The 144179-nt window shown below is 38.5% G+C and overlaps 1 protein-coding gene across 1 annotated transcript; it reads left to right on the forward strand.

Moving 5' to 3' along the window:
- Positions 1-58011: 58011 nt before the first annotated feature.
- Positions 58012-120183, forward strand: DISP1 (dispatched RND transporter family member 1). Its single transcript, XM_049776397.1, has 7 exons — positions 58012-58537; positions 93678-93707; positions 100517-100640; positions 101263-101390; positions 101963-102045; positions 106899-106996; positions 116611-120183. The coding sequence occupies exons 1-7, from the start codon at positions 58029-58031 to the stop codon at positions 120181-120183; spliced, it is 4545 nt and encodes a 1514-aa protein (XP_049632354.1). The 5' UTR covers positions 58012-58028.
- The last annotated feature ends 23996 nt before the right edge of the window (positions 120184-144179 follow it).

Raw genomic sequence — 144179 nt, forward strand, 5'->3', positions numbered from 1 at the left:
TTGGGGGTGGCCAGAGGGGATAACAGACACAGGTCACATATCCAAAAATGATAAAAAAAAATAATAATAATAAAATAAAATAAAATAAATAAAAATGTATGTGCTCGCAAATGTATATATAGGACCAACATTTAAGAAAAAATAAATAAATTTAAGAGAGAAAAAGAAAAAAAAAAAGAACTAAAATGAGTTAGCGAAGTTTTTAAAGGACCAAAGTGGTGCAAAAGACTACCTTACATTTGGGGGAGAGCAGGTAACGAGATAGTGTATTACAGGTCTTATGCCTATGTTGGAAGTACAGTTTTTCCCATTGTCTTTTGGGTTTTTCTTGTGATGTGTGGGTTCCCAGGCATCTTCCTATCACACCCCCTGACCTTCTTCAGGTTGGTAAAAATTTGCGGCAGGGAGGTCTTGGAAGAGTTCTTGCATTGGGGATACTTTTGGACCTATGTCCGGTTTCAAGAAACAGTCCACGTTAGGGGGAGTTGGTAGGGAGAGCCTCGCAGCATGAGTCCGCAGGGGAGTTGGCTGTCTTTTCTTGCCCGGGACGAGGTGTGGGTTTGACTGGGTGTCCCTTCTCTTGGGTGCTGGGTACTGGTTCGTTGGGGTTGGAGGTCGATCTTCTTGCCTAATAGATTAAGGACTGAGGGTGAAGTGTTTTAATATAGAGGGAGGTCTGGATGGGATTGAGGGGTGGAGGGATAGTTGGGTTTCCAGAGGGGGGAAAGGGTAAGGTGTATGGAAGGGGTAGGGAGGGAGAAAAGAGAAAAATACATTAGAAAGAAAGGGATAAGAGAAAGGATAGAAAGTAAAGAAAAGAATAGAAAAGAAAAAAATAACCAAGAAAGTGGTGAGAAGAGAGGAGAAAATAGCAAGGGAATGCTGGTTTGCTTGAATGTGTTCAGTGAATAGAGCATGTAGTTTGGGTCTGTACATCGCTGTTACTGCTTCGGTGGTCTGACTGGTCACGTGCTTGAAACCCTAAAAGAAGGTAAACCTAGAGATAAAGTGTATGTTAAAGAGTTTTCTCAGGGCCATCTCGTAGTGCAAACTGGGTATGGTATTTCGTGTGGTATTCCGAGTTGCCATCTTAGCTTGTCCGCCCTTTGTATCCAAGAACGCCTGTGGACAGAAAAGCTGAGAGGTTATTTTAAATATAGTAAGATAGAGGCATTAATACGTAGTTTTATGGGATGTTTCCATTGGAGTCAGTGGTTTGCCTTGGTATTCTTTACCTGTGTTCCTGTATACGATCTCTACAGGATTATAATGTATCTTTCTTAAATAATTTTTATTGAGACCAATGTGAATTACAAGTCTTTCACAGTTATATTTAAGGTACATAGTGACAATGAATCAGGGGCATTTCCACCACCAGTGATGTTCTCCCTCCTCCCCTGTTCCCAGCATTGACTCCGTCTGCTGCTGTTCACGGCATGCATCCCATACCTCCACCCTAAGCCTTCTGGACTACTAGTGTAACAGGTTTCTATTTTTTTTTTAATACTATTTTATTTAAACACCTTGATTACAAACATGATTGTGGTTGGATTTCTGTCATGTAAAGAACATGCCCCATCACCAGTGCAGCATTCCCATCACCAATGTCCCAATTCTCCCTCCTCCCCACCCCACCCCTGCCTGTACTCTACACAGGCTTTCTATTTCCCTCATACATTCTCATTGTTAGGATAGTTCTCAATGTAGTTATTTCTCTAACTAAAATCATCACTTTGTGGTGAGCTTCATGAGGTGAGTTGGACCTTCCAGCCCTCCTCTCTTTTGTCTCTGAAAATTATTGCAAGAATGTCTTTCATTTTTCTTAAAACCCATAGATGACTGAGACTATTCTGCATCTTTCTCTCTCTCTCTGACTTATTTCACTCAGCATAATAGATTCCATGTACATAAATGTACAGGAAAATTTCATGACTTCATCTCTTCTGACGGCTGCATGATATTCCATTGTGTATATATACCATAGTTTCTTTAGCCACTCATCTGTTAAGGGGCATCTTGCTTGTTTCTTGTATATAGCTTGTTGTAGTTTGGGTCTCTTGATTCTATTGTCATTGACTTTGGGTTAGCCATTTAGGTCTGATCATTTTTTTATTTCCACTCAATGCTCATGAGACTTCTTTGCCCCTGGTACCATCCACATTTTTTCTTTAATTTGTAGGAAGACATAGAAATCAGAGGCAGAACAAGATGATTCATGTTCTATGGTTCTGTTAAAAAGGAAAAAAGAAAGAAAAAAAAAAGAAAAGAAGAAATGGGTGGGAGTCCCTGTCTAGTAGCTATAAATATAACTTTAAAAGAAAAGAAAAATGTGGAGGGACTGGTTTGGTACGGTGGTGTTTTTGTTGTTGTTTGTTTTTTGTATAAACACAGTAAGTATTGGGAAAATTATAAAGTCAGTGTATCCTTATGGGTAATAACATCCCCCCTGTAATGGCAGTTAGACATATACCCCTGCAATGGACTCCAAGTATAAAAAGGAAAAGTCTAGCAGTTATTCAGGGGGCCCAGGATAAAGACCAGAACAGTGCCTACTGGTCCACAGGAAGAAGGGGAGAGGGGCAGAGATAGTGCTTTGGTGAGAAGCTGCCAGCTCTGTATCTATTCCTCATTCTCTATTCTCTTTTAACCCTGGATCTACAGGCCTCTCCTGGCTACCTCTGGCTGGTCAATATCTACCTTTTTCTTTCTCTCCCTCTCCTAGATATCCCAGGGTAGCCGCAGATTTCAGTCTGCAGATTGGGAATAAAAGATCATTTAGTTTCTACCCCAGTGGGTTACTACAGTACTCTACACATAAATTTGTGTCTGCAGATCTAGAGAGAAGTTGATTTGGTAGTTTATTGCACAATAGGTCAAAGTTAAATAGTATTTAGGAAGTGTTTTTAGGTGAGAAGGCTGGGGCTTAGAACTTTAAAAACCACTCATATAGAACAAATTTTTTCTATTTATTTAAAAAATGTAATTAAATCACTGTGAGATAGAGTTTAAAAAATTGCTGATGGTTGGGTTTCAGTCATACAGTGTTCCAACATTCGTCCCTTCACCATTATTCATTTCCTGCTACCAATGTCCCATTTCCCTTCTAAACCCACCCCATTCCCAGCCTGTCAGAACAAAACTATTAAAAATAAGGTAGGAAATGTAATAAGATCATTTTTTAATTTTTTATTTTGAATTATGAGAACAAAAGATGCATCTAATAAGATTTTTAAAGAATTGAAAAAATATATCCTTAATGGATTCTGCTTGGTGAAACCAATCTAGAAGAGAATTTCAAGGGAGTGGACCTAGCTGTTGACATAAATCCTAAAAGGGATTTAAAGTAGAATGAGACTTGAAAAGAAATTGCATTTGACAATTTGAGATCATTAGCGACCTTTTGTATGACTAGTTTCCTTAGGATTATTGGTGAAAGTGGAAACCAGGTTTTTGTGTGTGAGGAGAAAAAAGAAGATGAGAAAGTAGAGGGATAAATATAAACTACTTTATTGAGACTTAGACATGAAGGGGACACAAAGAGGTAGCAAAGGTTTAGCAGGCATTTGAAAGTTATGGTAAGATCTTGAGCATAAGTGAAAGCACAGGACAGAAAATTAATTGAGGTGGGGAAAAGACAGTAGCTAACGATAGCCAAGAAAAAGTATTTCCATGAGACAGTTTCTTTAACCCTAGATTAAAAATGATAAAATCAGGAAAACTAGAAAAACTATTATAATTCTTCTATAAGAGTTAAGATTTGGCCCAGAGAGATAGTACAGTGGCGTTTGCCTTGCAAGAAGCCGATCCAGGACCAAAGGTGGTTGGTTCGAATTCCAGTGTCCCATATGGTCCCTCGTGCCTGCCAGGAGCTATTTCTGAGCAGACAGCCAGGAGTAACCCCTGAGCACCGCTGGGTGTGGCCCAAAAACAAAAAAAACAAAAAACAAAAAAAAAGTTAAGATTTGGGGCCGGGACATAGGACAGACCTCGGTTCGATCCTCCGGCATCCCATATGGTCTCCCCAAGCCAGGGGCGATTTCTGAGTGCATAGCCAGGAATAACCCCTGAGCGTCAAACGGGTGTGGCCCAAAAACCAAAAACCAAAAAAAAAAAAAAAAAAAGAGTTAAGATTTAATAGTAAAGGCAGAGATTAGTGATTTGACGCAATCCAAAGACACCTCGTCCAAAATGAGCAGAAAATATTGACACAGGGTTTCACAAGTTAGAATTCACATTATTGCAAACTGCTGGAACTATTAGGAATACTCTAGAGCAAAGAGTTCAGTGGATGTTGCTTTGGTGTTATTGCACTGTATTGCTATAATTCTTGCAAACCAAATACATATTGATAAGTGTATTCAGATAGCATACTTTGTTTTTCTGTTTTTTGTGTTTTGAGAACTACAGTGTTTAGAAAGCAAAGTCTTAAGTTAGTAAATTGTGATTTATTGCAATGCTAATTGACCTTTCTAGGAGTTTCAACTATATCATTCAAATATGATCTAATAATCATAAATCATAAACACCTTATGATTATTTAGTTCTCTGTTAGGTATTTACTACAGGCTTCAGTCATTTATAAATGCAGGAGCAAAGCAAATGTAAAGAGAAGATTAGATATATGGCTGTTGCACACCCAGGATTCAAGAGGAAGCAGAATAAATAAAATATTTCTGATAATAGTGTAAATTGGTATAGCTGCTTGCAAAGCAATTAGGCAGTTCTTAGCAAATATGTATTTATTCATGATTCAACAACTCCATCTCTACATGTTTATTTAAAATAAATAAAAAACATGTTCTCAAAACACTATTTATGTTGAATTTATTCATATAGACAGAAACGGGAAACAATTTAAATTTCTACCTGTAGGAGAATGGGTAAGAAAGTGTCAATCAGGGGCTGGAGAGATAGCTTGGAGGTAAGGTGTTTGCCTTGCACGCAGAAGGATGAATCTCAGCATTCCATATGGTCTCCCAAGCCTGCTAGGAGCAATTTCTGAGCATAGACCCAGGAGTAACCCCTGAGTGATGCCGGGTGTGACCCAAAAACCAAAAAAAAAAAAAAAAAAAGAAAGTGTCAATCACAGTGTCAAACAAAAGTGAGTAAGTGAGTGTGTGTGTGAGTGTGTGAGTGTGTGTGTGTGTGTGTGTGTGTGTGTGTGTGTGTGTAAGAGAGAGACAGAGAGAATGGCTGTCCCAGAGAGACAGGGAAGGGTGGGGAGTAGGATCGAAATGGGGGCCATTGGTAGTGGGAAAGTTTCACTGGTGAAGGGTGGTATACAGTCTCTGACTGAAACCCAACTATGAACATTTCTATAACCATGATACTTAAACAAAGGAATTTCATACAAAAGAAAGAAAGAAAGAAAGAAGGAAGGAAGGAAGGAAGGAAGGAAGGAAGGAAGGAAGGAAGGAAGGAAGGAAGGAAGGAAGGAAGGAAGGAAGGAAGGAAGAAAAGAGAGAGAGAAAGAAAGAAAAGAAAGAAAGAAAGAAAGAAAGAAAGAAAGAAAGAAAGAAAGAAAGAAAGAAAGAAAGAAAGAAAGAAAGAAAGAGAGAGAGAGAGAGAGAGAGAAAGAAAGAAAGAGAGAGAGAGAGGAAGGAAGGAGGGAAGGAAGGAAGGAAGGAAGGAAGGAAGGAAGGAAGGAAGGAAGGAAGGAAGGAAGAAGGGAGGGAGGGAGGAAGGAAGGAAGGAAGGAAGGAAGGAAGGAAGGAAGGAAGGAAGGAAGGAAGGAAGGAAGAAGGGAGGGAGGGAGGAAGGAAGGAAGGAAGGAAGGAAGGAAGGAAGGAAGGAAGGAAGGAAGAAGGGAGGGAGGAAGGGAGGGAGGGAGGGAGGAAGGAAGAAAATTGTGGCATTCTTAACGAAATAGAAATAAAAATGAATGAAAGGCTAAGGACAGCAGCATAGATGAATCTTACTGATATATTGAATAAAGGAGGCTTGGTACAAGAGTACCTATTATATGGTTCTTTTTATGAAGCTCTAGAAAATGATAAAGTAATCTTTGAATATATACACTAGATCAGTGGTTGAATAGAGCAGGATTTCTCAACTTTTCCAACCATGACATCATCTCACTTCGTTTCCTTTTTTGTGGTCCATAAGTACTATCATTTGACTCCTTAGTCATGTGCCATGCCACCTCCACTATTTATGAGATTTTTACTGTGACCCCCTTGGAATATCGTGGGCACCAACAGGGACCATACAGTCTCCAGTTGAGAAATGCTAATCGAAAGTGGAGTACAATGGGAGACTGGCTACAAGAAAACTTGCTCTAGTGATGAAAATAGTCTATTATTCGATTTTTAAAGTGGTTGTATGGTTATACCTACCCATTTTCAAAATTTATTAAACTCTGCCAAAAATCTACATTTCAATGCATCTTAATGATACTTCATGAAGTTGCCTACAAACATGAATTTTTAAAACACTGCTAACATCTAGTTTGGGTTAATTTTTTAAGTATTTGTCACTTAAATTTAAATGATTTGTTCTATAATTCTAGTCTGTTTTATTAAACTTCTTCTGGAATAGTTAAATGACCTGTTGTGAATAATTTCATTTTCATTTAATGGTTCTGGTGAATTAATAAATAATGAAGTAGTTTCCCCCTACTTCTTTTGGGGAAATATTTCTTAATATCTATAGCTTTCACTTTTGAGTATTTTATGTTTTAAGATGCATAATAGTTTAATTATGCATATTTTTAGAAATTTAAGTTATGTGGTGTCTTAGGTAAATGCACATGCCTTAAAAACACAAGTATGTGCATTTGGGATTTACTTTAAAAATTATTCCATATCTAATCTAAATCATAAGAATTTACCTTCTTTTTTCTAAATCCTTCTAATCTCTACAATCAGTAGTGCATTTTTATTGTCATATTTTCCTTCTGTTTTATATCCTGCAGATGACTGTTGACATCTGATTTCTTGCCATGGTATTTGAGAAAAAACATAAGCTTTCTCGTATTCTATTTGGAATGCTCTGGTCACTATCTCAGGGATTATAGCTTATAGTATATGGAAGACATTTAGCTACAGGGATATAAACATTGTTTCGAATGGAAAAACTTTGCTCTAGCTGATGCATTATTCCAGTTTAAACCAGTATCCAAGTGTCATTTTCATAGACAACATAAGAGTTGGTTTGGAAGGTTTTAAGAAGTCATACAGATTTGGAGGAAAAAACATAGTTGATCTATACATTCTGTTTTTAAGGCACTGTTTCTTTAAAAAGTAAGGGTGAGTCTGTTGAAAAACAAGTAGAATTTATAGATGTTTTGTAACTTTGAATTTTTTCTGGATGAATTTTTAGTTTAATATATAACTTTAAGTAAGAGGTGCCTTAAGCCATTTTCAATTCCAGCAACTATGTCATCTCATGTCCTAGGCAACATTTCACTAAGTAGGAGGGGAGTCATTGTGTCTGCTTTTGATGTATGAAGCTGCTTTTAAGATTTGGATATGTTACATTACATCATCCCCAATTTCTCTTCTGTATTTGAGCTCAGTTTTTGCTAGCTTAAATGAAATGATCTTGTTCCTGTACTTCAGCCCTGATAGGGTTTGTATTAACAGTTACCTTAAACTAGATGAGTTAAAATTCATGGCATGTAACATTTTTCTGGATAAAATATTTACATCTCTTTTTTTGAAAATAAGTTCTAAATATCTCTTTATTATTTGTTTGTTTTGAAATATTTATGTAATACCTCTCTTTTTATTAATATACTGTATTTGCCGGCGTATAAGACGACTGGGAGTATAAGATGACCCCCTAATTTTGCAGTTAAAACATAGGTTTAGGCCTATATTCGCTGTATGAGACAGAATGTTCCTGTTCTGCAACTGTATGTACCACAGTGAGCCAATCACAACAAGCAAAGGTTGAAAGGTTAGACCGTAATAGACTTCCTCTCTGACTCTGGCCAATCTGAGCAGGCTTTTTACAGTGTCTTTTCGGGTCCAGACATTGTCTAATTTGCATGCATAAAAAGCCTGGTTGGATTGGCTGAGTTAGAGAGGCAATCCGAGCAGCCTTGCAGTGATTGGTGCAGGATCGAGTTGGAAAATTCGTTTTGTGGCAATAGTCAGACAATTTTCGTTTAGTGGCATATTGAAACATTTTTCGGGATATACTCAGCGTATAAGATGACCCTGATTTTTGGTTGACTTTTTTTTGTTTCAAAAGTTGTCTTATACGCCGGAAAATACGATATTTATTTAAACACCTTGGTTACAAACATGATGTAGTATTGTAAAGAACACCCTCCTTCACTAGTGCAACATTCCCGCCACCAATGTCCAAATCTCCCTCCTCCCTATCTCACACATGCCTGTACTCTAGACCGGCTTTCTACTTCATTCATTCACATTGTTATGGTAGTTCTCAATGTAGTTATTTCTCTAACGGCACTCATCACTCTTTGTGGTGAGCTTCAAGCCCTCCTCTATTTTGTCTCTGAAAATTATTGCAAGAATATCTTTTATTTTTCTTAAAACCCACAGATGAGTGTGACTATTCTGCATCTATCTCCCTCTGACTTATTTCACTCAGCATAATAGTTCCATGTTCATACATGTATTGGAAAATTTCATGACTTCATGTCTCCTGCTGGCTCCATAATATTCCATTGTATATATGTACCACAGTTTTTTTAGCCATTCATTTGTTGAAGGGCATTTGGTTGTTTTCAGAGTCTGGATATTGTAAATAGCACTGCAATGAATATAGATGTGAGGAAGGGATTTCTGTATTGTATTTTTGTGTTCCTAGGGTACATCCCTAGGAGTAGTATAGCTGGATCATATGGGAGCTCAGTTTCCAGTTTTTTGGAGAAATCTCCATATCGCTTTTCATAAAGGTTGAACTAGATGGCATTCCCACCAGCAGTGAATAAGAGATCCTTTCTCTTCAGATCCCCATCAGCACTCCTTGTTCTCATTCTTTGTGATGAGCAGCACTCTCTCTGGAGTGAGAATGTACCTCAGTAGTTATGATTAGTTATGTGGAGCAATTTTTCATGTGCCATTTGGCCATATATATTTCTTTGAAAAAGTGTCTGTTCATTTCTTCTCACCATTTTTTGATGGGATTAGAATTTTTTTTGTAAAATTCTATCAGTGCCTTGTATATTTTGAATATTAGCCCCTTATCTGAAGGGTATTATGTGAATAGTTTCTCCAACTCAGTGGATGGCTCTTGTATCCTGGGCACTATTTCCTTTGAGGTACAGAAGTTTCTCAGCTTAATATATTTCCATCTGTTTATCTCTGCTTCCACTTATTTGGAGAGTGCATTTTCCTCCTTAAAGATGCCTTTTAGTCTCAATGTCATGGAGTGTTTTACCTACTTGTTGTTCTATATACCTTATGGTTTCAGGTCTGATATCAAGGTCTTTAATCCATTTAGATTTTACTTTGTGCATGGTGTTAGCTGGGGTCTGAGTTCGCATTTTTGCAAGTGGCTAACCAGTTGTGCCAACACCACTTGCTTGAAGAGGCTTTCCTTGCTCCATTTAGAATTTCTTGCTCCTTTATCAAAAACTAGGTGGTTGCATGTCTGAGGAACATTCTCTGAATACTCAAGCCTATTCCACTGATCGTAGGGTCTGTTTTTATTCCAATACCATGCGGTTTTGATAACTATTGTTTGTTTTTTGTTTTTTGTTTTTTGTTTGGTTTTGGGGCCACACGCGTTTGATGCTCAGGGGTTACTCCTGGATAAGCACTCAGAAATTGCCCCTGGCTTGGGGAGACCATATGGGATACCGTGGAATCGAACCATGGCCCTTCCTTGGCTAGCGCTTGCAAAGCGGGCACCTTACCTCTAGCGCCACCTCACCGGCCCCCTATTGTTTTGTAATACAGCTTAAAATTGGGGAAAGTAATGCCTCACATATTCCTTTTCGCAAGGATTGCTTTAGCTATTCGAGGTTGTTTATTGTTCCAAATGAATTTCAGAAGTGTTTGATCCACTTCTTTGAAGAATGTTATGGCTATCTTTAGAGGGATCATATTAAATCTGTACAATGCTTTGGGGAGTATTGCCATTTTAATGATCTTAATCCTGGCAATCCATGAGGAGGATATGTGTTTCCATTTCCGTGTGTCCTCTCTTATTTCTTGGAGCTGGGTTTTATAATTTTCTTTGTATAGGTCCTTCACGTCTGAGTGCAGTATTCTGGGTGAAGCATCCATTTCATTCAGTCTTGTCACAATATCCCACCACTGTCTTCTGGCCTTGAGAGTTGCTTGTGACATGTCTGCTGTACATCTTAAGAATGCCTCTTTGAATGTGATTTTCCTTACTGCTTTCAGTATTCTATCTTTATCTGTGGGATTCGTCATGGTGACTAGGATTTGTCTTGGGGTGTTTTACTTTGGGTCTCCTTTAGCTGGAACTCTTCGAGCATGCAGGATTTGATTGCATGGAGTCTTTATTTATCTCTAGGAGTTTCTCTGTGTTGACGTCTTTGATTGTTGATTCTTCCTGGGGATCTCCTTCCTGGGCCTCTGGAACTCCAAGGATTCTTATGTTTCTGTTGAGTTTATCAGAAACTTCTATTTTCTTTTTTTTTTTTTTTTTTTTTTTGGTTTTTGGGTCACACCCGGTAACACTCAGGGGTTACTCCTGGCTATGCGCTCAGAAGTTGCTCCTGGCTTGGGGGACCATATGGGACACCAGGGGATCAAACCGCGGTCCGTCCAAGGCTAGCGCAGGCAAGGCAGGCACCTTACCTTTAACGCCACCGCCAAGCCCCAGAAACTTCTATTTTCTTCTGTTCACATTCTTTGAGTACTTTTTCCATTATCTGATCATTTGTTGTAAGGTTTTTTCTTAATCTCTTCTACTGTGTGAAGTTGCTCTGCATTTCATCTTCCATTTCACTGATTCTGTCCTCGGCTGCTGTTACTCTGTTGGAGAGGCTTTCCATTGAGGTTTTTAGTTCAGCTACCATGTTTTTCAGATCTGTTGTTTCAGTTTGGAGTTTTCTGATTTCTATCGTTGTGTTCTGTTCAGCGAGGCCTTTGTTTGCTTTTATTTCGAGGATAATTCTCCATATTTCTATGCTAACATCCTTATCTGATTCCTCTCTTTTTTTTTTTTTTTTTGGTTTTGGTTTTGGTTTTGGTTTTGGTTTTTGGACCACACCCAGCAGTGCTCAGGGGTTACTCCTGGCTGTCTGCTCAGAAATAGCTCCTGGCAGGCACGGGGGACCATATGGGACACCGGGATTTGAACCAACCACCTTTGGTCCTGGATCGGCTTCTTGCAAGGCAAACGCCGCTGTGCTATCTCTCCAGGCCCTAACGTCCTTATCTGAGAGATTAATTATATGGCTGGTATTTTTTGTGTCATCAGAGCTATCATCTTCATTCTCTGTGCATGGTGTTTGCCTGTGAAGTTTCTCCATTGTCACATTTGTAGTGTGATTTTTTTTCTGTGTGTTATGGTGGGTTACATTAGTTAGAAAGAGCGCATGGTCATGTAGCAGAGCAGCTGTGCTCTTCTGCATCCTCTAGGAGACAGGTTTTGCTGTTTTTTTCATGGTCTTCTCAGGAGAGCTTCAGGAGACAGAGAAGAAGAGAAATACGCAAAGGCAACAGGTCTCCTCAGTTTCTCCCAATTGCTAAGCTTACAGCAAGGACAGACCCCTCTTGTCTTCACAGACAAAGAGTTCCCTTTCTGCCAGGGTGCCTCTGATAGCCAATTTTCAATCAGTCTTTCTTGGGCCCTTTTTGGCCTTCTCAGGAGAGCCTCAGAGACAGACGAGAAAAGAAACATGCAAAAGCGACAGATTCCCCTTATCTCTTCCAGTTGCTAAGCTCAAAGCAAGGGAAGACCCCCTCTCATCCTCACAGTCAAAGAGCTACGTTTGCTGAACACTTCTGGTAGCCAGTTTTCACTCAATCTTTCTTGGCCTTTCTGCTTGGGCACCTCTTGGAGACTATTTTTTGTGGGCCTTTCCTGGACTTCTCAGGAGACAGAATAGAATAGAATAGACATGCAAAGGCCACAGGTCTCTCCCAGTTGCTAAACTCACAGCAGGGGAAGACCCCTCCTATCTCTACCTTTCTGTTGGGGTGCCTTTGGTATCCTGTTTTCACTCAGTCTTTCTTGGCCTTTCTGTTTGGGTATCTCTAGGAGATAAGTTTTTGCTGGGCCTTTCTTGGCCTTCTCAGGAGAGCCTCAGGAGACAGAAGAGAAACACGCAAAGATGACAGGTCCCCTCAGTCTCTCCAAGTTGCTAAGTTCACAGCAGGGGCAGACCCCTCCTGTCTTTATACGCAAAGGAGCTACATTCTTCCTAGGTGCCTCTGGTATCCAGTTTTCACTCAGTCTTTCTTTGCCTTTCTGTTTGGGCGCCTCTAGGAGACAGTTTTTGCTCGGCTTTTCTTGACCTTATCAGGAGAGCTCCAGGAGACAGAACAGAAGAGAAACACGCAAAGGTAACAGGTACCCTCAGTCTCTCCCAGTTGCTAAGCTCACAGCAGGAGCAGACCCCTCCTGTCTTCACAGACAAAGGAGCTACCTTTCTGTCGATCTCCTCTGATAGCCGCCTTTCTCCCTAAATATCTCTTTAAACAGCTTCTATTTAAAATAATACATTCTCTGACTGTTGCCTTCTGATGTGATTTCTACAGCAAGAAATAAAGAGTCTCAGAAATTACGATTAGTGGGGTCAGAGTGGTGGCTCAAGCAATAGGCATTTTGCCTTACATGTGCTAGGACAGACTGCAACGTTCCACTGACATCCCATATGGTCCCCCAAGCCAGAAGTGATTTCTGAGCGCATAGCCAGGAGTAACCCCTGAGCATCATCAGGTGTGGCCCAAAAGGCAAGAAACAAACAACAAAAAAAATACACCAGCGTTTTTAATGTATTTGATACAAAAGTCAAGAAAAACAGATATCAGATTCAAATGTAAGAGACTGGTTACAATAGATCCCAGTTATTACTTGTCAGTATCTCAGAGAATTAGAGTATCTCTTCTTATTTGATGATTTATCATATGTGGCTTCCAGGTTAATGCAATGGTGAAAAGCTATAAACAGTTGAGAGTCATTATAAGTATTGAATCCCAGATTTCTTTCAATGAAGTATTCTAAAGAAACACTTATTTTTTTTTTTTTTTTTTTTTTTTCTCTTTTTTTTTTTTTTTTTTTTTAATTTTTTTTTTATTTAAACACCTTGATTACATACATGATTGTGTTTGGGTTTCAGTCATAAAAGGAACACCACCCATCACCAGTGCAACATTCCCATCACCCAAGTCCCAAATCACCCTCCTCCCCACCCAACCCCCGCCTGTACCCTAAACAGGCTCTACATTTCCCTCATACATTCTCAATATTAGGACAGTTCAAAATGTAGTTATTTCTCTAACTAAACTCATCACTCTTTGTGGTGAGCTTCCTGAGGTGAGCTGGAACTTCCAGCTCTTTTCTCTTTTGTGTCTGAAAATTATTATTACAAGGGTGTCTTTCATTTTTCTTAAAACCCATAGATGAGTGAGACCATTCTGCGTTTTTCTCTCTCTCTCTGACTTATTTCACTCAGCATAATAGATTCCATGTACATCCATGTATAGGAAAATTTCATGACTTCATCTCTCCTGACAGCTGCATAATATTCCATTGTGTATATGTACCACAGTTTCTTTAGCCATTCATCTGTTGAAGGGCATCTTGGTTGTTTCCAGAGTCTTGCTATGGTAAATAGAGCTGCAATGAATATAGGTGTAAGGAAGGGGTTTTTGTATTGTATTTTTGTGTTCCTAGGGTATATTCCTAGGAGTGGTATAGCTGGATCGTATGGGAGCTCGATTTCCAGTTTTTGGAGGAATCTCCATATCGCTTTCCATAAAGGTTGAACTAGACTGCATTCCCACCAGCAGTGGATAAGAGTTCCTTTCTCTCCACATCCCCGCCAACACTGTTTATTCTCATTCTTTGTGATGTGTGCCATTCTCTGGGGTGTGAGGTGGTATCTCATCGTTGTTTTGATTTGCATCTCCCTGATGATTAGTGATGTGGAACATTTTTTCATGTGTCTTTTGGCCATGCATATTTCTTCTTTGTCAAAGTGTCTGTTCATTTCTTCTCCCCATTTTTTGATGGGGTTAGATGTTTTTTTCTTGTAAAGTTCTGTCAGTGCCTTGTATATTTTGGAGATTAGCCCCTTATCTGATGGGTATTGGGTGAATAGTTTCTCCCACTCAGTGGGTGGCTCTTGTATCCTGGGCACTATTTCCTTTGAGGTGCAGAAGCTTCTCAGCTTAATATATTCCCATCTGTTAATCTCTGCTTTCACTTGCTTGGAGAGTGCAGTTTCCTCCTTGAAGATGCCTGTAATGTCCTGTAGTGTTTTGCCTATGTGCTGTTCTATATATCTTATGGTTTTGGGGCTGATATCGAGGTCTTTAATCCATTTGGATTTTACCTTTGTACATGATGTTAGCTGGGGGTCTAAGTTTAATTTTTTGCAAGTGGCTATCCAATTGTGCCAACACCACTTGTTGAAGAGGCTTTCCCTGCTCCATTTAGGATTTCCTGCTCCTTTATCAAAAATTAGATGGTTGTATCTCTGGGGAACATTTTCTGAGTATTCAAGCCTATTCCACTGATCTGAGGACCTATCCTTATTCCAATACCATGCTGTTTTGATAATTGTTGCTTTGTAGTACAGTTTAAAGTTGGGAAAAGTAATTCCTCCCATATTCTTTTTCCCAATGATTGCTTTAGCTATTCGAGGGTGTTTATTGTTCCAAATGAATTTCAAAAGTGTCTGATCCACTTCTTTGAAGAATGTCATGGGTATCTTTAGAGGGATGGCATTAAATCTGTATAATGCCTTGGGGAGTATTGACATTTTGATGATGTTAATCCTGCCAATCCATGAGCAGGGTATGTGTTTCCATTTCCGTGTGTCCTCTCTTATTTCTTGGAGCAGAGTTTTATAGTTTTCTTTGTATAGGTCCTTCACATATTTAGTCAAGTTGATTCCAAGATATTTGAGTTTGTGTGGTACTATTGTGAATGGGGTTGTTTTCTTAATGTCCATTTCTTCTTTATTACTGTTGGTGTATAGAAAGGCCATTGATTTTTGTGTGTTAATTTTGTAGCCTGCCACCTTGCTATATGAGTCTATTGTTTCTAGAAGCTTTTTGATAGAGTCTTTAGGGTTTACTAAGTAGAGTATCATGTCATCTGCAAACAGTGAGAGCTTGACTTCTTCCTTTCCTATCTGGATTCCCTTGATATCCTTTTCTTGCCTAATCGCTATAGCAAGTACTTCCAGTGCTATGTTGAATAGGAGTGGTGAGAGAGGACAGCCTTGTCTTGTGCCAGAATTTAGAGGGAAGGCTTTCAGTTTTTCTCCATTGAGGATAATATTTGCCACTGGCTTGTGGTAGATGGCCTTCACTATATTGAGAAAGGTTCCCTCCATTCCCATCTTGCTGAGAGTTTTGATCAAGAATGGGTGTTGGACCTTATCAAATGCTTTCTCTGCATCTATTGATATGATCATGTGGTTTTTATTTTTCTTGTTATTGATGTTGTGTATTATGTTGATAGATTTACGGATGTTAAACCAGCCTTGCATTCCTGGGATGAAACCTACTTGATCGTAGTGGATGATCTTCTTAACGAGGCATTGAATCCTATTTGCCAGGATTTTGTTGAGGATCTTTGCATCTGCATTCATCAGTGATATTGGTCTGTAATTTTCTTTTTTGGTAGCGTCTCTGTCTGGTTTAGGTATCAAGGTGATGTTGGATTCATAAAACCTATTTGGAAGTGTTCCATTTGTTCAATTTCATGAAAGAGTCTTGCCAAGATTGGCAGTAGTTCCTCTTGGAAAGTTTGATAGAATTCATTAGTGAATCCATCTGGACCTGGGCTTTTGTTTTTCGGCAGACATTTGATTACTGTTTTAATTTCATCAATGGTGATGGGGGTGTTTAGATATGCTACATCCTCTTCCTTCAACCGTGGAAGATTATAAGAGTCCAAGAATTTATCCATTTCTTCCAGGTTCTCATTTTTAGTAGCGTAGAGTTTTTCAAAGTAGTTTCTGATTACCCTTTGAATCTCTGTCATATCAGTAGTGATCTCTCCTTTTTCATTCCTGATACGAGTTATCAAGTTTCTCTCTCTCTCTTTCTTTGTTAGGTTTGCCAGTGGTCTATCAATCTTGTTTATTTTTTCAAAGAACCAACTTCTGCTTTCGTTGATCTTTCGGATTGTTTTTTGAGTTTCCACTTCGTTGATTTCTGCTCTCAGCTTTGTTATTTCCTTCTGTCTTCCTGTTCTTGGGTCCTTTTGTTGAGCATTTTCTAGTTCTATTAGCTGTGTCATTAAGCTACTCAGGTAAGCTCCTTCTTCCTTCCTGATGTGTGCTTGCAAAGCTATAAATTTTCCTCTCAGTACTGCTTTTGCTGTGTCCCATAAGTTCTGAGAGTTTGTGTCTTTATTGTCATTTGTTTCCAGGAACCTTTTTATTTCCTCCTTGATTTCATCTCGGACCCACTGGTTATTGAGCATGAGGCTGTTTAACTTCCAGGTGTTAAAGTGTTTCTTCTGAGTCCCTTTGGAGTTCACAAATAATTTCAGAGCCTTGTGGTCAGCGAAGGTAATCTGCAAAATTTCTATCCTCTTGATCTTATGGAGGTATGTTTTATGTGCCAGCATGTAGTCTATCCTGAAGAATGTCCCATGTACATTGGAGAAGAATGTGTATCCAGGTTTCTGGGGATGGAGTGTCCTATATATATCCACTAGGCCTCTTTCTTCCATTTCTCTCCTCAGGTCTAGTATATTCTTGTTGGGTTTCAGTCTGGTTGACCTGTCCAGTGTTGACAAAGCCGTGTTTAGGTCCCCCACAATTATTGTGTTGTTGTTGATATTATTTTTCAGATTTGTCAGCAGTTGTATTAAATATTTTGCTGGCCCCTCATTCGGTGCATATATGTTTAGGAGAGTGAATTCTTCCTGCTCTACGTACCCCTTGATTAATATAAAATGTCCGTCTTTGTCCCTTACAACCTTCCTGAGTATAAAGTTTGCATTATCTGATATTAGTATGGCCACTCCAGCTTTTTTATGGGTGTTGTTTGCTTGGATAACTTTTCTCCAGCCTTTTATTTTGAGTCTATGTTTGTTCTGACTATTCAGGTGCGTTTCTTGTAGGCAGCAGAAGGTTGGATTGAGTTTTTTGATCCATTTAGCCACTCTGTGTCTCTTAACTGGTGCATTTAGTCCATTGACGTTGAGAGAAAGAATTGTCCTGGGATTTAATGCCATCTTTATTTCAAAATTTGGTGTGTCTTTTGGGTAGTCTTGACTTAGATTAGGTCTTTCAGTTTTTCTCTTAAGACTGGTTTTGTGTCTGTGAAGTTTCTGAGCTGTTTTTTGTCTGTGAAACCATGTATTCTTCCATCAAACCGGAAAGTGAGTTTTGCTGGGTATAGTATTCTAGGTGAAGCATTCATTTCATTCAGTCTTGTCACAATATCCCACCACTGCTTTCTGGCATTGAGCGTTTCTGGTGACAGGTCTGCTGTAAATCTCAGGGAAGCTTGCTTGAACATGATTTCCCCTTTTGATCTTGCTGTTTTCAGAATTCTGTCTCTATCTGTGGGATTTGTCATTGTGACTAGGATGTGTCTTGGGGTGGTTTTTCTGGGGTCTCTTTTGGTTGGTACTCTTCGGGCATGCAGGATTTGATCACATATATTCTTTAGCTCTGGAAGTTTCTCTTTAATGATGTTCTTGACCATTGATTCTTCCTGGAAATTTTCTTCCTGGGTCTCTGGGACTCCAATGATTCTTAAGTTGTTTCTGTTGATCTTATCATAGACTTCTATTTTCGTCTGTTCCCATTCTTTGACTAATTTTTCCATTGTCTGCTCATTTGCTTTAAGTTTTTTGTCCAATCTCTCCTGCTGTATGGAATTGTTATGTATCTCATCTTCCACAGCACCAAGTCTATTCTCAGCTTCTGATACCCTGTCCCAGAGCTTATCCATTTTGTCATTCACTTCGTTTACTGAGTTTTTCAGGCCTGTTAGTTGACATGTTATTTCAGTTTGGAGTTTTGTCATTTCTGCCTTCATATTTTCTTGGTTCTTATTAGTGTTCTGTTCAACTCGATCCATGGTTTCTTGGAGTCTGTTGAGCACCTTCCATATTGCTAGTCTAAAGTCCTTATCTGAGAGGTTGATTAGTTGTTCAGTCATTATCTGGTCCTCAGAATTGTCATCTTCATTCTCTATGTCTGATGCTGGCCTGCGCTGTTTCCCCATTGTCACATTTGTATTGTGGGTTTTTCTACGTGTTGTAGTGGTATTCATTGTCTATATGATGTAGGCAGCACACTCCTCTGGCTCCTCCCTTTCTGGATGGGCTGACTTGCCTCTAAGGGAGGGGAGTCCTCCGTGGATGAAGCCTCACACTGGGTCAAATCTTAGGCCCGAGCATGTAACAGAGAAGACAGTCCAGAGAGAAATGTTTGCTTCTGTGATATAGCGCCGTTCTTAGTGTGATTTTTCCTTCTTGTTGCAATGGAGTTCTTTCCTTAGAAAGAGTGCACGGCCGCGTAGCGAAGCGGAGCGGCCGTGCTCCTCTGAGCCTCTTTTTGCCCCACTCGCAAGAGTTTCACGCAAGAGGACAGTAGACAGACATAGACAGGTCACACTCACAGTCTTTCACAGCTGAGCCCCACTGGGCCGGTGTACTTTCGCGGATTTTCCCCGCCTGGTGTCACACACAGGGAGCCAGCTTTTGCAAAGGATAGCCGGTTTTTATGCTCTGAAGTCCCTCCCTGAAAATGGCGTCTGGGCGAGCGAGGTTTCTGGAGGCTCTTTTTGCCCCACTCGCAAGAGTTTCACGCAAGAGGACAGTAGACAGACATAGACAGGTCACACTCACAGTCTTTCACAGCTGAGCCCCACTGGGCCGGTGTACTTTCGCGGATTTTCCCCGCCTGGTGTCACACACAGGGAGCCAGCTTTTGCAAAGGATAGCCGGTTTTTATGCTCTGAAGTCCCTCCCTGAAAATGGCGTCTGGGCGAGCGAGGTTTCTGGAGGCTCTTTTTGCCCCACTCGCAAGAGTTTCACGCAAGAGGACAGTAGACAGACATAGACAGGTCACACTCACAGTCTTTCACAGCTGAGCCCCACTGGGCCGGTGTACTTTCGCGGATTTTCCCCGCCTGGTGTCACACACAGGGAGCCAGCTTTTGCAAAGGATAGCCGGTTTTTATGCTCTGAAGTCCCTCCCTGAAAATGGCGTCTGGGCGAGCGAGGTTTCTGGAGGCTCTTTTTGCCCCACTCGCAAGAGTTTCACGCAAGAGGACAGTAGACAGACATAGACAGGTCACACTCACAGTCTTTCACAGCTGAGCCCCACTGGGCCGGTGTACTTTCGCGGATTTTCCCCGCCTGGTGTCACACACAGGGAGCCAGCTTTTGCAAAGGATAGCCGGTTTTTATGCTCTGAAGTCCCTCCCTGAAAATGGCGTCTGGGCGAGCGAGGTTTCTGGAGGCTCTTTTTGCCCCACTCGCAAGAGTTTCACGCAAGAGGACAGTAGACAGACATAGACAGGTCACACTCACAGTCTTTCACAGCTGAGCCCCACTGGGCCGGTGTACTTTCGCGGATTTTCCCCGCCTGGTGTCACACACAGGGAGCCAGCTTTTGCAAAGGATAGCCGGTTTTTATGCTCTGAAGTCCCTCCCTGAAAATGGCGTCTGGGCGAGCGAGGTTTCTGGAGGCTCTTTTTGCCCCACTCGCAAGAGTTTCACGCAAGAGGACAGTAGACAGACATAGACAGGTCACACTCACAGTCTTTCACAGCTGAGCCCCACTGGGCCGGTGTACTTTCGCGGATTTTCCCCGCCTGGTGTCACACACAGGGAGCCAGCTTTTGCAAAGGATAGCCGGTTTTTATGCTCTGAAGTCCCTCCCTGAAAATGGCGTCTGGGCGAGCGAGGTTTCTGGAGGCTCTTTTTGCCCCACTCGCAAGAGTTTCACGCAAGAGGACAGTAGACAGACATAGACAGGTCACACTCACAGTCTTTCACAGCTGAGCCCCACTGGGCCGGTGTACTTTCGCGGATTTTCCCCGCCTGGTGTCACACACAGGGAGCCAGCTTTTGCAAAGGATAGCCGGTTTTTATGCTCTGAAGTCCAAGAAACACTTATTTTAATTACATTTTACAGTCTTGTTTTACATTACTGGTTTAATGTAACAAAAGGAAGTTTAATGTTAAATTCTATATAGAACTTAATCAAATTTTCCCATGAAATAATGGCTTACCTTTATTTACATATTTACTTTTTGGTTTGCAGGACACACCTGGTAGTGCTTAGGACTTATTTCTTGCTCTGTGCTGTGGGATTTATTTTTGTGGGCTTGGGGTTCCTGGATTCAAACCCAGATTAGCCACATACAAGGCAAGTACCTTAGCCCCTCTACTACTGGCCCAATAATGATTTATTTTTAATAATCCCAAAGGTTTCTAACTTCAAAAATTCAAGTAGTTATACCATAAAATGTAATAAAAGAATAATTATACTGTAAATTTTAATAAGGGGTATAATTAGGTCAGTTATTATGATTAAAGCAAATGAAATTCACATGATTTAGCTCTTAAAAATACTAATTAAGGTAACTATGATCTCACTGTAAATAAACGGATTTTGACTAGTTTACTTATAAATTAAATGATTGAGAAATTATTGTTAGGTGCTTCAGGCATATGAACCTAACACAAGGGAGATCCTATAACTAAGATAAATTTATGTTTAATTTTTTTACAATAGAAAAAAGAAGGGTATGTCTGTAAACTAATGAATTGCTCCTATAGAGAGGGAACTTTAATGAAAAAGATGAGTATTGTTTGACAATGTTATTGAATGACTGGGATAGTCTAGTATATTTGTGACTTAGCCTTAGTAGTGAAACAGATTAACTCTTTAAAAAAAAGAAAAGAAAAGAAAAACAGGCTGCTGGCAGAAAACAAACCTGTCAGTTTATTGGGTAAGTAGCTGTGATGCTGGGTTATCAGATCTCTTCTGATTGCTTGTGCATTCTCAGTGAGATAGAAACCTTGTCATGAACAAAAACATGGGGATGAAGAAGTATTTATCAAAGGGTTGAGGAACCGGGGAAAGAATATCTCTCCAACTAAAAGAAAAATAAAAAGTGTTAACTATGACCAAAGAGAGAGGCTATGCCTACCACAAATGAACATTAAAATAGATAGTAGAGTTCTGAACAGATGCCAGATGATTCTAAAATTCAAGATTCTGATGAGGCAGAAACAGCAACAACTTGATCTAAGAGCAGGTTGCTCTACCTTACCACCTTACTAATAGTAAGATGAAATCAAAAGACACTCTATCCTTTGATCTGTGCAAAAACAAAGATTACTAATTACAGAAGACTGACTTTGACTACTGCTACTGAGCAGAACTTTTCCTGGGATCAATAAGAAAGACACTAGCCTAGGCTTCAGCCTAGGATTTGTATAAAAACCAAGATCTCTCATTCCAGAGGTCTGACTCTGACCACCGAGACCGAGCAGAACTTCTGGAAACATGGGTAAAAATGCTGGGATCTGTGCATAAACATAGATCACTAATTACAGAAGACCAACAACCGAGACAGAGCAGATCTTCTGGAACCATAAAGACTCTAGCCTAGACTTTGGCCTAGTATCTGTGCAAATACCAAGACCTCCAAATATCGAGGACTGATTTTGACAACCACAAATTAGCAAAACATTTCCTCATACCATAAAAAAGACTTTTGGGTTTGACAATAAGCATTTCTGGAGCCTGTAGTTGTTCCCATGACATTATGTTTCAAGAGGGGAGAAACCCTGTATCTCTGAGGCCAAGAGTATTCCTTTTTTAATTTCCCCAATACTAACTGTGCCTATACAAAAAATAGCTGCTCTTTTATTATTGCTTAGTTTTTTCCTTAATAATTATAGACAATATTACTTACTTTTGTATATTATTAATGTTTATTTACTAAAAATGGAAGGGGGGAAATTGTTGTGTATGTAAACATTTCCATGGGATTATTATGTTACTGATCCTACCCTGATCTGTGATTGTGCCCTACCCTAGGGTGTGACCTGGCATTCTGCTCCCACCCTAGGGCTTCAGCCTTGTCCACTGAATAAAGCTGATATCTTCTGAAGCCAGGCTACCTGTTAGCTTTATACCCACTGCATTCACCTCAGAACCGCAGGCTGAACAGGGTGGCAGATGCGTGCTCCGAGCTGGAGGAAAAAGACCTCATCCTCCATCCCTCCATCAGTCAGCCCCATAAAGGACTGACTTGCAACACCTAAGTAACATTTTTCTTTGGAAAATGAAATAGATTTAAATTCTCACAATAGCAGGTAATCAACGACCTTCTTTATATTGAGTGATTCAAAAGCTCTCTAACCTTTTAGATAAAGAATTGTTCAACATTTATTAGCTTTATCTTTCCTTATCAGGTAAAGATATATCTATTTGATTTTCCCTTCTATTAAAGGGATCTGAATTGTAGCATTACACATATGTACTAGGTTTCATTGGATCTGAATACAAATATTGATATGCACAAAGAATATTTTAGATATTTTAAGCCTGAATTAAACATGTATTCAGTCTATTATCTGGTCCTAAGTAGCAGTAAATACATAGCAGTAGAGGGGCTGGCTAACCCAGGGACTTGAGTACAACTCTGTCCTAGTTGCTGAGCAAATATCTTAGCTGATAATATTTAGAGTACTGATATTCTGACACTCAGGGGTTACTCCTGGCTATGTGCTCAGAAATCACTTCTGGCTTGGGGGACCATATGGTATGCTGGAGGATCAAACCACAGTCCATCCTAGGCTAGCAATTGCAAGGCAGATGCCTTATGACTCGCGCCACTGCTCTGGCCTTCTTTTTTTAAAATTTTATTGTGAACAAAGTGAATTAAGAATCTTTCACAGTAATATTTAAGGTACATAGTGACAATGAATCAAGGGCATTCCCACCACCAGTGTTTTCCTCCCTCCACTCCTGTTCCCAGCATGCATCCTATATCTCCCTCCTTTACACCCTCCTCCCCCCATACTGCTAGTGTAGAGTACTGATATTCTATATACTAGGAGGAAATGTAAAATCTCTCTGGTATCTTTTATTTTGTATTGTGAACATTAAAAGTCATACTACATTGAAAGTTTCTAAACAGCGAGCACAAACAGCTTAAACAACACATTCTTCAAAACTGGCCTATAGAAATTGTTTTCTCAGTCATCCTGAAAAAAAAAAACACACTGAAACACTAAATGAATCTAACTTTAACAATTTGTAATATTAAAAAAAAGCCTCCAATTCTCCATACCTCCCTCCTTTGCACCCTGGACTGCTAGTGTAACAGGTCCCTTTTGTATATGACTTGTAGATTGGATATCTTGGTTTTGTTGTCATTGACTTTGGTTTGGTATTTAGGTCTGGTCACTTTTTATTTCCACGCAATGTTCATGTGTCTGTTTGCTCCTAGTACCACTCTCCCCACCCCCATTTATGAGGCAGAACAAGATGATTCAAGTTCTGTGGTTCTGTTGAGATTAAAACAAAAAAGGAAAGCTGGGAGATATCTGTCTAGCCTAGGAGCTATCAATATCAGTTTGTAATTTAGACATCAACATAATAATCCCATGGAAATGTTTACATACACAACACTTAGGTTGAAGTCTAAATTACTTGTTAGAAAACACATTTTTGTGTGATTTTCCTTTGTTTTTAAGTGATTGGCCATTTTTTCTGAATCATATCAAAGATGTTATTTACTGAGATATTTGTAGAATTTTCAGTATTACTTAATATATTAGCATTTTCAGTGTTCAAGAGTCTACTAGTTCATTTCTCAAATGTTTTCTATCAGTGTGATACTTTATATATATTGGTTTTGGGTCATACCCGGCAGTGCTCAGGGGTTACTTCTGGTTCTACACTCAGAAATAGCTCCTGGCAGTCTCGGAGGACCATATGGGATGCCAGGATTCAAACCATCATCCTTCTGTATGCAAGGCAAATGCCCTACCTCCATGCTATCTCTCTGGTCCTGGTACTTTATATTCTATAGCAAAAATATATTCATATTGCAGTTGATGTTGACTTGTAAATAAAAATCAGATCATTTACTTCAAGATTGATCATTTTATTTTCAGACATGACTTTTTACGAGGATTTTATTAATCATATTTCTAAAATAATAAAGGAATTAATGATCAACCATAAACTCTTTAAGGAACACACTGATGCATTAAAAAGTCATGAATTATGATATAATAAGTATTCTGTTGGGTTAGCATTTTATTTTACTAACAGTTCAATAATTGAAGAAATATAAGAAATATTTCTTCCATCCTATGTTAATTCTAAATTAGGCTAGTCTGAAACACATATTAGTAATGTTCAGAAATGAAAATATACACCTGTAGTTGAAGAATATGTCATGGTAAATATGTTTATACAGCTGTATGGTAATGTTAGTTATTACAGAGTACATTTATAGGATCATGAAATGAGTCTCATTTTCAAACAACCATTAACTTTAGCTTAGAAATGGCTATTAAAGAATAGCTTTATTTTCCAAATGCAAAGTGTAAAAAACAATATATAGCATCTCTGTAGCTGTCTTTAAACTAAAAATAAATATATTTCTTTATGGGTATATATAATTATTTCAAAGTAAATACAGACCTTTTCTAAGACAATTTTATACCTAAAATTTATGATTGCATTACTTATAATGCCCGCTCAGTTCCAGCCTAATTTCTACTAAATTTTATTACCCTTACATGAACTCTTCTGTCATGTTTTTAAAAAAGTATAAGATTGATTTAATTGGGTCTGTGTGAAAGCTTCTTTTATCATTAATGATTCCATAGAGTCATTATAAGTTTTCAGATTTCTTAGGACTTCATTTCAGTTTGTGCAAGAATGTAAATGGATATTATTTTAAAATTCAAACATAAGCTAAAGAAAATTTTAAATTACACTCAAGGAGTTTGAAAATTAAAAAGTATCTACTTAAAAAGTAAACTGTCAGTTCAGAGAAATAGTACAATGAGTATGGTGCTAGCTGGCCTGGATTTGACTCCCAGCACCACATAATGATACTCTTAACACCTCCAGGATTAATCCTTGAGCACAGAGCCAGGATTAAGCCCTCTGTGCATCTCAGTGTGATCCAGAAACAAACTAAAAAAATAAAGTAAGATGTAACTAGTAAATATGTAATAAAATTATGTTACCTGTAAAAATATTTTATCTGAAAAAATTGAATAGGTACTGGAAGACTTCAAGTTTTTATTCTAAATTTTGAATACCTGTTATGGCCAACAGAAATAACAACATGCAAATTAATTCTTTATCTTTAAATATGTTACTTTTTATCTACTTGAAGAGAATTCCAAGTATCAGGTTCAATAAATTATTAAATTGATTTATGTATTAGTTTATTATCAATCTATTCTAGTCAGAAGACAGACAGTTGGGTAGTGTACTCTTTGTTAAACTACTCTAGTATAAAAGAGCCAGGAAACAATGTAGTAGATTCACTACATATCCATTTCTACTCCTGGGGGGAAAAGTTTGGCTTATTTTGTTTTGTTTTTGACCCATACCTGGCTTAGAGGGTGCTCCTAGAATAGTGCTTGAGGTTTCTCTGTGCAGAACTATGGGCTGTTTGGGAATCAGAGTGGACCGCCTGTGTGTAAAGATTGTGATCCACCCCTTTGAACTCTTCCCTTCATCCTGGAAAAGCCAATTGGAAGTATTTTGAGGAGTCAGTAAATTTTTCTTGTTTAAATCACTTCATTTCAAGATGGATGTAGGGAACTAGGGGTGTTTGAAGTTGCTTTTAGATGAATGTGGAAATTATTAGTGGAGGTTTGACCCTAGTCATTTTCATAGCTCTGAACATATTGGACTTTATATTGCAGATACTTTATAAATATTAATGAATGAAGAAGTAACATTAATAAAGACAATAGTGACTGTTTCTTGGTGGATGGTTAAGGAGAGACTCTTGACAGAGGAAGTGCCAAGGTGGTGAATTCACAAAAGGGTCTTTGTTAGGTCAGGACAAAAGATGAAGTTAAAGAAAATACTGAATAAAATTTTTTGTTTTTTGTTTTAGTGAAGCAAATTAGTTTTTTTGTGTGTTTGTTTTGTTTTGGGGCTACACCCAGTGACACTCAGGGTTTACTCCTGGCTATGCACTCAGAAATTAGTCCTGGTTCTGTGGATATGTGATGCCAGGGAATCGAACCACCGTCCGTCCTGGGTCAGCCACATGCACGGTAAATGCTCTACCACTGTGCCATTGCTCCAGCCCCAGAAAAATAGATTTTAATGAAAGAAATTTACTTAGAAAAAACATGTTTGGAAAAAAACAAGGATACATGTTTAAGAGAGAATATGGGCTTGAAAAGCAAGTGACCCTACAGAGTAGTTTTAACTTTAGCATGAGAACCAAGATGAATAGCTGTCTGGAGGAGAATTCATGCTATTACTTATGCAGAATTAGGAAAGGGGGAAAAGTAAGTTATAGCTCTCTAAAATGTATTTCCTCCTTAAGCAGCTTCATCATTATCTAAGAGATTGTTAGAAATAATATCTTAAAGGCCTCCTAATAAGAGATGGAAGGGTAAAAGCCTAGCAGATATTTTTTCGTAGGTTTTCTAGGTGATTCTGATATCAGTAGGCTCAGGAATTAATAGTAGTGAGAATGGAAATTCTTTAGAAAAGATGACATTGTCAAGTAGAAATTAAATACTTTAAAGATAAGATTACTTAGTTCATCTATACAGAAATATTCACTGGATGTAGAGTCTTAAAGAAATGCTTATGCCTTGGTATGTTAGGCGTTCAGCTCTGCAGGTGGAAAAGAATACTGTTTAGTCAGAATTAACTGGAGAAATATTTGTAAAATATGCCTTTTCTATATAATGTTCCAGCAAGAACAACAGTAGCTCAAACCTGGATAATACATTTTAATTCAATATGCCCATTCTTCTGGAAAATAAAATTATAAATCAAGGTGTGATATGATGGTCAGAAAAGGTCAGTCCTTAAATATTTTTTCTTGAAATTTGTAACTTAATAAATTTACCTTCCTCCATACCATTTATATCATCAGAATAAAATAAGTGGAAGCCTTTTTCCAAAGTAAAGGATCATTTCCCCCTATTTCTGAATGACCCATAAAGAATTTTTCTCCTCTAACTTGTCTTCTTTTTTATTTCTAAACTTTCCAGAGTTCATGATTCTCTTTGTGTATTATTGTACTGCACTTTGATAACTCTATTAATATCTGAAAATGTGTAATTCTAGTGACGTTCTGATGTGGTTTGAGATGTAATCTGTTCTTTCTTGCTGTATACACTTTCTGCAAAACAAAAACCATCTTGCAAGATCAATAATTCCTAAGAATGATGTGGGTTAAATGGACATCAATTGACTTATTTTAATTTGTTTCTGATTAAGCTATCTTTTCTTAGAATTCTGTAGCCAATAATACATAGCTTTGAGAGAACAAAGTAATTTAAGAGGAGATGAGTCAAGCACCATGTTTAATTTTTTATAGCTATTAGCTCACTTATTTTTTAACATAACTTTCAGACTCATGAATTTTTCAGCATATCATCACATTCATGTGATTCTCATAAGCAAAATGGCTATTTTAATCAAACAAATTAAAACATATGCCATTTTTATTATTTATAACTGTGTTAATGGTCTTCTAGTGTGATTCAGTATTTCATTGTCATGTCATCAGAACATTTACTTGCACTTAGACTGCGAAACTTAACTTCTCAAAAATTTATTCTATGTATCGTGCTCGGAATCTAGATGCAAACAAGAAATTCAGGAGAGTCTGGGCCAGGTTGCCTCCATAAGTTTTATCTCCACAGACCAGAGAGTGATGCCAGAACAGAAAATTATAATAGAACTAAAAGTGTGAGCCTGACAAGTTCTTGGCCAAAAACAAAAAGTTGTTCAGCTACTCTTCAGTTACTTCACAGGAAATGAAAATGCATCAGGCCTATTGCTTGAGGGAAGAACATGAAGAAAACCCTTCTCCCACCTGACTTCCATCAGTATTAGTGGGGCCAAAATTTTATTGAAAGCTGTAACTCAAAGAAAGAAAGTAGCATAAAATTAATTTTATGAGTGTTTTGTTTATAGATTGAAAATTCTAAACAAACAGAAGAAAAGTATGATTACAGCATAATTTTGTGCCAGAAAATGAATCTGGCTGTCTCCTGACTCAGTAATACTCAAAATATTATCTTCTTTGTACAACTTTTATTTGAACTAGAGCTAGCATATATAAAAATCAGGCTAGAATTCTGAATGAGTTAGTGAATGCTACAACAGAAAAATAAGAGGAGAAATAAAAGAAAACTAAGAGCAAAACAAAATGCAAAGTATCTCTTTTAAAAGTAAACTACAAACCTAATTGGGAAAGTGTGTATTAAAAAACGATAAAAATACAGATATGGGGCCCGGAGAGATAGCACAGCGGCGTTTGCCTTGCAAGCAGCTGATCCAGGACCAAAGGTGGTTGGTTCGAATCCCGGTGTCCCATATGGTCCCCGTGCCTGCCAGGAGCTATTTCTGAGCAGACAGCCAGGAGTAACCCCTGAGCAACGCCGGGTGTGGCCCAAAAACCAAAAAAAATAAATAAAAATAAAAAATAAAAATACAGAGATGGTAGAGCCGGAGCAGTGGCACAAGCAGTACGGTGTCTGCCTAGGATGGACCGCGGTTTGATCCCCAATCATCCCATATGGAGTGATTTCTGAGCACATAGCCAGGAGAAACTATTGAAAGGAATGGCATTAAAACTTATAGTAGACTTCTTATTGGCAAAATGGATTCTAGATGACACTGAAATAACTTCAAAGTGTCAAAAAAAAAAGAGTAAGTGCATGGAATTTTATATTGCTGTTTCAAACAGCAAAATTGAGAAAGAATTCAAGGATCTGATATGAATGTTTCCTATGCACAAAAATTATACCACCACTTTATCCCCAATTTTTAAAAGAAACTCACCAAATGAAATGTAAAGGTTTCTCATAGGGAAGGTCTAGATGAAATTGGAAAATAATACTGCAATTGATTAAATGTATCAAAAAGGTTTGGTAGTTATTCTTGTCTTTGAGAACGAACATGCTGTTAAACAAAAAATTAATTACTTTTAACAACAAAATAAAAGTTCTTGAAACACTGCAAATACCTGACACTTGTTATAGAAACTTGTTTTTGTAATTAAAAAAAAGAAAGCAAATATAGTGATCCAGAATTTAAAGGGATAATTTGCTGTACATTGAATACAGGCAGCCTGCAACTTTACCAGTCTTCTGGGAGATATGGCCAGTATGCATATTATGTATAGGTTATGAAATTTAAAACTCATGTTCAGGGTTATTAGGTCAGGTTTGTTAACGTTTTAAGACTATAAATAAAGAGGCTCTTTTTAACCTTTTTCACCCTTCTGTAAACATCAAGGTGAAAGACACAGGAATGAGAGAAGTAGGACAACTTACCTGACTTTTTCTATGCATATCCTCATAATTTTTTTCTATAAATTAAGATGTAAGAGTTTAAAATGGGAAGAAGTGAAGAATTGTTCTTCTCAAGTAGTGTTTTCCTTTCTATTATTTTAAATCATTTGAAAGATTCCATCTATTCATACTGTTTTGACTGTGGTTAAAACGGTTTTATTTTGTCTCTCAATTAACACTAAGAATGAATAAAGACAAATTAGGTTTCATAATAAATCAAGAGTATAAGAGAGGGGCCGGGTAGGTGGCGCTGGAGGTAAGGTGACTGCCTTGCAAGCGCTAGCCAAGGAACGACCTCGGTTCGATCCCCCGGCGTCCCATATGGTCCCCCCAAGCCAGGGGCGATTTCTGAGCACATAGCCAGGAGTAACCCCTGAGCATCAAACGGGTGTGGCCCAAAAACCAAAAAAAAAAAAAAAAAAAAAAAGAGTATAAGAGAATATGCGGTACCTACTGTAAACCAAAGCCTGATACTCTTCAATTTGAATTGAATAGAAAACAAAGGTATCTTTGTGTCTAAAGTTCTGGGACATTTTGGATCTATTTTATTACAAGTGTAAGATTATAGAGAAAGATTTACAAGAGAGCTGTCAATATCTTTGGCACTTTGGAAATATTTTTGGCATTTTATGTCTTTTGTAGATGGAAGAGGTTTTCTTGGTGAGAGGTACGGTGATAGAGGCAACACCAAAGATTAAGAAAGATAGCACGGAGGTAGGGCATTTGCCTTGCATTCAGAAGGACGGTGATTTGAATCCCAGCATCCCATATGGTTCCCCGACCCTGCCAGTAGCGATTTCTGAGCATAGAGCCAGGAGTAACCCCTGAGCACAGCTGGGTGTAAACCCCCCCCAAAAAAAAGAAAGAAAGAGAGAGTGGGGTGGGCAGCAGCTAGAGCTCATATAGTCTTTTTCCACTGGCCAGAGAGAGCTGACTCTTCTCTCTGGAATTCCCAGCAGTTCCCTATTTTTCATATGCTCTGTGAATGCATTTTTCCAGAGTATTTTTGTGTTAGTACTAGAGTGGATGATGTGGACTGTAAGAAGAAATAGGTTAGGATCTGAAGAGCCACAGTGTACCAAAGGACAAAGGTACAAAGGGTATTGCAGTTTTCTCCCAATAAATTGTTTTAGAAGCCAAAATTACTACTCTGTGTTATATTACAGCATGGAACACCTAATTTTTCTTGGCTTGTTCTATTTTTAGTGTTTTGTTCTGTTCTCTCCTCCTAGTTTCCTGTTTTCCCCTCACATTGCCTTGTATTTTGGCCCTGCTTCTATGCCTTCATTTGATGTTTGTGCCTCCAATTTATCACCTTGATACCCTGGCTGTTTCCCATTTCCCTTATTTTCTTGGCCTTTTGCCTTCTGCTACTTCCTTTCTCCATTCTTCCTCTGTCTCTGTTAGCCTTGGTTTCTTTTTCATATGTTGGATTCTTTTTCAGAAAGAAGTTTCTTAAAGGTTAAATTAAAGAGGGTTGACTCATGTAGTAATCAGATTGTTCCTTTTAACTTTAATTTATTTTCAGGGCTTATGAGACAGCAGAAAAATAAAAGGCAATCTCACCATATTCATAAGCTTCTGTAAACTTTTGTTGAACTTATTTGGTTACTTGAGGTTTCACTAAAGAATGTGAGCAAGAAAAAGAGCAGAGTGATAGGAAAGTACTTTCATGTCTGGGTATTGACATATGATGTAGTGGGGGCAATAATGAAGCATAGTTGCCATATGCAGCAATGTGATCTTGGAACATGAGACAATTTGCAGGACTCTTAACTTGAGTGACTTGATTTTTTTTAGAGAAGGATTTAGAAAAATGCTTTAAAAAGTACATTAAATAAAAACCTTGAAATATAAAATTTTGGAGTGAAGTTTACAAAAAAATGTAGAGATTGGAATCTTAATTCTTAAAATAGATTTATTTTAGTATTGTGGAAAATATCCCCCTGATCCTGTCTCCTTGATTTTTGTCAGTTAAATGTGTTTTCTTCAAAGGCTTATTGAAGACATACTTAGAAATGAAATATAAAATTAAGATGAAACGGTGTTAAAGAATTAATAGTTTAAATTTATTCTTCATGGATAATTCTTTCATGCATCAAAATATTAACTTGTATAAATCACTAATGGAGATATTATTGTTGACCCATATCCAAAATACGAAATTCTACTATTTATTTGAAAAGAAGTGAGCATATAAACTATTAAAATTACTTGAATGAGATAGCACAGCGGTAAGGTGTTTGCCTTGCAAGCGACCGACCCAGAACTGAAGGTGGTTCGAATTCCAGCATCCAGTATGGTCTTCCGTGCCTGCCAGGAGTGATTTCTGAGCACAAAGCCAGGAGTAATCCCTGAGCGCTGCCGGGTGTGGCCCATAAACTCCCACAAAAATGAAAATTGCTTGAATGATAGTCTTTAGTTCATTTAGCAGTGAGATTTTACCAACTTTCTTTTTCTCTTTCCCTTCACTTTCACTGTTTAATATTTGTCTTATGAAAAATTATGAGTGACTGGAGTGATAGATAATACAACAGACAGAATGTTTTCCTTGCACATGGCCAATCTGTATTTCATCCATATAACTCCCTAAGCACTGTCAGGAGTAATTCCTTATTGTAGAGCCATGGGAACTGCTGAGCATTACTGACCCAAAACTACAAGAGAAAAATTATGAGGGTGAGTGGGGCTGGAAAGACAGTTTAGCTATTAAGGAGTTTGCCTTGCTTGCCTTGCAGTTGACCTGAATTCTGTCCAATTCAAGGCAACATATATATGGTCCCCAGAGCACAGTCAGGAGTGATCCTTGAGTGCAGAGCCAGAATAAAGTACTGAACACAGGAGACAACAACAATAGCACAATAAAAAGATAGGAAAGTTTAGAAACTATAGCATTAATCATTTAATTAAAAAAAAATAAAGAGGGGCCGGGAAGGTGGCGCTAGAGGTAAGGTGTGTCTGCCTTGCAAGCGCTAGCGTTTGGACGGACCGCGGTTCGATCCCCTGGCATCCCATATGGTCCCCCCAAGCCAGGAGCAATTTCTGAGCGCATAGCCAGGAGTAACCCCTGAGCGTCAAACAGGTGTGGTCCAAAAACCAAAAAAAAAAAAGAGAGAGAGAGAGAGAGAGAAAATAGAAATTAGCATTGGGATAAATAGAAATTTAGCATTGGGATTAATTAGAAATAGTTTAGATTAAAATATTTTATTTTTGTTAATTGGATAAGCTTCATTTCCAATAGGATAACTTGTTTTATTTTTATGAAAAATTTAATCTTCGGTTTGGCCAAAATCAGGGGGTACTCCTGACTCTGTACTTAGGAATTACTCCTAGTGGTGCTCAGGGAACCAGATGGGATGCCAGGGATTTAACCTGAGTCAGCTACCTGCAAGAAAAAATACTTTTATCTACTGTACTATCACTCTGATTCTGGAAAGTCTAATTTTTTAAAAACACACAGTCTAAACAAAAAAATTAGATAAAGTCAGCTTATACAAATAATACTGGTACGTGTTTCTTTTGATACAGACCAGCATGGGTTTGCTCTGATGCTAGGAGATTCAAAAGAAGTTATAAAATTGGTTTCAAATAAAAATACCTTTCTTTTGTATTTGAAGTTAGTCTTAATTAAAAGAATCAGGATTTTACTTTTTAGGAGAAATGTTTTAAATGAAAAATACTATTAGGGGAACTCACAGATATAGTTGGACTTTTCAAATTTAACAAAAGAATTCATTAATAAATGTACATTACTATCCATAAATATAATTACCTTTAAAAATAGTGTGGGTTCTGGTAAGGCCTAATTCTTATAAATTCGCCATAATTTTTTTTGGACAAACTCAGGGAACTTTCCCCTCAAAAACAAGATGATGTAAACATCAGAATCTTACCTCATTTTTTTTTCTCTTTTTTTCCTTCACACCTGTCTCCTCACCTCCATTTTTTACCACTTGCTCCTTGTCAAAAAACTTTTGGTTGTCATAAATAAAATTATAGGGGACAGGAACGATAATACATGGGTTATCACAGTTTGATTCCTGACACTATCTGGTCCCCAGTCTTCTGATGTGCACTGCATTCTCAGGCTCTTGTATTGACTGAGCAAATCAGCTGCTGACCCTTTTGACAGAGTCACAGATAGGGTCTGGCCTCCTTGAATACTGCTTGGGAGACTATCCAACTGGTTGTGGGAATGCCCCTGATTCATTATCATTATATGCCTTAAATACTACTGTGAAAGATTTGTAATTCACTTTGACCACAATAAAATAATATATATATAATAATATATATAGGGTCCAAATGATAATATAGTGTCTAGACTACTTGCCTTGCACTTGACCAACCTAGGTTTGATCACCAGCACCTCTATGTCATCACCTGAGCATCAGGAGTAATTCCTGAATGCAGAGACATGAATAATTGATGAGTGGGTGACACCCATCCACACCCCAAAAAATAAAAAGATTATGATTAAAAATACTTCCCCTTCAGAATTCTGGTAGGAGATCTTGTGGTTTTAGCCTTTGAACATGTCGGGAAAATATGAGGAAGATAAGATGGTAACAAAGAGTGACCTTCTTGCCTTTATAAAATTGGAGCTGTGTTGGAATCACTTTAGATATGGTCTCAGAGTAACAGTTCTCATTGTGTCACTATGAACTTTCGTTACAAATATAGCCGGAGATCATGAAATGCAGCCATTTCCAAAACCTATGCTTCTTTGATCTCAGTAAAAGGTACATTTTAGCTCTCTGTAACATTAGGGATTACTTAGTGATTTATGAGCATTCCACTGTTTCTCTGTAGGACTCTGAGCTTGGTCCTTGGTGCTGGTTTTGAATTTTTGCAAAGCCTGTAGGGTGTGGACGCAAATTACTAAGGCATTTAACTTAGCAGAGGAAGAAATGAACACAGCATTGCCTAATATTCTATCCCTTAGGGATGGCACGGGAGAGTGCATAATGTTCCAGTGCCTTGACTGAGCGCTATGTTGACTGTGTACTGCATAAGGAGTAAAACATAAATGTATTCAACAGTGTTCATACCAAAAAAAGCATGGTCATTGATGGAGCTATCCAGAAAATCCAAGATTGTTGGGTGACTAGAAATTATTTCTCCAGCTACTACTGTTTTTATTTTGCTGACTTTTCATTCTTATGGAGAATAGAAGATGATACAGAAATATCCTTACAAAGCTAAGCATTGTATATTACTGATGGCATGTAATAAATACCTCTTTGCTGTTTGTTTTTTAAGATAGGGTTTGCCTTAAATATATACTTTTGAAAACATAACTACAAACCCTAATATCATGTTTAATAAAGTGATTTCTTGCTGCCAATAAGTCCTCTTGTACTTTGTAATCAAAGTAACTGCTCATCTCTTTTTCTGTTTGTTTCTGTTTTGGTGTCACACCCATCAGTGCTCAAGGGTTACTTCTGGTTCTGCTCAGAAATCATTCCTGGCAGGCTCAGTGGACCATATAATATGCTGAGGAATCAAATCCACATTGGCTATGTGCAAAGCAAATACCCTACCCACTATGCTATCACTCCAAACCCCTGAATACTCCCTCTTTAGGTATTTCTTCACTAAGGCAGTACTTGAACCAATGCTTTATATATATATATTATATATAAACATATATATACATATGTACATGTATGTATATAAATGTGTACATATATGTATTTGTGAACATATTTTTTCTAATGTTGATTTTATGATTAGGTTGTACATTTTTAAAATAAAGAATTAGAGATATTGGTAACAAAGAGATAACACAGTGGGTAGGGCAGTTGCCTTGCCAACCATCCTATAAAATCCCCTGAGCAAGTTCCCCAAACACTGCAGGAGTGACACCTGCATGCAGAGCCTGAATAACACAAGGTCTTATCCAAAAACCAATGGGGTGGGGTGGAAGGAACCTGCTCAAAGAGGTATGTGCTGAGCTTAAAGGCATGATCTACTTATGTCTAGGTTTAAACAAGTCTCTAAATTTGTTAAAATATCCTTTTACCTTTTGGAACCTATTTGTGGCTTCTAACGTATCCCATTAAAAGATGAATGTTTTGTAGTGAGGCTGATGTGTTTTCAACATTACTGTGTTAATATTGATGCATGCCTGTGCTTTCCCACTGAGCTACATCGCAGCCCTAATGTTGGAATAGTTTAAATATTTTTTTTTATTTCTGGGCCACACCCAGACAGGCTCAGGATTTATTGCTGATTCTGTACTCAAGGAGGATCACTCCTGGCTGTGTTCTCGGGGCCATATGTAGATGGATCAAATCTTGCAAGACAAACACCCTACACATAAAATTTTCTCTCCAGGTCTATTTTTAAAATATTTTTAAGATGCCTAAGTAAAATATTTTAGTCTGTCTCTCATGCTATTAAATTCTGATAGAAATATTCATATACCTTTTTTGGTTTATGCCTCATTTCTCATGTTTTTATTGTCATATCACAGAATTTTATTTAAAGAAACAACTTTAGAAAGCCAAGCACAGAGTAGTTTCATAATTTTGAACTGCTTGAACTTTTTAATAATTAGTATGTTTTCAACATATAAAAAACTCCCACTACATTTGTGAAATACCTAATTTTAATAATGCATTATATCTAGAGTTTGGTAGTCTAATTTTCTTTCTTGCCAAAAATAATATTAGTACATAGTACAAAAAGTATAAATAAATAGAACAGGATTAGACATTTTATTTACTTTCTTCCAGACAACTTTATATTATACAAGAATGTGATGTAGTTCAGAGTTACTTAATTTAAGCCTTTAACAGTGATGACAGGTGTTTGTATGCAAGTGACACATACATTTTCCATAAAATTGGACTTTTGGAAAATTAAATTGCATACATTTTATTTCATAACATAAGGAAAGTGAGTGCAACTTACTCTATAAATAAATATTTGAGACCTAATTTTCAGAAATAGTTAAATTTATTAGTCATAATTCCTCCTTGGCAATATACATTCTACATTCATTTAGATTCATTAATGATTTGGTCACAGTGCACCTGAAACCATTTAAATACTGTTGTTACTAAAGTTAAGACATAGCAATCTTTATAATAGAATTCTATCTCATATCAGGAATATCTATTGTACAAAATAAAATATCATTTTGAGGGCCAGAGAGATAGCAGAGTGGTAGGGCATTTGCCTTACAGACAGCCAACCGAGAACTGATGATGGTTTGATTCCCGGTGTCCCATATGGTCTCCAAGCCTGCTATGAGCGATTTCTGAATGCAGAGCCAGGAGTAACTCTTGAATGCTGCTAGATGTGGCCCAAAAATCAAAAACAAAAACAAAAATTATCATTTGAAACTCTGTATTATTTTGGAAATGCCAGAGCCTATGGGTGTCTATGACCTGCTTTTACATCATTGTTTATTCAAAAATTTTGTTTTTAAATGCCCTGCAGTATTATTATTTGTTTGTGCTTAAATGGGTCAGCTTGTTTTTTGATACAGAATGCTTAGATGTGAAACTCTCTTTCTCCTCTACAACATGACACATTCTTTATGATTTTTGTGTGGGAGAAAGGCTGCTTTCTGCTCATGCCAATCATACAAAGAAAAAAAAATGTTCACTGAATTCTAACAAAAAATCTATTCTAGTATAAACTAATCTGCTTGAGTTAGTTTCATACTTAAAAAGATATTTAATAGTAAATTTTGTTAGATTAAGAAGGGTTCAGTTTTGTTTTGTTTTTTAAGATGCCAGTCAAATCTTTTTCACAAAAAAATTCATCTCTCTTACCTCTGAAAATTATACATATTTGTGTTCTTTGCTTTAAAAGATGCGCATATCTGAGCCTCTTTCTGCAGTTGCCATTGGTCTTTTAGATTAAGCATTTTGCATTTTGTACACCAAAAGGTTTTTAGATTACTGATTACATACAGAGAACTTTCTGGTCCTTAATCAGAAGCTCAAGCAAAATATTAATGAATAAAGCATAAGATTTCCTGGAGTAGAGAAGATGACTTAAAGGGTGAATGCATGCTTTCTTGCAGTAGGTCCAGGTTCAATCCCTGGTACTATGAGACCCCCTGAGCACTAACCAGAGTGAGTTATCCCAGAGCTCTAAGCACCAAGGAGGTGATCCAAAAAGCAATAGTCAGATTTCATGGAATTAGCATTTGCTACAGTGAAATCAGTTGACAGTTAATCAGTTAGCAATTAAACAAATCTATTGCTTTTTCAATTTATTACAATAGAATGAGGGTGGAGAAAAACAATTATTTTCAATGGTTAAGAATATTTTACTTATATATGTCTATGTATATATCTGTATACACATATACATATATATACAACCTCAAGTATGATACAAGAATTTTTAATTTAGGAAATTAGGGAAGACTTCTTAGAAGATCCTCTGTGGGGATATATGTAAGCTTGTTGGAATCGAAGCTAGTTCTGTTTGGCAACACTGAATAGAAAGGGATGGAATTAAGAAATTGGAGAGTCTTGCACACCTACTGTGCTTAACTCTACTTGATGTACTCATTGAGTATACAACCAATTCTTTCTCTACTGAAAAGAACCTGATCAGATGTGTTTCTTAGAATAATGAATCTTGAAGCTTCACGTGGCTTAGAGTTGAAGTGTAGGAGACTAAAGGATAGATCATAAATATATTAAGATATTTCGATTTTTTGTTTTGTTTTGCTACTTGTTTGGAGGGGCCACATCCTGTGATAATTCTTGACTATGCTTAGGAGTAACTATCCTGAGCACTGCCGGGTGTGACCCAAAACCACACACACACACAAAAAAAGTTATATATAAAAAATAGAATATACAGTGATAAACCCCAAGTATATGGTCAACTAATCTTTGACAAAGGAACTGAGATTTGAAATGGAATAAAGATAGTCTCTTTAACAAATGGTGTTAGAACAATTGAATGTGGAATTAAAGATCGATCCATAACTCACACCTTACACAAAAGTCAATTCCAAGTGGATTAAAGACCTTGAGATTAGACCCAAATCCATAAAGTTTATTGAGGAAAACATGCTCAGAATGCTCCAAGACATTGATCTCCAAGAAGTCTGATAATAGATGCAATGGCAAGAGCTATAGAATCAAACTTGAATAAATGGGACTGCATCTAATTAAAAGTTTATGTATGGCAAAAGAAACCCTAATATTAGAAGACAGCTAACTGAAAGGAAGAAAATTTTTGCACTCAACACATCAGATAAAGGGTTGATATTTAGGATATACAAAGTATTCACAAAGGTTAATTACACAGAAACTAAAAATCTCATCAAAAAATGATGTGAGGTGGGGCCGGGTGGTGGCGCTAAAGGTAAGGTGCCTGCCTTGCCTGCGCTAGCCTTGGACGGACCGCGGTTCGATCCCCCGGTGTCCCATATGGTCCCCCAAGCCAGGAGCAACTTCTGAGCACATAGCCAGGAGTAGCCCCTGAGCATTACTGGGTGTGGCCCAAAAATCCAAAAAAAAAAAAAAATGATGTGAGGAAATGAACAGACTCTTCTCTTAGAAAGACCAACAGATGACCAGCAGACACATGGAAAATGTTCATCATCAATTATTATTAGAGAAATCCAAATCAAGACAATGAGATATTACCTTACAGCCTTGTGGATGGCACATATTTAAAAAAATGGGAACAATCTCTTTTGGTGGGTATGTGGTAAGAAAGGAACTCTTGTCTACTGCTGGTGGGAATGCAGCCTAGTCTAACTCTGTGGAAAACAGTATCAAAGATTCTCAGTAAACTCAAAGTTGAGCTGCCATCTGACCCAGAAATCCCTCTTTGGGGTATCTATCCTCAGGACAGAAAAAAATCATCCAAAAGGATATATGCACGATGCTATTCATTGCAGCACTCAGTACAATAGGAAAGACTTGGAATCAACCCAGATGTCCAACAACAGATGAGTGGATCATGAAGATGTGGCACATATATACAATTGAATACTACATAGCTGTAAGGAATGATGTAATCATGCAATTTGCAGTAACGTGGATGGAACTGGGAGGTATTATGTTAAATGAAGCCAGAAGAAAAAAGATAAATACAGAATGATATTACTTATATGTGATATTTAGAATAACTGTATGAAGAAAGACAATGGCCTAAATGGTAGTTGTCTTGAACACAGTTGGCTCCAGAGTGTAGCGAGGAGAAGGAAAGAAACTTTCACCAATATGAAAGGATGGAGTCAGGGACCAAGCAGTCTCAGGTGTATTGGTAGTGTTAATAAAGATCAGAACTAAATATTCTAAGCTAGAGGCAACAACAATGGAATTAAGAGTCCCAAACTTTAACTGGACCTGTTATAGTGGCAGGCTGGGGGTGGTATGGGATGTACCTAGGAAATATTGGTGGAGGGAAGTCCACACTGCTAGTGGAATTGGCCCCGATTTATTGTATATCAGAAACCCAACTCTGAAAGACTTTGTACATCACAATTGTTTCAATAAAATTAAAATTTTAAAGAAGCATTATTCAGTATCAACTTTTTCTCAACATGATACTCAATAGATGTCATTCATATAAGTAAACAATGCAAATAAATTTATTGTTTCAGATTTTTACAAAAGGTGCAGAGATGGAACTTAGAAAAGAAGTTGTGTAAGATGGTACAGGCAGGAAACACATGGCAGATAGGGCAGGGTACAGGGTCCTTGAATTTGCCAAATAAATGTATTAAAGATTAAAGAAATAGAGAAAATAAAACAATATAAACTGAACAAGGAGAAAAGAATATTTTCAGAGTGATGGGAAGTGAAAACCAAAGAAAATGAGAGGGCTCATTGAAGTTATTTTTGAAATTTTTGAAATCATTATTTTTTGGGGTTTGTTTGTTTGTTTGTTTGGTTTTGGTTTTTGGGCCACACCCGGCATTGCTTGGGGGTTACTCCTGGCTGTCTGCTCAGAAATAGCTCCTGGCAGGCACGGGGGACCATATGGGACAATGGGATTCGAACCAACCACCTTTGGTCCTGGATCTGCTGCTTGCAAGGCAAACGCCACTGTGCTATCTCTTCGGGCCCTGAAATCATTCTTTTTGAAATGATGGGTTGATTAGATTGTGGGTAAGATTATAAGAAGTTACAGAATGAGAAGAGGTGAGTCTTGAGTATGCATTGGCAAGGCAAGGAAAGAAAAGCTAGACTAACATCCTGGCGTGCTCCTGTCAACTGAATGATTATGTTTTTATACTATGGGAAAATTACATTTTCTGGAAGTAATAAGAAGGAGCTGACCAAAAAAGGGAAAAGACAAAGCTGTGCTAGAGGAAGGAGAACATTTGAAATGCAACTAATGGAACCAGCACACTAATATCACTTCATTCCATTTTAATTCATTTAAATGTAAATAACACATGTGGCTAGAGGCTACCTTAGGGGGCAACTGTAGTAGAGAAGAAGCACAGATGCCAGGACCTTGTAGTTTAGGAAGTATAGGCACTGCTGGAAATGGGAGATGAGTTAAGAAAAATACTAACCAAGAAATTGTTATAAGGAACTCATTATCAATTAGTATAACCATTTTCTATGAAATATGTAGTAGAATACTAGCCAAGAAATTGTTATAAGGAACTCATTATCAATTAGTGTAACCATTTTCCATGAAATATGTAGTATTACTTGCATAGAGGGCTAATGTAGGAAGCATGAGATATTTTTAGCAATGACTATGGGCATGTCAAGGGAAGAATCTAATAGATGAGATGAATTTTAGAAATGCTGAGAACACACCCGAAATTAAAAAAAAAAAAAAATAGGCATTTAGTTTAGGTCTCTGATTTCTAGGCTGAAGACTTTTTCTATTGCATTTCCTAACCTGAGAAGATAAAGCAGGATTTTGGTGTTGAGGAGACTGACAGCAGGCTATATGTATAGTCTCTTCTTAACCCCAATTTGAATAATGAAACTAAGAGTTCTTTCTTCTACTGCAGTGATATCCAAATTCATCAAGACTGAGCTCAGAGCTAACCTCACAGTCATTCCATCAAATAGATAGTATTTTAGAAAGGAGACCTGTAGGTCTCTAAATTAAACATTTAAATTAACTCACTAGTTAGTTGATGACTAGGGAGATAGTGGGCCACAGAGCTGATTTCACCTCTTCATATTTCAGGCTGAAATATGTAGTATGTTTAGTATCAGGAAACGTTAAGGGTCAGTATGAATAGTATCTACAGTAATTCCTTGGACTTTCGTTTTGAGCCTTTACTTTCAAATTACTGAACTACGGACTTCATCATACAGAAAGAAAAATGTAGAGCAGTATTCTGTTACCTTATACCAACTTACTCATTCAGAACTGTTCATGTCTAACACATGCACAAAGATTAATGAACAAGACTTCTGAAAGTTAATAAATATATCACAGTCTTGAATTACGTCTTCGATTCATTTCACTTGTGAAAGATTCATTAATCCGGGATGTTTTATGTTCTTTCACACTCTTGTTTTTTACTTTTTAAAAGGTACCAAGTGCTGTTTCTCTCTTGCCATCTCTTGTCTCTGTCCTTCCTGGCCTCTCTCTCCCTAATGCATTTTGTTTGTTTGTTTGTTTGTTTGTTTGGGGGGCCACACCTGGTGGAGCTCAAGGCTTACTTCTGGCTCTGCACTGTAGAATCACTCCTGGCAGTGACACTGGTAAAATGGAATTCTTGAAGTAATTATTAAGACCTTTGCATTTCCGGCAGCTACTGTTCGCTTGTTTGTCCTTATGGACTTGACTATTCTGGATAGTTGATATAAAGAGAATCATACAATATGAAGCTTGATTAATATCATATTTTCATGGCTCACCCATGTTGTAGATATCTGCTTCATTTTTGTGATAGAATACTTCATATTTTACTACATTATGTTTATAGATTTATCAAGTGATAAACATTTGAGTTGTTTCATTGTTGTTTTGAATAATATAATATTCAATTTTTATATGTGTGTCCATATAAAGTGTCAGTTATCCTTATTTGTGAAATTGTCCTCAGTAAAGTCACTGTATACACAAAATTAGTGGATAAATTTTTCTCCAGTAATTCAGGGTTACAGTCAAGAAATTCAGGGTTATGTTTTTATGAGCTACTGGTCATAAAATTTTAATCAGTCAGTATATAACCTTCTCTTATATGTATTTATATTTAGGGATAATTTAATAAATATCGTTACTTCATGAACTTATATAACTAATGGCTCTATAACTCAGGGCTGATCAAAGCTTATCTAACTCTTGCATTTCCTCACACTCCAGTCTTCTTATGCTTAAAAACACAAGACAACACTGAAACACTATTGTTAGGGATTATTTTAAACAATGAAATTGCCAACCAAAAGCACAAGTACATGAAAAATATGAAGTAAGTTTAGAGCACAAAAGAACACTTGTTTATAAGTGAGAGAGCTAATACTAAAGGTGGAGCATTGCCTTGTTCATTTGACCTTTGACCTCATGAATCAGATTTTCTCCTTGCTTCCTGTGTCTGAATATCCACAAATATGCCATGAGAGTATTTTGCGAGGATTATAAATTAAGCTTAGTGAGTAGGTAACTTTTCAGATATTGAATATAGAGATAATGATGATCAGCAGTAGCTCAGATTATGACTACTTAGTTATATGCGAAACCTAATTTTTTCAGTGTTGTTATTATTGCTGTTGTTTTTAGTCCACACAGTTGTGCTCAGGACTTACTCCTGGCTCTGTGCTCATGGATCATCCCTAATTGGGCTCAGAGATCTTATGTGATTCATGATCATACCTGGTGTACTATGTGCAAAGCAAGTGCCTTACTTGCTGTACTATTGCTTTGACCCTTATTTAAGCTTTTGAGGAGGGTCTGCACTATTTCATATGGTGAGTATACCATTTCACGTTCATGTCAACACTATGTGAATGATTACAATGTCTCCATGCCTTTCCCAATACTAGCTCTTTTCTTTTTCTTCTTTAACCTTTTTTATTTCTTTTTTTATTATTTTAAATTTGCATTTTTTATTGTTTTCATGATCCTATCAACCATTTGTGCATCTTTTCCACCAAGCTGTCTATTGTTTATTTTTAAATTACATTATGTTTTTAATTGTTGAGTTATGAGGGGATTTTTAACATGTTATAGATGCCAGCCTTTTAGACATTGCTTTGTAGATATTTTCTTCCATTTTGTGGCATTGTATTTTCACTTTCTTTGTAGTGTTTTATGATGTACCAAAGTTTTTTTAGTTTTATGAAGTTAGGTTTATTGCCTTTTTTCTTTGCTTGTGATCTTGGTGTTATTCTCTTTAATTTTTGAAAGTGTGATATTTATGTAATTAGAACAACACATTAAAAGAGTTATTAATGCACTAATTAACACAGAAGTCATAACAAACTTGCTGGTTTCAGTGAATATCACTTATTTGTGATGGCTGTAGTTTTCACATTACAGACATTTGTTTACAAGCGTTTTATGTTATGATTGTGGAATTTTAAATACTGACATAATCTTGGACACATTTTTAAAACACTATCGAATTCATTTGAGAAATTACTGTTTTTTTAAGAAATGTGAAAAACACAACTTTTTAAAAATATTATCTTTTTTAATATCAAGATACTGCCTCTTTTAAAAATAATGAATTTTCTGTCCTAAAAACAGGACCTCAAGAATCATTTGTGAAAGAGCACAAAGATCCCGGAACTTGGAAATAAACACGGATTGGTGTTTATTTGTGTTAGTTTAATTGTAGTAGCAGTATGTGTCAGAAAACTGAGTCTATAACACTTAAGTTGGCCTAAGCAAGCAAATAATATCAGCTAACATGGCTTTAATCTACTAAGTAACTTTAAATCCAAAAGATCAAAGGAAGTTATAACTAAAAACAGTCCGTGGTGCAATTTCCCTGTAGAAGCAGGAAAAGACTAGAAATTACATGTCACCTTCATATCCTGGCTTGCTGACCTTGTGCTCAGATCAAGCCCCTCTGTATGCCAGCTGTTACCATTATTAAGACCTTGCCCCTAGGGGTTAAGTAGGAAAAACTCTCCTGTCCTATAGGAGAGCAAACAGTCTAAGTTCCAGCCCCTTAACATGCCTAATTCAAAGCAATCTGCATGTGCTTGTCATTCAGTCTACCCTGCAGCTCTGTGGAACTGCTCCTGCGGACTTAAAACTCTCAAAACTCTGGTTGCTTTCTCCTGTGCTGTAACTACTGCAGTCATTTGCAGACCAAATTGAGCCAGGCAAGTTTCTTCTTTTAACATAAAGGTGAATGCATTTACTCATGATTCTGTGTGCATAAATTTGTTATTTGGGGGAGGATTGTATATTTAAGAACTAATCTTCATTCTGTACTTGTAGAGTTGCATTTTAAATTCCAGTTCACTGTTTTTGGTTTTTGGTTTTGTTGTTTTTTTTCTAATGTAAATTTTAAGTGGCATCTTCATGTGCTCAAAATCGTCTGAGGTTTACTTGAACTAGAGTAAAGTAAGGTAAACTCTTTCTTGGATATTGTGAAATGTGCTTTCTTTATAAAGTTGGGAAAAACTCTTAGATTTAAGTTATGTTGTTTCATGCTTTAATTACTAAATCGGAGAATTTTGAAAACATGTGCTTCTGTCTTTAGCTGATTGATAGAAAAAAACATGAAACAATAAAAATTCTTGAGTCACTTGTGAATTAAATATTGTTTAGAATATTGCAGCATATAAAATTACAAGTTTGGTGAAGATACAGCCTTAGTAACTGCTGAGACAAGTTTAATTCTCTTCACTATTCATTTCAGATGTACAGTTTGGATATACCTTCAAGATATGTTTGAGTTTTTCAAATATTCCATGTGTTGAAAGCATTTAACTATAGCACTATAATTGGATTTATTAATTAAAGTACAAATCAATATATTTGTCAGATTAATTCATTTAAAATTAAGTTGGATAATCTATGTGACCAGCAGAACAATTTAGATTAGTTTGACTTATGGAATATTCGCATAGCTCATAGCAAATGTTTAACTTGTTTTAAATAGAAAGATTTCATTAAAATGGAGGTATTTCATTTAAAATCTTTGACCACAAATGATTTTCTTCATTATGCAAGCTATAAAGGACATATTTTACAATTTGTCAGATTTTTTGAACAGATATTTGTGCTGTAAGGAAGAAAGTGTGTTCTTTTTGCCTACAGAGGGTTATTTTTAGATCATAGAATTTATAATTAAGAAAACTCTAGTCAACTTTGATGAGTGGAAAGTCACTAAACTATGTAAATAAGATCCAAACTAATGAACGTTTGTTTCACTGGTAGACACTGGACTTCCTTCTTCTCCTGATTTTAATGTTAGTTGACACATTTCTAGTTAATAAAATGTTGAACTAGTAGTCATTTTACATTGTATTTCATAAGAATATACCACCTATCTTAGAATGCTTCTAATGCCAGATCTTGATGATTGGAAATACTTTTTTCTTTTTTTGTAGCATGTTATTTTATTATCCCCCACAAAAATCCAATTTTTCCTTTTAAGAATGAGTGGCAGTCTGAGAAAGTTTATGTAAGTATAATACCTAACCTGCAGAACAGTTTAGAAAATGTATGATAACCTTGTCTCACTCTGGGAAGTGAGTCATGTATTAATTGATCCTTCTAACATTTTTACCAGTTTTTGTAGCCTGTATTGAAGTCTTTGTGTAACTGGGGAAATCTGCTTCTCAGTATTTATGGTGCTGCCTTTATTTATCAGTGCTATCTTTCATTCTGGCTGCTTTGATTTCTAAGATTGCATCTAAGCACTGTGTACAAGTCTTACAACTTCTAACTCAGTGTGAGTGAACAGTCTTGTCATATACTACATATATCATTTCCTATATTTTTAAATTTCAATTCCTGCTCCTATTCTACCACTTGAAATAAAAATGGGTGTGTAGAGTAAACTTTACTGTACCTAGTAATTGTTTGGGGAAAAATTCTAAAACAAAAGAACTGAAGTCAATTCTACCATTATTCCATCCTAATTTATTTTATTATATCATCATTATTAAACAGGTACTCATATCTAGATTAAAATAAAATCATTCACAGTGCTTAATCTATACTTGTTAAATAAGGACATGCACCTATTATATTGAAAATATATATGGTTTAGGTTCCTTTCTTTGTGAGCAAACAAAAATTACACATCAACAGATATGTAATTTAAATTTATCTAACATAAGCAAAACAGTAGAATTCTTGAACATTTATAGTGATTTATATAATGAATTAGAAAAATGTATAAAAATCTAAATTGGGAGTGAATTTGCTGATACAAGTTAAGTTGTTGTTTGTTTGTTTTTTTTAACTCAATGAATTTGCTGTTTTTCTAAGCTTAAAATAAATTTTAGTTCTTCAGATGTCTTTAATTGTGTTTAACACAAATACCTTGAGGGATATTTTCCAAGTTTCTCAGTAGACTAAAGGATACCCTTGAGACATTATTTGCGAGACTCTGCAGGGAAGAGCCCATTTGGGGAGCTGCTCTAAGAAATTTGATTTGCTACTCCTCAAGCTTCACAAAACAGCAGGGAGTGGAGCCTGGTGTCAAATAGTTAACGTTTTGGGGAAAAGCTTAGATAATTCTAAGTGTACTATTAAAAAAAAAAAGATACCATTTAAATCAAACAACTTTCAAGTCTTTTATGGTGATTGATCTCAGTTTGGGGATTTATGGGAGGGAGACATTGGGAAAATGTCCTCACATTCTTTAGCCTTACAACATGTGGGAGAAGAATTTTCTTAGTTTGATTTACTCAGTGATTTTTTTTTCCCTTTTGTTTTGAGGTTTTGAGATGTGTGAAGTATTAAACTTTCGTGGTGCCTGTAGATGGTGATTGTGATCTGTTGAACACTATTAGTTAAGCTCAGTAATCCGATCCTGTTTCTACTGGAGAAGAGTTCTAGTGATACAGATAGATAGCTTAGTTGTAAAATGACCTAGTTGGGAAATTTCCATTGGGCCAAAACAGTTTCAGATGAAATCTTTGACTCAAAGATAGGACATTTGGAGGGTGCTGGTTGTTAAGAAAACATCATGTAATTCTTGTTTGGTAGGGATATTGAACTAGATACCTGGCCCACTGCCTGGAAGCACTCTCTGACTCTAGAATTGGAAAGTTTAAGATGTTTAAAACATTGCAATCAGAGATCTTTTGTTCCCTTTTTTTTACAGGGGCTAGGAGGTGGGCTGTAGGGAGTGCCTAGTTCAAATTTTGGGGGAGCACTGTTTTTTTAAAAGAAAGTATTGGAATACTTTGAAGACTGACCATAGGCTTAAGATACGCTTTTTTCCTAAGGAGTAAATTGGCTATTAGTCAATACTCAAATTGTCTAAATGTTTATTCAAGCAGTCCAGTAGTATTTGAGCCTTTTCCACATCTTGTTTCAAGTTTCCACAGCATTATTCCACCTGGTTTCTTTGGAACCAGTGTCTTTTTAAGGTTTTATTCTTTACTGCCTACTTCTCTATTACACTTACAACTTCAGAAGTACTATAGAGAAAAACCTCTTGTGGTTGCAACCAAACATAGAGGTAAATTGGGGCCAGTTCAATAGCACACTGGGTAAGGGACTTGCTTTGCTAGGCGACCTGGGTTTATTCCCCAACACCACATATGGCTCCTTTAGTCCCCCACAGAAATAATCCTTGTGTGCAGAGCCAGGAGTACACCTTGAGTTCTGTTGTTGCCCTGCCCCACCCAAAAGAAATGAGAGTGGATTACCAATTTACAACAAGCTACACACAGAGGGGACAACTTATACTAGCAGCCGGGGGGGGGGGGGGGGCGGGGGGGGCTCTAAGGAGGGGGATATGGGATACATGTTGGGAACGGGGTTGAGGGAGGACAACACTGGTGGTAGGAATGCCCTTGATTCAATGTCACTATGTACCTAAAATATTACTGTGAAAGATTTGTAATCCACTTTAGTCAAAATAAAAATTATTTAATTAAAAAAAGAAATAAGAGCGGTTTAATGGAATTTATATCCAAAATTTAAACCTCAAAATATAAATCAGTCTCTTTCTCTCTGTCTCTGTGTCTGTATGTCTGTCTCTCTCTTTGTCTTGCTCTTGCTCTCTTTCTCTCTCTCACACACTCTTTACCTGCTTGCTCTCTGGCACTAATGCTTATGAATATATTAAAACATATAGCATGAGTGGTAATAAATATATATTATTTGTAATATCAATTTCTTTGGATAAACTTGGAAGAGAGTTCTCCAAACTTCCTTAACAGTAGTATACATTAAGGTATGGATTTTGGATAACTGTTTATGCTAAAAGGGTATGCTATTAAATATCATTTATTCCAATCATGAAATGATAAAATTTTATAGTACATTTCTCTTCCCACATAGGTCTACTATCCAATTGTACATTGGACATAAAACATACAAGGAAATGAAATTAATGTTTCCACAGCTCTGAAATTCCTGTTATTCACTCCTCTAGGTATAAATGCCTGTTTTGACAGCCCAATCCATATCTGTTTTTGACACCCCAACTCATAAGACTGTTTTCCAACTCAGGCTTCTCATTTTTAACCTGTATAGCACATACATTGATATGTTTCCCTAAGGTAGTTGGGGTACTTTATCTGACATTTTAAAGTAGTATTTTTCTAAGTTTAGACAACACGGTTACAATAATGTCAATGTTTATGATATTAATGCACAAAATTATTGCACCCAGCTACCACTAAAGTTCCCAGGACCATTTCCTACTATCCCTGTGTCACTTCTAGTTTACCTTGTCATTCCGATCGTTCCCGACCTACTGCTTGATAATCTGACGCCTGTCATTCAGGACAAGAACCATCTATTCCCTTGTTTTGTCTCGATATACCATAAGTCAGTAAGATTATCCAGTACTTGTATCTGATGATCTCTTTTTCTCATCCATGTTGATAAATACCAAGAAGAGTTTTTAGGAAATAAATGAAACCTTCAACTTTTACAATTTACCTCTCTCTGTTGATGGCTTTGTCAATATTTGCAAATTACATTTTTAATTATATGAAAATATTAGGTACATTTTTTCAGAGGTTGTCAATTTAAGCTTCAAGTCCCTTCTTGACTATATAAGATTAATAGACAAATGCTAAGTTTTTATGTTAAAAAAAAAGTAATTCTTTTTCATCATCAGAACAAGTCATCTATTTTCTTTTTCATGCACTGGTGGAACACATATTGACTCTGAGGCTGTTAGGAAAGGTGTGATTAGTATTACACACAGATCCTCAAGTACATAACACTGTTTCTTTGGGAGAACAGTGTTTTATTTATTGCAATTTAGGCTTAAATGCAATAGTAACCATAATAGCTTATTTTTTGTATAGTGCTTTGCATCATATTAACTGCTTATCTGTAAGTAAGTGAAGACTTCGGTAAGTGCTGCTAAATGAAGAAAGTTTTCATGGCAAAAAGTTCATGAACTCAAGAAAAATGTTTAAAATTTCATTTGTCTCAAAAGTAAGAAGATTATATTTCTTTAAGACCATTCTTTCTAGCTTGGTGTAAAGTGCTGGATTCTTGGATGAAGACACTGGTTTTGTGGCCAGGATCATATCTGTGTTATTTTGAACTGAATCCAAAGACTGTGACAACAGCTATCACTCCACTGCTTTGCTTTCTAGGCTTGTATAACAAGGTACAAGTATGGATAACACCTTATCTTAATTCAGTGAAAAATGTCTCTTGACATTCTTGAATGCTGAATTGGACCTTCTGAAACTATCTTTGAAAAGAATTGATTTCAACACTTTTTTATGTGAAAGTGCAAAACATATTTTCTTTCAGTGGTCTAATAAAATCTAATTGAATTTGGCATTGTCCCATAATCATCTTTAGTTAGTATAACTAAAGCTTCACTTAGCCTTAGTTTTATATTTCATATTGTTTAGTGATTGGGTCTTAATCGTCTGGTTTGGATTAGGTATGTTTTAATATTTGACTCTTAATTATCTTCTTACTGAGTTTTCTCCATAAGTATTGTGAGAAAACTGACAGTGAGAGAGTAAATGACCATAGCTATCCCCATTTTATTTTGTCTTTGAGCCACACTAGTAGTGTCCACAGGTTACTCTTGGCAATGCTCAGGGAACCACATGGGATGTTGGGGATCAAATCTGTATTGGCTGCATGCAAGGCAAATGCCTTACTCATGGTACTTGCATGCAAGGCAAACATCCTAATGCTGTGCTATCACTCTGGTCCCCAGTGTGAGCATATTTTTGGAAACTTAATGGTGGACCTGTTCCAGATGTATACTATATAAAAACCTATACTTTAACGACATTCCCACATGATCTTATTGGTGATCCAGTCAGTCTTGCCATTTCTCTTAAGTTTGGTTGGTATTAAAGAAACTGATGAAGCAAAGTGTCCTCGTAGTATATATTATCTGAGCTCAGGGAATGCAGTTTAACAGAAAGCCCTCAAAACTTTGGCATCAGACTTTCTAGCCTTACCATTTAAGAGGTTCTGAATCTCAAGTTTTCTTTTGTAAAAAGGTAATGCCTGTCACACCTGTTTTTCTGAGGGCTATTAGGAGGATCAACTCAAATGAGATCATGTGTGTGAAAGTGCTTTGGAACTACCAATGGAGAGGACTGCTGTAACTGCTGATATGGATGGTGTTCCTTCAGGCTATGTGAGCCCTGTGTTTGTTAAGGATAGTGATGGCTTGGCTAAGTAGTAAATGTGGTAATTGGAACAGGTCTGTGTTTTCTCTTCAACATTGCATTTAGATTTTAACTTGACAGTTTGCTGGCTCCTATAGCTGTTCTGACTTCAGTTCCAAACAGGTTTCCATAACACTCTTTAGATGTGTTTGTACTCTGAGAGCTACCTAAATAGTTGTTGCATGCTTTAGGTAAAGTGTGTGTCATTAACACATTTTATTAATATATTGACGAATAAATTTCCATTAATGAGACAGATTCTGCTCTGTGTAATAGAATTTCCATTCAATAAGATGCTACAATTTAGTTATTGAAACATGTTAACTAATAGCCTTCTGTTTTATAGGTTTCAATTTCCTTCAGTTTTCAAGTTCTAATCCAGAATAAGGTGTAAATGTTTGAGCCTTAAGATGCATGAACTATGATAACTTTTTCTCTACATTTGATGTGATTGAAATGGCTCTGTATTTCTTCTCTATAGTTTGCTTAATGTTTATAAATTCAGACATAGTACTTGAGGTTCATAGAAAGCATTGATCCAGCAAATAATTATTTGTGTTTCTAAAAATTAGTAAGCTATGAGATAAGATGCAAGATAACTTAAACTATTGTTATGAATAGCAGATATTCACCTATTTTTGCACTTAACTTCTGTTTCCATGATTTATCCAGTTGTTTGCCATATCACATAGTATATTATTATAAAGGGACAGTTATATAACAAAAGACAAATAATTTAAAATGTATTCAAGAAATAGATATCTTGATATCCTTTAAGATAAAGTAATTTTGTTTCTGTTTTTGCATTGTAATAATAGCTATCTTGTATGTATTGTCACTGCTCAGCCACTATTTGATGTTTTATTATCATTATCACTTAAGACATTTATAATTATGGGCAGTAAAAAAGTAGTTGTGAAAGGTTTTGCTATCCTTCCAAATAAGTCCTTCTCTAGCAGGAAGTAATGGTAGCATTTTATGTTCTTCTATAAATTATTTATGCACATCCTAACTTGTGTGTGCTCCCCTTCCATTTTTCAAATGAAATGGACATGAACAACTATATTTTACATACACACAAAGATGTACTTTGGACTACTTTCCTTATCAGTACACCTGTGCCGAATTATATTTTTTCATGGGCATACTTTTCAATGAATGTATGGACAGAATTGAAATCTCCTATCAATGATAATAAAGTTTCTAGTATTCACTGCTACAGTAGTCTAGTCAACAATTATTTATACATTAATCTTTATACCTGGCTTAGTTCCACATTTTCCACATTGTTTGCACAAGGGGCAAATTTTTAGTAGAACTTTATTAGTAGAATACTCTCAAAGACTGAGCATATTTAAAAATTTAACAAGTAGTGCCATTTTGGAAGTTTGCACCAGTTTTCCTTGCAAATAAATTCAACTCCTAAGAAAAGAGCTTAAGTAATTTGACCCAGGATCTCAGTTTTAGTAACTCATTGAGCCAGCTTTCAAAATTGGCTGACCTAGGCCAGATGTTTCAGTTGTTTTTTAAAATAATAATTTGGCTTTGAGTCATCATTCAATCAAACAATAATCATTTCTCCGTTATTGGTGCATGCCCCATATATAGGCCTTTCAAGGCAGTTTTGCATTCTTCTGGTATTCCTTTAAAATATTCATTGACTTTTTTGTGGGAAGGGGAGGCCATAATGGCTTTGCTCAGGATTTATTCCTAGCTTTGTAGTCTGGGATCATGGTGGGGCTTAGGGGACCATATGGGATGGTAGGGATCGAATTCAGGTCTCAAGGTAAATGTCCAACACACTGTGCTATATCTCTAGCCTCAGAATATTATTATCCTGACTCTTTACTCTGAAGTACTGAGGTACAAAGAAAAAGGAACTTAAATCTAGAATGTAATCAGCATCTTTGACAAAATGCCAATGCACTCAGTACATAAATATGCAGTAGAGTATGAGCCATAGGAAATGTACCAAACTATCTGGCCATGGGGACCATCACATCTCAAGTTAGTGCCTCAAAACTGCCTTCCATTGGTGGCTTCTGTATGTTATGCCTTTGGGGGAAATAGGTGATTCAGCATCCCTTTTTGTTATAGCCATTCATTAGATTTGACCTACAGCTAACTTCAAATTTTTACCAGAAGCACCATTACCCCAATAGTTAAAATCACATAGCAGTGCATTTATCACATTAGATCCTTTATATTATATGGATTCTTTCTCTAGCTCATCTCCTTTTCTGTTAGTTCTCTTTATCCAGACAAAGACTAAATATTTTCTTCCTGTTAGTCTCCATTCTTACTTCTCTATCTACTGAATTTAACCCATAGACATTTCTTGAAACAAAAATTTTACCCCCTCTTGTTTTGCTTTCTGTTCCTTTTTACTTATAAGTCACAAGTGGTCTATAAAATGCATGTGATTGTTTCTATGTTATGATTAAAGAAATCAGTTCAAAGAAAAGTCATGTGACTTACATCAGATGTAAGCCAAAGCCAGAGTTCAAATTATTCTTTACTATTCATTAGTTCCTGCTTCATTACCAGAAGCCTCCAAGTTACGAAACAGGTTGTGTTCCAAAAATTCATTTGTAAGTCAGTTTTTTATTTGGCAGTTGAAATGCATTTTACCACAGTGAAGGGAAAATGTTATAAATGGTGATTAGGTCCTTTGACTGGCCTACAAAATTCTGTTTAACTCTTATGTAACTCCAAAATGGTTCACTTATAATAAAAATAAAAGGAGATGTTCATTGTAATTCTACTCAGAAAAAAAAAAAGAAAAGAAAAGAAAAGGTATTTTCTGGAGAAAAAGAAGATTCAATTAACAGATAGGGATGCCAGTGAAATGGGGATTTCAGGGAACTTGAAAAGCATTAGACGGGGCCAGAGAGGTGGTGTTAGAGGTAAAGTGTCTGCCTTGTAAGCCCTAGCCAAGGAAGAGCCGCAGTTCAATCCCTCAGCGTCCCATAAGCCCCCAAGCCAGGGGTGGTTTCTGAGCGCTTAGCCAGGAATAACTCCTGAGCATCAAACGGGTGTGGCCAAAAAAAAAAAAAAAAAAGAAAAGAAAAGCATTAGAGGTTGATGGCAGTTTCTCTGAAGCTCAGTTTTACTTTTAACTTTAAGGATTTTGGTTATTTGTTCTTTCTAGCCTCGCTGTTATTTGGATTTCTTAATAAATACAAAAAAAAAAGAGGATATCAAGTAACCTGAGATGACAAATAAGTCAGCAAGTCTTGCTCTTCTAGACCATGTTCTCCCTTAAACATGTTTTGTTTCTTTGCTTGCTTATCTACACTCTGAAGAAGCCTATGTTCTCTCTCGAACACATTCCTCTTCTCTCTCCCTCTTTTTCTCTCTTTCATTCTCTCTCCTCACATTTTTTTAAATAAGTTTCAATTAAAAAAGAATATCTTGATCCACAAAAACACAACAAAACAGAAAACCCATTTATTTCTTCTTTCCTCTTGATGGTAAGGTGGAAAAGAACTGTTGATTTTTCCTTGCAGGGCACAGACCACATCCACTGGGACAGCCTGGCTGCTGTCTGGAGAGATGGCTTAGGAGTAGGGCTGCAGATGACAGTGAGTGTGCTGATTTCTGTCTGTGAATGTTGGTTTTGCATCTAGTTATTTGAGTTCTTTGAAGAAAGTCTTAAGTAAGCTATCTGCACCTTTAATAAAAGAAATTCAGAATATCTATACTATAGTTTTAGACTGTGCTAAAAATAGCATATAAAATTATTTACAACTCTAGGAAAACTTATGCCTGCAATTTCTTTTTAGCTAAGATGGAAATTTAACAGAGTGGTGGATGGGGCCACTGCTATAGCATGGTGGGTAGGGCATTAGCCTTGCACACAGCTGGCCCAGACTCCATCTCTGGCATCCCATAGGGTCCCCTGAGCCTGTTAAGAGTAATTTCTGGGCGCATAGCCAGGAGTAACCCCTGAGCCCCAAAACAAACAAAATAAAAAGTGAGAGAAACTAGAGAGATACAGTGCAGGAGTTAAGGAGTATGTCTTGTATGAGACTGATCCCTGTTAGATCTTAGCACTGCGTGGTCCTATGATCACCACTGGGAGAGGCATCAGAATACAAAGCCTTGTGTAGCCACTGAGCACTGCAGCAATAGCCCCAAAGCAAGTAAGAAAGATAGGAAAGAGGGAAGGGAGGAAAAGGAAAGAGAAGGAAGAAAAGGGAAAAGAGCAGGGCTCAACAGACTGAATATATAGTTTATACTCAAAGGCCAGCATTCAGTCACTGCCTCTGCATGGTCCTCTGAGCACTGCCAGATGTGGCCTAACAATAAACAGAAAAGAAAGAGATGGAAGGCCTAGATATGACTCAAGTGAAAGAGCACATGCCTTCCATATGCCAGGGGTCAGATCCCTGGAATCATATGCTTCTCCCACCTGTCACTACAGTGGGTGTGATTCCCTTTACAGTGTGTGTGTATGGTGGGAGCAGTGTCAAAAAAGTAGAAAGTGATGGAAGACTAGAGTATTATACTTTGTACCTGAGTTATTTAGGGCTCTTCCCAGTGTAAACGCCTCCCCCTACTTGGGTAATATATTTATACATTCAATGACTGTTGCTTTGTGTTGAGTATATTGAATCTTTTTCAGTCCAAGAGTGATTTAGTTAAGGAGAGAGCAACCGTATCTACAATTAAAATTCTTTCTTAGTGAACTTTTTAAAAGGAAGTGGAAGATTGATAGGCCATCTTAAAAAGTGATTAAGCCTGATGAAAGAATGAACATAGACCTGATTGCATTTGTTTTTTAATGTTTATAAATGGTTAAATTTGTGAAGACACCTAATGTCTGCATTAATTTTCCTTTGCTCTTAACATTGATACTCATATAATTGAATTGTATGTGTTCTTGAGAGCATTTACCTGAAAAGTAAATTAATAATGCTGAATTTGCATCTTAGTACAAGGCATGTCTTCTTGGTAACCATATTCTGGTATAAATTCTATGCATTCTTCTGTCATACTTTGCTTAAAATCTTCCCTATTAGCTGATTTACATGTTGAATGGAATTATGCGGACACTTCCTCAAGAATGATCCATGTTTGTTAGGGACAACCAAAAATATTTTTTTTCTTCTGGTTTCTTGTGAATATGTCAGAGGTGTGAGGAGTTGAGGTTGAGAGGTTGAAGAGACATTTCTGCAGAAGCTCTTTATCTGTTTCAACAAATGCAATACCAGAAGAATCAGTTAGCAAATGTGAAGTTATTTTTACCTTGTTGATTTTTATATATAAGTGACATAAACCAATAGCATTTAGCGACTCATTTTGCTCACTGAAAATTCCCAGATTTGGCATATGTGTTGGTCAGAAAGTAGTGTGTGGGTAAGGGGAGAAGTGGTGTCTATGTTTATGCTTATGTTTGTAGATCATGTAGACTATTATGACACAAGTGTTTGTGTCATTTGCACATTTAAGGGTTTTATTTTACAGTGAAGACCTTGAACCCTTCGACAAAAGAAAAAAAGACAATGTACTAATATCTTTTAAAGCAAATTCCATCCATAGTGTTTCTTTCTTCTTGTGGAATCACTTACTATGTGTTCTAGTTAACTTTGAAAACAATGATTTTATGACAACTTCTGCAATCTGTTTGCCTTATAGTTTCAGCATTATTTTTATGATGATGATGAAGATTTCATATTTTGGTTGCCACAATTCTTAATTTATCCTATTTATTTTTATATTTTGTTTATTATTTTAAGACCTCATGACATAGAAGTATATATTCTTTTTTTTTCTTTTGGTTTTTTGGGCCACACCCGTTTGATGCTCAGGGGTTACTCCTGGCTAACCGCTCAGAAATTGTCCCTGGCTTGGGGGGGACCATATGGGAGGCCGGGGGATCGAACCGCGGTCCTTCCTTGGCTAGCACTTGCAAGGCAGACACCTTACCTCTAGCGCCACCTCGCCGGCCCCTAGAAGTATATATTCTGATGCTTTTCTAAGGCATAACATTTTCTGAAGTTTCTTCAGATTTCTTAACCTCTAAAATGTTTCTCTTCTAAGTAAATGATAGAATTTCAGAAAGGATATTCTTTATTTTGCCCATCACTCCTACAATCACATCACCCCGGAAATCATATTAATGAACTGTGGGAGGATAATATTGGCATCTTCTCTTTCTTCCTCCCCGTCCCTAAAGCCCAGCCTAAAATGTTCTTATTTTTCATTGGTATTTGTATACCTAGGATGAAGGAGGGGGAAGAAGTAGGGCTGAAGGAAGTCACTAGGAAGGTCCTCAGATGCAGTAGCTGAAACTGAAGGAGGAAAATGTCAATGTCTTACAAATAGCTGTATTAAAATGTCTTTCCCAAGGTTGGAGCAATAGTATAACAGGCAGGGTGCTGCCTTTGCACATAGCTAGCTGAGGTTCTATCTCCAGCATAAAATCTCCTGAGATACCTGGAGTGATCCTTGGGCACAGAACCAGTAGTACCATCATATGTGGTCACAAAACAAAACAAATAAAATATAGTTTCTTTTTTTTTCTGAATAGTTCCATGTCTTACTGTAATTGGATATTCTTGTTATTTTCTTTCATAAGGTCAAAAACTTGACATAATTGGAGGGTTTTTTTTTTTTTTTTTGTCATTTTCGTTCCTAGGGTCAAGAACTTGGAGCATGGCTATGAGCAATGGAAATAACGACTTTGTGGTTGTTAGCAATGGCAGCATTGCAACCAGTGCTACCAGCCCTAGACCCCTCACCCCCTGTGATGGAGACCTCACATCCCAGCAGCTCACACCCAAAGCAACACCAGGAGCAAAAGTGAGTCCAAATGGATGCCTACAAGTTAATGGCACTATTAAATCATCCTTCCTGCCTTTAGACAACCAAAGAAAACCTCAGATGATATCCCAATGCTGCCATCCTTGCCCTTACCATCACCCTTTGACCAGCCATAGCAGTTATCAAGAGTGCCATTCCGAGGCTGGTCCCACAACACCTTCTGCTTTGGCCTCATGTTGCATGCAGCCACACCCAGAGTATTCTGCATCTCTTTGCCCAAATCATTCACCTGTTTATCAGACTTCGTGCTGTCTTCAGTCCTCTCCATCCTTCTGCCTACATCATCCGTGGCCTGACCATTTTCAGCATCAGCCCGTGCAGCAGCACATAACCAACATCAGGTGAGTCGGCCAAAAGTTTTCTTGGTGTTTTGCATTTAATTCAAGAAATGTGTTTCTTGACCTAAAAGAAGAGGGAAATGTATCAGAGCAAGAAAAGCTGTGGAAATGCCTAATTTGTGGTTTATGTGACGCTTACTCAAATGCAATAAACTAACATATTTGTCGTATTATCCTTTATGAACTCAAGCAAGCTATAAGGTATCCATTCTAAGCCTTGTGATTAAAAAGTTTTGTCAAGAACTTTGCTGTGAACAGTTTCTTTTATACAGCAAGGATAGTTTTGTGATGATATTTGTATAAGCAAGAGTCATTCTTTGCTGTTATTGACAGTGAAAAACTTTTAAGAAGAAAAGAATAAAACCAGCTGATGTTATGGAACTTTGCTCACAATCCTACTCTTGTGCTAGAGGTAACTATGTAATATATTGAGAGCAGACGGAAGCAATAATTTCTTTCATAGAAAATGAAAGCTATAAATCTGTAGCATAGACTTTTTAAAATATGTTTTGTAAAGCATTTTTAAGTCTGGTACTTTGTAAAGTAATAGAAAAATATATACCATTGCCAATCCCCATGTCAGCCCAGCAAACCTTTCATATGTGCTTTTTAGTCATATTTTCCATGTTGTCATATAGGTAAGCAATGATAATATTTTATTAAATACTAAGCACATTATAGAGACAAAGTATTACTTCATATATTTAAGTAATAAAAAATTAAACTGTAAGAGCTCTCTCTCTCTTTTCAGTATGTAATGTGCATTCAGAGAAATGGATGTATCTTTTTTATATAATATCTTTACTTAAGCATCTTGATTACAAATATGATTATGATTAGGTTTCAGTCATGTAAAGAACACCCCCCTTCACCAGTGCAACATTCCCACTACCAATGTCCTAAATCTCCCTCCATCCCACCCCACCCCCACCTGTACTCTAGACAGGCTTTCCAGTTCCCTCATTCATTCACATAGTTATGGTAGTTCTCAGTATAGTTATTTCTATAACTGCACTCACCACTCTTTGTGGTGAGCTTCATGAAGTGAGCTGGAAGTTCCAGCCCTCCTCTCATTGTCTCCGAGGGTTGTTGCAAAAATGACTTATTTTTCTTAAAACCCATAGATGAGTGAGACTATTCTGCATCTCTCTCTCTCTCTCTCTCTCTCTCTCTCTCTCTCTCTCTCCCTCTGACTTATTTCACTCAGCATGATAGATTCCATGTATAGGAAAATTTCATGACTACATCTCTCCTGACGGCTACATAATATTCCATTATGTATATGTACCACAGTTTCTTTAGCCGTTCATCTGTTGAAGGGCATCTTGGTTGTTTCCAGAGGCTGGCTATTGTGAATAGTGCTGCAATAAATATAGGTGTGAGGAAGAGGTTTTTGTATTGTATTTTTGTGTTCCTAGGGTATATCCCTAGGAGTGGAATAGCTGGGTTGAATGGGAGCTCAGTTTCCAGTTTTTGGAGGAATCTCCAAATCACTTTCCATGGAGGTTGGACTCCACGGCATTCCCACCAGCAGTAGATAAGAGTTCCTTTCTCTCCACATCCCCACCAGCACTGATTGTTCTCATTCTTTGTGATGTGTGCCAATCTCTGGTGTGAGATGGTATCTCATCGTTGTTTTGATTTGCATCTCCCTGATGATTAGTGATGAGGAGCATTTTTTCATGTGCCTTTTGGCCATTTGTATTTCTTTTTTTATCCAAGTGTCTGTTCATTTCTTCTCCCCATTTTTTGATGGGATTAGATGTTTATTTCTTATAAAGTTCTGTCAGTGCCCTGTATATTTTGGAGATTAGTCCCTTATTTGATGGGTATTGGGTGAATAGTTTCTCCCACTCAGTGAGTGACTCTTGTATCCTGGGCACTATTTATTTTGAGGTGGAGACTTGACAAAACTAATGTAAAATATACCTGAGTACAGTGGACAGCATTTTAAATCCTGTGGAAAGTTTCATAGTTCTGCTCCTAAGTCATTCCCTTTTTTTACCAGACCACAATCACTGTTGTGAGTTCTGTTATAATAATTTATTTTGCCTACTCAAAAACTTTATGTAAATGGACTCAGTGAGCACTCTAAACTCAGTATGCATTTTTGAGCCTCATCTGATGATTTTCTATAGTAATTTTCCTTTTTAGTGCCCAATAGCAACATATTATATGTATAAGCAAACTCACTTTTTTCACTGAAGTCAGTTCAGACTTGCAATTTTAAAAGAAATCATCTGAATAGTCACATGTAGCATAGTAATGATAAATTCCACTTTTGAAAATTGTTAAAAGTGTAAATCTTAGAAGTTCTCAGCACAAGAAAAATCTTGGAGGAACCATATGTGATAATGTATGTTAACTCAGTTTGTGGTTACAACTATTTACTCATTTTATTGCACACCAAAACTAATATATTTTAAATGCCTTTTAGATTGCAACAATTTAAAAGAAAAAAAAATGTCAGGCCCAGACAAGGATCAAGTCATAAATACTTTTCCCCTTTATCATGTTTTAGATGTTTTTGAAGTTATCTGGTTTTTGAAAAGAGACTAAGAAAGACCTGGAAGAGGGTTGGGTGTGGGGAAAGTCCTCAAGGCATGGCATGATAACTACAGTTTCTAAATGCATTTTTTATATCAGGGTGAATACTCGAGTTATAGAACCATAGTACAGCATTCACTAGAGAAAATCTTAGATTTTTTCCTAACAATTTTGCACTACATAGAGTTTTAGACCCTACTATAAACTAAACTGTGCTAGAATTGATTTTGAACTGTTATAGTCATAAACATTGATTTTATTTTGAATCATAAAATGTTTACAGAATATGATGTGATACATAGTTTCCTTGAAAAACTTCACAAAATATTATGACTATGGCAAGGCACTAACTCTTTTAATATGGCAGGCATAAAAATATCTTTAGACATTTTGGCTTAGCTCTTCTCATTGACCCAGTTTTAAAGGAACAAGAGTCCTATATAAATATATATATGCAATTTAGATAATTGACATTAAAAACATATAAAAATTCTATACTCATGAGGACAATGGTGAGCACTCTTAGGGGTTCAAGGTCTTGGGATGCAGTTAACATTGTATATCATAACTAAAAGTTAACATTACTATATCCATGTCATTTATACCATAATTTAGAGAAATAATGTGCTTAAAATAATAAACAAATGCAGTGTTTTCCATCAGGAAAAAAAGTTGTAGAATAAAGTGGAATATCATGTTAGAAATTTTTTCTATTTATAATTTGACCTCATAACTCTAAGCCTTTTGATCAATTATTTGTGACATACAGAGAAACGGTGCCTGCAGAGGTTCTTTACAGGCCTAGATGTATCTACTACGCACTTCATTGTAAAGTGTGTACTTCAGACATTGTTTTCATATTCTCCATGCTTATTTCTTTATGTAATCAACAATATTTACTTAGTACTTGCATGTGCCAGACAATGAAGAATTAATTCTGAACATACCAAGACTGTAAACCTGAAGTAAAAACACATAACTACAGATAAATGGAATTATAAATGGTGAGTCTTGTGAGTAGTGGCGAAAGTTTGTATAAGGGTCAGCACAGTTCTGGATAGTTAGAGCCTGGAGGAAAAGAGGATAACAGGAGGAGAGGTAGATAGAGTAGGGCTAAATCCTAGGGGCATTTTATACATTAGTATCTGAACTTTATGCTAAGTGATTAAAAAAGCATTATAGACTTGCGTGTGCAGCATATTTAGTTGTGAACAATATGCATAACAAGATGTGTCCTTTTGGCATGCAGTTAACATAATATTTTGGCATACAGTTAACATAAATGTATTTACAGTGCTGTACAACAAAGATCAATTTATCTGCAGAACCTCTTCCATCTTAAAATTCAGCTTAGTTTAACCTCAAATTTTAGTGCCAGGAGTTAGATATTAATTCTTCATTCCTCCATCCTAACCATCCCCAATACATGTCAAATAAATCTTGCACTCTCCGGAAAATGCCAACTAGGATACTTTCCGATCTAGGAATTTGACTACTATAGGCACCACATGTAAGTGGAATTGTATAGTATTTGTCCTTCGATGATTTTCTGATACCACTCACTTAGTAAGTTCTAATGTTCATCAAGGCTTATTATATTGTCAATTTTAGTGTATTCAATATATGTCAGTTTTATAAATTGGATAACATTCCATTGAATACATCTACCCACTGAATTTACTCATTCATTTCTCAGTGAACACATGGGTTTCTTCTGCTGTTTGGCTGTTGTTACTAGTGGTACTATGAATACAAATGTACAAATATCTGTTCAAGTCTTTGCTTTTAGTTCTTTGGGGAATATATCTAGAAGTGGAATTGCTGGGTCATGTGGTAATTGTATGAATCATATTTAAGGAACCACTAAACTGTTTCCATAACTGCTGTGCTATTTTCCTTTCCCACCAACAGTGCACCACCTTTCAACACTTGCTATTTTTTTGTTTATAGTATTCATCCTATTGAGTGTGATATTACATAGTTTAAACAGTAAAGAAAAGCGATCAGATTTCCATTTGAGAGGTCCATTTTCTGCATTGTGGAGCATTGATTGAGTTGGGCTAGGATTTATCAATAGACTAAATAGAGGTTCTGGACAGAAATGGTATTGACTTGAAGCAAGATTCACAAATAATTTCTTTCTTGAGAGATTTGCTATGAAGAACCTACTAGATTTGGTTGAACAATTGGATATAGGGGAGAAAGGGAATAGAACCACTCTTGATTTTTAATTTTCGTGGTAATAAAGAAAGTCAATAAAATAGTGAAGGAAGAAAAAAAGCCTTACCTCAAGGAAGCAGAATTGAGTCTGAGGTTCTAGGGGTGAGTCTGAGGTTCTAGGGGTGAGTTGAGAAACGCAAGGGCAGGAACTTTAAGAATGATGTACCCTGAGCTTTCTTAAACAAATAAGAATAGGAGATAACTGGAGCTGCCACTCCTGTTTGTCTTACAAGAGCCAAGATACTGCCTTTTGCCTTCCAAATTCCCTCCATCCTTCCCACCTTTGCCCCAGGCAACAGACAGAGAAATCTTTCTTAGGAAAAAAAAAAGGTAGCTACATTGAAAATGACAGGTTAGACTCTGCTCAGCATTTATTTATATGTATAATTATTCCTCTGGCCAGATACTATGCTTCTCTGTTCCAAATAAGTAAAATACCAGACAGTAATGTGAACATAAGTGTAGCTGCTATTTGTCAGGAGGGCAGGGCAGTTTGGGACAGTCTACACTGGATGTACCTGCTAAGAAACTGAGGATGTTATATGGTGTTTAATGCCTTTTATTAGTTATTCTTTTTATCAGCACTTTAGGAAAGTTATTAAAAAAACAAATGTTCTAGGGTCTAGACAGATAGTGCAGTGGGTAGAACACTTATTGCTTTGCTGACTCAGGTTCCACCCCCAGCATTCTCTATGGTGTTTTGTCCACAACCAGGAATAAGTCCTGTGTGTAGAGCGAGAAGTAACTCCTGAGCATCACCAGATAATGGCTGGCCCAAAAACTAAAAACTAAAAATAAGTTTTAAAAAGGTTCTAGAGACAGATCTTTACCAAAAAAATTTTTTATTTTATTTTAGGCACCAAGGTTTACCATGTTAATTATAGGGTTTCATCATAACACACTCTAGCACCACACCCTCCATCTGAATGTCCTCCCTCCCCCATAAAACTTTAACTCTAAATCTTTCAGTCTCCTTTTCTGGTATATTACATGTTGCTGTTTTTATGCTGATATTCTCAAATATTAATGAATTATTATTCAGTTAATGTTTAAAATCTACTTAGTACAGACGCATGTATGTACTTACATTGCTTAAGAACTCTTTAAAACTGATGATGTTAAGGTAAAACTTTTCAAGTCCTCGGTGCTTTTATTAATATCACTCCTTGTGCCTCTACCAGAGTTTGCCCCCACCCCTTGGGCATTTTATTGTTTTGATTGTTTATAAGATACTAAGTCACAGATAATGCTTTAAATGGTTCATCAGAAAGTGTGGTTTATGTTTTGTTGTTATTGTTGTTGTTTTCATTGCACCCAGAATTTTAGGGCTTAATTCCATGTCCATGCCCTTCAAGAGTCACTCCTGGCACTGCTCAAGGTACTTTCTGTGGTATTAGGGATCAAACTCAGATTGGCCATGTGCAAATCAAGAAAGTGTGCAGCCCCAGAAAGTCTAATTTTATTTTAGCCCCTTTTACATTTCTTCCCTCTCACATAACTCTACAGTAGACTACTTTTCATCCTTTTATGCCTCTTTAAGAGCTAATAAATCTTATCATGAATATGAGTCATATGTGTATTATTTTATCTTTTTCCTTAATAAAGGTATAATCATCGTGATTTTACATTTAATGCATCCTATTTTAATTTCACTTATCACCAGATACTAATTTTACATCTCATTGTCAAGTTTCTTGCCTTTTCATTTGTTGATGCTTCATCTCATTCCCATAGCTCAACTAATTATTCATGGTTCCAGGTGAGATCTTTAAGGAATTTGAAAAGGCAAAAAGTAACTGTTCTATGCCATGACATTAAACTTCAACAAGTTGATCATTACAGGTGCCTCAGACATTAAAAATGTAAAATGACCATTTGCACCCAAAGCAATTGTTCAGAAGGTACATTTGCCTTTCTCATGACCAGCCCAGATTCCATCCTCAGTATCCTATGTGGTTCCCTGAGTAACACCAGGAGTAATTTCCTGAGTGTAGAGCCAGGAGTAAGTCCTGAGCATCATTGTGTGTGACCCCCCCCCCAAAAAAAAAAGTTATTAGGGATGGGGGAAATAACTCATTGGTTATTCCCAAACACTGCTGAGTGTGGCCCTGGTGGTCCTCAAATATCATTGACCCATGGACCAAACCATCAAACCAAGGACTGCAGAGAGTGCTCCCTACCCCACTCCCCAGCACATCAGTGAGACCCCTTAAAAATATTTAAATTGGGGCCATGAAAGGCAGTAGTGGTTTGGGCACATACTTTGCCTGTGCCCAATCTGAATTCAATGGCCAGCATCACATGGTCCTGCAGACATTGTTGAGTACAGCCCTGGAGGCCCCCAACATTGCCAGGAAATACCCTGAGTATTTCCACCACCATAGTACCTGAATGGTATTAGACCCTGGCCAGTTTTACTCCCTGACCATAGCATAGGAATCCCTCCAAATAAAACCCTTGAAAGTAAAACAGTCAAAATTAATGAGGGCAGAGTGTCTTGGCAGTGAAGAAAATAAGGAACTCTAGAGTTCAAAAGTGAGAAGGAGCCCTTTAAAGAAAGGAGATTACAGGCAGTCAGAGAGGACTTGAGTGGCCCTTGAAGGATGGACAGGACATGATAGGACTGTAGGAGGACATGTAGGACAGTAGAGGAAAGATGTTAGGGGAAGTGGCTGTACCTATTTAGGGAAGAGAAGAGGACAGGTTGGCCAGATGTTATTTGGGAGTTCACAGGTAGTGGTGATTCCTGCTCCTCTATCCTGAACACAACCTTGTTGGGTGAGCAGCATGACCTGCTGCTCTCTGTCCTCCAAAGAACTGGAAATACTTCTAAGGGGAAATGTATGTTCTATAGGTGCTGGTTGAATTAGGTTTTTAATTATGATTTCATGTTTTCTTATTGACATTTTAAAGGGAAACAGTAATAGTATTATGCCATAGTTAATAAGGACTTCTGCATCCAAAAGTTGCATACACAATTTCTAATTTAAACTTTACTTCTTACTAATGTTGCAGAGAGCCATTCTTGATTGTAACAAAGGATTCTGTAAAAGTCCAGACTTAGGAATTTCCTCTGATCTTTTGGGGTACCTGTTCAATGTACTTCATTTCTCTAAGAAGACATTGTGCATAGGTGGTCACTTCAACTTTCAGGAAAAATCAGAGAAATCCATGGTTAAGAAGACTTTGCACAGATGGGAGTATGGAACCTTAGCAATAGCTCAGCCCTGCAAAGACTAAGGAACATTCTTTCTGCCTCCCTATGTGACTATAATTTTTGTAACCTTTATTTCCTTTTACTTTCAGTTCTTTATTGGTTTTCTCAATTTGGATTCACTTTTCTCAGAGATTTTCTTGTTTTTTTTTTCTTTTCTCCTTTAGGACCCTGGTTCTTTCTGGAATGGGAATTCTTTTTCTTAATAAGTAAGAAATGGAAAGTCCCATAATGTTTAGACAAATCAAAACTAACTCCTAAAATCCTGCACTTTTGCCTATGTTGCATCTTAGCACCCAGAGGGAAAATTCCAGCTGAGCTCCAGTTCTCCAAGTGTTTTACTGCACTGCACCTGGCTTACTATGTTTTATCCTTATTCCCTCCCTTACCTCTAGCCATTGTGTTATTTTATTTAACTAGAATATATGAACCCAGATCAGTTTTCCTCAATGATCCATACATGCAGCTGGTTTCCTCAGGTCATCATTGTTGCTACTTTACAAGTTTTCTTTTTTTTTTTTTCCTTATTTTTCTCTGATCACCTGCCCTGCCTTGGAACACTGGCTCTGCCATATTTTAGCTTTTTAATCTTGGGTCAGGCCTATTTCTCTCCCCTTTATTTCTATCTTGATAAAAGTAGTAAGAGCAGTGGCTATTGGCACATTGTACAGTGCCTGAAACTGATAATACTCTTTTTTCCTTCTTTTGTTCCTTACATTTTTTTAATTATCTTTTTAAATTTAAAGCATTGTGACTTACAGTTTTTCAGAGTTAAGTTTTAGACATCAATGTTTCCGCACCAATACCAACATCAATGTCAACCTCCCTCCACCATTATTTCCAAAATTCATCCCATACCTTCACCACCACCACCACTACCACTCCTGCCATCATAGCAGGTACCTTTTTAAGTTTGGTTGTTAGAGTTCAGGTCTCATTTCATTGCTGTTATTCTGTGGATTGGACATTTAGTTCTGTCCTTTTTTTATTTTTCTGGTTTTTGGGTTACTCAGGGATTACTCCTGGCTCTACGCTCAGAAATTGCCCTTGGCAGGCTCGGGGGGACCATATGGGATGCCGGGATTCCAACCACCATCCTTCTGCATGAAAGGCAAACGACTTACTTTCATGCTATCTCTCCAGCCCCAGTTCTGTCCTTTTTTAACACCACCAGTGCACTTCCCTAGTAAGTGTCTTCCTTACATTTTTGTATGTGTTTTTGCTCTTTGCTGCCTTACTTAAGTGTTTTAGCCGTTTTCAGAAACCAAGTACAGTTACCTAGTTTAACTTCAATAGTGAGATACTGCTTTTCATCCTTAGGTAGAGACTCCACACTTCACCCCACAACCTCCAGGAAAGTAGGACAAGGGTCAGTGATTTGCATTCTGGGAGAGGGAAAAGTGTTGTCAAGAGTCTGTGGGTCTCTCCAGCCTCAAAGTCACAGCCCTTGTGCTTTATTCTCATTGTATAATCTGATTCTGATAGTTAATTTTAGAAGTCTAGCAAGATTTCATCTTGATTTCACTGAAACCAGGATTTATTTTTACATTCCCTAATGTAGTCAAAATTAACTTTTTAAAGTGGGATAGTGTTTGTAAAATTTAAAACGTTCCAAGATTGCTTGCCAAAGTAACTTAGTTTGGCAGTCAGAGAGAGTGAAGGCCTATTTTATTAGCAGGACTTTGCTTAGAGACTTCTTTATATTACAAATGAACAGATTTTAGAGTGTGCTATGCCTTCTGGAATGTACTGCATAGTTTGTAATACATTTAAGAACATGATCCTTTGTCATCTTTTACTTTAATAATAAATGTCAGGAAACAATGACCTCTTTATTTCATAGCATTAATGAATATAACATTTTGAAATAAAGCAAATATATTCTTTAATTAACCTTTCCCTTTGTATATTATAGCTACATCTTTAGTAGATATGAGTGAAAGCAAAAATGAAGAAGACAAAATTGTTCAATTTTACTCATTTTTTTTTCTTGGTTAATAAGAAAGTTTGAAAGGGCAAAATATTTGACCAGCAGTGAAACTTAATATTAAAAAAGATATTTTTATGGGTCCATTACATTTTAATACCAAGGAAAAAGCAATTGTTATCTATTCCAGGTCCAAACTCAAGTGGATTTTTAGGTATAATTTATAAGAGTTTGTAGAACTTCGCGTTAATAGAAGAATTTTTATTGCTGTACTATTATGTGTTTTTACCACAAAATTGACTCTAAAAAAATTATATCCTTTTTTGTAACACAAACCAGATATTCAATTGATTGCTTGGTATTTGGAATTTAGCATACAATCTTAGTACCTGGACCACATTTTTGGAATGGATGATTGTTTCTAAGATATCGCTTAGTCACGTGTTGCCAGCCCATGTACCTGGTATCTGCACACAGGTTTCCCACATCTCTTCTCTAGAGGTGTGGACTTTCCTACTCTAACTCTGGCATGATCTTTCTCTTTGTCTGTCTGTCTGTCTCTTTCTCTCCTTCTCTCTGCCCTCCCCTTTGGAGAAACCTGTGTTCTCCCTTGAGCATATTACTCTACTTATCTTCTCTCTCCTCTTCCTCAGTATCTCCAAATAGAATCTATTTTTAAAATATTAAAACAAAATAATTCTTAGGACTTCTGTTTTGTGAAAAATCTGCAATGCCTAAAAGCCGCTTGAAGTTATTAAATTGGCTGCTGCTATTAGGCCTCTGTGTTCTTGTAGGATGATTAGAAAACTAATCATATTTTCTGAGTACTCAGAAAAGCAGACAGTTTTTGGAGAGCTTACGGAAAGTGAGAAATAGGAGGCTTCTTCAGAAAAATTGAACTTTCAGGCATCCTACAGCCTGACATTTAGGAATCAGAGACCTGTTGTTGGACTGGTATGTGAGACTCACAGTGGATGACATTAAAATTTCCTTTGTCTAGAGAAGGGCACAGGGTGCTCTCCACAAGGCATTTGACCTGTCAAGATCAATATGCAGCATCCTCAAAGAAACTGTGAGTTCTAAATGTGTAATCATCGTCCAGTACTTAATAAGTATATAACTACTTTAATTGCACCATTAATTATATTAATCATTGAGGACTAGCAAGGTGTCTGACGTTTAATAGACAATCAGAAATGAATCGGTGCAATCAAGTCTGAAGGCAGAGCTACCCCTATTAATATGATAACTTGATCATGAAAATTAGGCAACATTGTTCTAATTGTAGTAAACTATTTCACAAACCATAAAAAAAATCACCCTGTTTCTTACACTGAGAGATAGTACAGTGGTCAAGGCATTTTCCCTGCACATGGCTGACTCCATTCAATTCCTAACCCCACATATAATCCTCCAAGCACTGCAAAAAGTTACCCCTGAGTTCAGGCCAGCAGTAAGTCCTGAGCACCAACGCTGTGGCCCAGAGAGACAGAAAGAGTACAGTGGGTAGGAGTGTCACTTTGCTTTGCCACTGCTGACCCAAGTTTCATCCTCAGTCTAATATCATAGAACTCTTAATAGTTATAAAATAGTATGAGATTCAATCTGATGCACTGTATAGTGAAGTGAGCAATTTACTCTTTCTATGCACTATTTTGAGTGTCTAAGAAGAAGCTGAGATGGACAGTCAGCATATTCATTCCTTGAAACCCTATTTGTATGCCTATGTCACTTGAGTCAGTCCACCTTCCTTCGCCTTCCTGAAACACTGGTTTCACTATGTCACTCATAAACCTTCCATAATTTCCCCATGATTTGCACTGAAATTCCCTTTATAGGTAGAGATTACATGTTGTTGGGGAAGGAAGGATTATTCAAGATGAAGGGAATCTTCTAACTCTGGACAAGAACAAGAGATCAATATCAGTGAATGAGATTATTGTCTTTGCTACACTCATGCCCTCACTTTGGAATTTTAAGTAAAACCAAATTAGTGGTTATTCATTTCTTTTTTTTTTTTTATAATGTCTTTATTTAAGTAGCATGATTACAAACATGTTTGTGATTGGGTTTCAGTACACCACCTTTACCAGTGCAACCTTCCCGCCACCAATGCCGCCCCCATCTCCCTCTTCTCCCACCTCCATCTATCTTTGAGACAGGCATTCTATTTCTCTCACTACCATTGTCATGATAGCTGTTAGTGTAGTTATTTCTCTAAATGCACTTGCCACTCTGTGATAAGCTTCATATCTTGGGCCGGTTCTTCTAGCCCTCATCTCTATTGTCTCTGGGTATCATTACCATACTGTCTCTTATTTTTCTTAAATCCCACAGGTGAATGAGACTATTCTGTGTCTGTCCCTTTCCCTTTGACTTATTTCACTGAGGATAGTAGTCTCCATGTCTATTCATGTATAGGAAAATTTCATGACTTCATTTTTCCTAACAGCTGCATAGTATTCTATTGTGTATATGTACCACAGTTTCTTTAGCCACTCATCTCTTGTCGGGCATCTGGGTTGTTTCCAGATTCTGGCTATTGTAAATAGAGCTGCAATGAATATAGGAATGCAGAGGGCATTTTTTATTGTTTATTTGTGTTCCTAAGGTAACAATATCTCTAGAAGTGGTGTTGCTGGATCCTATGGGAGTTCAATTGATGGTATTTTGAGGAATCTCCGTATTAGTTTCCAGAAAGGCTGGACTAGACAGCATTCCCACCAGCAGCGAGTAAGAGTTTTCTCCCCACATCCTGCCAGCATTGATTGTTCTTGTTCTTTGTGATGTGTGCCAGTCTCTATGATGTGAGATGGTACCTCGTTGTTTTGATTTGCATCTCTCTTATGACTAATGATGTGGAGCATTTGTTCATGTGCCTTTTGGCCATTTATTTCTTCTTTGAGGACATGTCTGTTCATCTCTTTTTCCCGTTTTTTGATGAGGTTAGATGTTTTTTCTTGTTAAGTTCTGTCAGTACTTTGTATATCTTAGATATTAGCCCCTTATCCAAAGGCTATTGGGTGAATAGTTCTCCCATTCTGTGGGTGGCCCTTGTATCCTAGTCACTATTTCCTGTGAGGTGCAGAAGCTTCTCAGTTTAATGTAGTATGTAGGTAAAACATTTCATGACATTGAGACTAAAGGCATCTTCAAGGAGGAAACACCACTGTCCAAACCAGTGGAAGCAAAGACAAACAAATGGTTCTCTTCATTTCTGCTTAGATATAATGGAGAACTAGACACATACTTTTTTGGGAGGATCACACCCAGTGTTGCTCAGGGGTTACTGATGGCTGTGTGCTGAGAAATTGCTCCTGGCCGGCTGGGAGGCCGTATGGGATGCCAGGATTCAAATCACTGTCCATCCTGTGTTGGCTGCATGCAAGGCAAACACCTTATTGCTGTGCTATCTCTCTGGCCCAAGGACTCATACTTTTTTGACCCAAATATTTTGGATCTTCATATTTAAATATCTACCCAGGACTTTAGTTTTTAGATGCCATTTAATAGCCTACCATGTTGGCTATCAGAAATTCTTTTACTTCATTGAAAAATGATTTCTCTGAGATTTATTTAAATGTATGATTTTTCTAAAAATGTCTCCCTTTAGCACAAAGTTAAAACCTATCCTGAGCACCAAACTGATGGAGGGTTTTTTTTGTTTGTTTTTTTTTTTTTAAATCTTAATCCTCCTAAAGCTTAAAATCAAAGTGAGCAGCTTTACTATTTCATGAGAATTTTGGCCTGAGGAATATAGACCTTATTCCAGAATTCCTTCCTATTAGTTACATTTAATACGATTTTTCTGGCTTTCTAATGAGCTTTTCTTGGATCTCTTATTAGTGACTCTCCTTCACATCTTACTAAGAAAGAGGTGTGTGTGTGTGCGTGTGTGCGTGTGTGTGTGCGCGCGCGTGATATTCTGTCATTTAGCATGTTCTTTTCAGGGCTCCTCATGACATGGAAAGGCTGCAATTAAGGGCTCATGGTGCTTCATTGTTAGTGTAACTTTAAAATGGAACACATGCGGCTGTTTGCTTTATAACTCGAACTAAGGCATGAAAATTGGACTTCATAGATTGAGGAAGATTTTTTTTTAAGCAATGCTACCATTTAACCATTTAAAAATATGTTTAACTAACTAATTGTACTTTTCAGAATTCTAATTACTTTCAACTGTTTTTGGAAAAGTTGGGGAGCTGGGATTCTTCAATTCCTCTTGGGGAATGCACTGCACAGGATGTGAGATGCTGACCTTTAGTATGTGTTCCCCCTCTCCCTTGAAAGTGGCAGAGACAAAATGTGTTTGAAATGAATTTCCCAGGCCCTGTTTCCCTCACTTTTCACTGAGGAGCAAAATAGCTACCTTTCAACTAAGTGATCTTCTGGGCTTTCTAACTCTCTTAAGCAGAAATGAGAATATAAGAGAAACTGGCACGCCTCCCCTATTCCACCCAGTTTTATCTCATGAAATTCCCTTCTTGTTTACCAATATAACAGGGATGAGGAGGGTGGGCTGGAAAGAAGCAATCTCATTTCCTAAACTTTCTTAATTATTACCACTATATGGTACTAAGGAGTGGAGGGGCTCTCTTGACATTAATTCAGAATTGAAACTATGACACAAAGGTGTGCTTTGTTCGGTTGTCCAATGGCAGTGGTTTATCAGAACTTATTAATGTTAGTATCACAAAAGTTGGTATATAACCGCCCCCCCACTGCTCAATTTGACTGGCTTTAAAACAAATGGAAAAAAAAGTGTGTTTTGTGGAACTATGAATCTGCGAGGGACGGGTAGGGAGTCCCGGACATATGTACAAAATATATCCTTCTTTTAGAGCATTAATGTCTTCATGCTTGCTTCCTGATTGAGATCATCATTGGTAGATCTGATAAGTATATAGAATTTCTTTTCAGTCTTAACAGTGAATAAACATCCAGAAATATCAGGTCATTTCCCTCACCCCCAAGTTTTAGTTAAGTTGGCTAGGGAATATATAAGTATATGTCAGATGTACACTTCTAACATTCTTCCACAGTCTTTTAGCTATCTCTATAATAGTGCTTTTTAGAATTGAATTGAACAACAATTGAACAACTCTTTGGAGGTGAGTTTTCCTCAATTAATCAGAAGCCACTGAATGCTTAAATAAGCTTTAAGTAGAAATAAAGCAAAAGAAATTTAGCTGTAGGATCACACATAATTCAGACATTGCCATTTTTAGCTATTTTAAAATATAGGCCTATTTTCACTCTTATACTAGCATGTTCCCATCAGTTATATAAAGGACATTAATTTGTATGTTAGAAGTGCTATTTTTTGGTCTGAAAAAATTGCACAGCTGGTAGAGTTATTTGCCTTTCACACAGCCAACACAGGTTCAATCCTATATGGTCCCCTCCCAAGCCTGCCAGGAGTAATTTCTGAGGGCAGAGCCAGTAGTAACCCCTCAGTGCATCCAGGGGTGGCCCAAAAAATAAAAAGATGAATGAATAAATAAAAAGAATGTCTATTTTAATGTCAACATTACATTCAGATTACATGGTCCTAAAAATTATTTCCTATTCTACTAACACATGAATCTTTCATCTTTGTTACTTCTTAGTAAAATGACCTAAGAATTTTATGATGTGTTTTTACTAACTTCTGAAAATACTTACTAAAAGACAAAATGACCGTGCCAGAATGACAGCTCAGTAGTAGGGTGTTTTCCTTGCACACACCCAACATAGGACAAACCGTGGTTCAATCCCTGGAATCCCACATGGTCCCCCCTGGATGCCAAAAGTGATTTCTGAGCACAGAGCCAGGAATAATCCCTGAGCACTGCTTGGTGGGCCCCCCAAAAAATGATCCAAAAAAGAACAAAGTTACTGAAAATATTAGTTCTAAATAACCCCAAATAATAAAATCCCTTGAGTATAAATAATTTTCCTAAGTTGTCAAACCGATTAAATAGAACTTGACTGTGTATTGTTCTTTGGCAAAGACATAATATTAATAGTGTTAGTGATTTTATTGAACCCCTACCATGTAATAATATTGTGTGATATACGTATACTCTATTTAATCCTGAAAACAGACCAAGAAAGTGGGCAGTACTCAGGGCTTTTTTCTGGCTCTACACTACAGGATCACTACTGGCAGTGTTATGGGGTCCATAAAAGGTGCCAAAGTCAAACCCTAGTTGGCTGTTTACAAGGCCAGCATGCTACCTGCTTTGCACTATCACTCCAACCCGAAACTATTACTTAATAACTACTGTTTTAAATAGTCAGTATTTTAGAGATAAAGAAACGATTTTGAAAAAAAATAGCATTTCAAAGATTAATAAATGGTTAATAATAAGCACTAGAAGCTGAAATTGAATTCTGGTTTGTCTGATATTTTTTGAAAATTGCCTAAATTTGAAGCTTTTCTCTTACATCACTGTGCTAGTCAAACATCATAAAATATGGTGTGGGGGGGGCATAAAACTTTTTGTTTTATTTATTTCCACAGTATTTTAGGCAATAATTGTCAAGAGCATGCTCTGCAGTAGTGAGCACTGTGGAAGTTTGTTCTTGAGAACACACTGCTGCACTCACAAGCAGATCATACACAATAGCATGAAAAGTATAGATCATTTGCCTTGGGCATTTGAGATCCTGGGAACAGCCTAGATAAAGGGCTGCCCTACATATACACTGAGGGAAAAAAAAAAACTGCCTGACTTCTCCAGGCTGAACCCTGTCCATAGCATACAAAACTTCTTTATCTTACAGGGATTCTTGGAAATGTTTACAATAGTAAATAGAATCTTCACGATTTAAGTGTAAGGTAGCTTTTGCTTTGTTTTGGTTCTTTTGGTAAATTATCACTGTTTACAAAAGTTTTTGAACACAAAGCTGCCATTACACTGTCAAAATGCCAGGAACTCTCTACTATACTCCATAGGATCCTTCCCTTACATGCCCCATTGATCTATTGTCAGCAGTTGATTCTTTGGGGGAATTACCTGGACTGAATTCCTATGTGGATTTTTTTTTTTTTTGGTTTGGTTGGGGGAGCCACATCAACCAGTGCTCAAGAATCACTCCTGATAGAGCTTTGGTGACCATATGTGGTGCTAGAAATACAACCAGGGTTGTCTGTGTGCAAGGTAAGCACCTGATTCACTGTTCGATCTCTCCAGCCCTCAGTTGAGTCCTGCTTCATAATACTTACTAACTTGTATGAGTTTTGGCAATATATTAATGTTTCATTCCTACTTTGTAAAATCTGTGCCTACCTCATATGATTGTTTTAGGAACTTGAAGGTGTTTTCAATATGTTGTTAAGAATTTAAATATATGAGCTCAAATGATAGTACAGTGGGTAGGGTACTTGCCTTGCTTTAAGCCACCTGAATTCGATCCCTGCCATCCTATTTGGACCCCTGAGCCCCACCAGGAGTGATCCCTGAGTGTGGAGCTAGTAGTAGTCCTGGCTTTATAAGAATATAAAGAGAGATAATACAGCATGTCAGGTACTCTCCTTGCATGTGGTTGAACCAGGTTTGATCTCTGGTGCCACATATGGTCTCCAACTTCCTCCTGGAGTGATCCTTGAGCACTACATATGACAATCCCTCCCCCACCAAAAGATTCTTTAAGATGTTTTAATACATTTAATACACATCAAGTGTTTCAGACAGTGTTGACACAGATTGAAATTCAGAAAACACTGCTATAATTTTTCATATTATTATGCAGTACTTAAATGTTCTTACTGTATCTGACTTTTTTCCTTCTGAAGTCTAACTTTTACAAGCCCTTTTTTCAAGAGAGAGAGAGAGATCTGTGACCCAGCTAATTCAACTCTTTTCTTCGCCTTTAAAAAAACAAAAACAAAACAAAAAAACAAAACAAAAACAAAAACTTCTAAAAATGCTTGTGGTTTCATATCCCACACTTCTGTGCTTTTTATCTCCTTTTTTTTCTTTTCTGATCCTTTTCTGTAACCATCTCTGCCCTCTCACAGTTGGAACCCCTCTTGCTCCAAGACTCACTATCATTTCCTTAATACATCCTCACTAGTGGTTGTTTTTGTTTTTTTTCTTAATTTCCTTCAACTGTTTAGGTTTGGGTCTCCATTTCCTGCCTCTCTGTTTTAGTGTAATGGAAATCCCTATATTCACAGTGAGATGCAGCGTCCTCTCAAATATTTGCCAAAACAACATGTCATAGGAGAGAATTTAATAATGCTTAAATTAAAATGCACCTTGGTTTTATTTACTTAAGTATAACCATTTACATAGCTAAATGTTGGTGATTCTGACAAGATTTTGAGTGCTAGAAATGAACAAAATGTAAAAAAAAAATCATAACCATATGGACTTTTAAAATAATTACTCAAGAGTAATATAACAACAGATGATAGTACCAAGGGTGTTATTTGGCTGTGGATTTGGATAAGAAGTTTTATTGAGCAGAATTTTTTAAAACCTAAGTAGAAACAATCAGTGAAAGACTCATGGGTCTTGTGCATGTATGTTACCAGACTTCATTTTCATGTATTTTCCTAAATTGAGTATTTGCTAGCTAGGGTTCCATTTAACTTTCTATTTAAAAAGGTATTTCTTTAAGCAAAATTAATCTGTGGGCAGGATAATTACTGATTGGGCAAGGTATAAATAAAATATTGGGATTGAATATAAGAAATGTCCAGTCAGTGCTAGGTGTGTCCAGGTATAAAAATCTACCAGACTGTGTGCTTAAATATTGTCTGGTTGTGAAAGTGTTGGGTGATATAGGAGTAGTTTTAGAATATCCCCCTTTAATTTCCTTTCACCTGTTTTTTTTTTTTTGGTCTTGGGTTTTGGGGACACACCTAGAAGTTCTCAAGGGTCATTCCAGGCATTCTTGGGGGGCCATTTGGGGATGCCAAAAAATGGCCCTGTTGACCACATGCAAGGCAAACACTCTACCCACTGTGCTCTCACTCCAACCCCCTCCTTTCACCTTCTTGTCCAGTCTGTACACACTTGTAAGGCAGGGACAATAGTAAATTAGTTTTAATATACTGTTATGCCTAGGGAGTGAAGGTGAAGGAAGGCAGAAGGCCTATCTTTCCCATTCCTCTGTGCCACAATCAAAACCTAAAAAAGTGTTTTATGGCATGATACTTTGTGGCATATCTTGAATTCTTTGTTTCCCCACTTGCAGCCTCTGTCAACCTCACATCCTCCTATTTTAATACTTCAGACTAAAAACTATCCTGAAGTGCTTAGGGAATTGGAATTTTTAGGGTTAAGAAGAGATGACAAAAGAAATTATTTAATAACATTGAGAAAATAAAGAGCTATCCTTATACAGACATCCTTAGGGAAGATGGTAACACATCTTTTCTATCCCTTTGCCAAAGATTTTATGGGAGAAGTAAGCCAAGATTATAAAAAGATTTAAGTTTTCCATATGGAAGAGCCAGATTTAAGGCTGGGGGTGGGGGGGTGGCAGAAATAAAAGGACATTTGTAACATTTATGACAGAAAACCCTTGGAATATACAGATGTAAGCTTTTTCCTCCACAACATCTCATTCCTATGACATAAGGAAGGTTCTGGGAAAACTGAATGTACTCAGTGGACTTATAATTGAATGTGGGTGTATGTTTTAAGAATTATCTGTGCACTAAAGAATACATATGGAAATCTTGTCGTAGTATTATCGTCAGTACTCATGAAGTTGTAAAGTTGTTCTTAATGAACTGAAAGACTTAAAATTTCCTTTAGAAATCTTCATTCTTTACTTATTTAGCAGTGTATGTGTAGAATTAACATCCTTATATTTTATTAGATAACCATCAAATAATTTCTAATAATATTTTATTAACTAGAATTGTTACCTAATAATGGATACAAGAAAAACCATATAAATCCATGAGTGCTTTAGTAAGAACTAAGATTTCCTAAATGTATTCATTTGGGGGATGTACCTTTCTTTAAACAAGCAAGGAAAAGGAAATAAATAAAAGTGTGGTGAAGGGATGGGTATTGGAACATTGTATGACTAAAACTCAACCATCACCAACTTTTTTTTCTTTTTTTTTTCTAGAGGGAGAGAGTGGAGAGAGAGAGAGACAGAGACAGAGAGAGACAGAGGGAGTGAGAGGGAGAGGGGGGAGAGGAGGGAGAGGGAGAAGGGAAAGAAGAAAGGAGTAAGAGGGAGAGAGGGAGGAAGAGGGAGGAAAGAGAGGAAAGAAGAGAGAGAGGAGGAGGAGAGGGAGAAGGAGGGAGAGGTAGGGAGAGGGAGAGAGAGAAAAGAGTGACAGGGAGAGGGAGAGAGAGAGAGAGAGGAAGGAAGAGAGGGAGGGAGAAAGAAAGAGGAAGAGAAGAGGATAGGGAGGGGGAGAGAGAGAAAGGAAGGAGAAAGGGAGGTAGAGAGCGAGAGCCCATCACCAACTTTTAACTCTGTATCTCACAGTGATTTAATTTAAAGAATGAAATAAATAAACAGTATGATCCTAAGAAAATAATTCAGTATATGAATCCACTGGGACTGATTAAACAGGCCTTAATGTTATACCTTAATAAAGTAGGTTGATAACTCGGTGGCCTCTAATTTCTACCATACCCCCATTCTCAAGTGGTACAGACTAAAATGTGTTTCTGGCAAGCCAGGTGACTTTATACAGCCTGTTTGAAGGAAGAAAAGAGGCAAAAAGTTCATCTTCATAATCCCATTCCACCTGCCCCATCCCAGTCCAGTTTCTCCTAATACAGCTAACAAAATACACACCTAGTAACTAAGAGATTTCTGTTACCATTACTTTCATTCTGCAAGGGCCAGTCAGTCTCAGCAATCTGTTCCTTGACAATATGGATAAACCAAAGTGAATAACTATTACATGCTGGTAAACCAAAAAATTATATTAGAGTGAGCTTGGATGGTCCAGCCAGGTCACGGAAATTCAGTCTGCCTGAATTACTCTTACCAGCTCATCACTATAACAGTATCACATGTTATCTAGTCTATGAAAATGAATTTTTAGACACACTTTTCCTCTTGACAGAACATTAAAAAAGAGGCTAACAAAGGAATCCCTAAGTAATAGGACTAGTCAAGATGTTCAGTAAATGAAATTTGGGTTAGGTGGAAGAGGAACTGAGACCTACATCAAGGATTACTAATTTAGAAAGTACTTATAAAAATTATGAAAGGAAATTACAACTGTTGACAAATCATTGACAACTTTTAAAAGTTTATTTTTTTTAATTCTATTTAAAATATGCCACAAACTAGAATTGTGTCATAAGGCTTATATCTTTAGTGTAGCACTCTTTGAAATAAATAGAAAGGACAAATGTAAGCAAGAAAGATAATATGAGTTAATGTGGGTTATGATTTTATGCTTATCTAAATAAATCATGGTAATTATAATAAAACAATGTACATATACTGAAAATAATGTCTAGCCAGTCAATTAGTTCTATAGGTTGAAACACATTTTACAGATGGGAGCCTTGGATTCTATTCCCAGCACCATATGGTTTCCTAAGCACCACTATGAGCATCCCACAAGCACTAAGCCAAGAAAACTAGCTCCCAAAAATACCAGGAGTGGCTCAATCCCCAATCTTAAAAAAAAGCTTTCTAAAGTTTTTCATTACATGGGAAAAGCTCTTAATCCTGAGTGATAGCACTTTATATGTCTCATGTGATCCTAATTGTGAGCATATTTAATATGTATATTTAGACACAAAGGGAAATAAACAGAAAGGAAATTAGTCAAAAAGAATTACAGAGATTAGATCTGTGATATGAGTGTGATGGTGATTTTTTTTATCATCATAGTCTATATTTTTCAGACTTAACAAAAATGTTAGTTTTATAATGAGAAAATAAAATCAGCAATAAAATAGAAAATAAGACTCATTTAGCCTTTGTCCTTTTTTTTTTATAAAATAAGGTTCATAGCTTAGAATGGACAAAACATTAAGAGAAAATGTCTTATCAGGACTATGTTTATTTTTAATTAAAAACATGAACAATTTGAACAGCCTTATTTAAGCAGTAAATGAAAAGAAGCTTTGAGAAATTTGGAGTTTGGGGGCCACACTGTTGATACTGAGGGGTTACTCCTGGCTCTATACTCAAGAATCACTCCTGGCAATGTTCAGGGGACCATATGGAATGCTAGGGATAAAACCTGGGCCAGCTAGATGCTAGACAAGCATCCTAGCTGCTATGCTTTCTCTCCAACCCTGACTTGGGGATTTTAAAATCATTCTCTTTTTAACTGGAATGTTCTTCTAGTGAAAACTGTTAAATTGGTGAACTCTATTTCTGACTATTCCTTATAAGCATCTTTTATAATTGTATCTGATATAATTTAGCCTCTCTGGTTTCTTCCTCCTTCCATCAAATACTGTTACAGACCCCATCACCATCGCACCCCTAGTCCCATCAGTCTTTATACCACCTAAAATTAACACCTGGAGACATCTGATCTGTCCTCTATGCACCTCCTAACTCTTTTCATTGACTTACTTCTTCAGCTATGTAAAAGTTTCTCTAGGTGGAGCGTGAAGAGTCAGCTTTCTTTTTCAAAACATCTAAAAACCAGCTGTTGTTATCTACCATATGGAATGGGAGGGAAACTCTTTTTTCTTGATTATTCATGAAGCTTTTCAACATTGAATTTTGATTAGGAAAACTGACTTTCCAGCTTTACCATCAGAGGGTGTTGAAATACTTGTGTGGGGATTTGAATTATCTGAAATTCCAAGGGAGAATACAATAGAATTTTTCAGTAAAAAGAACCTTAAAAATAATCTGATTCAGAATCTTTGTTCTAGGACTGAGGAAATTGAAGCCAGAGAGGTTAAAACCCAAGATTAACAGTCAGTCAGTAACTAGTCTTCTAAGGTCTCATTGTAATCTTTTAAAAACATTATCCTCAAAATAAGTTCCTAAGCTTTGACACATGGTTTGGGGCATACTAACATATATACCCTTCTGAACAGAATGCAGGAGCTGCACAATTTCAGGTGAGTTGAGTTGCCCTAGTTCCAGAATATGTGTGACAAGGTCCTCCCTACAGTTTGAGAAAACATGGACCCACCATGTTGGGATTTTCCTCTTTTCTCTTCAGAAAATTCCTATTTGTCCTCAGTCTAATTCTTTTCAGCTTAGTTATTTTTTATTTTAACCTCAGATTTTCATCTAAAAAAATGCTTTCTGTCATTATTTTTTTTCTAGAAAGATGCTTGGGTATTTATCAATCAAAACTCCAGTTGCTGAAGTTATATAAATTTAATTTTAAGTTACTTAGGAGAAAAATCATTTAAGAAAGAATAACTCATTTTACTATATGTTCTTGAAAGCATAATTGAAGAATTTCTGTAGAAGTTGAGAGAATAGTCTGTCCTTCTGGCCAGGAAAATGAAGATATCACAACAGCTGCAAGGTATTGGTTACACTGTTGGAATTCATCTTGATATAGTGGATTTTTTTTCACTCTTGCCCCAGAGGGGTTTTCTCTTCCTTTTTTCTTTTTAGAGAAGGAAGTATCTTTTGATAATATGCATAACTTTTCCTTCCAAACTCAAACTTTTGTGAGTCTGAGGGTTGTATCTTTTTATATAATCTCAAAACTAAGATTCTTAATCTATTTTAAAAATATTTGTTGCAGTTGCAAGCTTAAATCATAGCTCATACATTGAACAATAATTAAAAGCCAGTAAACGTTAGGAAATAATATAACTGGCAAGCTTATGAATTAACAACTATTTATAGTTGTTTTCTAATTTATGAGGCATTGTTTGTTATTAATAGAATGGATAACAAACTTAGTTTCAGAAATACAATCATTCCCTTATTGACACATTAGTATATAAGCTCTGATTTGTGTATATGGCATATTTTGCAATGTAAATAAAAAACATTTTTAGATAGTAGCCATAAATTTTGAAAGTGGAGAAATGTTTATGTTCCTTAAGAAATTAATGAGATCTTTACTGAATTCATCTCAATTACGATCCCAAAATTACTTTTAAAAAACTCACCCTCCAGCTAAATTTTTGTACAGCTTCTTTACAATGTTATGTAAGGTATCACTGACTTTGCTCCATTAGACACTACTAGGATTGTTCATTTGTTTTGTAAGTGAAATTTTATTGAAGAATAGCATACATACAGATGAGATCAAACTTCATTAAGTGAGCAACTCAATGAAATTTCAAAAAGTTATCATTCTTGAGCCATGTGTTCCCAAGATCCATACCAGGATTACTCTGAAAAGAGCAACTAACTAGCCTGACTACAAACTCTTAGAATAATGTGTCATATTTTTATTTATATCAAGATGAATAAATTAGAAAACTCCTTGGTGGAGAATTGTCAAATTAAAAGAAAGTAAGTACAAAAGAGACCAGTGTTATGAATGGGAAAGCAATGTAGCTGTACATCCCACAAAATAATGTAATAAGAGAATATCTTAAAATCTTAAATATCATGGTATGGTACTAAATATCAAATAAAAGAATAGGCTGGGAATGGGATAATGCCTGATTATGTTCAGAGCTTTCTCATGTGTCTGTGCTCAGGGATCACTCCTGGCACGACCCTGGGGACCCTACGGATTATTAGAGATTGAACCTAGGTCAGCTGCATGCAAGGCAAGCATCTTACCTGCTGTACTACTATCTCTCCCACCCCAAAAGAATAGTCTTAAATTATGATAAAATAACATTTTCAAGGAGACTACTCTAAAATAGCACCAGTTTAAAGCAGGTAATGCTTAAGTATGTGCTCTGATGAATAAGATAGAATCTGGAGATGCAGGATAGAATATCTAAAATATCGGGGATACAATCCAAAATTAGTGTGGTAAGCCCTCAGCTCTTCTTTATTCGTGTAAGCATGTGTTTCTCTGATGCTTTCCTTTTCTCTCTGACCCCCATTTTATAAGTATTACTCCTCTTGATTCTATCATATGTAGCACTTACGATATCTTCATTTTTTAAATGTTTCTACTACTTTACCTTTGAGTTTACTGATTCAGTTGTAAGCTTCCTTCATTCTACTGTTAAGCCTATCTAGATTGTAAATTTTGCATCATCTTTATGGTCTGTTTGTATTTCTCTTCAATTTTTTTTTTTTATATTTTGTCTTTATTTTGTGGTAGTATTACATTGATCACCTTATACTGTTGCTCTGAAGGCTTCTCCAGGTAGCCCAAAGGCTCTCTTACATTAAGAGTTCTTTCCAGGTTGTGGCTGAATTTGTCTTTCTCACCATTATGTCTGGTTGCTCTCTGAGGGCCTGCCCAGTGCTCATGTCCTATGTTTGAGAGAAACTTTGTAAAACCAAGAAGTCTTTCACTCTACTTGTGGATTTGTGTGTGTGTGTGTGTGTGTGTGTGTGTGTGTGTGTTCTGTGTCATTTGTTTTATTCTGTACCACCTTTCCATATCCTCTGTTAATAGATGGACTTTGCGTCTGTTAACACTTTTTCCCTCTTTACAAAGACCATACAGTAACTATCACTGCATGTGCATTTTGTGAACACTTTCATTTTAAATAAATCTTTCTGCTCTGTTCATTTCATTTTCCATGGGGACTATGTCATTGTCTTCATCCATATGCTGTTTGTTTGTTTGTTTGTTTGGGGGCCATACCCAGAAGCACTCCAGGGTTATTCCTGGCTCTGTGCTCAGAAATCACTACCTGGCAGGCTCAGGAGACCATATGGGACGCCAAGAATCAAACCCTGGTTCATCCCAGGTAGGCCACACGCAAGGCAAAATGCCCTACTGCTGTGCTATCACTCCATCCTCCATATGCTCTTTTTTTATTATTATTATTATAAACTAAAAGCCCAGGATCAGTTCAGGAAATTTGCATGTAACCCATGGTTGTTCATTGACACCCTCTGTGATCTGACACTTTTTTTCTCTTTTATTAAGAGAGGTGTTAGACAGGAAGAACGTTAGGGTTCCATGTATCTCTAACAATCTCTTAGATTTTATATGTAAGTCATAAAGATTCATGGTACTTCTGAGTTGTTCCACAGTAGTTTCTGCATTATTTCTAAATTGATGTGTGAATGTCATTTTAAAATAAAATTGTAATTGTGGTGGTGATAGTTGTGCAAGAAGAGGGGGAAGTGTTAACATTTTCTTTTTTTTTTTTCTTAAGACACTGTGATTTACACTATGTTAGGATTTCATCCATAGTGTCCCAACATTACACCCTCCACTACATCAACCTAAATCAACCTAAATCACCCCTCACTATGTCTCCCCACCATGGTTAGGTCTTTTTGTTTTTGTCAGCCAGTTCTTTATTGCCTTTTTTGGTTTTTTGGGTCACACCTGGCAGCACTGAGGGGTTACTCCTGGCTCTATGCTCAGAAATCACTGCTGGCAGGCTCAGGGGATCATATAGGATGCTGGAATTCAAACCACCATCCTTCTGCATGTAAGGCAAACGCCTTACCTCAATGCTATCTCTCCAGCCCCTTTTGCCTTTTTTTTTTAATATCTAACATGTGAGATCGGTCATTCTGCATCTGTCCCTCTCCTTCTGACTACATTGAAACTTCTAAATAGTTTCCTGAAACTTGCTATTCATACCAGCTCATTTTCTATCCATTTATTACAATATTACTACTATCCATTTCTTACAGATCTCCAGAACATAAAGGACTTGCTTAAGCTCACCCAAATGATGAACATCAGATTTCAAACTGCCTAATATCTTTTCATTACCAAATTTACTATTTTCTATTTTTTTTTTGTTTGTTTGGGAGCTACACCCAGCAACACTTAGGGGTCACTACTGGCTCTGCACTCAGGAATTACTTCTGGCAGTACTTGGGGGATCAGATGGGATTCCAGGGATCAAGCTCAGATTGACTGCATGCAAAGCAAACACCCTACCTACTATAATACCTCTGCAGCCCCATAAACGCATTATTTTTAAGAACTCCGCTTTATATATGAATTCTAAAGTATATACTGATTTTTTAATATTAAAATGCTTGATATATAGTAGCTTTTCTTTAAAAACATGTTTTATATACTGATTTTTTAATATTAAAATGCTTGATATATAGTAGCTTTTCTTTAAAAACATGTTTTCTACTTGCAACCTTTTCCTTCCTTCTCCCAATTTATATTCTATATAGTAATTTGGACTCTTTGTATATAACAATCTCAGCAAGTGAAATGACCAATATTTTTGAATCTATACTCTTGAGTGTGCAAGAAATGCATTGCACAAGTGGTTATGGTTATTGTTATATCTCAAATCACTTGACAGATCATAAATATTTAGCTCTGGAGCATGAAAGATGAATTAAAGAACAAGCTTAGCTTGTCTGCAGAATAACTTTCATCTTCACATAAAGCCCAAATGTGCCAATGATGATTAATATAATTAATTCATGATGAAGAATGATTGTGCTCTTGCTGGAAACATTGAAAGAATGTTCATTGAAATACAGATTCTTCTCAGATATTCTCTTATTACCTTTTCATTTTCTTCTTTCACTGGCATTAACTGAAGTTATACTTACAGAATACTCTTTTACAAAAAGGCGGAATAAATACATCCTGGACTTACTAAGACTAAAATTGTTACTCTTATGTATTTTATGACTTAAATTTGGTTAATGCTTATAGAAGAAAACATATATCTTTATAACCGCCTCCCATAGTTTTAGTTTTCTGGAACATGAGAAAGAGCTCTTTAGGATTTGTGAAGTCTAGTACAGCATTTTTTTAAAGTTGTTTAAGATTGTAAAGTTATGATATTAACTCAACATCAACTGCATTCTATATTTTAGTATTTATATTTGTTTTAGTATTTATATTTGTCCTATATATTAGCCAACCCTTAGTTCCCCTCTGCCCAAACAATATTAAAAGAGAAATAACAAAATGTACTATTTTTATCTTTTGGGGTATAAAGTAAAGCACCCAGTGGTGCTTTGAGCTACAGCCAGCTCAGAAGTCACTTCCATCCAGCTGAGTTCGTATTCCTGGAAGTGCTTGAGGGACCATGTTGTGGCAGGATTCAAACCCACATGCAAAATACAGCTCTAGCTCTTGATTAACTCCCTCGCCTGTCTGCTTTTAATAAAATTTCCCTAGCCTCTGTGTTTGACCCAGCTCCCATTATTTCTCTACTCTGTCCCCCTTCCAGCTGTCCTCTCTCCTTCCAGAACTTTGCTGTCTCATTAGTTGTTGCTTTACCCAATATATGGGCACATACCACAGTTCACTGGTCATTCACTGGAGCCAGATCTCTCAACTACAATTACAGTTTTAAAGTGTAAAATGCCAGGAGCAATCTATTACTAATTATGAGCTCTTGAACTTAAAAATGCTTTCCTTTTTTTGAAAGCCTAGCTGAGCTTTGCTCTGCAGTAATGTGTCACCCACTTGCATGCAGAAATGTTTTCTTGAGTGGGTGAGAGTTCAGCTAGTCCTCTAGGCTTTATTTAAGACCAAGTTTATCTGTGTCACAGTGGGGGGGGGGTTGTTGCTAAGCCCCAAAATGGCATCTTGTAGGGGTTTTTTGTTTTGGGGGGGGTTTGTTTGTTTTTGCATAAAGAAACTTTTTTTTGCCCAGAAACTTTCCAAAGAACTTGCAGATGTTACCACCTGAGAGGATTAGAGTGTATCTGGGTTTTGACATGTGTTTCCATTATATGATATTAAAAGGTGAATGAGTTCTGTAACAATATTTTTTTCTCTTTCTAGTAGAGGTTATATTTGGAGGATGGGGTGTTGTTTATTAGAAGTGGAGTTACACTTGGCTGTGCTCAGACTTACTCCTAGCTCTGCACTCATGAATCACTCATGGGGTGCCGGGATAGATTAACATCCTACCTGCTTGCATACTGTGCTATTCCTTCATCCCCCTGCCATTTGTTTCACTAATTATTTATCAAGACAAAAGTCAAAGTAAAAACACTCATACTGCAGGTTTTATCAGATAATAGAAAGTAGCAAAAAAAAAAAAAAAAAAGAAAGAAAGAAAGCATTTACAAATTATCTCTCTCATGTTTAGTATTTAGAGATACATAAGTGAGCAACAAATGGCCGAAGGCAACAGGACTTGGTTCATAGAACTGAGTTCTTTAGTGTGTGTGTGTGTGTGTGTGTGTGTGTGTGTGTGTGTGTGTGTGTGTGTGTGTGTGTTGGGGAAGGGGTTGCATTGAACCAGAGAGGCCTTTGGGTGCTTGGTAAAGGGAAATCAGTACTCTTCTGGTAAGTTTGGTGTTGGAATGATGTATACATGACAACATCATTAAACATTTTGTAAATCAAGTACCTCAATAAGGAGAGAGAGAAAAGAGAGAGAGTTTTACAAACAGAGAAAGACAACTTGCAATAGGTGGAAGAGTGTGGCCTGTTCTCTCAGCTCCTTTCAAGGATATTTTCTAGTACAAGATCATAAAGGCAGAATTAGACATGGCAAGACTGTAAATCTAACAGGTTTCATGTTTTACCTGTCATTGTGGTTTGGATGTTTCAAACATCTGTTTGTGGTATTCATTAGTATAAAAACTTCAAAGCTATCTGATGTTTTCCCAGAAGGCATCTTTGTGGTAATCTGAGTTTTCCTTTTTCAAGTGATGTTGACATTCTCTTTTTATTGTCTCAAATTTAACATTAAATGAGGTATTAACTCAAGCTGAAAGAAAGTAAAGAATCTATAGTTGTTTCTGTCTCTAGGGCATACACTAGTCATAGAGGCATGATTTTCTTGTTTGTTTTTTAAAAAAAAATAGTGGGGGGAAGTAGGAAAGAGAATATTTAATTTATATTTGTTACAACCCCCCTAAAAAGGTAATTTTACATTTATATAGTTATTTTGGATTTTGGGGGGTTTTTTGGGTTTTTTGCTTAGTATAATCTGACAACTGTAGCACTTTAGGTCTTTTTGTTCTTGTGGATATTCAAGAGGATATGTAACTTGAAAACTGGGAGTAAACAATTAAGCTTTTGTGTAAAGCCATTTATTTCTTTGTACAAGACCTTATTCCTTTTCTCTCCAAACAACTTTTCTCTCATCACAGTTACTTTCATCCTGATGCTCAAATAGAATATCCCTTAAATATCAAAAGATGTTTGTGTCAAAGGATGGGCCATGTTTAAAGGCCTAAAAACCATTATTTTCAGTGAATTCACTAGATGACATGTAAATTATTTCCCAATAAAATTATAATATTGAAAATACTAGAAATTTTATTTGAAAATATTATGGAGTTTTTTTCCCATGGTATTCCTACCCCACTTCAAACTAAATATTTTTCATATCTTCCTCAGTACCAGTATTTTGTTGAAAACCCAGTTTATATAAAGTATAATTCCAAGACCTTCACCAGTTCAGTAGAATTGCCATATGCTTCCTGGGCTCTGTTTGCTCATGGGGAGGACACTCAGTGGTCCAGGCAAGATCCTGTTTGAGGCTGATAAGCTGTACTTCACACCTTACCTTCACACCTACCCACTCCAATCTTTTGCCATGTGTGCTTACCAAACTTTATGCATGCCAGCTGGGCTTGTTTTTGTAATTATGTCATTTAATGAAAGGGTTTTGAATAAATATTTATATATAGGTTATTAAAGAAAGAGTTGCTCTTGAAGAAAGATCATTTTAGGCTCCCCATGTCTTTTCAAAGGACTATAAAAATGTAAATGTAGTTGCTATGAAAAATAATTGCTGTTGACTTTAAGCTGGAGAGAAACTGTTACAAAATATTTCAGGGAAAATCAAAATTTTAGTTGTATATTGTAGTTAGTTTATGCAGGGTGCTCGCAGTATACTAAGCTCTCCAGTGGTGGAAATCACAGGCAATGCAATATGGTATGGCTTATGTGAGAATGAATCCGGACTAACCATACATTTAGATTACGATTAAATAGTAAAGGAATGTAATGGTGGTGTTTTAGAAATGTTCATTTTCATAAATCTCACCAATTAACTCCAAATGAATGGTTCCTACGTCATTCTAGAAGAGTGCCACTGCTATGGGATTTAAATGCATAAAGAACATTCTACCAGAATTTCCATCTTCCAGTAATTTATCAAAATCACCAACAAAAAATAAAAATAGAAATGAAGAGAGTTTCTTTTGTTCTGTATATTTTCTAGACTAGTGTTGTTCAACCTTTCACACCTGGGGACCAGCATTTGTCCTGCATTTCAGTCCACAGACTAATTTTTAAAAGACGAAAACAGGGGCCAGAGAGATAGCACAGTGGTAGTGTTCACCTTGCATGCAGCTCACATGGTTCAATTCCTGGCATCCCATATGGTCCCCCAGCCTTCCAGCGGCGATTTCTGATTGCAGAGCCAGGAGTGACCCTGAGCACCACCAGGTGTGGCCCTCAAGCCAATTAACGAATAAATAAGTAAATAAATAAAGTTGAAAAAAATAAATAAAAGACACAAACCAAAACTTATTAACTGTAGTAAAAGGGTGAAGGAGCTTAGGATTTACAGATGAGAGTGAACTAAATTTAAAGCTGTATGTGTATATATAATAAAGAGAAATGAACAAACAGAAAATTAAAATAAGTTTACCTCTGTTCCTAATATTCTGACTATCTGTTGACTGCTGATTTCATAGCTTTAAGCCAAAAATCAAAAACTGTACATGCATTTATTAATTCAACAAATACTGATCTGACATCTCCAAAGGACCACGCATTATTCCAAGCTATGGAGATTTGAACATGAATATGATGGGATCTTCCTTTAGTTTCTAATTTTTAGCTTATAAAATAAATTCTGTTTACTAAAAACATATGAAAATAATACATTTTGATATTCTTTAGTCATTCGAATAGTCAGTCTCATGTTTATCCTTTCAACAGTAAATACTTATAGTTTGTACTTACTAGAAGTTCTGGCAATAAATTCTATCTCTTTCAACAAAAAGTATACTTCTTTTCCTGTATAAGAAATTGATATTTGGGGCCGGAGAGATAGCATGGAAGTAGGGCATTTGCCTTGCATGCAGAAGGACAGTGGTTCAGATCCCAACATCCCATATGGTCTCCCAAGCCAGCAAGGAGTGATATCTGAGCGTAGTCAGGAGTAACCCTTGAACACTGCCGGATGTGACCCAAAAAACAAAAAAATAAAATAAAATAAATTGATGTCTGATTATCTCTGCATTACTTTAGCCTCATGGTTTTATAGACAAAATAAAACAGAATAGGGAGCAGCAAATTAAGTAACAATAGACATAAATTTTCACTACATATTTTACTCCCAAAACCTTGAATGATCAAAGGCAAATAAATTCAAGTCCATTTCTGAACATGGAATCAGGATGGAATTGGACAATAATTATTTGAGATGCTCCATCCCCTGAGTTTAATGTTTTTTAAATAGGTTGATAATTTTTTATGGGGACATTTAGCTAAAATATGACATTTGGAACTCTGCATCTTACATATAACCAGATTAATACAAAGTACTTTGTATAATGTGAGCTTCATGAAGTTCAGGACCTTTTTGTCTCATTTATGGTTATTACAGAAGATTTAATTTTTCTTTTCTATTGCAGTGGAAACATCTCTGTTCTTGACCCTTCACATATATTTTGTTTTCTTTTGTATTTTTTTTTTCAAATAATGTTGGCCTACACACACACACTCAACTCACTATTCCCCTTTGGTATCCTCAACTTTGAAATCAAGGGTTTTTTCACTGGCCATTGTCTATATCTTTGCTTTGTTTCTTTATAAGCCCTATAGATCATTTGTTATTTATTCTTCTCCCTCTGACTTATTATCAATTAGCAAGATACCCTCCACTCCAGTTTCATACATGTTGTAGCAAATGGCAAAATTTCACCTTTTCTAGTGGCTAAATACATCCCATTGGTGTATGTATTTACCACAAATTCTTTATCTACACATCTGAATTTAGGTCCTTGGGTTATTCTCAGATCTTGGCTATTGTAAATAGCACTGCCATGAGTATATAGCTTTTCAAATTAGTGTTTTATATTCTTGGGCTAGATACCAACATGTGAAATTGCTTAGCTCAGATGGTAGTACTATTTTTAACTTTTTTGAGAAATCTCTTTATTACTTTCTATAGAGGCTGAACAAGGTGCTTATGGGGATGGGGAAAACAGGAACCACGTTTGGAGTTGGTTTAAATGGGGTGTCATTTGTGAGCCTTAGAAATGTAAATAGAGAGGGGAAATAAGAAATGAATCAGCATCTCCTAGAAATCCCAATTGTTAAGAGTAAGAATAGTTCAAAGTAGATTTGAAGAAAGATTAGGGCCAGAGAAAGAAAGAGTCCAGGGAATGAAGGCACTTGCCTTGCACACAGTAAACCCCAGCAATGCATTATCCTCTGAGCTCTGTGGAGTGTAGCCCCAAAGCAAACAAATAGAAAGAGAACAAATAAATTGAAGAAGATATAATATTTTTATATTTTGTTTGGTTTTCTAAGAGTATGGTACACCTGGTAGAAAATTTCAGTATTGGCCCGGAGAGATAGCACAGCGGCGTTTGCCTGGCAAGCAGCCGATCCAGGACCAAAGGTGGTTGGTTCGAATTCCGGTGTCCCATATGGTCCCCTGTGCCTGCCAGGAGCTATTTCTGAGCAGACAGCCAGGAGTAACCCCTGAGCACTCCCGGGTGTGGCCCAAAAACCAAAAAAAAAAAAAAAAAAAAGAAAATTTTAGTATTGGCTAGAGTACATATCTAAAATACTAATTTATGTACTCAGCAAATATTTAAGGGTGTTCTTTATTGTAATGTAATAGTGAGGAAACTTTCTGATCCCATAACCTCATTACAAATTTCAAAACAATTTTAAGATCCCACTGTGCTTTTTGTTTATGTTATTTATAATATGTGCTGTATTAAAGTTAGAACAGAAATTTTCAGTATTTGTAAAGTCATTTATAAGTGATTATATCAGTCCTATATGCTAATTTAAATAATTCTTTGCATGAAAAAATTTTAATGCTATGTGAGATGAGTAGCATTCACTTTTTTCCCAAGGCTCTGACATGTGATTTAATCAAATAACAGTAGTCTCCTATCTGCTTTTGCCACCAATTTGTTGCAATAGATTATTTGACTGAAATACATGTAATTATAAAGAAAATCAAGACTTACAAGGGCCAGAGCAGGAGTACTACCGGTATAGATAGCACTTTCCTTGCACACACCTGAGTTTGAACCGAGCAGCACAGATGGAGTTGTTGATGAGCACAGATCCAGAAGTCCTGAGCACCTTAAGTTGTACAACACTCCTTGTCAAATAAACAGACTTACACAGTTGCATAGTTGGTCGAGATTGCCTTACAGAGTTTATGAAGAGTCTCAGGAACTGCCATGATCCTCAGACCACACTGAGAAAGACTCACAGTATTTTGGAATATGAAATATGAGGACTTAGGTTTAACTTGGTCACTAATTACTCATCAAGTGCGTACCTTATGTCAGTAAGTAAAGGGAGGAACTTGACCCAGGAGGAGTAGAGTTTGGACTTTCTATATCGGAGTGGTTGTGAAGGATGAGAAGAAAAAATGCAAGGGACTAATAACAGAGTGGGGATATACTGATTAAAATACAAACCAATATATGTCAAAAATGGCTTTGAGGCTTAGAAATTAAAAAAATTGAAAGCTAAACCAGTAACTTCACATCTTGAAAGCATAGATTGTTCCTGGCACTAGAAGATACTGTTGTCCTGTGTTTTGTTTTTTTTAAGTGTCAGGTTAGTTAAGAAGGCTCAGGTGGTAGGAGCCAGAACAATAGCACAGTGGTCAGCATTTACCTCGCACGTGGCTGCCCAGGACTGGGTCATCCCATATGGTCCCCCAAGTCAGGAGCGATTTCTGAGCACATAGCCAGGAGTAACCCCTGAGCATCACCGGGTGTGGCCCAAAAACTAAAAAAAAAATAAAAAGAAGAAGAAGAAGGTCAGGTAGGAGACACAGATGTGCTTGTGAGAGCACTGAGTGAATATGTAGTGGCAGTGTGTGAGGCTTGGAAAATACCATCACATCTCCTCACACTCTCTCTGGCATATGAGATAGTTTGCATTCATTATTAAATCCTAGAATATTTAAGTCTCTCAATTTGACTGTCTTTTTTTACCTTGCCAAGATCCATTTATTAAGAGAGCATGTAAATAAAATATCATTTATAAATATAAGCATTTGTTAATAATGCCATGCCTTGTTTCTGACTGTTTTCCCTTGACTTTTTTTCAGACCTTCCAGACCTTTCAAGTTACCAAAAAGGTAAAGTAATCTGGATTGTTGTCCTGTTTAGTAATAAAGCTTCTTGAATGTTTTTCCCTTTCTCATTTTTCCATATTCTGCTTTTTCTGCCTTCCTCATTCATAAAAGAAAGAATTGATTTCTCAAGTTGGCTGTTTGAGGAATCTCCTAAAGTGATTTTAATCTCAAGATAGATTTTTTTCAGCCTTTAAGCTCTATTCATGTTCAAGTATTTATACTTAATGTAGCTATTGTGTATTCCTTCCTGTAATGGGTCAATTTTCAGTATCTTTATTTGTTTAAGAGAATACACTGATTTGAGTTCAAAGCACTAGATTTCAGATACACTATTTCTGGGGGCGGGTTTCCCTTAAGGTTTTGTTGTAATATTAAAATGAAGCATTTTTTATGTGGAAATTTTAGTTTTATCTCTTCAGTGAAGTTTTACATGGAGACGAAATTGGGGGGAAAAGTGTGTTTGTTTTAGTAGATGTCCTGTATATTTTGGTGTTAGACATATTATTACACTTGAAAGATTTTAAATGACCTTTGAAATTTGCTTAAAAAGCTCAACTACTAATAATTTTGAGACCTTCCTCAGGAGAAATTATCTTTTCTGGGATAAAATTACTACATAAATGTTAATAAAACCCCTTCCTTTAATTATTTTTAATTATGTATAATTAAATATACAGAATACAAAATGTTCCAGTTTTGACCATTTTGGAATGAACAGCTCTGTTGAAGTAATTACATTCATGTTATGCAACCTACAGAACCTTTTCATCTAACAAAACTGAAACTCCATCCCTATTAAATAATTTCTAATTACTAATAGCTGCCATCACGTACCCTCCCCCCATTAGTGCTCCTGGCAAGCACTTAATAAATTTGTTTACTCTGATGCCATATATGAATGAACTTAGAGTTTTCAGGATTTTGTTACTGACTTTATTACCCTTTTAACCCCAGGCTTCACAAATGTTGTAGATTATGTCAGGATTTCCTTCTGATATTACATTGTATACTAATATCACATTTTGTTCATTAATTTTATCCCCAGAAATAAAGGGGTAAAAGAAAAAAGAAGAGGTGTTCCAATAAGTCCTAGTAAGAAAGTGTATGTCCATTTTTACAAGAAACAGTAGAACCTTCTAAATTAACTGAACCTTTTGCATTTTAGAAGGATTCATTTGTATTTTTTCTGTTTCTTTTCAGTATATAAATAAATTAATACAATTCTAAAGAAGCCTTTCCCATTATAGCTTTGTTATATGCACCAAAAAAGTCATCAGTACTCCTCTAAAAACATTTTTGGGCTGGAGAGATAGTAGAGCTGGTCAGGTCTTGTCTTGCACATGGCCATTCCATATTTGATCCCCAGCATCCCATATGTTCCCCCAATACCACCAAGAATAATACTTATGCATTGCCATGTATGGCTCAAAAAAATTTGTTAACGTATTTTTTACTGTAGGTATTTTTTTAGATATTTAGATATTTTGTAGGTATTTTTGGTACTTGTCTGATTTCCTGTATTAGATCCTTTAAGTTATTTGAAGGTAGTCTCCATATATGCCTTTTTTTATACTTTATGAGAAAACTAGGCCAGAGAAATTGTACAGCTAGCTAAGAAGCTAACTGGTTAACTCATGGCTAAATCTGGTTCAATACTGTTCTTATATATGTTCTCCCAAGCACTGCTAGGAATGACCCCCTTAGCACAGAGCCAGGGATAAACTCTAAATACTGCCAGATGTGGCCTGAAAGCCAAGAGAGAGTTCTGGCTCTTTTTTCATTAATGAAAGAAGTGAAATTACTTAAGTTTCAATTATACCTTCTACTTAATTAAAAGCTAATGCCCCTAGAAACATTATAATCAACAATATTTTGATATGTTTGCCCTTTAAGGGAAAACAAGGGAATTAAAAAAAAAAAAACATTATGAAGGGAAAAAGAAAGGAATAAAATGAAGAAGAGATGCTTAGCGAGGTAAAGCATCAAATAGGGAGTGCTCAGGCAAGGAAGATTAAAATCCAGACTAGACAGTGTGCTGTTTCAGAAGAATCCTGAGACTTAAAACCAGGCCTCAAAGGGGTTAAGGATGGGATTATTGGTCAGGGAAAAATGACCACTAATTGCCCTTCCCTTTCTGGAGCCTCTGGAGGGGAAAGAAAAAAGAGAAGGTTTGTAGAAAGAGGGAGCAAAGCTCCCAGGGGGAAATAAAATGAAACCCTTGTACTCTAAGGAAGTAACTTTCACTAGTGGAGAGTTTTCTTGTAATACAAATAGATCACTTAAAACATATATTTTCACTCCAGTATATTAGCCCTGCTAGCCTCAGATAATTGAGCAATTACTATCTTTTTCATAGCCAACCTGATAATGTGACTGAGATATTCTGAGTATTTTGAGGGACTTCCTGAAGTCCCCAGCGGACACTCATGAAAATAGTAACTTGGACCAGTATGCCAGGCAGCTTTCCCACTAATGAGAGTAACCATTCACCCATAAACATATATCCCCACTAATGAGAGCCACCATTCACCCACAAATTCATCTGAGTCATCTCATCCTTCTGATCTGCATGCTATTTCAGTCTTAACCTCTTGAGAATCTGATGGGAACTTTTTTTTTCCAGGAGCAGGGGACGCAAGAGTCTTTGGGGTCATACCCATCTCTTTTTAGGGTTTACTCCTGGCTCTCCACTCAGGGATCACTACTATTGTGCTCAGGGGTCCAAGTAGGATACTGGGGACCAAACCCAGGTCCATAACATGCCAGGCAATCATCCTACCTACAGTAGAATCATTCTGGCCTTGTTGATGAGAAATCTTATTTAGCTGTACCCTAGCTAGAGCAAAGGACCCTAACATAGACAGCTAGTGCAACTGCCTTAGAACCTCAGAGAAAACCTGATCCTTCACTGGAAAAATGACCACCTGCTGTAGCCCAAGTATTAGAGAGATGGTGTATAATTAAAAAATGGTGGTGGTGGTGGTGGTGGTGGTGGTATTGAAGATTTCCAAAATTCAGGCAAATAGATGCAAGTCGGGTATTGTATAATATGTGGGAGAACACAGTCAAATAAGTTAATTTTTTTTAACTTTCATCTCCTGTACCATGCGCTTGAGTTCATTTTTAAAGAAAATAACATGCAAATACTTTATATGTGCATGTATATGTGTATATTTATATATGTAAGTATGTATGTATGTATCTTAAACCAGATTCAATAGGAATGAAATGAATTGGTGGGAGATTTTTGGACCATTTTTTTATTTCCTTTACTTCTCCAATTTTTCTGCTTTATTAGATTTCTTTTCTCTTTTAATCCCACCCCCTTTATTAGATTTTTATTTCTATATTGTAACCATTGTATAGATTTTATACTGAATATGAAGTTTGGGTTATATGAAATATGAAACTTGGGTTTCCCTTATGGTGCCCACAGCTGTAGAATATCTTAGCATAGGTAGCAAGCAGGAAAGGCAAAAAAGACTCAGCAATTTTGTGGTCTATAGGAGAAGCCCTTCTCTGAGTAACATTTTACTCAGAGAATAGTGCTTTCTGCACTCAGGATGGTGATTCCGTTTCTTAAGTGTGAACAGTTGTTGCTTGGAAAGGTTAGCATTTGAAACATCTGCTGTGTGAGGAAGTGGAATTGTAATGCATTAAGGTTAAGTGTGTTTGGAAGAAACGTGCTGAAATCACTAATACCATAAAGTTTCCATATGTAGTCACTGCACATAGATGGCATATAGTAGGGCTGTAAAATCAAAGCCAAATGTGTTCAAAGTCAAGAAAAGCAATTATTGAATGAAGTTTTTTAGCTTGCCATGCATGTGCGTGCAGATTTTTCAAGAACACAAAACAAAAAGTCATTATATGGGTAAATTAAAACACAGTATGAAAGTGAAGCAATTTGGGGCCCGTGGCCTTCTATTGATAACATGTTTGTAGGTAAAAATGTATTACTTCTGGTCCATTTGAAAGAAAATTGATCCATTTAAAATAAAGCATAATGAGTGATTATATAAGCCTGGGGCTACTTTCATTTCAGTTGATATTTTAAAGGCCTAAAATGTAAAGAACTCTTTAAGTCTGAAGTAGTGAACAGAAAGTCTCAAATGTGCTATTGACAAAGGATTTTACTACTTCAAAATAGTTGCTTTCATCTAAGTTTGCATTTGGTGGAGGAGGAAGTAAAGTACAGAGAATATAAGCCCTGGGTGTGTTCTAGAAATGTGAAACTTTCTGACCACTTGGAATTTACCTTTGAACAGCCACAATCAGCATGTTGTGATTTGTATGTTTTTATTGCATCCAGAGTAGTTCTTAAAAACTTATTCCTTTTCACCTAACATAACTTTTCCTTAATACATTTTAATCCAAAATTTGCAATCAGTATTAAACTTGAAGTCCTATAGATCTGGGTGATTTTACCCAAAAATAAATTAACTTCTAATATGATTTAAGACTTTGTTAATTGTGAATTTGGGAGGCATATGTCTGGGGTATTCCCCTTATTCATAATGTCTTTTGGTTTTCTTGTATTTTAAGCAAGAAATGATCTCTCTCACTCTCTTTTTCTCTCATACTTTCTCCCTCTCTCTCCCTTCCTTTCTCACTCCCTCCATCAGTCCTTCTCTCCCTACCATATCTAGTGGTGCTCAGAGATCACTCCTCTTGGTGCTCAGGGGTCCATATCTGTGTAGTACTGGCACTGGTCAGGCATGTGCAAAGCAAATACCCTAACAGCTGTAGTATCTCTCCAGCCTCCTCCCAAGATTACTTTTAAAAGGATAATGAAAAATGCCTGTTATGCAAGTGCTTCCTTCAAGCATGTAATTTTATATTTTAATTTCCTTGTTAACATTTAATATGGAATTAATATCTTGACAAAATAAAATCTGTGATTTGAGAGATCAGAATATATAAGCATCTGTATTGTAGCGTGTTTTCAAAACAGCTTTTAAAACTATCAGTTTTATTAAAATTTCTTTCATGATTTTGAAGAAATAATTCTCAAAAGCTTAAATGGGAAACCATTTTTCAGATATACTAGAAACAATCATACCAGCAACCATTTGAGAGAATTTGGCAAATAAGACTATTAGAAGTCTGTGGATAATTATCTGCAAGCTGTGTGTTTCCCTTTTTACTGATAAAATTTTTTAAAATGTGACATTACAACATCCATTTTTAATTTTAGAAAAATTTAAATTATTCATTCAAAATTATTCAAAATTATTTACAATAGCCAGAATCTGGAAACAACCAAGATGCCCAACAACAGATGAAGGCTAAATAAACTATGGTACATGTAAACAATGGAATGCTCTGCACCCATCAGGAAAAATGAAGACATGAAATTTTCCTATACATGGATGGACATGAAAAATATTATTCTGAGCGAATTAAGTCAAAGGAAGAGAGATAGACAGGATAGTCTCACTCATCTATGGAATTTAAGAAAAATAAAAGACATTGTTGTAATAACACCCAGAGACAGGAGAGATGAGGGCTGGAAGGACCAGCCCATAGCATGAAGCTTGCCACACACAGAGTGGTGAGTTCAGTTAGAGAAATAACTACACTGACAACTGTCATGACAATAGTAGTTAGGGAGAGAAATAGAATGCCTGTCTCGAATATAGGTAGAGGGTGGGGGAGGAGGGGGATTGGGAGGGGGAGGCATTGGTGGTGGGAAGGTTGCACCTTTGTTACAGAAAACAAACAGGCCTTAGACTCCACACTGATTTTGGGAAGGAGGTCTGGGAGAAAGGATTTGATGGTAGAAATTGCTAATGAGCATTCCCAAGATACAGAGAGAAATTAAATAGTGGTTGGAGAGTGAGGGGTTGCATGGTTTTATGCTCATAAAAATCTGATGTTTCATAAATTCATCCGTTACCCAGCATCTTTAGATGCCACTGCTGAAGGTCTGGTGATGGCACTCAATAAATAAAAACTAAATCTCTGTCATTATGGAACCCACAATCTAATGGATATGTTTGTTGTCATTTACCTAGAAGGAAAAATTGTAGATTATGTCAGTTTTTTTATTTGGTTTGGTTATTTTTAATATTTACTTTACCTGAGCCTGATTGTTTGTGTCCTGAGTTCTTTTTTGGAACAGGCAGTGTATGGAGAAAGGAAAGTTCTGGAAGAGACAACATGGAAAGTGGATCCTCTATTAAAATTTTCTCTCTACTTAAAGAGAAAATATTTTGCATCTTCTTTTTCCCAGACACCAATGTGAACATAAAATTTTATTTCTCAGAAAGAGACATTCTGTCATTAGGCTACAGCATATGGCCATAGTTACTTGATCACAAAAATGAGAAGATGTTACCTGCCTGCCTGCCTTCTCTCCTTCCTTCCTCCTCTCCTTCCGCCTTTCCTCCTCTCCTTCCTTCCTTCCTTCCTTCCTATCTTCCTTCCTTCCTCCCTCCTCTTCTTCCTCTCTCCTTCTCTCCTTCCTACTCACCTTCCTTCTCTCTCTCCCTTCCTCCCTTCCCTGCTTCCTTCCAAAAAAAAAAAGAAAAATAAAGAATTGTCAGCTGTAATTACATGTAATACTTATAATGCTGTTAGTTTTCTTTTATTGATAAATTATTCCCTGCTTCCTTCCAAAAAAAAAAAAGAAAAAGAAAGAATTGTCAGCTGTAATTACATGTAATACTTATAATGCTGTTAGTTTTCTTTTATTGACAAATTATTATGTTGGCAAGAATTTACCAAATTGATCTCTTGATAGCACAAAGGAAAACAGTTCTCCATTGTTTCTTAGAATGTATCTTTGTGATTTCTCTCTACTTCTGTAGTTACGCATCCCTGATAGCCGACTGGCCTGTGGTGGTCCTGGGCATGTGCACAGTGTTCATCGTGGTCTGTGCCTTGGTAGGAATATTAGTGCCAGAGCTTCCTGACTTCTCTGATCCATTGCTGGTAAGGAAAATTGAGCAAGAAAGGATTTGCCTCTCTGCTTCTTTAGCACAAAGACATTTTCAAAAAGTAAATTTGGAGAATATATGATGCATTATATTTCGAGGGAAGATCCATTCTTTTGGAACCATCTCAAACCGGTAAGTTATGCAACTTTGTGAAAAGTAAAGAGATCTTCATCTTATGAGACAATAGAGATCTCATATAGATCTGTATGTCTACAATAGATCTCAATAGTTCTCAGGAATGTACTAGCAAGGATAATAATAAACTCTTTGTAAAACCCGCAATGTGAATCTTGTAGATTGGCTATTGTTGTTTATAAGAGCAAAAATAAAATAACGATTTATTGAATGCTGAGGTAGGGTAGAAAGAAAAATTTCAGACAAGTCTTTTAACTTTCCTGATACTTTCAATATCAATTTTGTGATAGTGGAGTGCTGATGAGAATCTGCTCAAGTCATCTTGTAATGCATTTCAGACCTCTGCAGTGGCCAGCAAGAATGTCTCTGTTTTCTGTTGAAAGCTATCCATCACATTGACATTGCTTTCCCCAGCTGTTATTATAGCTCTGCCTAGCTTGAAATAAATCACACTAATGGGAATTCGTAATATTTTGCCTTAGGGTTTTGAACCAAGAGGGACTGCAATTGGCCAAAGACTGGTCACGTGGAACAACATGGTCAAAAATACAGGATACAAAGCAACATTAGCAAATTATCCCTTTAAATATGCAGATGAACAAGCTAAAAGGTAATCCTTTCTATAACTTATAAACAGAATATTGCCAAATGTATTCTCCTTTTAAACATTTCCTCAGCACAAAAGATTAAATATAAAACAGAGTGACTCAGAATCTTTGCCACTTTGAGAAGGAAGCTCAGTAGGGTAGAGCATATGCCTTGCATACAGGAGGCCCCAAGTTTGATCCTTTTACCACAGACCTTCCCCTACCCCAGCACAACCTAGAGTAGGCCTAGTGACCTCCAGCACCAGCAGCCCAAAGGGCACCATATCCCTGGCCTCTGAACACCGAGCACCTCACCATCAGGCCTGGCACATGGATTTTTCAGGAAGGCCAGAAATTAACAATCTTTGTCACTAAGTTTAAGATGGGATTGTCTTTTAAATTTTTGTTGTAGATAAGTATTTTTAGAAATGAGAAAACACAAAATGTATAAAACTAATGTTGATTATTTGCATTAATTTTATCTTCTTGATATCAATACTAAATAGGCCATAGCCTTAAGGATGTGTTTAACTGTCATACTTTACCTTGAAAATACTAGAATTTTATTGAAGATCGAATTGTTGTTCCATTTCAGCCATCGGGATGATCATTTTGAAAGAGAAAAAAGAGAAGTTGACTGGAACTTCCACAAAGATAGCTTTTTCTGCGATGTTCCAAGTAAGTGAGTGCTTCACAGATATCCTATAGAGGGGCTTTGAACAAGATTGTAATCTAGACCAGTATTTCTCAGCTGGGGGTCATGTGGCCCTTTGTGTGTCCCCAGGATATTCCAAGGTGACCATAGGTGAAAATTGCCTCCATAGGAGTCACAGCATGAGGCTAGGCTCCCATCCAACCTGTGAGACAAAGACTTGGGGTGGAAGGGGACCACAGGAAGAAAACAAAGTCAGAAGGGCTTTGTTTGTCAAGCACGGATCTAGAATAATGGGGGGAGATCTGTGACATTGGTGATAGGAATGTTGCACTGGTGGATGGGTGGTGTTCTTTGCATGATTGAAACCCAACTACAATCATATTTGTAATCAAGCTGTTTAAATAAAGATATATATATATATATATATATATATATATATAGAGAGAGAGAGAGAGAGAGAGAGAGAGAGAGAGAGAGAATAATGGAGGAGGAGGGGTTAGCTTAATTAATTTACACTTTTACTTCTTTGGGCCAGTCAACCACTAATCTAAATGTATATGTCTATGACAAAAATGAAATAGATACAATTGAGTTTCAGTTTTAAGGAGATATTAATCCAATAAAATTCTTAACGTTGCCCCAGATTTCATGACATTTTTTCAAATTTCTTATACTATTTCATAAAATATATGCTAGACAAGTAAATAGTATATTGTTAAATTGAACCCTGGAATAATTTACTATATAATCAAAGATTTTTTATTTGATTTATTCATAAAGTATACATCTGTGGTATTTTATGTATTTGTTCTTAAATTTAGAAAGAGAAAGCAAAATTGAATCCAGAGATTCAAGGCTTGAATTCCTTAAAGACTTAACACTTAATGTCAGTGAATAACGCTAGCTGGAGTTAGAGACTATAGGAAGTGTTGGTGAGTGTGGAAAACTGAAGAGAACCTGCCTTTTTTTTTTTTTTTTTTTTGGTAGTCTTTGAGCCATATTTGGCAGCCTTCAGAGCTTATTCCTGGTACTGTGCTCAATAATCATTCTTAGTGGTGCTCAGGGAACCATATGGGGTTCTGGGGATTGAATCTGGGGAGACTTCATGTAAGTCAAGTGCCTTAACCCACTATACTATTTCTCTGGCTCCACACATGCCCACTGGAAAGAAGTCAGCAGCTACCTAACTGCCATAGAATATGGCCTGGACGAAATAAGAACCCAGATGTAAGAACTTCCTTAAAATCAGGCATCAGGAATCCAGATTTTAATATAGAATATCCAGTTTTTTCCAGTGTTACAGCAAACTCACCCAAGAAAATTTACTGTAATCTAGAATCATCCTAATCCCTGTAACTGCCAGAGAAGGAGAGTGCACAGATTATAAGAAATGCATATAATAATTTTAGCTATAGGGACCAGCAAAATAGCACATTGGTAGAACATTTTGCCTTGTGTTCAGCAGACTCAGGACAGACCTGAGTTCAATTCCTGGCATCTCATATGGTCCCCTGAGTCTTGAGCAATTTCTGAGTGCAGAGGCAGGAGTAACCCCAAAGAGCTGCCGGGTATGGCTTAAAAAATAATTAAGAATAATGCTAACTATAGGGGCCAGAGAGATAGTACAGCAGGTAGGGCATTTGCCTTGTTCATGGCTGACCTGGATTCAGTCCCCAGAATTTCATATGATTCTCCAGAGGCTACCAGGAGTGATCCCTGGGTGCAAAGCTAAGAGTAAGCCCTGAGCAGCACTGCGCTGTCAAGTGGAGATAGGAAGGAAGAAAGGAAAGGAGGGAGAAAGGAGGGAGGAAGGGAAGGAGAAAGGGAGGGACAGAGGAAGGAAGGAAGAAGGAAGGAAGGAAGAAGGAAGGAAGGAAGGAAGGAAGGAAGGAAGGAAGGAAGGAAGGAAGGAAGGAAGGAAGGAAGGAAGGAAGGAAGGAAGGAGGGAGGGAGGGAGGGAGGGAGGGAGGGAGGGAGGAGGGAGGGAGGGAGGGAGGGAGGGAGGGAGGGAGGGAGGAAGGAAGGAAGGAAGGAAGGAAGGAAGGAAGGAAGGAAGGAAGGAAGGAAGGAAGGACAAAACAAAAAGAAAAGAAAAATATTGGAGGGAGGGAGGGAGGGAGGAAGGAAGGAAGGAAGGAAGGAAGGAAGGAAGGAAGGAAGGAAGGAAGGAAGGAAGGAAGGAAGGAAGGAAGGAAGGAAGGAAGGAAGGAAGGAAGAAGGAAGGACAAAACAAAAAGAAAATAAATTATTGATTGGTTAAAATTAGGAGTGAGGAATTGTGGATAATCACTAGTTCTAATTATGGTAAGTGTATTTTCAAAATTCTCTTAATATCCATTAAGCGTCTGCACCCAGAACAGCAACCCCAGCAACTTAACATGACTTGTACTTATATACTTTATGTATATCCAGCCCTAGGTGTTTTGTTGCCTGATTGGTTATATATGTTACTTTGGTCTTGAAAACTGATCAATCTGATTTGTTGAATGAGTTCTTGAAAGTTGATTGAGCTTATTGCCACAAATAGCAGAGCAGTGCAGTTAGGGCAGAGAAGGAACCATCAAGATCATGATAATTGGGACTGATCACTCAGGACAATAACTGGGTGTTGGATGGAGATAAAATTATATGCATAAAATCCTTTCAATAACAATAATGCAAACCACAGTGTCTAAAAGAAAAAATGGAAGAAAGAGAAAGAGAGAAGTAAAATTTCCCAGAGGCAGGCAGAGGGGAGGATGGGAAGGTTTCAGGGGACATTGGTGGTGGGCAGCATTCATGGGTGAAGGGTGGTGCTCATTGTAAGACTGAAACTCAATCATGAACAACTTTGTAATCACTTTGTTTAAATTTTTTAAAAAAGGACCAAGCTGGGCCCGGAGAGATAGCACAGAGGCGTATAGCACAGAGGCGTTTGCCTTGCAAGCAGCTGATCCAGGACCAAAGGTGGTTGGTTCAAATCCCGGTGTCCCATATGGTCCCCCGTGCCTGCCAGGAGCTATTTCTGAGCAGACAGCCAGGAGAAACCCCTGAGCAACGCCGGGTGTGGCCCAAAAACCAAAAAAAAAAAAAAAAAAAAAAAAGACCAAGCTTATTGGTTACACAAAACAATAAATCAGGGTTTGTTGGGATCTTCAGTATGCCTAGATCTTGCTAAGTCTCACGGGTCATTTTGAACACTATTATTACTGTGTGGTAACCTAGAGATGAAAAGTAGATAGGAAAGCCACGTAGCAATGAAAGTTTTCTTTTCTATTTCTTCCCTTATGAAATTTCTTAAAAAGTTAACTCTGGTCTGTTGCATATTCTGGCTGCCTTAAACTAGATGAGCATTAACAAGTCTGTAAACTACTGAATTGTTTATATTTTAAGAGTTAGCACCAAATATTTGTCTAATATGTAACAGGTTCTGCCTTCATTTAATTCATTTCTAGTACTATGAAAATGAAACATTTTCTTTTTTCTTTTTTTTCTTTTTTTTTTTTTTTTTTTTTTTGATTTTTGGGCCACACCCTCGGTGCTCAGGGGTTATTCCTGGCTGTCTGCTCAGAAAGAGCTCCTGGCAGGCACGGAGGACCATATGGGACACCGGAATTCGAACCAACCACCTTTGGTCCTGAATCGGCTACTTGCAAGGCAAATGCCGCTGTGCTATCTCTCTGGGCCCGAAAATGAAACATTTTCATTTTTAAGGGTAAATTTCGGTCTCCAAAATTAATCCACAGAAGATAAAAATTTTTAATAAAGATAAGAATTTATTGAAGGAAAAGTATTGGTCATGAATTATGTAGCTTTCTTTGTAAATTTGCAGATTTATTTTATTGTTAACTGGGCATATTAGAAAACAAAACTAGTCTATTTTGCTTTACTTGGTTCCTATTAAGTTGGGTTTAAAAAAACAGCCAAGGAAACAGTATTTATTTAGCTCTATCTTTTGTTGTTGTTTTTTGTTTGTTTGTTTGTTTTGGGCCACACCTTGCAGTGCTTGGGGGACCATATGGGATGCTAGGGATCCAACCCAGGATCATCCTGAGTCAGTGCCATGCAAGGCAAGTGCCCTACCACTGTGCTATCACTTCATCTTCACTTTAGCATCTATTTTTCATTATCATTTATTTTTCACAATTAATGGAAAAATTCAAAATTTTCACAATTAACTATTTCTATTTCAAACTCGGAAAAAACAGGGCCCCTAAAATTGTGCCAGTGCCTAAAATCAGCCAGCTAGGAAATGAAAGTACTTATTTACCCCAGTCCTGACATAGAGACTATCATACTATCTCCTGATTCAGGAACGTGTGTGAATGAATATGATTTTCAAAATATTCTTCCAAGATGTAGTGTAAGCAAGAGACCAACCATGTCCTTCACTAGCATGTGAAATATGTCTCTGGTTCTGGCCAGCAGCCTGTGCTTCATTGACTGTTTTCAGTGCTTTCACATTGAGAGTGTGCCATGTACTCTGCAGTTAATTGCTAAGAAAATTGCCCTTAGAATCCATTCTTGATATTCCCTCACGTATCATTCTTTGGTTTTATATGCCATTATGGTGATGTTTTGTAAAATTAAGAGAGAGGCACTCAATTAATTTCCTGCTGAAATTTCTCGTGGATTGTTCTTCCTAATTATAGTCTAATCAGAAATAGATTTGTTATGTAGCTGCTATGATTTTTCACATATAAAAGTAGACAAAGTCTTTGAGCTAAGGTAAAATGATAGTATTGCTTTCCTCACACACAATTTACATAGGTAGGGAAGTCTACTGCAAGTGAATTGTTCATGAAGTTTCCCAGCATGAACTGTTTCTGTGTGCTGTGTCTTACAGAATGAATGATTTTTCTTTTTTTCTTTTTTTTTTTTTTTTTCATATCACCAGGTGACCGTTATTCCAGGATAGTATTTACTTCAGCTGAAGGAGAGACATTATGGAACTTAGCTGCCATTAAATCAATGTGCAATGTCGATAACTCAAGGGTATGTAAAATAAAACTGGAAATTTGTTGTACACAAATAAGGATTGTTTCTGAAATTCCTGCTGCTAACTCTGGTATCTGATCAAATGAAAGTACTTGAGTGGCTTACCTCTGCGGAACAAACAGCATCTGGGCCAATTTTGCCGTCTTTCAGATCCTATGATCAAAGCCACTCTGGTTCCTTACCTTTAAACATCCCATCTTTTTTAATAAAGAAACTTCTTTGTTTCCCCATTCTTGTTCTCTGTCCATGTTAATCTTTTGTGTTATTTCACAAAGTATTTCCTTTCAGGGTAGTAGTTAAGTTTTCTTCAGTTGTTGTTGTATTTTCTCTTTCCTAATCCGGTTTCATTGTTCACTACACTCCTCCCCTCTCTTCCCTTAGGCAGTTGTCAGTATCTTAATTATGCTGTCAAAAGCTTTCTTTCTCTAGCTATAAATGGGCCTTCAAAGGAATAATCCATGGGACAGTAATCTCAAAGATATATTTAGGGTTAGGGCTGGGAAAGAGAAAAATCAAAAAGCATAAATACAGTATCTCTGTAAATGAGCAAAGTAATTCAATCCAGATGGTTCTGAACGCTGAACACCTTTCTGCTTTAGAAGACAGAAAGAGAAAGTCTTGGCCTCCTCTCAGTCCAAAAAGATGTCTGCACCAGGAAATGCAGAGTCATTCTCTCTGCTCAGAAGAGTTGTCAACTTCATGTGTTCATTGTCATTTCTTGATGTAAAAACTTCTATCTGATCTCACTAATGGACTTGCCCAAGCATAGTCCCCAGAGAGAAAGGGAGCTCATTGTATCTTAGCAAAACTCTCACATGTAATATCACTCATCAGTTAGTTGAAAATATAATCACATGCCCTACTAAGAGCGAGCCTGACCCTGTTCTGTCAACAGGGTTTTCTAATGGAATAGGTGATAGAAAGGACTCTTTGAGATCACCTAGACCAGCAGTCTCATTATATTGACATAAGTATCTATCCTCTGAGAACTGAATGACTTACCCAGGCCTCCTAATTACTCCGTCCCAGATCTCCTGACCTTACAGCGGTCTTCATTTTGTAAGTTTTGAAAATAACTTTCTTTAATTGGAATAGGAGATTTTTGTCTATGTCGTGTTTTCTTTATCCAACTCCAGCTAAATCAGAGATGTAAACCAATTTCTTACTAAGTGGTCAAAAGTAATTTGCCCTAGTTTCTTCATTTTAGCTATAGTTCAAAAGCTGTGAATATATTTTTGTCATATAGGAAGGTAACTAGGGAAATACATTTGTTTGGTACTTTTGTGTGCCCGTTTTTATTCTGGGTAGTTCACATTGCTCATCCTATGCTCACCTGGAATTTGTTGTTGTTTTTCATAATGAGAAATGAAATGACCCAATTTACTTTATAATCACACCTTGAATAGAACAGTTCTGTAACTTCTATTCCTTTCAGACTGAACTGATTATAGTCAGTTTATTGATAAGTATATGATATTTGAATCTGATTGATATTTGTCAGAAGTGTTCTGAATGCTTAAGTGACTTATTTCATTTAATCCCCCTGAAAGTGGTAAGCATAAAACCAGTGGTGAGCATAAATCCAGTTAGAGCCCAGCCAGGTCTAATACTGGGGATCTTACCTTTACCAATTGTGCTTTGTGCTTATATAATGCCAAAGATAGCCATAAAGAGCCATTTTCTTTTGTTTTACTGTATATTGTATCTTCTACTCAAATGAGCTGAATAGAATCATCATGGCTCTTGTTCGGGTTTTTTTGTTTTTTAAAGAGCTTGTGTGTTAGACTGAACGAACTCATAGACACACAAGCCAATAAGCTGTATGGTGCTCATATGACTTTCATCAATAGGAGCTGTTTTCCTTTATAGTAATTAGCATCAATAGATAGCTGACAAAAAGACATACACTAGAACTCATAAGCCTTTGAATGATTACTTTGGTTGTAAAAATAATAAAGCTAAGAACAAGACAGGCAATAATGTGACTCTATAGTCCTATACATTCTCTGGCAGTGAGCTTCAAACTTGTGCTTCTAACCTCTCTAGCAGCCTGAACCAAAGGGAATTCACAATCAGTGGAAAAGTCATATAAATAGGACAACGGTTTATTTTATAAATCCAAGTGTCCTCCTCATACTAAAACCAGAGATGACCATTCTCTATTCCCTTCATAAAATAAATGTTATGATATGTACAGAGTTCTGAACAGGATTCTGACAAGAGTTTATGATAATGAATCCTATTTGAATGGTAAATTATAGTTTAGTAGGTAGGTAGCAGAAAAATTTTTCTAACAAAAATCTTTCTACAAGGGATAAAAAAAGGCAACAGTAATGTGCCTTTCTAAGTAACTTGATGCTTTTACAAAATGTAAACTATCTAAAGGAATTTGTATACTTTTTGTCTAACTATTTCTGCTCAGGATTAGTGATAAAGATTGGATAATTGTGAGCTCAAGACTATAATTCCTAGTGACAGCATAGTTAGCATTTTGGTTTTTTAGTGAAAATTTGAGGAAAAGACTGAAGATAATTGTTAGTCATAGGTCCACACCAGCAAGTGAATAAATAGATAACCAAGGCCCCAATATTCTACTTCAGAAAATACAGTTATCACTTTGACATATTACATTGTTTATTTTTTACCAAATAAATGCCTTTGTATTCTAGTTTTCAATTCTTTTAATGTAACCAGGATAATAAGATTTTTCTCATGGAGATAATATAGTCAATGGTATATAGTAAGCAAGAATAATTGGTTAACAGTTCAGTTTCATATTATATTTTCCCAGTGTTCCAGCTCCCTTTTGGTGTCCTTTTCAGTACTTGTTGTTGTTGTTGTTGTTGTTGTTACTTTGATTTGAGAAAACTACCTGGAGATTACTTAGCCATCTTTCTTCCTTTTCCCTCCTCAAACCCTAGGTAGTGTACTTAAGTACTTGATTCTAAACAACTAGGAAACCGAGTGGGGCACATACCAAATGATGCAGATCCTAAGAGTTTAATTGTTAGTAGCTTGACTCCAGAAAACGTCTGGTAGCCAATGTAATATCTCAGTAAGACCAGATGTTTCTATTGTCACCTGCCAGTGTTTATGGCACATTGAGTTCAAATTCCAGACTCCATATAAATGAACATGCCTCTTGTGCTCATAACTCAGCCTGAGATTGGCTGAGGAGCTTCTGTTTCTGATACTGTTGTTGTCTCAACTTTCATAAAGAGCTTCAATTGACAACCCTCATCTTCATTTTTTTTCTGGTCTTTGATATCCTCAGGGACACATTGCAGTTAGTCATTAGTAACCAGAAGTATGTTTCTCTAATCTTGGCTCAGCAGGGAACCCTTTACCCTATTTCTTAGTCTTTGAACATTATAGAAGTTAGTGCTTTGAGACTTTAGCTTGTAAAGGGGATTTGAAACTTGGTGCCTAAGACCCTGTTTGCTAGGGTAACTTTTCTGAATAGCTTAAATTCCCTACCCCCCTCCTCTCACCATCACAATAAAAACTTTGAGGATCTCAAAAATGTGTTTACTCATGCTTGTTTTTAAAAGGAGTAGGAAGCCTTTGCTTTGCTTTTCTCCCACAGTTCCCTTAAATTTTTAATAATGGAGAAATTTTTCACAAGGAGGAGAGTCCAGTGGTCAATTAAACCTTGTATTAATTTTCTTCCTTTTATCCTTCTCTCAGCCTCTTAAAATGTGCCCTACTTAACCAATACTTTTAAAAGTTAAGGTATAATTTGGAAATCTGCTGGCTTCTTTTTTCTCTTGTCTCCTATTTTAAGCCTATCTTTCCCTCCTATTATCTAACTAGAAATTCAAAGACATATTATAGCCATGAGAAAAATAATTCCCTGCAAGATTCTATTCTAGAATTAAGAGGGACTTTTAGGGCCAGAGCCATAGTACAGCAGGTATGATGCTTGTCTTGCATGTGGCTGACATGGGTTCAGAAAACCAAAAGGAGTGATCCATGAGTACAGAGTCAGGTGTAAGCCCTATGCACTACCAGATGTGGCCACATACACAAACACACACAGAAGGACTCATCTATCATGAGAGTCCAAGGTATTATTCTTACTAACTCTGTTCTTACTCTTATAAGCTTCAGAGATTTTTGAAATCGTTTCTGTAAATTCCCATAGCAAAATTAAAACTGTTGGCAGTTAATAGAGAGGTTAAGGTGCATACTTTGCAATGACCCATTCCAGTTGATTCCTTGTATGGTAGACTCCCCTGAGCATTGCCAGGTAAAGTCTTAAAGGGACTTCAGGCATCAAGATGCCTGGTAGCACCCGAGTATTTAGGCCCCCATTTTGCACCAATGCACAGATTGACTAATCCTAAATAGGGGGCCCCCAGAATGTCTAAGCACCTACACACACACACACACACACACACACACACACACAAGAGCTGCTTACTGAAATGAGGACATACCTGTTTCCCAGTAAATATTTGGATCAGTACTGAAATGTCCCAGTTACAAGCAATTAAGCTGGTATCCCCACATACTTACAGATACAGGTGTCTGCTCTGCAGACTCACTTAGACACTGAACTGTAACAGTTGAATGCAAATGCATAAATGTTGGATGATAATTATCAATTACTTTGTCTTATTTCTCTGCTGTATTATCTCATGTAGATAAGGAGTATTTTATTTTGGATGGATGAGTGGCTGGGTCGATGGGAGGGGAAAAAGGGAGGAAGAAATGGAGGGCGGGGAAGAAGGAAGGAAGGAAGGAAGGAAGGAAGGAAGGAAGGAAGGAAGGAAGGAAGGAAGGAAGGAAGGAAGGAAGGAAGGAAGGAAGGAAGGAAGGAAGGAAGGAAGGAAGGAAGGAAGGAAGGAAGGAAGGAAGGAAGGAAGGAAGGAAGGAAGGAAGGAAGGGTGGGAGGGAGGGAGGAAGGAAGGGTGGGAGGGAGGGAGGAAGGAAGGGTGGGAGGGAGGAAGGAAGGGAGGAAGGAAGGGAGGGAGGAAGGAAGGAAGGAAGGGAGGGAGGAAGGAAGGAAGGAAGGAAGGAAGGAAGGAAGGAAGGAAGGAAGGAAGGGTGGGAGGGAGGGAGGAAGGAAGGGTGGGAGGGAGGGAGGAAGGAAGGGTGGGAGGGAGGAAGGAAGGGAGGGAGGAAGGAAGGGAGGAAGGAAGGAAGGGAGGAAGGAAGGAAGGAAGGAAGGAAGGAAGGAAGGAAGGAAGGAAGGAAGGGAGGGAGAGTGGGAGGAAGGAAGAAAGGAAAGAAGGATGGGAGAGTGGGAGGAAGGAAGGAAGGAAGGAAGGAAGGAAGGAAGGAAGGAAGGAAGGGAGGGAGGATGGGAGGAAGGAAGGAAGGAAGGAAGGAAGGAAGGAAGGAAGGAAGGAAGGAAGGAAGGAAGGAAGGGAGGGAGGGAGGGAGGAAGGGAGGAAGGAAGGAAGGAAGGAAGGGAGGGAGGGAGGGAGGGAGAGAGGAAGGAAGGAAGGAAGGAAGGAAGGAAGGAAGGAAGGAAGGAAGGAAGGAAGGAAGGAAGGGAGGGAGGGAGGGAGGGAGGGAGGGAGGAAGGAAGGAAGGAAGGGAGAGTGGGAGGGAGGGAGGGAGGGAGGGAGGAAGGAAGGAAGGAAGGAAGGGAGGGAGGGAGGGAGAGAGGAAGGAAGGAAGGAAGGAAGGAAGGAAGGAAGGAAGGAAGGAAGGAAGGAAGGAAGGAAGGAAGGGAGGGAGGGAGGGAGGGAGGGAGGAAGGAAGGAAGGGAGAGTGGGAGGGAGGGAAGGAGGAAGGAAGGAAAGAAGGAAGGAAGGAAGGAAGGAAGGAAGGAAGGAAGGAAGGAAGGAAGGAAGGAAGGAAGGAAGGAAGGAAGGAAGGAAGGGAGGGAGGGAGGGAGGGAGGAAGGGAGAGTGGGAGGGAGGGAGGGAGGAAGGAAGGAAGGAAGGAAGGAAACAAAACTAAAAACCAGAGGTTCCTGAATTTATTTGGTCTATAGCCTCCTTTGCAGAGAATAATAATAATAATAATAATAATAACAATAATAAATAAATAAATCAGTGCTCCATAGAAATCTACCTTCTTAAAGGGCCCTTCAATTGTACCCAAGACTGCTTCTGGTCCCTTATTGAACAAGCTGTCCTTAGGGGACAGTATCACCCACTTTGAAAAACCTTGACTTTGATAATAATGACTCTCCATTCCCTTTGATTTAATTCTCTGGAATCTAACTCAAGATGCTTCCAAGTCCTAGTAAATTGCATCTTTCTCTATTAATAGTTCTCAGAAATTGTTTCCAGAAGTTGTATGTTTGCCAATTTCACCTTTGACTTTGAAGATTGACTCCAGAGTCTTACTAGCATTTTTTTTTTCATTGAATGCATCAAGGTAGTATTTGCATTTATTGTGTCCAACTTTTAATATTTGGTCAAATACACATCTTCTATTATTTGAAAAATTATTCAAAAACAATGATTGTGTACTTTTGTTTTCTCAGCTTTACTTAGAATCTCTGTTTCAAATTTTGATTGGCAGTAGGGCCTAGAGAAATAGTTCAATGAGTAATGTGCTTCTCTTGCACACAGATAATCCAGGTTCTATACCCAGCATCAATACCCAAATAGTATTTCTAAAGCCCTGTCAGGAGTTATCCCTGAGCACAGAAGTCAGGATTTTACCCTGAGCATGGCCAGTCGTGCCCCATTCACCCCCCGCCCAAATGGTTGACAGAAACTACAGATATGCCCTTCTGATACAAGTTTCATAACACATGTGATTCATTTTCTACTGTCTGAACTGTCAGGCATTGAGGTGTATTAATTTCCTGTGCATAGTGAGTTAGGATGACCCCATGGTCTTCATGTTATTTCCTTGCAGGTAAAATTGGTCATCTGACTCACAAAACAAAAGCTATTAATTCCAGGTTTCCTATTATTTATTGGGTATATTAGGTTCCCCTGACTTAGAATCCATTAACTTAAAAACAATTAAAATAAAATTATCTTATGAAATTATCAAAGAACTATTGATTTTTAGAAGTAAGCTTTTAAAAAAAATCAATAAACGTAATCTTTAAAATTAAATTTTTCAGGTGGTCTTAGGAAATGGCTAAAGTGGTAGAGTTCATGCCTGGCATGTCTAAAACCCCAAGTTTTGTTCCCAGCACCACATAGCCACCCAAGCACCAACAGGTATCTCCATGGTAGCTCTGGACTTGTGGGATGGAGCACCACAGAGTGTGTTCCCTGTTAAAAAAAAAATCAAGACTTTGTTAAACCTTATTTTAGCACACTTGAAAAATAAACCTTTGAGCAATTTCAGTATAATACCTCCAATGGAATTTGTTTTAACCTTTTTATTGGTCTAGAAAGGTAACTTAGTAGTAGATAGATCATTTGCCTCACTTATGTAAAAAACCAAAGGTTTTATCCCACGCACTCACAAAATCATTGAGAAAATTTTCTAAAGATAGAAAAGTAGAATAGTTCCATGAATCCTCCAACTTTAACAGTTCTCATTGCATGGCCAGTCTTGTTTCATCTGTACTTTACTCACCTGGGATTAATTCCTGTAAAGTATCATAGTAAGGCTTAAAGAATTATTAGGAACTTGGTTCTTAGATAAATTTTAAGTTCCAAAGAGAAAGATTAGTGCCAAGTTTTCCTAGACTTTGAGAAGTCATAGCATGATTAAGAAAAACTTACTTAAATACAACTTACTGAACTTAAAAACAAATAACTGTAGTAGAATGCCTGTCTCGAATACAGGCAGGGGATAGGAAGGGGGGAGGGGATAATGTTACACTGGTGAAGGGGGGGTGTTCTGGTTATGACTGTAACCCAACTATGATCATGTTACTTAAATAAAAAATATATTTAAAAAAAAGAAAGAAAAACTTAAATAAAGAGAATGGGTGGTTTTAATCCTAATAAGAAAAAGACAGTTTCACCCCTTCTTGACCTTTGGCATTTTCTTGCTAAAATGGCCTTTGGTAAACAGATGAAGTGATGTGGGTAGGTCATCTTTAACTGGTACATGGAAGGAAAAGTCTTTGGAGAGGCTAAGGAGAAGAGGAATATTGCTTGTTATTATTATTTAGGGAAAGGGAATTCACTCATAAAATTTAGCTTCTAAAGGAGCAAAATTATGCAAGTTTTCTCCCTATCCTCTAGCCATGGAAAAATTGCTCAGGTTGTTACCTAACAAGGATTTCCCTAACAAGAAAAACCTTCTCCCAGAAAGTGTTCTTATTGAAATGCCGTCCATGTTAAGCGTAGAACTTTCATATTTGCAAAGAAGCAACAGACGCACTTTACTAAAAGAGAAAATACCCCAAAAAAGGGTGTTAGCTTACTTAAATAAAATGTTAACCTGTGGTATAAATCATTAATTTTTTTCTGAAGAAATTAGTTCTTTGATATTATACTTTCTTTATAATCAGAATAATATAGAGAGATAGACCAAAAGCACATGCCTTATATAATGCCAACCCCATTTTGGTCCTCAGTACCACATAAGTTATCCACATACGTCACACGTCACATACTTCGGCATCCCAAGGCCAAGGTCCTGAGGCCCCAGATCTTAGGGAATACCTAGCACTGCAGCACCTGCTTCACCTGCATTGAACTGCCAGCCAACTGGATGAGAAATGCTAGGAAGTATCCTAGACCTCCTAAGCACTTGGGTTGCCCCAAAGCAATAATAAAATAGTTAGAATGTTTGATGTAAAGTTCAGTTGAGAAGCACTGTCTTTTTCTACTTACACATTTCTACTGAAAGAAACTATCTGATTTCAGGTCTTTCTTAAGAATCATTGACAGGGCCCGGAGAGATAGCACAGCAGCGTTTGCCTTGCAAGCAGCCGATCCAGGACCAAAGGTGGTTGGTTTGAATCCCGGTGTCCCATATGGTCCCCTGTGCCTGCCAGGAGCTATTTCTGAGCAGTCAGCCAGGAGTAACCCCTGAGCACCGCCAGATGTGCCCCCCCCCCCAAAAAAAAGAATCATTGACAGTTTCCTAGGAGATATAATTTCTGCTTCCAGCCAACTTGATGGCAATGTAATACTTTGATCACCCAAACCATAGTGCTGCATAACCAGAAATTTTAGGCAAAACTCATGACTTTTTTTATATTCAAATTGGACCATCGTACTCTTTTTACAAAATTTTTCTTCTCAAAGTGATTTTGAAAGGAATGTTAATTGTATGTGATTAGTATTGGTAGGGGGTAACACCCAGAAGTACTCAAGGATTACTCCTGAATCTGCACTAAGGGATCTCTCCTGGTAGGCTCAGGGGACTATATGGGGTATCAAGGATTAAACCTGGCCATGAACAAATCAAGAGCCTTACCCTCTAGTCTGTACTATCTCTGGCCTTACGTTCTTTTTGGACCCAAACTAGCATTTTCAAAGTGGTCTCACACCTATGAGTCATCCTCAAACAGTAATTTGTTGTTCCATATTAACTTAGGGAGTACTTCACAAGGTAAGCTGACTTTAGGGAAGCAAAACTTCATCTGCTAGCCAAACTGGTGCCTAATTTTAGAGGATGAATCCTTTAACTTCTGGAACTTGCCCTATCCCTCAAGGTCACTTTAACTGAGACCATTCTGTGAGCTGATTTTAAAAGCCAGCCCTTCTGTGTGTCTATCTCTACAGATCAGGTCTCATCCGCAGTTTGGGGATCTGTGCCAGAGGACCACTGCTGCTTCCTGCTGCCCCAGCTGGACTCTAGGGAACTACATCGCCATTCTGAACAATAGATCATCCTGTCAGAAAATTGTTGAGCGAGACATTTCTCATACCCTGAAGCTGCTTCGAACCTGTGCCAAACACTACCAGAATGGCACTCTGGAGCCTGACTGCTGGGACATGGCGGCCAAAAGGAAGGATCAGGTCAAGTGTACCAATGTGCCCCGAAAATGTACCAAGTACAATGCTGTGTACCAGATCCTCCATTACTTGGTAGACAAGGACTTTCTGACCCCAAAGACAGCTGACTATGCCACACCAGCTTTAAAGTATAGCATGCTTTTCTCTCCCACAGAGAAAGGGGAGAGTATGATGAACATCTACCTGGACAACTTTGAAAACTGGAACACTTCCGACGGCATCACCACTGTCACCGGGATTGAGTTTGGTATCAAGCACAGTTTGTTTCAGGATTATCTTCTGATGGATACTGTGTATCCCGCCATAGCTATTGTCATTGTCCTTCTGGTCATGTGTGTCTACACCAAGTCCATGTTCATCACACTGATGACCATGTTTGCCATCATCAGTTCTTTAATTGTCTCCTATTTTCTTTATCGTGTCGTATTTAATTTTGAGTTTTTCCCCTTTATGAACCTCACAGCACTCATTATTTTGGTTGGAATCGGAGCAGATGATGCTTTTGTCCTTTGTGATGTCTGGAACTATACCAAATTTGATAAGCCTCATGCTGAGACATCGGAAACAGTGAGCATCACCCTGCAACATGCAGCCCTCTCCATGTTTGTCACCAGTTTCACCACAGCCGCTGCCTTTTACGCTAACTATGTTAGCAACATCACAGCAATCCGATGCTTCGGGGTCTATGCAGGGACAGCCATCTTGGTGAATTACGTCCTGATGGTCACTTGGCTTCCTGCAGTGGTGGTCTTGCATGAGCGCTATCTGCTCAATATATTCAGTTGCTTCAAGAAGCCCCAGCAGCAAATCTATGACACCAAAAGCTGCTGGACCATAGCTTGTCAGAAGTGCCACAAAGTACTTTTTGCCATTTCGGAAGCATCGCGAATCTTTTTCGAGAAAGTACTGCCCTGCATTGTCATTAAGTTCCGCTACCTTTGGCTGTTCTGGTTCCTTGCCTTAACCATAGGTGGGGCCTACATTGTGTGCATAAATCCAAAGATGAAACTGCCCTCATTGGAGTTATCCGAGTTCCAAGTGTTCAGGGCATCACATCCTTTTGAACGTTATGATGCTGAGTACAAAAAGCTTTTCATGTTTGAACGTGTTCATCATGGAGAGGAGCTCCACATGCCCATCACGGTCATCTGGGGGGTGTCCCCCGAAGATAATGGCAACCCACTAAACCCCAAGAGTAAGGGGAAGTTGACCTTAGACAGCCGTTTCAACATTGCCAGCCCAGCTTCCCAGGTATGGATTTTGCATTTCTGTCAAAAATTGAGGAATCAGACCTTCTTCTACCAAACTGATGAACAAGACTTCACCAGCTGCTTCATTGAGACTTTCAAACAGTGGATGGAGAATCAGGACTGTGATGAGCCTGCCCTATACCCGTGCTGCAGCCGCTGGAGCTTCCCCTACAAACAGGAGATTTTTGAATTGTGCATCAAGAGAGCCATCATGGAGCTGGAGCGGAGCACAGGCTACCATCTGGATAGCAAGACCCCAGGGCCACGGTTTGATATCAATGATACCATCCGGGCAGTTGTGTTGGAGTTCCAAAGCACCTACCTCTTCACCCTGGCTTATGAAAAGATGCATCAGTTTTACAAAGAAGTGGATTCCTGGATTTCCAATGAGCTGAGCTCTGCCCCAGAGGGCCTCAGCAATGGCTGGTTTGTCAGCAATCTGGAATTCTATGACCTCCAGGACAGTCTCTCAGATGGCACCCTCATTGCCATGGGGCTCTCAGTGGCTGTTGCCTTTAGTGTGATGCTGCTTACAACCTGGAACATCATCATCAGCCTGTATGCCATCCTTTCCATAGCAGGGACCATCTTCGTGACTGTGGGCTCTCTGGTCCTGCTGGGCTGGGAGCTCAATGTTTTGGAGTCTGTCACCATTTCCGTGGCAGTTGGCTTATCTGTAGACTTTGCTGTCCATTATGGTGTTGCTTATCGATTGGCCCCAGATGCTGACCGGGAAGGAAAGGTGATCTTTTCTCTGAGTCGGATGGGCTCAGCCATTGCCATGGCTGCACTGACCACCTTTGTGGCTGGGGCCATGATGATGCCCTCCACAGTCCTGGCTTACACTCAGCTGGGCACCTTCATGATGCTCATCATGTGCATTAGTTGGGCCTTTGCCACGTTTTTTTTCCAGTGTTTGTGCCGATGCCTGGGGCCACAGGGTACCTATGGTCAGATTCCTTTACCTAAGAAACTCCAGTGCAGTGCCTTCTCCCATGCCTTGTCAACCAGCCCTGGTGATAAAGGACAGAGCAAAATGCATACCGGGAATGCTTATCATTTAGCACCCAGGGTCCAGAAATCAGAATTGGAACATGAGTTCTATGAATTGGAGCCTCTGGCCTCCCACAGTTGCACTGCTTCAAAGAGCCATTATGAAGAGTCCCACAACTGCTCCAACTTTTTCAACAGCCAGGCAAAGAATTTAGGGCTGCCTGTGCATTCCACGTACAACAGTGAACTCAGCAAAAGCCCCAAGAGTGAACCCAGTGCTGCCCTGTTATCACCATCGCTCAATCAGCCTGACATGTGTCACCTCTTTTCTCTGCATCAGAGATGCAGCTGCCCCCATGCCTACAAACACTGGAAATACAGCCCACATACCTGCCAGCAGATGGATGACTGCTTATGCCACCAGTGCACTCCCGCCAACACTTTTTTACACCTCCAAAATGGTGTGGCACCCCTGAAGGCTGTACATGAACCCCCTGAGGGTTTTATGCAGCCCATCCCACACCTTCACACCTGTCCCTGCCTCCAGAGTAGCCTGAAAGCTCCCACCATGCAGAATTCTCTGCCCAGCAATCCCTTTCTTCACCCCGCACAGCCCCAAGAGAATATGGCTCCAACTGGTGACCACAGTCTACAGAGCCTAGAACATCTTCCCCCCATGGCAGAGACAGCCTTTGTGTGCAGACACGCCAGCACCTCGCAACAAGTGTGTTGCAATCCTGGCACTAACCAAAGAGGACCATGTCAAAACAGAGATATCGGGAACAGGGAGGGCAGTGGTGGGGCTGAAAACAAGGACTCAGAGAGGCAGACAGACCTGGAGCCCAGCTTGTCCCAGACAGACATCATTGTGAACTCAGAACATTTTCATCAAAAAGAACCACAATTTATATTTAACCATTTAACAGGGGAGGCCAGTTATAGATCCTGCCCAAATAATACGCTGAGTTATAGCAGAATTATGAGAGTAAAATGCAATTCTGTGGACTGTCAGATGCCAAACATTGATGCCAATGTGCCTGCTGTATTAACACACTCAGAAATTTCTGGCGAAAGTTTGTTAATAAAAACACTTTAATAAATAGAGTCTTGAATTCAGAATCAGTGCCTCAATTGTTGCTTCAGAATAAAAGCAAACTCCAGAGGTCCAAAGAGAGAACCCACACAATAAGGCAAATGTGTGAATCAATTGGTTAGAAATGTGGGAATACGTCTATATTCCATATGAACAGTTAACATGTCTAATGAGTGTTTGCTTTTTCTCTTTTTGATTTTGTTACCTGTCTTGAAAACCAATCATCTCTGTTTCTACTCCATAGCATTAGTCAGATATGTGGACTGTAAATGACCTAGAAGTTTCCATTCCCCAAATCGTCATCTTTACCTGATGTCCTTATTAATTCCATCTGGTTGTACAGAAGCAGAAGTTTTGATTGACAGAAATACTCATTTCTAATTGAGCCGCTTCAGTTAGTATCCAGACAATAAATGCTGAAAGGCCCATTTTTGATCAGGCTTCATTGGAGAGCTAATTGCGAGGCATTTTAATCAGGTGTTCCCCTGCCTGCATGAGTAGGTTTCACATGAAGCAAATGACACATTTCCATCCAAATTGATGGCTTTCCCCACATTGCCCAAAATACAATTGTCTGCTTATTACATCACTTAACTTCGGAGTCACAGTCTTTAGCTTATGTCAAGTGACAACAATTCTTAGTACCTGATGGAGAAGCATAGTGAAGAGATGTAATCATCCAAAACAGCACCAGATTGTCTCAGCTAAAATGCATGTAAACAAAGATTGAACCCAGGTTGAGTAAGTGGCCCCTGGAAGCATTCTGACTAAGGGACATACATCTGCCCCTCAAGGGACACATTCCTATAGCTGTTTTCTCCTGTGTTAAATGGTATTTCAAGATGCACTGGGATGATTTTGTTGTGCAACTACCACTTGGAAATAGCAGGCCTTCAGGCACCCTCTAAACTAGCATTTGTGTATCTTGTGTGAGATCAATCTGCGGTAATTGAGCTGTCAAAGCTTGAAGGGTATTGCTGGGTATGTCTTCAGAAGACTTAACCCTCCCCAGTTGGAGTCATCTAATTCTCCTGCATTCTGGTCCCCTGCAGGGATATTTCTACTATTATTCCCTTTTTTCTGAGATTCTACCTCCAGTTTGACCCTCTAAAGAAAAGCGGTGAGCATCTTTCTAAATCCATAGTTCCCTTCAGAAGGGATAGTACTACATTTTTTTAAGCAATCAAGTGGGCTGGAGAGATAGGGCACTTGCCTTACATGAATCTTGCTCAGGGTTGATACCTGTATCTGATAAAGTCCCCTGATCCTGCCAGGAGTGATATCTGAGCCCAGAAACAGGAGTAAATCCTGAGCAGACCTGGGTGTGACAAAAAAAAAAAAAAAAAAAAAGCTATCAGAAAGGAAAAAAAAAAAAAAAAAACTACTAGGAGTTATAAGGGTGAGTTTATCTCCAACCTTCCATCAACCAACCCCATTTCCATTAAGTAGCTTTCCAGCTTTAACTGACTTCCTTCAGGGGCTCAGAACTCCGTTATGACCTGGACTGATCCTAAATATGTCATCCTGCATTCTGTTCTCTGAAGTGAAAACAAATTATCTCTGATCTCTCTGCCACATGGGATCCCCAAAGATACTTGAGAAGTTATATTTGTCCTACTCACATTCCAGCTCCCTGCCCAAGTTTTAAGCAATAAGATTCTGACTATGCCATTATAGTTTCTCCTGGATTTGGAAATGTGTACCACCTACCAAACCTGGTACAATGTAATGAAATGACACCAGAAGGAGGACCAGATGATAGTCTGGATGATAGCCCTGATTGTTCACTTGGAGATGAAAATCACTTTTGGTTCAGGCCTTACAATGGTCTCTCACAAAGCTTGGAGAAAACCCACTCCATTTCTCTCCTTGTCCACTGCTCACCTACTTCTCCAAACTAGTTATGAATTTTCCCTCTGAAGTTGAATGTGTCCACCCTGTCATACTTCATTCTTATAGGAAAACTTAGGGAAATAGAACTTGTGGTAACTAACACAAGATTCTTTGTTTTCATTCTCAAATATGGAAATATACATTTGGCTAGTAAATATTTAGTCATTTAAAGACACTTTCTTAGTTGCACAGAGACCCAGACCAAATGTATGGGTAATGGAAAGTTCAAACTCCTTTCCAGAATATAGCCTAAGTTGAGTAAGTCCTGAGTTAAGTAAGGCTCCTTTCCATGGAGTAAAAGGTCTTTAGCATAGGAGATGTCCAACCTCTCACTGTGTCTTCTTGAGTATTTAGTGGTGAGTTGCTGGGTCTTTAATGTAGCATGAAACTTGCTCTTTGCTTAAACCTCCGATTTGAGTCTTTGAATTTGAGAGTGGGAAGAAAGGAGGGATGCAAGATTTAGGATTACAGTCACATCCAGCTATGCTCAGGACTTTCTTCTGACTATGCACTCAAGAAACTCCTGATAAACCTGGGGGACCATATGTGGTGCCAAGAATTGAGCCTGAGTATGCAAAGCAATCCCCTTACCGATTGTGCTCTCAGACTCTGAATTGACTTTTTTCTTAATACAGGATTTTTTTTAAAAGAAAAATCTTTTCCTCCCCTCTCCTCTTCTTGCCACAAAGGACCACTTTTTCTAGTTCTGTTCCATGAAGAACTTCCACGAATTGTCCTTTTTTAAGGAAATGCAAAATAAAATCCATAGAGATATACTACAACAGGTAAAATGCTTGCCTTGCAAATAGCTGAGCTGTGTTTAATCCCTGGCATCACATATGGTCCCATAGGCACTACCAGGAGCAATATCTGAGCTCAGAGCAAGAAGTAAGCCCTGAGCACAATTGGATGTTGCCCAAATCCAACAAAAAATTTTTGCAAAGTAGGTAAGAGGTTAACTACATAGCAAAAGAACTTTTTTACTGTGAAATATTTCTGATTTGAGGGGCTTTTGCATAAGGGAATGATATGTATCCTATCAGTTACTGCAACACAAGTTATCCAGAGATTTGAATCCATGTTACCAAATTCCAGTCTTCTTCCCTGGAAGATCATTTTGTAAATCCCTACATGATTGAAAAGTTGAATAACCTACAAGCACAGAGTTTTTCACAGAGAAAAGCTCTATTGTTTCAAATGAACTACACAGTTTCTTTTGTGTATATTCATTTCTTGTGCATAATTGCTGTAAAATGAACATCCTCCAGAAACAATATTCCCTTAAAATTATGCTAAGCCGTTATTATATTACATTTCATTGCAAGAAGCTATCTGTGCCCCAGCCTTAATCATTTAGAATTTTAAAACTTTCACCACGGGTGATTTGAAGAGAAATTTACAAATGTGGTTTTAGAGGGGATTAGGAAAATGTTCCAGATTCCACATTGCCTCACACAGAAACCATCTTGTTATAGCAATTAGGACAGTTTCTGAATGAAATGCGAGGAAACAATGACTTTGAAAACAGCTGTATCTTTTAATGAGGAGAGTCATTTTAGAAGAAAAAACTAAGCTTATGTCAAAAAAAAATCCAAAGACTCATTTGTGTTGTTTTTGTTTTCATAATCTTCAGCACTGTTCACAAAAGAAGAAATGTGTGGAGATCATTAGGGGTTTGTCTGTGCTTTCAATGCAGAAGGAACAATTGTGTTCAAATATTCTTATGTCCTAGTGGATCTTTCCCAGTGTTTGTTGGCCTATCATTTATTTCAGTATCGTTATATTGCATTATGACTGGTTATTGTAAAAAGGCCACTGTTATTAATGTTTAATTTTATACTCCAAGAGGTTGCATGTCTTTACATTAAATATATAGGAAAGAATAATTATGATCCATGATTGATTCATAGAATCTGTGCCTCTTGTTCTTAACAGTGTCATATCTGCCCTCATTTTGGATTGTTATAAAAAAGACAAAAAGCATATTATGTTCTCTTTTTATTCACTTTCCAAACCACTTAATGCAAATGTAAGAACAGCTCAGTAACGCAAATGGACACTTTCTGTCAACGCCTCTAAGCCATCAATTAGTACTAACTAGGACACAATTTGCTAACTCAATAGAGCAGCAGGGCTACTTGTTACACATTAAGATTTCCTGAAATTTGGATCATGAGAAAGCTATTTTAGGTGTCAAGAAGGAAACATGGAATCATTCAGCATTTACCAGTCACAGTACAAGAAAGAGTTCTTTCTAGCCTTCAAATTTTTACTCTCAGAAATATGGAGAAATATGTCCTTTCTTTTCCCTTTATATATATATATATATATATATATATATATATATATATATATATATATATATATATATTGTGTGTGTGTGTGTGTGTGTGTCTGTGTAAGAGAGACAGAATTGCCATCAGAGTAAAATTTGTTCCACTTTATTCCCTAACTGGACTTTTTTTTTCTTTCTTACTCCATTGACTGGATTTTAGCTTGTTAAACATAATGTGTGTGTCTGTGTGTGCGTCTCTGTGTTAAAAATGATGAGGAAGAGCCTGTTTAGTCTGCCTACGAAAACAAAGCTCTAGGGTATAAAAATTTTTCAGAGTTTTCACTGCCTTTGCAACATAATATGATCATCATAATCACATTAAGTTAAAAGGCCCAATAGAGCTATGTCTAGGCAGAATTCCACCAGCTGTTTTAAATACTTGTTGATAACAACAGCTCTTTGTAAAACATGAGGAATGGTCTTTCTCAGATACTCCCCACACCCAAGAGGGCCATGTTTCTATCCTGGGCAGCTCTGGTCTGCCTTCTAGTTGAATTCATTCTGCAGCAGTTGAGTCATTGTAGCCTTCAGGGGAGATATTTGAGTCTCAGGCTTCAGGCTCCCACCTGCAGAGGCTCCTTTCCTGCAGAAATCTGGGGAAAGTAGAAGTAAGCAAAACTCTGGCAACCTCACCTCATTGCAAGGGGCTTAGTGAAATTTGTTCTTCTGTACAGCTTTACCTCTTCCCTTTACCTTCCGTTTCCGAAGAGAGGGTTTCTGAGTCATCAATATAGGATAGTCATGGATTTCTTCAGAATCCTCTTGGATTGTTGAATCATTTTATCACGGATTTAGCATTTGTGTCCTTTCCTGAACAGAATCCTAAACTCAAATTGGCAGGCCAATGGTGAATTAGCTTTTGTCCAGCCTAACACATTCTGCAAACTTTGATAAAGATTAACCCATTAAGCATCAAAGAGGAAGCAGAGGTCAGCAGCACCAACCACTCACTCTTCCTCTTCATTGCTGAGATTCAGAGAAGCAGTTTAGTCCCAGATTCTGCCCTGGAAATTAAAATGGGTCACCTACTCACCTGGGGGTAATATTTAGAAGGCCCTAAGAATGACAGATCTCATTTTGAGACCCTTCCGAGGCAGAAAGTTTTCTTTCTTGGTATTTTGTTGTCATTTTGAGGTCTTAGGATGCTGCTTAAGTCTTTTCAGCCATATGGGTCATCTCAAGGGAATCACAGGTGAACACTTTGCTCACACTCCATAGCTCCATTAGACTAGGAAGTTATTACAACACGTAACTGGTATAAGAATGTGCAATTTCCCTTCTCCCTCTCTAGGTGAAGTCCTCAAGCCAGAAAACGTGACTGAAGGTGTATTGCATTAGGGCACAGGAAAGGGCTTCTGTTGGATGCACTGCCTCGGCCTTCAAGAACAATAAGTGCTAAAGATCCAGAGGCCAGAAATATGGCTCAGTGGTAATGCACCTTGTATATGGGAAGCCTTGGGTCTCCAGGTAGCACTGGGACTGAGCAGAGAGACAGGAGTAGCCCTGAGCACCTTTGGATGTGACCCAATTCCAAGAGTAAAGAAAAATTAACGCCCAATAAGAAAAGGGATTTTTTTTAAAGCACAACTATGATTTTTCAATGAGATATAAAAATGCTAACAGTGTAATTTAAATAGCATTAAGCATTGCAGAACAACTCTGATATGAAGTAGCAAGAGCTTAAAATAATTTTTGAGGGAGTTAGTATTTAAAAACAGGAACTAATTTTTTTTTTATTTTTCTTTTAAAAACATGGGACACAGGAGACCTGAGTGCTACTGGGTGTGGTCCCTCAAAAGTTTTAGACCAAAAAAAGTTTTTAATCTAGAAGTTGATTAATACAACTTTTTTCTTGAATTTTCTAGTACTTAAATTTTCTTATCTAATGCTGAAGCTATTATACCCACCTCAAGGTTTATAAGGACTAAATGAAATATATCAAAGCTCAAACACAAATAGCCCTATCCCAGGGCTTAAAGACAATGCCCAGCCTGTCCTCTGTTCTAATAAGATGCTCCTACCAAGACTGTGCAGACAGCTGCTTTCATGTCACAGATGCTGTCTACATGTGTATAATTGTGTATATCACATGACATGTAAATGTTTTTATACATGATTTCAGTGTATGTCTGAAAATTCTTAAAAAGAATAAAAACTGAATCTTATTCCTATCAGTCTCATTTGCCCTATCCTCTTTTGTTTGGAGCTTTGTTTGGGCCCACATCTACCTGTGCTCAAGGATGACTCTAGGTCAGCCTCAGGCAAAGTAGAGTAGGCACCTTCTGGGATCAACTTTACTGAGGCCACCTTTCACTCATTTTTTTTTTTTTGATTTTTGAGCCACACCCAGTGACTAGCTGTAGTTACTCCTGGCTATGTGGTCAGAAATTGCTCCTGGGTTGGGGGACCATATGGAACACCAGGAAATCAAACCGTGGTCCATCCTAGGTTTGCATGTACAAGACAGACGCCCTACCGCTTGCACCACTGCCCCGGCCCCAACCTTTCACTCTTTTAAATAAACTCTATTTATTTGCTCATATATCAAGATGTTCATTCTATTATTATTCTTGGGATACCATAGGGGACATTTTTTATTCAAATTTTGAAGCTAAGTGCTTTTAAAGGTTACCATATATATTTCTGGTTGTAGGATCATTTTTATAGTTGCCATATTACTGCTTCATGTAACTTCACTAAAGCAAACTATACAATAAGTTGGCCATCAATGTTTTGGATGGATGGATATCAGATGGATGGATGAATGGATGGATGGATATTGGATGGATGGATGGATGGATGGATGGATGGATGGATGGATGGATGGATGGATAAAAGGATGGTGGTTGATCTAGTCTGGACACATGCTTCCCTCTGGATCATAGAGTCAAGATTAAAATATTTCTCTTGATCACATAATTGTCAAGTGTTAAGTTTGGACTTGTTTTTTTTTTTATCACATCATGATTAAATTCTATTTTTAAATCATTAATGAGGGCCTAGAAGACAGTAAAGCAGGAAAGAAGTGCTAGTATCACAGGAAATACATTTGCCTTGCTCTCAACTGATATATAAGGACTAAAGTGTTAGTTCAGGGGACTAGAGGACACATTATGTATGCAAGTGTCCCACAGTCCATCCTCAGTATCAGTGATCATTCAAGCTTTGCCAGGAGTAACCTCCCAGCACTGAGTCAGAGCAGCATCCGCCCCGAAAAGATTAATGAATGGTTCCTTTATACTTTCTTTTATTTTTTGGGAGGGGGCACACCTGGAGGTGTTTAGGGGTTAGTCCTGGCTCTGCAGTCAGAAATCGTTTCTGACTCAGGGGACCGTATGGGATGCCTGGGATCAAACCCGCATATGTCCTGGGTCAGCCGTGTGCAAGATCTTACCACTGTGCTACCACTCTGGTCCTCTATACTTTCTTTATTTTAACAACCCACCTGATAACTCTTCAATAAGTTGTTTTTGTCATATTATTTATTACTTAGTTCTTATTCAAGGTAGATTCATTTTCTATTTATACATTAGATTCAAGTCTTTCTGCTTCATTTTCTTTTCATATATATGAATGTTTCCACATTATACTCATTTTCTTTTGAGGATCTCAGGATACTCAGGAACTGAAACTGTAAAACCCATTGCAGTGTTTACTGCAATAAGCTGACATTCAAGTAAAACTTCTCCCAAATGGACACAATTGGTATTTTCCAAAATGTATGTTTAATTACCAAATCCCCTAACAGTTTCTACTCATTCAGACTGCCTGTGCCTGAAAGTATGTACAGTCCAGATTCACTCATTTTTACAGTCAATATTGCTGAGCATCTGACTACCCTAAACCGGCTTTTGTCTCAGAAATGGTGCCTGAATAGTGAGTATGGCCCCTGCCTTCCAAGAGCTAAGAATAGTAAGTGAATCATTAACAAAGGACAAAGGACTGTCTGGAACTGAAAATAACTTTACAACACCAATAACAGGCGAGGGATTATATCTCTCATACAGATCTAAAAGAAAAGGAAACCAAGTAGGGAAATGGGTAAATGATATAAATAGGCAATTTACAGAAGAAGAAATATAATGGAGTAATCTATTTACTTGATGACTCACTACAATAGCTAATCAGATTGGCCAGAATTTTGGATATGGATGGTGTCCAGTACTGGAGAGAATGTTGGGATAGGAGCCCTGTTGGATGGGTAAAAATCAACTGTTTTTGGAAGGGCAATTTCTGGCTATTGGTCGTATGTCTACGCTGAGATGCCAGTCCCATTTCTAGGATGGCTGCTGCAGACATCAGGCATGAGTAGGAAAGGTACTCCTGGCTCACTAAGGAGGGCGAAGGAGGGAAAATGCAAATAAAATATTCAGAATAGTAAATTTGAAACTGTCAGTACCATCGGAAAGCAAATCATTACAAGTGTAGTGTGACACAAGTAACTAATGAAGGAATGATTTCACTCTTATTGGTGTACTACTTCCAATGTGTTAAGAATATGGGAGATTGGGCCAGAGATATGGCAGTTGCCTTGCATGCAAAAAGACGGTGGTTCAAATCCCGGCATCCCATATGGTCCCCCGAACCTGCCAGGAGCGATTTCTGAGCATAGAACCAGGAGTAACCTCTGAGCGCTGCCAGATGTGACCCAAAAACAAAACAAAACAAAAATATATATATAATGTAGAATCTTTAACCTGTTTGATAAATGGGTGCATGGTGCTGTTAGTGATAGAGGGGCTAGGAACTCGGGATGACTGGAGAGGGCCCCTAAAGTGTTACCTCTCTTACCTAGATACCCCCTTTTCATCTTGTTTCACTTTAATGCCACAACAAATCTTTGAAGTCAGTACTATTTGTCTGGGTTTCTAGTTGTGCAAATTCAGAATTAGAAAAAAAATAGGTGGCTCTTAAAAGGTTGCCTAGCTAGATAGTAGCTGAGCCAGTTTCACCCCAATCTGTCATAAGCTCCTGGACCCATAAAATGAATGTTGAGTTCAGGGGGTGGTGACCAGAAGTAACAGCAGACACCCAGCCAAGGACACTGCCAAGACCAATGTTGGTCTTTGAAATAAAGTAGTTTCCTGAAGGAACAAACTATTTCTAAGAACAAAAATTGTTAAAATGTTGTCTAAATCCAACAGGACTATACCAAGAGTCAGAACCTAGAAGTTACAGCAGCCTGTAGTCTTTAGCTACAGACTTTCCAAGAGACTCCAAAAGTCAGCAAGGAATCAGGGCCCTGAGAATGCAGCAGTCCTAGTTTATGCCAGACTCAGAAAACACAAGTCTGACTGGCACCCTGGGGCCTCACTCTGAGACTGCTGCCAAGAGCAGTTCTGCACCTGTGGACTTCAGTCATTCGTGGCTTCGCAGAAGCACTAACAGTCACTCCCTAAGCTCCCCAAAGACACTCCCCACCTTCTGGTGTGACTTCACTTTCCAGCAAGGCATGTAAACCAGCCTCACTTCAAGACTTCAGACACATCACTTAGATTCAACAGTCACTGGGCACCAGATTCTGATTTGAGTGTGACTAACTGGCTTGTGTTGATGGTGCATTTCTTTGCCAGAGTTGGTTCTGGCATATCAAGGGCAATAGCTCCCTTCTTAGGTATCATTCTGCAGTGTGGTACTGGGTGTTATCCTTGAACACTTGGATGTTTTCCATTCTCACTATATTTCAGTGAGTTTTCTAATATCTCCTAATACTCTTCTACTGAAAACCATCTGTGTGTACTGCAAGTCATAACCCTGATCCACATAACCTGGGAACTCTAACAGGCAGGGAAGAAATGTGTACCATCTCATAGTCTCTGCTGGCACCTAATTAAGCTTCACTTGCCTAAAATCAGTTAATCCAGAGAAATAGCACAGGGTTTAAGGCACATGCCTTGTATACAGTCTACTCTGGTTCAGTCACCACCATTACATATGATTCCCCCGGATTCCACCAAGAGTGATTTCCTAAGTGTAAAGACAGGAGCAATGCCTGAACACTGCTGAACTGACAATGAAAATAACCGCCTAATTTTCAAGGAAGAAACATCACTGGCCAAGCAAGTGGAAGCAAAAATAAACAAATGGGACTACAGTAAGAGAAGCTTCTGCACCTCAAAAGAAATGCTAAGATACAAAGACTGCCCATGGGATGGAAGAAAGTGTTCACCCAATACTCAGATTAAAAGGGGTTACTATCTAAAATATATAAGGTACTGGTAGAACTTAGCAAGAAAAAAATCTAACCCCATTTTATAGAGAGAAGAAATAAACAGATATTTTTTTCAAAGAAAGAAATAGGTAGCCAAAAGGCACATGAAAAAATGCTCCATATCACTAATCATTAGGGAGCTGCAAAGCAAAACAATAAGATAATATCTTACACCACAGACAAGAACAACCAGGGCTGGCATGGAGGCAGAGAGAAAGAGATTCTCATTCACTAGTGTTGGGACTATAGACTGATTCAGCCTTTTTGGAAAACAATATGGATATTCTTCAAAAAAAATATTGAGATTCCATTTGATACAGCAGTACTACTCCTAGGAATATACCCTAGGAATACAGAAAAGCCCTCTGCACTCCTATGTTCACCATAGCACTATTTATAATAGCCAGAAGTTGGAAATTATTCAAGTTCTTGAGAACTGATGAGTGGCTAAAGAAACTGTGGTACATCTACACAATGGAATACTACTCAGCTGTAAAAAAAAAAAGTCATGAAAATTGCAGATATATGGATGGATATGGAGATTGTTATGCTGAGTGAAATGAGTCAGAGGGAGAGAGATAGAGAATAATATCACTCATTTGTGGGATATATACATATATATAGTATGGTAATAATATTCAGAGATAATAGAGATGAGGGCTAGGTGGAGCAGTTCGCCATGGTAGGAACATGGTAGGAAGCTTCCCACAAATAGTGAATCAGAGCAGTTAGAGTAGAGAAGGAACCACTATGACAATAATGATTGGAAATGATCACTCCAGAGAGGAACTGGGTGCTTAATAAAGATAGAATGGGGGCCAGAGAGATAACATGGAGGTAAAGCGTTTGCCTATCATGCAGAAGGTCGGTGGTTCGAATCCCGGCATCCCATATGGTCCCCTGAGCATGCCAGGAGCAATTTTTGAGCGTAGAGCCAGGAGTAACCCCTGAGCACTGCCGGGTGTGACCCAAAAACAAAACAAAACAAAAAAAGATAGAATGATATGCACAGTGTCCCTTCATTAACAATTGTGCAAACCATAGTGTCTAAAAGAAAAAAAGGGTGGAGAGAGAGGAAGAAAGAGAAAGAGAAGTAAAATGCCTGCCCCAGAGGCAGGCATAGGGGGAGGATGGGAGGGAAATTGGAGACATTGGTGGTGGGAAATGTGTACGAGTGAAAGATGGTATACATTGTAAGACTAAAACTTAATTATAAATAATTTCATAACAACATTTTTAAATAAAAGGAAAAATTTAAAAATAAGAGCATAAATGCCCAGATGCATAGAGGATGGTATTCGCTAACACCACGCCCCAATTTCCCCAGTGACTTCTCTATGAGAATGCAAAAGAAGAATGTAACCCAAAGTAGAGGAGTTGGGGAGGAGAAGGTCTCTTTCCAGTCCCTTAAGTGCTGTAATCACACAGATGCCGGCCAGAGACATGGTTGGGACAGAGTTCATTTGGAGTTCATGCAGACTGTTGGGTTCTTCAAGCCCATTCATCAACTGAGGTGATTCTCAAAGGTCAGCCTACCAAGAAAATTCTTGGTATTATAAGTTGACTGGCAGAAGAGGGAGGGTCAAAGTTTATGAGAACTCCCCTCCAACCCCCACCTCCAAAGTCCCATCTTCCCAGAAAGCTTTGGAAAAGCCTCAGCAGCAGCAGGGATGAGAAAGGCTGGTCTGAGATTCACCAATGGAGTCAGAAAAGGCATTGAGGGCTTCCAGATTCTCTAGGTCTCCATCATGGAAATTAGACAGGGAATTCTCTTCCTTTATGGCATGAACAAAATTTAATTTAGGCACAAATATAGGTCATGAGACCAACGAAAGACTGAGCAAGGGGCTTTTATCTTCTAGGAGGGAACTTGATGCACTTTTAGGCTAGATAGATTCTGGGTGGTGAAGGGAAAAGGGAGGAGGAACAGAAACGGTTAAATCTGGCGGCAAGGGCTGGAGGCAGGCTGGGTGTGTGCAGAAGGTTCCAGTTGGATACCACATAGACCTTCTGCACTGTTGAGAGGGAACTCCCTTTTTAGCACCTAGTAAAGTGTAGCTCCCAAGCCAAAAATTAAATTAATTAAGTTTAGCAAGTTGTGCTGCATTGGAAATCAAGTTTCAGATAAAAAAGATTGTCTACTGTTGGCTGTGATCTAGCTAGGGGAGGCATATCTTTTGCAGAGAGAGAGGTACAGGGGCCATTAGGGCCACGCCCAGCTGTGTCCGGGTTTACCCCTGACTCTGTGTTCAACAATCCTCCTGGTGGTGCTGAAGGAACCTTATACAGTGCCAGGATTGAACCAGAGTCGGCCATGTATAAGGCAAGATCTCACCCTTGTACTATCACTCAGGCTCAGAAAGCTTAGTTTTAAAGGGCTCAGTACACTTTGCCTGCCTCTAGAGTCTCCAGGGGTCCTCAAACTTTTTAAAACAGGGGGCCAGTTCACTGTCCCTCAGACCATTGGAGGGTCTGACTATAGTAAAAACAAAACTTATGAAAGAATTCTTATGCACACTGCATATATCTTATTTTGCAATGAAGAAACAAAACAGATACAAATACAATATGTGGCCCGCGGGCCATAGTTTGAGGACCACTGCTAGACCCTGTATGCAGTACCAATCCTACAGGATGGCTCAGGTCAGCCAATTTGGGTAACCAGAGGCAAGGAGGAACCCTAGTGAAGGCATCATAGATTTCCTGATGTTTTGAGACCACTAGAAAAGATATTGTCTGTCTCAGGCCCTGAGCCCATCTTGATATCATCCTAACACCTGGCATTTCTCCAGGAACCCCTCTCCCTGCTTTCTCACCAACTCAAGACCTGGGGGCTTCCACTCCCAACCCCTGGGAAAATCCAGACAGGGAAGCATAGGCTGGGGCAGGCAGGAAGCACAGAAGCTCAGGAGAGAATGGGCCCTTCTTCCTATCTGTGGCTGAATCAGGCTGAGTGTAAACAGGAGGCCGGTGAGGCCGGGAATTCCTGAAGAAGGTCTTTCTTTGCAGAGAGAAGGAAGGGATATCCTGACATTGATAGCGGGGATGGACCCAGCGTCACATCTTTTCCAGATTTGCAATAGGAAGGGCCGGGTTTGGGCTTTGTTCTGTAAGCCTGAGAGTCAGGACACTGCTATTTCTGAATATAGACCCCAACCCCCGCTAGGCAGAAGGAAATAGCTGTATATATGAACCCCTACCATCCGGGTCCCCAGAGGCCCAACTCAGTGTATATCTAGCACCCCATGATCCAGTGTGTATGTGACCTCCACACTGAAATAAGTGTGACATCTACCATACACAAGGGTGCCACTCCAGCACATGTATGGACATCCTAATTGAAGAATGTGTTCCAGCAAGTTCTCCACCATATGTGGGACCCCGATTACCACAGCCATAGTAGCAAAAAATAACTAAATAAACAAAAATCAATAGATAGGGAACAAAGAGATAGTTTACAATGGGTAACATAGCCTTGCACTTGGCTGACCTGATTTAGAGCCTAGGCATCCCATATAGTCCTTCAAGTATTGCCAGGATGTGTGACCCAAAACAAAAAAACTAATTAAATAAGTACATATGTAGATTAAAAGAAGAGAAAAGAAATGAAAACAAGGAAATCAAGGGACTAGAGCCATAGAACAACAGGTAGGGCGCTTGCTTTGCAGGTGGCTGAATGGAATTTGACCTCGCCAGGAGTAATCCATAAGGGCAAAGCCAGGAGTAAGCCCAGAGCAGGTGGGGTGTGGCCATCACAAAACAAAACAAAACAAGGAAATCAGTAAGGAGGAAGACTTGAGACTCACTCAAGTCTCAATGGCACTTGTGCCATTCTAGGTGATTAACATGGCTGGAAGGGGCAGATAGTGTGGCATTTATTGAACAGCTCAGCCTTGACCTCAAGTTCTCAAGCCTCAGGTGACTTGGTAGCAGCAGGAAAGGGACCCTCGAGGTATCTCCAAGGTGCAGCTCCAGTGGGAAGAGGTGGCACTGAGTGGCACTAACTCTCCTAGGTGGCATTGAGGCCGACAATGAGGCAAAACTTTCCATCACTCCCTCCTCCTGCTCTTCCATCTTTCTCTAGTCTAGGCCCTTATTCTCTCCACTCTTCTCTTTTGCATCCCTCTTTCTATCATCTTCTTTCTATTCTTTTCTTATAAGTTGAGCAGGAACTTGTTTACTGAGGAACTTGTGCTCAGGGCCTGTGGTGGCTGAGGCCAGACTTGGGCTCACCAGATGTCCGCAGACATTTCTTTAACCCTGGGAGCCTCCTGTACTCTGTGCTCTGAAAAAGCAAGGAGCATCTGTTCGCACACATCCCTCTCTCACTCTCTCTTGTTTGAGGACCACCTAGACCTGCAGTGCCTCCCCTCAGTGCTTTACTGGGTCACAGAGTCAGCACCCGTTCCTGTTTCTATTGGAAAGCCCAAATGTGGTCATCACAGGAGGAGGATTGGAAATACACCCCATTGAAGACTGTGGTGGCCCAGAGCATGGAACAAGGGTCTTGAGGGATGAAGCCCCAGGTTTCACCAGCTGCTTCCCAGAGTTTCAGAAACCTTTGTGTGTGGGGTTCAGCTGAGTACTGTTCAAGAGGCCCATAAACTGTCATTTCTGTCACCCCCAACTCCCACCCTCGGGGACCCCTCATAACTGTCCGTTTCTGTCACCCCCAACTCCCACCCTTGGGCCCCTCCATTGCATTCTCTCAGGGAGAAACACTTTGTTAGGAGTGGAGTGACATCCCAGGGCAGGGCCAGGGGAAGTCTGGGGTATCTCCCTTTCCTGATCACTGGTTCTCGCTTCACATTTCCTGGAACTACTTTTGGTTTCTGTAGGGTCAGCACAATTGCCCTGCTAATGTCTCGAGATGAGGAACTCAGCAGCACTATCTCTCCTGCACCTCTCTGTTTGTGGGGAACAGTGCTGAGGACAACCCAAAATTTCTGAGGGAAGATGCACTCAGTATCTCCCCTCAAGTTAAGGAAAAATGTCAAGGTCAGTCTCTGAGCCTGGTGGTGCCCTGGCCACATGGTTAGCAGCTCAGAGGCCACCCCTAAAAACTAACAGGGCCTGAAGGTCAGAGCTGGGCACCCTCAGGAGGCAACAGGGAGAGGGTAGCAACCCTGGCCAAGCCAGAATTCATATCACCAAGTGAAACCCAAAAACTGAAGCGGCCTTGCCCCACCCTTCTTCCCCCTCACTCCCCCTCTGCCCCCTATGCAGGTATTGGGCCCCAGCCCCCACATTTCAGGGCTGTCCCCTGGGGCAGGATGACTTAGTGCTTCCACAGACAGGCTGAAATCAAACTTTATGTCAAAAACAGCTGGAGCTTGGGGCCTCCACACTTGCTTAGATTTCACCCTATTGTGGTTTTGGATTAGCAGTAAGAGGCAGATCAGATGTTGTAGCCAGGGATGGGCTGTCCCCAGGGACCAGCCCTCAGTCCTGCCCTTTCCAGCTCCCCAAACCCAGACTTCTCCCTCCCCTTCCCCCATGACTTTCCCTTCACCTGTCTCCTCTTTCTTTCCCCCAACTCTGTGTCCTCTTTCCCTCTGCCCTTCTCTCCTTTCCCCTTAGGTCCTCTTTCTTCTCCCCTTCTCCTGTCCCTCTCTCCTTTCCTTTTCTCCCCTTTCTTCTCCCCTGCACCTCACCCCTCTCCTTTTCTCTCTTTCTCCCTCCCTTTCCCCTTTCTCTCTTCCTTTTCTGTTCTCCCCTTTTCCTCTTCTTCCTCTTTCTAGCCTCTTTCCTTTCCCTCCCCTCTCCCCTTCTCTCTTCCCCCCTCTTTTTCCTTCAGTAGAACCAACATGTGAAGCCCTTAGAGGACTCTGAGAGATAATAAACAAACCACTTAGCAGCAGAAACAGGAGGCAGAGTTGAATGGAACAGTTGTGTCCTTCAGCCCAAACAGTGCCAATGGGTCATGAGTAGGATTATCAGGAGGGAGCACTGGGGGTGATGCGGGGGGGGGGGGGGGGGGGGGAACACTGGTTTGTAGCTGGGATCCCTGATAGGGAGAGAAGCAGGTAGCACACCCTCGATTTGAAATAGGGGTGGGAGGAGAGTTGGGAGCTGCCCTTTGCCAGCACCCACACATGGGAAGGGAACATGAGAGAGAGAGAGAGAGATAGAGAGAGATGAGAGAAGAGAGAGATGAGAGATGGAGAAGAGAAGAGAGAGAGAGAGAGAGAAAGAGAGAGAGACCACCTGGAAAAGTGTTCCAGTGCCTGACCTGGAGGGGAGGAGGCTGCGCTGCTGAGCAAGAACCCTTGGTTGTTTCTCTGGGCTCAGTTGGTCCATAAATTCACTTTCCATCAGATGTGGCCACCTTGTCAGTAACGAAACGAAGGGCTTGTTGCTACCATCCCACAGGGTGGAATTTTTCTCATGGCTAACAGCAGCTCATAAATGGAAGAGGGGGGATGTAGAGTGTCTTGGAGGTTCCTCCAGCAGTGCCTAAGGAGAGTCCCTCATACTCTGGTTGGAGGCTACGCCTGAGTTCAACCCCCAACCAATGTGACCCAGGGCTCAGGGCATAAGTGAGTCCTGTTAGGGTCAGTTACTGGAAAAATCCAAGTGACCCCCCACAGTCTGTTTCTTTTTGTGCCTGTAACTTCCTTGGCTTTTTGTTTCTTCCCTAGGGGATGAGAGGAGATGTATTTTAAAGAGTACATCCTAGAGTTTCCTTCCTAGAAAGAAACCTCCTCACTACTTTGGAAAGGGAAAGTCTGGCAAGACTGGGGGGAGGAGGGGAGAAGGTTTTTGTGTGTGCTCCCTTTGGTCAGGGCGGACACATGCTTTGGGTGTCACCAAAAGGGCAGAGGTTCCCCTGTTTCTTAGCAGACAACTTGCCCCTCCCCAGTGGAGCCCTAGGCAGAATACACTCTGAGAACCCCTTGGGTCTTGTAAGAGCTGATTTCCTGGTGCCTGATGGCCAGTTCACCCTTCCTTCCTCCAGAGAACTGCAGATGCATTTGGTGATCCCTTCAATTGCTATAGAAGATACCTAATGTCTTAGAGGAGAAGGATGATGCAAAAAATAGTGGTTTTGCTGGAAGGGAAGCTGCCCCTTCCCATTACTAACTCCCTCATCTGGTCCTGGGGTCAAATAAATTCATTTCTTAGCCTTGCTGGGAGTCCTGGGTGTCCTAGGATGGTGGGCAAAGAAGGCTCCCTTGCCCTGAGTGATGTCCTACACAGAATGGGAGTCAGGACCCCCATGATGCACGAAGAGGTGCCCAGATGCATATGACCTGCCACCTCTTTCTCCCAAGAGCTCCAGGCTGGGTGTTGCCTTCTGAGGAAATGGCAAACACTATCCACAGCTGGCCAGCTCTGGGGGTTGAAGCCTGGCACAGTGACCCAATGCACCACTCTGCTCGTTGTCCCAGCTCTGTCCCGTGGAAGCAGCAGAGGAGAGCCAGTGCAAGGTCATCATGCAGAGCTTTTGTCCCAAGGCAAGCAGAAAAATCCAGCATTTCACCCACACCTGAAGGAGGTTTTATGGAAAATAAAGTGACTTCGTCAGACAGAAATGGATAGAGTAAGAGCTGATTTGTTTATTTGCTTTGTACTTTATTTTATTTGGGGTTTTTGAAGGTCACATCTGGCAATGTTTAAAGTCACTCCCTGCAGGTCTTGGGGGACCATATGTGGTGCAGAAATCAAACCTGGGTTGCTTGAATGTAAGGCAAACTTCTTACCTGCTTCTGGCTCCCTGTTTGCTTTTAAAATATTGTGTGGGATCCACCCACCATCACCCTAATCTCACACACACACACACACACACACCACACACACACACACACACAAATCTGAAGATGGGGGGTAAGAACATGGAGTCCCTGGGTATCAAACTCAGGCCCAGTACTTGCAAGGCATATGCTCTACCCCTGTGCTCTTGGGGTGTGTAAAGCGACCTAGATTGCACCCTTGTATCTTAAGTCAACTGGCTCTCCTCTTCGTTCCTCCTCATTCTCACCCTGTCTCCCAAGCTTGCTCAGATGTTTTTGAGCTGCCTAGAAGCTTCCTTGATGGATGTCATGCCACTGTGTCCCTCACCAGTCACTTGCAAGGGAACAAAGGGCTGGGGCCTCTCCAGCCTTGACATAGCCATACTTCTTCTTAACAATGTGTCTTTAGTTACTTTTTACCTGACATCCACATTTTACTGGGCACCTTGCATTTGCCTGGGCTAAACTGCCATGACCCTGGATGTCTGGAGATGCCAGGCATCAGCAAGAGGAGGAAAGGGTGGAGCAGGGGCTGAAGAGAGAAGTTCCCATATGCCTGGAGTAACTATATATCCAGGAGCCTTCAAATCAGGATCCTCTAGAGTAGGATGCCCCTGATGGAAGAGGGATCTCCTTAGGGTTAGATCACCCTACTCACTGGCCCTGGTAACTGAGCTTTGGACCCCTTCTTTCTCCCATACACCAGCAACACTCCTCTGCCTGAGACCCAGTCTGTATTCATGAGTGCTAAGTTGAACATGTACACTGTTGATGGGCTCTCACAATCAGTACACAAAGGTTCCCTAGCTTTCCCCCATCTGTCTCAGGGTGAGGAGAGGCACAGCCAGGATCTCACAAGGTCAGTGGACACATTTCTAGCTGCTCCTTTTGTTGTGTTAGCATATGGCCAACCCCTTCACTCAGCACAGAATTATAGATCCCACCTCCTTCCCTTCTCCTCTTCTTTTTCCTCCTTTCTCCTTCTCCTCCTCTTCCTTCTCCTCTCCCTTTTTCTACCATTCCAGTGGTGCTCAAGGTTTGCCAGGATCAAACCCATGCAAGGCAAACTCCCCACACACAGTATGATCACTCTGGCTCCCTTTTTTCTTTTCTTTTTTGGTTTTTTGGGCCATTGCTCAATAGTTTACTCCTGATTCTGCACTCAGGGATCACTCCTAGTGCTGGTTGGGTGACCATCAGGGTCGGCTGCATGCATAGCAAGAGCCATATCCACTGTAATATCTCTCTGGCCCCCCACTTTGTCTTGACTATGGAGTATCAACATAGGATGCACTGAATGTTGCAGAGAGACAGGAGAAGAGCATTTGCAGATACAACCTGTGGACTGTCAGAGGAAGTGACAATTGGAAACTTTCAGTCATAGTTTATTCTTTCAGGCTCTCTTTGTCATCAATTGTGTCATGGACAGAACCAACTGATGCTGGCCAAAATCAGTCCTACTGAGTATAATCAGGGCGCATCTGCTGCTTACCCCCCTCCATGCTGGTTTCTTTGCCTTGTGCACAGAATATAATCCCACACAACACAAACCCTGTCACAGGAGAGGTGAGTATGGCTCCATTCATAGCATCTCCCCTTTGGAACAACAGCTCAATTCTCTCAGCCATGTCCCCATATGTCATCCCAAGCCCTTTGTTCACAAGGGTGAACAAGTCAGGAGAGTCCAGGTTGTGCTGTATTGAACTGACCTTTGTGGAGGGGAACAAAAGCACATGTGAAGGAAAGGGATGTGCCCATGGACTAGAGAGATAAGCACAGCGTGAGAACATGCTTGCCTTGCCAGTGCCGGACTCGGGTTCAATACCTGGCTCCCCCGTACAGTCCCCCAGTCCCCCACCAGGAGTGATCCTGAGCACAAAGCCATAACCAAGCCCTGAGGACTTCCAGACCCCCCAAAACAAAGAAACAAACAAAGGGCTGGAGAGATAGCATTGAGATAAGGTGTTTGCCTTGCATGCATAAGGACAGTGGGTTCGAATCCTGGCATCCCATGTGTCCCACCAGGCCTGCCAGAAGCGATTTCTGAGCGTTAGCACCAGGAGTAAACCCCTAGAGTTGCTGCTGGGAGTGACCCCAAAACACAAACAAACAAACAAAAAAGAAACAAATAAAAACCAGGATGTGCCTAATTGGTAGATGGGGCTACATGCTTTAAGGGAGCTAAAACAGAACATTGGAAACTGAGGGAGGCTAGAAGGTGGCCAGAGAGGCATTTCTGTGGAGGCGACTGAGGGGCTCAGTGCAAGAAGCCCAGCTTGAGAAGTGAGCGGAGGAGGGTTGTGGCCTTGTGTTTTTAGGACACACATGTGGATGCGGGGCAAAGGTTGGAGTGAAGCCAACAGTGTGAAGCAAGCCTCAGGCTGCTGTGGGGAGCCTGTGAGCTGTTGACATTTGATGGGAAGCTGAAAGCTGAGGCTTGAAAACCTGAGAGTGTCTTGTTTTCATACTTGTTTAAAGGTAACTCTGGCAGTTGGCAGGAGATTCAACAGTTGGATGGGAATACACACAGGATTGGGCAGGGGAGGACACTGGAGCCAGAGCTGATGAGACCTTGCAGATGGTAGGGATGTGGAAGCAGAGCCAGAGAGGAATTCAGGAGGACTCGGTGAGGTCAACATGCCAATCCAAGTTGGCCAGTAATGGAAAAAGAAATAAGACTTTCTTTGTGGTTTTTCTAAAAGATCTTTTTATGAAGTGATGGGGGGTGTACAGAGACCCTGAAATTGTGGTGCCTTCACTGCCCTGTCTTTTGCCTAGAGGCGGTAGGATAGACAGGGGGTGACACAGCAATCAGAAGCTGCAGTCCACCGGCTGCTGTCTTTGACACGAATATTTACTGGAATCTGATCAAGCTTGAGAAGGTCGGAGGGTTAATTTTGCCCCTGAAGAGAGGCATTATGCCCCGGTCATGTGTCTAAGAATTCAGAGTATGTTGAGAGCACTCCTGGCGTCCAGTCTGGGTGGAAAGAACCAAAAAACTATGACGAAAGTAGGAATTGGTCTGCTCTCCCCAGTTATGGCAGACACCCCCATTCCCACACCGACAGGGGCCAAGGCCTGCTCCAAGAAGTCCCCAGTGAGGAAGCTCTGCCCCAAGTGAGGCCTCTGAGGCCTCTTGCTTTGATCCTTCAGGATTCCCTATTACCCATTGCCAAGTAGGACAATTCTGATTCTTATTTTGAACTCTCTCTCTTTGTCAGATGATTTCGGGAACTAGAAAATCTGAGAGTGTTATGCACTTACAAAGCTGTTGATGAGAGTTTCAAGCAAATTCCCACCACAAAACCCACCATCAATGATGCCAAGCTATTTTCCCTCCTTAGCAAACACATTAACATTTAAAACATATTATTATAGTTTGCCGTCACAGGATTACAGTATTGTTGGAAAGTTTTTTGCTTTTTTTATGCGTGTCAAATTGAGACAGGGCTGAAACAATTGAAAAACATCTTCAGAGGAAAATCTTGATGGGCTTTATGAGTTGCATGAAATCTCCTCACCAAAGACCTATGGAATCCTAACCTCCTTACTCCCCAGGAATTCTAGCACTCTGGGTTACAATTTGACTCAGAAAATAGTCGTTGGGTTAGTTATGTTCAATGAGTTTGACTGGGGAAGGCCAACTCTGTACTGGTAGCTTTTGTCCCAGCTAGAGAGCCAGATGAGGAGATAAAGGAAGAATGCCTTGTAGAGACTGAGGCTGGAGATATGTACTTACCTACCAAAGGGTCCCAAATATTGACATCTCTCAGAAACTATACAGAAACAAGGAGAAATTTCAATGAAAGCATGCTGCTAAAGCCAATTAGATATTGGACATCTGGTCTCTAGCACTGTGATTTAAGACATTTCTGTTATTAAAGACATTTCTTGAGTTTGATAATCTATTATATTAGCCATAGTAAACGAATAGAGCAGACACTAAAGCCCAGTTTAGTCTTTCATCACTGTTCCTGAAGGGAAAGAGAAGGGCAGGTTGGGCCTCTCTGAATTCCCTTACAATCCACCTAAGACTCTCTTCCTGCAGAGCCATCTGCCCTGGGGGGAATCCACTCCAGGTTCTGGTTTAAATGTTAGTTGGTAATTAAAAATTTAAAAGCATGAACAAGGCCAGAGAAATAGCATGGAGGTAGGGCATTTGCCTTGCATGCAGAAGGACAGTGGCATACTATATGGTCCCCCTAGCCTGCCAAGGAGCAATTTCTGAGTGTAGAGCCAGGAGTAACCCTTGAGTGCTGCTGGGTGTGACCCAAAAACCAAAAATAAATAAATAAAAAGCATGAACAGTGGCTATTTAAAAGAACAAGAAAAAAGAGCCTGTAAAGCTCTGGGCAGGGCTGATTGAACAAACAATGGACACGGGCTCCAGTTCATTCCCTAAGTGGAAAAAAGCACACAGAAGCACGGAAACCTGGAAAAGAAATGTCCACGCAGGAAGTCGAGGTGGGGGCTCCCACCTAGCATGTTGCTAAGCAGCATCAGGCAGGACTTGTCACCCTCCTTGCCTGTGAATCTACACCTAGCAGCCCCAAGACTGTGCCTTGAATTTCACTGAGCTATAGCTGCTGCTGAAAAGACATTGATCACTGAGACATCTTTTCCATCCATGTCTTCTAAACTCAGAAGAAGTGGCAGGAGTACTTAGTGGGTTTCAGGTTCAGCCCCCTGGTCAAGTTGTGCAGTACTGGAAGAAAACTACCTTGCCCAATTAGTTTTCATAAGGAAAGGCGGCCTTCTCTCTCCAATCTTGTGAGTTTGCTTAAACAAAAAAGTTGCCCCAGGTAGACAGTTTTGTCCTAAATGACAGCAGCTGCCCTACCAGCCCGCAGGGGTTAGCTCTGTTCAGATATTAGAACCAGCTGCTTAGAATCATTCTTTTCTAAATGAGAGGCCTGGAGAAGAGTTCCCTGCAAATCTCAGAAAGTCTCAAGCTCCCTTGGATTGAGAGATTGGTCCTGAGTCTACCATATATAATCTGTAGGGAAATGGTTAATCCTATTGACTCTACCCCTTGGAAAGTTCAAAGAGGAGTCTGATAAGGCACAGACCTCAAGTAAGAACCCCTCTAGGCTAGGATGGTGACTTCTCAGGACCTTTTTCTTGCACAAGGAAAAAGTGGCTATAATATCATCAGTGGCTTATTGACTCTACAGAGATTTCTGGTGAGGGGTATTGCTGCTGGATGGGAACACGTTTCTCTCAAGAAATTCTTCCAAATAAACTCCAATCCAACTGTGTCAGAAATGGAGGCCATCAGGGAGGTCTGAGCTTGGTGTGGTTGTTGAGTCCTTGAGCTGCAGGGGGATTGGGGAGGGTGGGGACATGGCTTAGCCTGGCTCCTTCTATCTCTCCTCCCCAATGTTCCTCTTTAAAAATCTGTTTGTGTGTTTCCCTGCTGATGTGTTCTTTTCCTACCATGGGTCAGGCAGCTCTATTTTTGAGTATTTGGGCAGGCACCATGGCTGCAGGAGTGTAGCCAAATCAAACAGAGCTTTATCTGCCCCCATGGACTTGTAACCATTGCTTATCTTACTGCCCCAACCTTGTCTCTCCCAGAAAATAAGTCCTGTCTTCATATCCTGAAAGGGGGTGGGAGGAGGAGGAGGAGGAGGAGAACAAAAAGGAGGAGGAGGAGGAGGAAAAGGGGGTGGAAGAGAAGGAAGAAGAAGGGGGGTGAGAACAAGGAGAACAAGAAGAAGCAAAGAAAGAAGGAGGAGGAAGGAGAAGAAGAAAGTGCAAGAAGGGGACAGCAGGCATAAGGAGCCTGGGAGGGAGAGTTCAGTTAGGTCTTAGAAACCTAGATTTA

Source organism: Suncus etruscus, chromosome 7 (genome assembly GCF_024139225.1).
Source record: "Suncus etruscus isolate mSunEtr1 chromosome 7, mSunEtr1.pri.cur, whole genome shotgun sequence".
In the NCBI taxonomy this organism is placed as follows: domain Eukaryota; kingdom Metazoa; phylum Chordata; class Mammalia; order Eulipotyphla; family Soricidae; genus Suncus; species Suncus etruscus.

Coding starts and splice junctions, on each gene's coding strand:
- DISP1 (XM_049776397.1), top strand. CDS start 58,029: ATGGCTATGAGCAATGGAAATAACGACTTTGTGGTTGTTAGCAATGGC. Junction 58,538..93,677: donor CAGCACATAACCAACATCAG/GTGAGTCGGCCA, acceptor ACTTTTTTTCAG/ACCTTCCAGACCTTTCAAGT. Junction 93,708..100,516: donor CCTTTCAAGTTACCAAAAAG/GTAAAGTAATCT, acceptor CTACTTCTGTAG/TTACGCATCCCTGATAGCCG.